Consider the following 142817-nt stretch of genomic DNA (forward strand, 5'->3'; position numbering starts at 1 on the left):
TGGGGGTGTAGAAAATACATATCAGATTAAACAAAAATGTATATCCGATTAAACTAAAATATATATCAGATTTAACTAACCCAACTATTTCCCCTCTATACATTTCACAGTACCCTTGGATTAATGTCCTAACTAGCTTTATTGTATTGGATTCCATTACATAGGCTGATGATGATGGTGATGATGTTGATGATGATGATCATGTAATCATCATTTTTTATGTTTAGTTTTAGGTCACCATATTTTTGATGATGATGATGATGTTGAATTGATGTTTTTGAAAATGTACTTACCTTCTATGTAAGGCCTTGCTTTGTACTATTGCTAGTGCTCATGTTGAACATTAATATTGATATATTTATATTGATGGCTGCCAACCCATGACTAATGACTAGCATTGTATGTACTACCTTTACATTTAGTATCTTTGTGATTCAAATGTGTTTTTTTATGTTTCTACATTGTATGTGCTCCTTGCTGCAAAACCAATTGCCCTCTGTAACAAGTTATTGTTGAAACATGAACTAACATAGACCACAGAGTTGCAAAGAAAAAGCCATATCTCAGACTGGCCAATAGAAATAAAATATTAAGATGGGTAAAAGAACACAGACACTGAACAGAGGAACTCTGCCTAGAAGGCCAGCATCCCGGAGTCACGTCTTCACTGTTGACGTTGAGACTGGTGTTTTGCGGGTACTATTTAATGAAGCTGCCAGTTGAGGACTTGTGAGGAGTCTGTTTCTTAAACTAGACTCTCTAATGTACTTGTCCTCTTGCTCAGTTGTGCACCGGGGCCTCCTACGCCTCTTTCTATTCTGGTTAGTGCCAGTTTGCGCTGTTCTGTGAAGGAAGTAGTACATAGCGTTGAACAAAATCTTCAGTTTCTTGGCAATTTCTCGCATGGAATAGCCTTAATTTCTCAGAACAAGAATAGACTGACGAGTTTCAGAAGAAAGGTCTTTGTTTCTGGCCATTTTCAGCCTGTAATCGAACCCACAAATGCTGATGCACCAGATGCTCAACTAGTCTTAAGAAAGACAGTTTTATTGCTTCTTTAATCAGAATAACAGTTTTCAGCTGTGCTAACATAATTGCAAAAGGGTTTTCTAATGATCAATCAGCCTTTTAAAATGATCAACTTATATTAGCTAACACAACGTGCCATTGGAACACAGGAGTGATGGTTGCTGATAATGGATCTCTGTACGCCTATGTAGATATTCCATAAAGAATCTTCCGTTTCCAGCTACAATAGTCATTTACAACATTAACAATGTCTACACTGTATTTCTGATCAATTTGATGTTATTTTAATGGACAAAAAATTTTGCTTTTCTTTCAAAAACAAGGAAGTTTCTAAGTGACCCCAAACTTTTGAATGGGAGTGTACATCTCTGTGAAATTGTTAATTTCATGCCTAAGGATAAAGAAAAGGTTATACCTGTATTTTGTTTATTTGTCATAGATGCAATTAGGTCCACAGTGTAACGTTTATAAATAGTATTACATGTACTGTAGGTAGAAGAAAAATTCTAATTTTGTAGATTGTTATCTCACTTCTAATGATGAATAGATAATGATTGCATTGCATAAATTATAATTCATTATGGTTATTGGCTTTATATAAATTGTGAGAGGTTTGCATCAATTACAACATGTAAGGAGGCGTTCAAATTCCTCAAAATATTAACGCAGGGGAGTTTTGACTTCTTAGCATTTCCCTTTAAAGAAAGGAGCCGTGTCTTCTTTCAAAGCCCAGATTGTTCCATCCTAGTCCTGAGGCAAAGGCCAGAACACACTCTTTCAGTGCTCAGAGCATGTGACACAAACACAAGCCACTGCTCAATATTTGTTTGTGTTAACATTGCCAATGTATCCTCCTTGGCTTGAACAAGCCCTTTGGTAGGGAGTTCACATAATGTCATGCCTACAATTTGTGCTTCTCACAGATGGCCTTGAGTGCACAATTAAGTTGTTTTGCACCTAGGTCCGCTCACAGACCCTGTGTATCACTTTCCTGTTAAATTCCAGATGACTGGGATCACTGAATTACTATACACTGTAAAAAATATATATATTTTGTGTTAATTCTACTTTTTTTTTAATTAGCTTTTTGCATCAGCTTTTTGAGTATTTCCAACATGAGGTATTACTATGTATAATATACAATTCCAAAACAGTTAGATCTACTTTGTCTTTTTGATCAGTTACTTTCAGTGATCATGTCAAATATTTTTTTATGTCTTTTATTATTTGCCATTTTAACCCATTGCTGAACACAGTGCGCATTCCACTAGCAGTCAGTGGAGGTAGAACTGTGGCCATTGTAAGATGCTGCGTGTGTCTCTAGCATTAAGGGTTGTGTAACATTGTTGATGCTGGGAATGGGTGGTCTCATCGTTGAACGTCAATTTGCCTGATGGTTTTATATCAGTTCATCGTGATCCATTATACCTCATAGCACAACAAGCTGCTTAATACTGATACAGAAACATACATATGAAGTTGTGTAAAAGTATCATAAAGTCAATTTAGAATTACCCACAATCCTCTAAAAACGAGGCCACATGGCAAGTTGTTGTGAAATTCTTTAATTATTGAGCTGAGAGTAAATATTGTGAATATGTAGTAAATTATACACTGAATTTTAAATTGAATTGACATGTTCAAATGTCATGATCTTTGAACACATACAAATGAATTAAGGTTTTACACGTTTTGAAGTAAAACCTGAATTTGTAAGTGAAAATCATATATTTTGGGGGATAATATTTACTACGCCCCTGAATAATTTTGTGCAGTGTAGTGCAGTCACAGCAGCTGTGGATTCATGATCAACTAATTGAAATAACAAACCGATGGTTTAGTTTGATTACCAAAATGTTTTGTAAATTAGATGAGGGAGAATAGATGAATTGCTAGGTAAAGCCCTGCTTTATCTCAGCTCACTGGTCATCATAGCAACACCCTCCCGTAGCACACACTCCAGTGGGTCTATTTCACTCGTCATCCCCAAAGCCAACACCTACTTTGGCCGCCTTTCCTTCCAGTTCTCTGCTGCCAATGACCGGAAAAAAATGGCAAAAATCACTGAAGCTGGAGTCTTATATCTCCCTCTCTAAGCATCAGCTGTCAGAGCAGCTTATCGATCACTGTGCCTGTACACAGGCAATCTGTAAATAGCACACCCAACTACCTCATCCCCATATTGTTATTTATCCTCTTGCTCTTTTGCACCCCAGTATCTCTACTTGCACATCATCATCTGCCCATCTATCACTCCAATGTTAATGCTAAATTGTAATTGTTTCGCCTCTCTGGCCTATTTATTGCCTTACCTCCCTACTCTTCCACATTTTCACACACTGTACATAGATTTTTCTATTGTGTTAATGACTGTATGTTTGTTTATGTGTAACTCTGTGTTGTTGTTTTTGTCACACTGCTTTGCTTTATCTTGGCCAGGTCACAGTTGTAAATGAGAACTTGTTCTCAACTGGACTACCTGGTTAAATAAAGGAGAAATAAAAACAATTAAAAAAGATCAATGGAATTTTGATTAAAAGGAACACTTTCAGTAGGCCATTTGCAATTCTGCTCATCTTCATGAAATATGCTGCACAGCAAGCGGGCTAAGACATAAAACAGGTGGTCAGTGGTCATTCACACCCATCATGCTCTCTGTATGTCCACAAGCCTGTAGCTACTGCTATCAGGAGAGCACTTCCTTCTATGTGGGATATACTGTGAGTGAGCAGAATAGATATTTAGATATATATATAACTAAGCCCATCTAAATAAACTCTCAAAATATCAGTAAATAAACACATCTATATCATTGTAAACATATCCCAGCCATGGACATATGGAATCAAAACGAATAATTTGCATCGTGAGATGTGACCGTGAAGTCGTAAACACCTTCCCTTGCTGTGAAGGCGCTGTGTGTGAAGAATATGGTCAGGCTGTGTTGAATCACACAGCATTTGCTGGCTTTCCAGACAGGTTTGTCTTTGCTTATCGTGCGGGAGGCAGTTACAGCTGGGGAAGTCATTATTGACACCCTATACCTTCAACGGAACGTTCCAGTCTAAATGACATGGCAGAAAGGATCTGTGCCTTTATTGATTTTAAATAAAACATCACAGCGAACGCCTATGGTAATAATATTGAAATATGAATATTGCAATATGAGAATTTAAAATATAAATCTGTGAATGACAGGATGAGAAAACAACAGATAAACTATTAAATAGACTGATTAATAATGATAGTAGAAACTCTAATTGTTGGTATACAGTAATTTCTGCATCAGGTGCCTTGTGCCTCAAGAAGTAGATGATGAAGTAAATGACTGTCATAGTTGAGATATCTTTAAAAGGGACTGCAAGATATTAATCTGAGACATTTGATGTTCAATATAATGAGATAATAGCATAAGCTTGTTTGACTTTTTTCCAATGGATGTAATACTTTGAGTAATCTCCATTAAATTATACCTCAAATCCAAACGATGTAGAATGTTTTCTGATGCATTGCTGTGCATAAATCAAAACTATGTTGATTATATTCTGTGATAAACTAATAAACTGTAAAAATGAATCCCCAAAAGCCTCTTGCTATGACAAACTGATGTCAGAGGAGAGGAATACACTGGAGAACCTAATTTTCTTCTGAATTTAGCAATGTACATTCACAATGACCTACAAGATGGTTTGGATTGTCACAACCACCGTTAAGATTCCAGATGTGACCAATATATCCTGGTCCTTGCCAGTCCTTAGACTGTTGTGTTTCTAATTATACAACCTTCCTCTCTAGAGGCTTCTTCTACATCAACATATAGTACTCTGCACTGAGTATACAAAACATTAAGAACACCGGCTCTTTCCATGACATAGACTGACCAAGTGAATCCAAGTGAAAGCTATGATCCCTTATTGATGTCACTTGTTAAATCCACGTCAATCAGTGTAGATGAAGGGAAGAAGACAGGTTAAAGACAGATTTTAAAGCCTTGAGACAATTGAGACGTGGTTGTGTACAGTCGTGGCCAAACGTTTTGAGAACGACACAAATATACATTTTCACAAAGTCTGTTGCCTCAGTTTGTATGATGGCAATTTGCATATACTCCAGAATGTTATGAAGAGTGATCAGATTAATTGTAATTAATTGCAAAGTCCCTCTTTGCCATGCAAATGAACTGAATCCCCCCCCAAAAAATTCCGCTGCATTTCAGCCCTGCCACAAAAGGACCAGCTGACATCATGTCAGTGATTCTCTCGTTAGCACAGGTGTGGGTGTTGACGAGGACAAGGCTGGAGATCACTCTGTCATGCTGATTGAGTTCAAATAACAGACTGGAAGCTTCAAAAGGAGGGTGGTGCTTGGAATAATTGTTCTTCCTCTGTCAACCATGGTTACCTGCAAGGAAACAATTGCCGTCATCATTGCTTTGCACAAAAAGGGCTTCACAGGCAAGGATATTGCTGCCAGTAAGATTATACCTGAATCAATCATTTATCGGATTATCAAGAACTTCAAGGAGAGCGGTTCAATTGTTGTGAAGAAGGCTTCAGGGCACCCAAGAAAGTCCAGCAAGCGCCAGGACTGTCTCCTAAAGTTTATTCATCTGCGGGATCGGGGCACCACCAGTACAGAGCTTGCTCAGGAATGGCAGCAGGCAGGTGTGAGTGCATCTGCACGCACAGTGAGGCGAAGACTTTTGGAGGGTGGCCTGGTGTCAAGAAGGGCAGCAAAGAAGCCACTTCTCTCCAGGAAAAACATCAGGGACAGATTGATATTCTGCAAAGGTACAGGGATTGGACTGCTGAGGACTGGGGTAAAGTAATTTTCTCTGATGAATTCCCTTTCCGAATGTTTGGGGCATCCGGAAAAAAGCTTGTCCGGAGAAGACAAGGTGAGCGCTACCATCAGTCCTGTGTCATGCCAACAGTAAAGCATCCTGAGACCATTCATGTGTGGGGTTGCTTCTCAGCCAAGGGAGTGGGCTCACTCACAATTTTGCCTAAGAACACAGCCATGAATAAAGAATGTTACCAACACATCCTCCAAGAGCAACTTCTCCCAACCATCCTGGAACAGTTTGGTGACGAACAATGCCTTTTCCAGCATGCTGGAGCACCTTGCCATAAGGCAGAAGTGATAACTAAGTGGCTCGGGGAACAAACATCGATATTTTGGGTCCATGGCCAGGAAACTCCCCAGACCTTAATCCCATTGAGAACTTGTGGTCAATCCTCAAGAGGCGGGTGGACAAACAAAAACCCTCAAATTCTGGCAAACTGCAAGCATCGATTATGCAAGAATGGGCTGCCATCAGTCAGAATGTGGCCCAGAAGTTAATTGACAGCATGCCAGGGCAGATTGCAGAGGTCTTGAAAAGAAGGGTCAACACTGCAAATATTGACTCTTTGCATCAACTTCATGTAATTGTCAATGAAGGCCTTTGACACTTATGAAATGCTTGTAATTATACTTCAGTATTCCATAGTAACATCTGACGAAATACCTAAAGACACTGAGGCAGCAGACTTTGTGAAAATTAATATTTGTGTCATTCTCAAAACTTTTGGCCACGACTGTATGTGTGCCATTTAAAGGGCGTTCTTAATGTTTTGTACACTCAGTGTATGTGTGTCTTCAAGAACCTTCCCTCTATTCATTATAGGATGAATGGATTTGTATGTGTGAGTGAATAGAAGATGGTGGCATGTATTCTTTCACTACGCTCATGCACATGAGTCCTCCTAGTGTTATTTAGTGGTCTTCAGACAAGGCAGAGCAGAGAGAGAAGGGCACACAGCCCCAGTTTACTGTTTAATCATCTCTGCTCGCAGTTCTCCACATTGACAGCCTGCCAGATACAACAATCTGAGGGTGTGAGAGTTAGCAGGCCAAGAGCACGCACACACACAAACACAGACACACACAGCTTTTAAACAAAATACCAGGTGGCATAGCAAGATGAAATGTGCCTTTTCTTGTCAATGCACATAATACATTGGACAGGACCACAAGATGGGATGACACATTTAGTTTCAGTCCTTCAGCATACATCAGATGCTGATCTTACTTGTAAGTAATACAACAAGTATTGTAGTTACTGTAATTACAGTAATCCTGAACCTTAATACAGCGTAAGAACAATGTCATAACAACACTTGTTACAATGTAAGTGTTACACATTCTGATGATAAAAAAGTTTGGAATTGTTCCAATCGGGAATGCTTTATAACAATGTTAGTCAGGAAAAATATATATTTCCTTGTCCAAAACATCAAGACACGTGTGAAGCAATAGGCACGGTATGAAACCCTTCTAGCCAAGACTCGCACCCACATCTAATCCTATTGTAGATATGGCCCTATTGAGTGCTCTATTGTTGCTGATGTCGGATTCCGTTGTCATTCACGATGAGCACTGTTGAAGTCCCATTTTGAAGCAGGACTACTTAGACAGAGAGGGACACACAGAGACCTTGCAGGGGAACTCTGCTGGGTAAAGTATATTGAAAAATCTCACATGACAAGCCACCCTCACACAGCGAGGGGGATACATTTACCCTTTCTGCCTCAGCAGTTATATTTAGAGCTTCAGTAGAACCGGCGAACAGAGGACATCATGATGCATTTGAAGCTAAATGGGAAGGAATTTAGATGATTCTCTTGATTCTTATGCTCGAATCAGACACCAAACATGATTAACACAGTAAGACTAATGATTGTAGGCTGTGCTCTCTTGGTATGACAATGTAATAATGACAATAGAAATTTGTCCAGCAAAATATTACCAAGTTGTCGCTCTCACTTAAACAAAATTCATATATGGCCATCCAATACTTCAAGATGGAGCTGGTCCTTAACTCGGTAAGTAGCTGTCTCCAGGGCACATGTGCATCCAACACTGTCATCAAAAGCTGATTTCTCACATAAATGCACACATTGATTCAGGTAACAGACCATGTCACTAGGCCTAGAACCCCTAGACAAAGCAAGTGAAACAATATTAATAGGCTAGTTATTGGGTTCGTAACAATATACATTTGTGTAACTACTGTGCCGAGGTCCCATTTGAATCACGAGAAATTATTATATGCCCAGTGTTGGAAAAAGTACTAAATTCTCATACTTGAGTAAAAGTAAAGATACCTTCATATAAAATGACTCAAGTAAAAGTGAAAGTCACCCAGTAAAATAGTACTTGAGTAAAAGTCTAAAAGTATTGGGTTTTCAAATACACAAGTATCAAAAGTAAAAGTAAAAGTATGAATAATAGAAAATTACTTAGATTAAGCAAACCAGACAGCACAATTTTCATGTTTTTTTAAATTTACGTATAGCCAGGGTCACACTCCAACACTCAGACATCATTTACATTTGTGTTTAGTGAGTCCGCCAGATCAGAGGCAGTAGGGATGACCAGGGATGTTTTCTTGATAAGTGTGTGAATTGGACCATTTTCTGTCCTGCTAAGCATTCAAAATGTAACGAGTACTGCTGGGTGTCAGGGAAAATGTATGGAGTAAGAAGTACATACTTTTCTTTTGGAATGTAGTGAAGTAAAAGTTGTCAAAAATATAAATAGTAAAGTGAAATACAGATACCCCAAAAACGACTTTACTTAAGTACTTTACACCACTGAATATGCCTTTAGGGGGTGCGGATCATATGACTCATCGCACGTCTCGTTTTCTGAGACGTCTTTGTGAAGGCAACATGTGTTTAGCATTGAGCATATTTGGACAACATGCATTGTAGTAATCACATCTATAAACCATACTTGAACGTTGTCCTGTGACCTATGTGAACACTCAGGAGGGTCATCAAAAGTGGACCAATTGCTAGACATATGGGGATGTGCACTGCTTTATTTCACTGTCTTGCTGCCAAGCACGGTTTTTCACCACACTCAAGTGCATGGACAGACCACACAATTACACAGTTATTGAAAATCTAGGTGCATGTACAATTCCCCCAAAAAACTGTGTGTGTGTGTGGGAGGGGGGGGGGGGGGTTAAAAGTTCCAATTCACAGCATATCACATTTTCCTTACTGAGCAATAAGTAGGATTTACATGAACTGAATCTATGATTCTTGTTAAATCCAGAATCCTTGACAGGCATCCCTGGAGACCAGCTCTGTGCAGTAGAGCTCAGCTTCCTCATGTGACTGCCAGGCCTTGGAGAGAAGCCCCCAAATGAATCAGTAGCAGGCCCTGGTTACTGCATTCTGGCCCAGGGCTCTCTAGCATGCAGACCCAGGAGTAACAGCTTAATTAACAACCACAATGGACATGTACGGTACCTAAAGATATATCTACATTAGGCAAAGATGCTGGAAAATAAATGCAGGTAGTGTTGTTATTGTCTTTAAATAGGCAGGTAAAAACACAGAGGCAAAATAAGATCCTCCTGTTGATTCAGTGGTTAAGAAATCACTCAGAGAGATTTTGGCTGGTTGGGTTATGACTTTGGGATGTAGCCATGTTGTTGTGGGTCAATGACAAGCTGCACTGCCAGCTATTATGAGTCCACCATAGTCTGAACATTGTGGAAAGAGGCAGGTAATATGTCTCTATGCTTCGGCCCTCTGGTAGAATGTCAACAAACCCCTTGACAGTGTTTCAAGGATGCTGTATTGACAGGGTTCTGAAAAACAAGGACTATTCACATGACAGACATGCTCCATTTTGCACAATGGTGCTTATTTTACTTTTTTCTTACATCAAATGGTGACAAATAGTATGAAAGACTCCCTTTGTTCAATCCATCATTGCAACTGATCATGTTTCTTACCTTTGAGAGGCCATTTGTCTAAGGGAAATGTTACTGTAAGTTGAATATAAAACCAAATGGAGTGTGTTCTATCCTCCCAGTTGAAAAGATCAAATAGGATTTAAAATGCTGACTGGCACAATTTACATAGAATATCGTGCAAGACCTACTCCACTGGGCACACACTGCTTAAATCAACGTTGTTTCCACGTCATTTCAATGAAATTACTTTGAATTAACGTGGAATAGACGTTGAATTGAAAGCTTCAAATTCCTCTGCATACACATCACCGACTATCTGAAATCGTCCACTCACACAGACAGTGTGGTGAAGAAGGCGCAACAGCGTCTCTTCAACCTCAGGAGGTGGAAGAAATTTGGCATGGCCCCTAAGACCCTCACAAACTTTTACGGATGCACAATTGAGAGCATCCTGTCGGGCTGTATCTCCGCCTGGTACAGCAGCTGCACTGCCCGCAACCGCAGGCCTCTCCAGAGGGTGATGTGGTCTGCCCAACCCATCACCGGGGGCACACTGCCTGCCCTCCAGGACACCTACAGGCCCCGATGTCACAGGAAGGCCCAAAATATCAAATCAAATAATCAAATCAAATCAAGTTTTATTGGTCACATACACATGGTTAGCAGATGTTAATGCGAGTGTAGCTAAATGCTTGTGCTTCTAGTTCCGACAGTGTAGTAATATCTAACAAGTAATCTAACAATTCCCCAACAACTACATAATACACACAAATTTAAAGGGGGGAATGAGAATATGTACATAAAAATATATGGATGAGCGGCATAGGCAAGGTGCAATAGATGGTATAAAATACAGTATATACACATAATAATGTAATGTATAATATGTAAAAAATAAAAGTGACATTATTTAAAGGTGCGCTGTTTAAAGTGACTAGTGACCCATTTATTAAAGTGGCCAGTGATTGGGTCTTAATGTAGGCAGCAGCCTCTTTGAGTTAGTGATTGCTGTTTAGCAGTCTGATGGCCTTGAGATGGAAGCTGTTTTTCAGTCTCTCGGTCCCAGTTTTGATGGACCTGTATTGACCTCGCCATCTGGATGGTAGAAGTGTGAACCGGCAGTGGATCGAGTGGTTGTTGTCCTTTGAACGTCTTTTTGGCCTTCCTGTGACATCGGGTGCTGTAGGTGTCATGGAGGGCAGGTAGTTTGCCCCCAGTGATGCGTTGTGCAAACCGCACCACCTTCTGGAGAGCCTTGTGGTTGAGGGCAGTGCAGTTGCCTTACCAGACTGTGATACAGCCCGACAGGAGGCTCTTGATTGTGCATCTGTAAAAGTTTGTCAGGGTTTTAGGTGCCAAGACAAATTTATTCAGACTCCTGAGGTTGAAAAGGCACTGTTGCGCCTTCTTCACCACACTGTCTGTGTGGGTGGACCATTTCAGTTTGTCTGTGATGTGTACGCCAAGGAACTTAAAACTTTCCACCTTCTCCACTGCTGTCTCTTTGATGTGGATAGGGAGGTGCTCCCTCTGCTGTTTCCTGAAGTCCGCAATCATCTCCTTTGTTTTCTTGATGTTGAATGAGAGATTGTTTTCCTGACACCACACTCCGAGTGCCCTCACCTCCTCCCTGTAGGCTTTCTCGTCGTTGTTGGTAATCAAGCCCACTACTGTTGGTGCGTCTGCAAACTTGATGATTGAGTTGGAGGCGTGCATGACCACGCAGTCGTGGGTGAACAGGGAGTACAGGAGGGGGCTGAGCATGGACACCCGATCTTCAAGGACACCCGAGCCATGGCCTGTTCACCCCGTTACCATCCAGAAGGCAAGGTCAGTATAGATGCAACAAAGCTGGGACCGAAAGACTAAAAAACAGCTTCTATCTCAAGGCCATCAGACTGTTAAATAGCCATCACTTGCCACCTACCACCCGGTTACTCAACCCTGCACCTTAGAGGCTGCTGCCCTATATACATAGACATGGAATCACTGGTCACTTTAATAATGGAACACTAGTCACTTTAATAATGTTTACATACTGCTTTACTCATTTCATATGAATATACTGGATTTTATTCTACTGGATTTTAGTCAATGCCACTCCGACATTGCTTGTCCTAATATTTATACATTTCTTAACTCCATTCTTTTAATTTAGATTTGTGTGTATTCTTGTGAATTGTTAGATATTACTGCACTGTTGGAGCTAGAAACACAAGCATTTTACTACACCCACAATAACATCTGCTGAATATGTGTATGTGACCAATACAATTTTCTTTTCTTTGAATTGAATTGACTTCTGTGCCCAGTGGGACATTTCATGATCCATGGCCAAATGTTTTTTCTCTCGCTCCCTCTTTTTCTGTTATGGGATAATTGCATGGCGACCTAGTAGTCTGCATTCTTTGTTTTAGTATTGCCTAACTGAGAGAAGATCATTGCTAGTCCACACAGAACCATGCTCGTAATTTTCATAAGTCATGGGGTCAAGGAAGAGGAATGGGGGGATGGGGGGATAGGTCGGGCTGAGCTGAACCACGCCTTCTCTGCTGATTAATGCAGTGCAGCACAGCCTCTAACCAGAAGCACATGCAGGCCTTTTGCAGCCAAACCAAATTAATGAATGTCTATCATGAGACGAGTAGAGGATGGGGACAGAACAACAGAGAAAATGTTGAGACACACAGCTTTGTTGTATGGCCTCTTGTTTGGCAGAATCTATTTGGTCCGTCTATGTTTGCGTCTATAATGTCTCTTGTTAAAAGTGCAATAAAATAGAGCCAAAATGCATTCTCATGGTGAACACATGATAAAAAAAGAATGCTATATCCACATAGAGGTGTCATGGCCGTAGGGGCCACAAGGGCACCTCATATTTGTGCTGTTTTTGTTCAAATAATTACTAAACAGTTTATTATTATGCATAAATTATTTCTAAAAATACCTGTCAGCGGTATTTTGCAAACAGGGCACACTGACTGGACCAGGCAAAGAGTACCCCTACATCCTCCCTAGAAAGTGGTTCCTTCCAAGGTGCACCATGAGCAAAGATATGCTAGGCATAATGCTCGATACTCTAGTGTGTGCAGACAGTATCGTCAGTGAAGGAGGAGAGAGAGTGTTGATTGACACACAGCGTTTGATTAGATTTTAGCTGCTGGTGATGAGCAGGACTTGCAGGAGGTATGTTTATAAATGAATTTGATCAAGCTACGTAGCCTATTGATTCCTTCTTGATGAATACATAAAACAAAATTTGTTGTTGTTTTTCTGTAAGACTAGCTATAGCTCAGCTATAGCTCCCAATCCCCCCCCCCCTCCATCATCACATACTTTGTGAACCCTCTAAAATAATGGGTGCATGACGCCCCTGTATCCATATACATGTTATACAGAGCAGAATTGCATGGCTCCATCCCTCTGTACTTTAATGAGAAATACTCTTCTAACCCAACCTCAATTAATCAAAAGAACTTAAATTTCTCTTCTATTTAGCTAAAGTTATATCCCACAAGACAGGTTGAGACATGTTTCACTGCACATAGCAAAACCCTCAGTTGCTGCAAAGCATTTTCACAATCTTCTTCTGCAAGTCAGGACACTTTCCTTGTGAATCATCACACATTCCCCTTTATCTTTTCTCACCAAAGAAGTGAAGATAAAAGTAATTCCTCTCCAAGTCATGAAAGAGAGGAGACAGATCCCTCTAACTTCCTTATCAGATTACACACACTCCAGTCATCGGTTGATTATAGGCCTGTAAGTTGCCATGTGAATGATGGTCAACATGGTGACTCAGCAGGCTGAGTGGACCTGAGTGGACCTGAGTGGTAGGTTTATTGGGTGATGGTAGCATTAATAATCACAGCTGCTCCTCTTCATGTCTACATGAGTGGAGTCTCCTCAAAGGAGGAAGGGGAGAACCATCCTTAAAAATAAAATAGTGAAACACTAAAAAAGTTGTTGTTTTTAGATAAAACTATACTAAATATATTCATGTCACCAAATAATTTATTAAAACACACTGTTTTGCAATGAAGGTCTACAGTAGTCTCAACAGCACTCTGTAGGGCAGCACCATGGTGTAGCCTGAGGATATTGAGTTCCCGTCTTCCACTGGGTACATTGACAGAGAGGGATGCTGTGTTAGCTAGCTGGCTATCCAACACTAGAACTCTTGTTAATTTTTTACCAGCTAAAGATGTAGGGTGTGTGTAGTGGTCAGCGGTTATGATATGAAAGTTTGGCTTGGAAAGTTTTTTTTTGCCTGGTCACAGACAGCTGATTTGTTGTGCACTGAAGTCCAGCGAAGGGAAAGGGTGAGAGGAGAGCACATAGATGAGAGAAGGAATTTTTTGATCATGCTGTTTGTATGTGGCTGCTATGAAAGTGAACTGTGTTTGCGTGTGATCAGGGGTGTATTCATTATGTCGAAAAACGTTTCTTAAACTGAAGCAAACGGAACCAAACAGGGATAAACATACCTGAATGTGTCCAATAGAAACTCTTGTTCGCAAATGTTGGACTAATGATTACACCCTAGATCACCTAGATGCAGGCAAGAGGGTGCAATGTGTCACTCACTGCCTGTCACCTTGATTACTAACATTTTTCTCTCACCCTGTGTTGTAAACCTTCATTCACAGGCTAGGTTTTAGCAACCTCATGATGGGTATAGGGAACATTAGAGTACCATGTATTAGCCAATTTGAAAAATGTCATATGTAAACAGCTTTTCAAGATGGTGAAACCTTGCTGTGTTCACTTTTATGAGAAACAGCAGAGCCTGCCAAACATGTACAGTAATATTCAAAACATTGAAGCACATGAGAAATGTTTTCCAGTTCAGCCTGTCTTCGGTCATGTGACAATAGGTGTTGTGATGCAACACCACATATCCCACAAAGGGCTGCTCCGCTCCAAGAAATGAACTCCTTGGCAGTCAGAGGCTCTTTTCTTGGCATGGCCTGTGAGGTGGGAAATGGTAAAACAGGAGACCCACATGGCAGCAGCCCTCTCTCAGAATATCTAGTCGATTTTAGCTACTGTGGTTCCTCATACTTACTCCTGTCTTGTTAAAATGTCTTACAAACCAGTGCCACCTTGAATTACAGGTAAGAGAGATCTTATAGCTAATAATGGTATTTGACATATTGTGTGTAATATGAATATACATATTGTGTAATGTAATGGAGAAATTGTAGGAGTAGAGTAAACTCAACATTTGGGTTGCAAGGCAAAAGGATAGAGGAGTTAAATTGTGTAAATGACGCACCACATTATGTCCTCTTAGTCAAATGAAAGTGAGGAGCTTCTAAAAGGAAGTTAACAGGCCAACATGAAAATGAGGAATTAAAAGCACCCTCTCTCCTCCTGCCTTGGCATGTGACGACCACAGCATATGACTTCCATCGCCCATTACCCAGTGAAGGGCTGGACACAATTGAGTGAGTGTTGTTTGGGCCATGCCCTAGATACTTGTTTCTCTCAGTCCTCAGCTCTATCTGGCCACTGTGCAGAAGCATCCACTCCCATTTCAGGCCAATTCGCCACTTGTCACACTGTCTGCAGGCTGCAAGGGGCTTTACATGATGACCCATACCGGGAAACAAATACAGTTTAATATATTTAATGTCACGCAAAATGTACGTATTTCTAATACATATAGATACATTTGTATATTTGCTCAAATGCATGTAATGCCTGACAATATGCCAAAGTGGTTCCTAATTCGGCTTCTTAAATGACTCTTTACATAATGATCAATGGAGATAATTTTTTTGGGGCCACCAAGCCAAAACATTGGCAGTGATATAATTTAAAGTGTGATGATGAGTAAAAAAAAACATAGGATTTCACCAAATTTTAACATTCTTTCATAAAGAGCGCATGTTCAAATTCATAAAAAACATATTTTCTTATCTCCCACCAAAAAATATATAGTAAGTGCCTCTCTTCAGCTTAATTAAATAATTTTAAAATTGAGTTGTTTTTGTATAGTTTTTGTTTTAGTTTTTAATGATTTAAACAAAACAAAAATACATTTTACAATGCTCCACAATATGTCAAAATGTAGATCTATGTCTTGTGCTTCCAATGAGTTATATTATACAGCTCTGCAGTAGATGGTTAGCGGTGTTATGGTGCGTCCGTAGCCAAGTGGGAAGTGGGAATTTACCACATCTGGGAAAAATCCAATTGAACAGCCCTTCAACTGGTAGTTACCAATGGTGTATATAAATCCTGGATTGTTGATGCTATGTATTGGCCATTGAGAGGCTTTGAAGCCACCAGTCGGCCATATTGGCTTGTCGGAGCAGTCTTCCATATTAATTAATGTAATTCTACAGTATTTCGGACAAAATAACATGTATTTAAGTATTTAGTCATCTGTAAATTATACTTTAAGGAGAATGTTTTTATATATTTTTTCTTTGTATGTTTAGCTCACATAGTACACTGTAAAACTATGCATCAAGCTGTCTGTAATATAATAAATGCGGTAAACCTTAATGTAGACCTTAATACATGCATTTCTATAGTTTATAAAATATTTTCTACAATGGTGGGGGAGTTGCAAAATCGAGACAATGGCTTCAACACAGCTCCCTCTATCAGTCACCTAGTGTATACAGTGCCTTCAAAAAGTATTCACACCCCTTGACTTTTTCCACATTTTGTTGTGTAACAAAGGATCAAATATATTTAATTGGCATTTTGTGTTAAATTTTGTGTTAATGAAAAATAAAATATTAATATCTTGATTAGATAAGTATTCAACCCCCTGAGACAACACATTTTAGAATCACCTTTGGCAGTGAATAGAGCTGTGAGTCTTTCTGGGTAAGTCTCTAAGAGTTTTCCACACTAGGATTGTGCAACATTTGCCCGTTATTGTTTTCTAAATACTTCACACTCTGTCAAATTGGTTGTTGAGCATGGCTAAATCATCATTTGCAGGTCTTGCCATAGATGTTCAAGCAGATTTAAGTCAAACCTGTAACTCAGAACATTCACTATCTTGGTAAGCAACTACAGTGTATATTTGGCCGTATGTTTTAGGTTATTGTCCTGATGAAAGGTGAATTCATCTCGCAGTGTCTGGTGGAAAGCAGACTGAAGCAGGATTTCCTCTAGGATTTTGCCAGTGCTTAGCTCCATTCAGTAAAAAAAATATCCTGAAAAATTCGTCAGTCCTTAACAATTACAAGCATACCCATAACATGATGCAGTCACCACTATGCTTGAAAATATGGAGAGTGGTACACAGTAATGTGTTGTATTGGATTTGCCCAAATGAGAACACTGTATTTGGGACAAAAAGTTAGTTTTCCAGTATTACCTTTGTGCCTTGTTCAAACAGGATGCATGTTTTGGGATATTTTTTGTTTTTGTACAGGCTTCCTTCTTTTCACTCTTTCAATTAGGTTATTATTGTGGAGTAACTACAATGCTGTTGATCCATCCTCAGATTTCTCCTATCACAGCCATTAAACTCTGTAACTGTTCTAATGTCACCTTTGGCCTCATGGTGAAATCCCTGAGCGGTTTCCTTCCTCTCCGGCAACCTAAGTTAGGAAGGACGCCTGTACCTTTGTATAGTGACTGGGTTTACTGATACACCCACCAAAGTGTAATTAATAACTTCACCACGCTCAAAGGGATATTGAATGTTTTTTTGTTTTTTGCACCCATCTACCAATAGGTGCCCTTCTTTGCGAGGCATTTGAAAACGTCAATGGTCTTTGTGGTTGAATCTGTGTTTGAAATTCACTGCTTGACTGAGGGATCTTACAGATGATTGTATGTGTGGGGTGCAGAGATGAGGTAGTCCTTCAAAAATCATATTAAACACTCTTATTGTACACAGAGTGAGTCCATGCAACATAGTATATGACTTGTTGAGCATATTTTCACTCCTGAACTTATTTAGGCTTGCCATAACAAAGGAATTGAATACTTTTTGTCTGAATACATTTCAGCTCTTCAGCTTGAATTCATTTGTAAAAATTCTGAAAACATAATTCCACATTATGGAGTACTGTGTGTTGGCCAATGACAAAATAAAACTACATTTAATTGATTTTAAATTAAGGCTGTAACACAACAAAATGTGGAAAAAAATCAAGGGGTGTGAATACTTTGTGAAGGCACTGAATAGAAATGATTGATAATTACTAGTTAAAGCAGCCATGAATCCCCATTGTCACAGGGGAATGGAAGCTTGTTTTGTGCAACAGGGAGGTCCAATTGAATGCAAAAAATCTCTAAAATTGTTAAAACATTTCTAGCCCGTTTATCTATGAGTAGAGCAAGGTTGACGTGTTATGCTCGACCCGCTCAGTTTTTCACGATAAAAAAACAAACAAACATAAAATGGCTCAAAAGAGTAGAACCAGTCCACCTGCTTTTAAACTATGATTTGACTTGTGAAAGAAATATTTTCAAAAACATGTTTCACCATATTATGTATGTAGTTCTGTCCTTGAGCTGATAGCCTCAGACAACAACATCGATGTATGACTATTAAAACCTTCCCCAACCAGAAAACGTGGATTGATGACAGCATTCGCGCAAAACTGAAAGTGCGAACCACTGCTTTTATTCATGGCAAAGCGACCGGAAACATGACTGAATACAAACAGTGTAGTTATTCCCTCCCCATGGCAATCAAACAAGCTAAGCATCAGTATAGCGATAAAGTAGAGTCGCAATTCAACGACTCAGACATGAGATGTATGTGGCAGGGTCTACAGTCAATTACGGATTACAAAAAGAAAACCAGCCCCGTCGTGGAAATCGACGTCTTGCTCCCAGACGAACTAAAAAACTTCTTTAGTCGCTTTGAGAACAACACAGTGCCACTGACACGGCCCGCTACCAAAACCTGCGGGCTCGCCTTCACCGCAGCTGAGGTGGGTGTGTAAAACATTTAAACGTGTTAACCCTTGCAAGGCTGCTGGACCAGACGGCATCCCTAGCTATGTCCTAAGAGCATGCGCAGACCAGCTGGCTAGTGTGTTTAGGACATATTCAATCAATCCCTATCCCAGTCTGCTGTTCCCACATGTTTCAAGAGGGCCACTATTGTTCCTGTTCCCAAGAAAGCTAAGGTAACTGAGCTAAACGACTATCGCCCTGTAGCACTCACTTCCGTCATGAAGTGCTTTGAGAAACTAGTTAAGGATCATATCCCCTACACCCTACCTGACACCCTAGACCCACCCCAATTTGCTTACCGCCCCAATAGGTCCACAGACGACGCAATTGCAATCACACTGCACACTGCCCTAACCCATCTGGACAAGAGGAATACCTACGTAAGAATGCTGTTCATCGATGACAGCTCAGCATTTAACACCATAGTACCCTCCAAACTTGTCATTAAGCTCGAGACCCTGTGTCTCGACCCCACCCTGTGCAACTGGGTCCTGTACTTTCTGACTGGCTGCCCCCAGGTGGTGATGGTAGGAAACAACATCTACACTCCGCTGATCCTCAATACTGTGGCCCCACACGGGTGTGTTCTCAGCCCTCTCCTGTACTCCCTGTTCACCCATGACTGTGTGGCCATGCATGCCTCCAACGCAATCATCAAGTTTGCAGACGACACTACAGTGGTAGGCTTGATTACCAACAATGACGAGACAGCCTACAGGGAGAAGGTGAGGGCACTCAGAGTGTTGTGTCAGGAAAATAACCTCACACTCAATGTCAACAAAACAAAGGAGATGATCGTGGACTTCAGGAAACAGCAGAGGGAGCACCCCCCTATCCATATCGATGGGACAGTAGTGGAGAAGGTGGAAAGCTTTAAGTTCCTCGGTGTACACATCACAGACAAACTGAAATGGTCCACCCACACAGACAGCGTGGTGAAGAAGGTGCAACAGCGCCTCTTCAACCTCAGGAGGCTGAAGAAATTTGGCTTGTCATTCACAAACTTTTACAGATGCACAATCGAGAGAATCCTGTCTTGCTGTATAACCGCCTGGTACGGCAGCTGCTCCGCCCACAACCATAAGGCTCTCCAGAGGGAAGTGAAGGCCAAAAAGATCATCAAGGACAACAACCACTGCCTGTTCACCCTGCTATCATTGTCACGCCCTGGTCTAAGTATTTTGTGTTTTTTCTTCATGTATTAGGTCAGGCCAGGGTGTGGCATGGAGTTTTTGTATTGTGGTGTGTTTTGTCTTGGGGTTTTGGTGTGTAGATATTTGGGATTGTAGCTAGTGGGGTTTTCTAGCAAAGTCTATGGCTGTCTGGAGTGATTCTCAATCAGAGGCAGGTGCTTATCGTTGTCTCTGATTGGGAACCATATTTAGGCAGCCATATTCTTTGAGTTTGTCGTGGGTGATTGTCTTATTTATCTTGATGTCCTTGTTTATGTTAGTTGACACAAGTATAGGCTGTTTTTGGTTTTCGTTTCGTTTATTTGTTTTTGTAGTGTTCGTGTTTAGTTCCTGTTTTACGTTTGTCTAATAAACATGGATCGCAATCGACACGCTGCAGTTTGGTCCGACTCTCCTTCATCACCACTAGAAAGCCGTAACAATCATCCAGAAGGCGCGGTCAACAGGTACATCAAAGCTGGGACAGAGAAACTGAAAAACAGCTTCTATCTCAAGGCCATCAGACTGTTAAAACAGCCATCACTAACATTGAGTGGCTGCTGTCAACATACTGAATCCAATCTCTAGCCACTTTAATTATAAAAAATGGGATGTAATAAATGTATCACTAGTCACTTTAAACAATGCCACTTTATATAATGTTTACATACCCTACATTACTCATCTCATATGTATATACTGTACTCTATACCATCTACTGCATCTTGCCTATGCCTCTAGTGTATCTATAAATCATTGGTAATTACTAGTTCAATCCACCATGACAGGGGGAATGGAAGCTTGTTGTGTGCAACAGGGAGGTCCAATTGAATGCAAAAGCTACCCAGTACACGTTAAGTTGGATGTTGGTTGCAATGCTCTTGTTAAGTTTGTTTGTTTATTTGTCACACACGGTCACTACATGACCGATGATGTATCATGGCTGTAGTCATTTAAGTCTTTCTTAGTGCTTTTGGTATGTGTCAAGTACAATCATTGGTCGGCAGCCTATTAAAAGACTTGGAGGCTTGTCTTTTGGGAGTGTAGTCTCCCATGAGATGGTTTGTCATGCCAGTTTGTTTATGTGTTAAGTTGCGTTCTGTAAAGGTTGAGCTGCTGTGGAGTCGCAAGATGGTGGGTACACCTGAATGGTTGTCGGACTTGGGGATTGAGTCAGGGGAACCCATTGAGGTGGGTACGGAAAAAAAAGGAATCAATTGGAACATTTTAAGAGTAAAATATAGTGTGCTGGAGAAGGAAATTGAACATGACAAGACTGAGGATGAATTAACTGCGGTGGCAGGTGTCGGGAAGACCGCCAAGTTTGAGCCTCGTCCGATGAGGATAAATATTTTTTTTGCTAAGTGGAAGTGATAGTTTTGGAGAGAATGTGTCCTTGCCTTCTGGCTGATCCATATGTATTGTCGGGTTGAGTGGAGAAGAGGTTGGAGAATGTTGGGTCGGTGAAAGTGACTCGAAGTGGAATTATGTTGATTTTTTTTTGCCATCCAGAAGGACAAGAACTGTGACTTGCTTTCCTCTCCCGTGGAGGGCGCTGTTGAAAGGAGTGATAACTGGAGTGGCGTTAAGTGTTGAGGAGGGACAACTGAAGTTGAAGATTCCTGGTGTCTGTGACTCCCTCCGTTTGGTGCGATGAGAGTGTGGTGAAACAGAGAAGACACTCTCTGTACTACTGAGTTTTGATGCAGAGTTTTTTTACCAGATAAAGTCAAGTTATGGTCATGTGGCAGCTGTGAGTATGAGGGAGATTCCTAGATGTGAGAAGTGTGCAGGAGGAATGTTTAGTGTTGTTGTAAAAAGTTGTGTGTGTAAACTGTAGGGGTACCCATGGTAGGGGTACACATTGCTTTGTCTCAGATGTGTCAGCTGAGAGAAGGGCAGGTTTAGGTTACCAGGATCAGAGTAGTGCAGAAGGTGTCATATGCTGAAGCAGTGAAGAGAGTAGTAGATGATGGGTCCAGGGTGAGGATCCCTGTGAGTAGGCAGAGGTCAATAGAGAGTGATAGGAATAACGTGCTTCAGTAAGGCGGTTTTCTTGGCGTTGTCACCTATACCGTAGGAATTAAATGGAAATCACAGAACATAGATGTTGTGGTTGCAGCTGCAGAGAAGTACTTGGGTGTACAAGATTTTACTGCAAAAGAGTTACAAGGTGTTTTGAATGATAGTGTCCTGTCCTTCTAGGCTGTTGGCTTGGTGTAGGATCAGATAAGGCCAAAGTAGTGGAATAGTGATGAGGTTTTAATGGGTGTGGGGTTAGTTGACAGGGCAATGTTTTCACAATGCGTAATGAATTTATACTACAGAATAGTAGGCTTATTTAGAGCCGATACAGTTGGTGGCGGCATGCACCTATAACATTTGTTTGCTCACCGCCATAATACCAAAGAAGAATAAAGGTTAAGCTTGTACAGGGCTAGTTCTACAGTCTTAATGACACTGACAAAAGTGCATGTGATACTAAAGAGCCTACTGAAGTTTCATTGTTAAGACACTCACCATTTGGTTACAATATGATTTGGCAATTTTTTTACGTTTGCCATACATTTTAATTTAAGAATGTATTTCTTACAAATACAGTTAAATGCATGTTGGAATATATTTTACAAAACATTTCCAAATACATAAATAAATATATTAGTACATCAATAAATACACTCTTTAATGTATGTCAGAATGTATTTTGAAATACATTAATTACATTTTCTGATCCATTTAACATATATTGTGAAGCAAATGTTTCTATACACATTATATTTATACATTCCGTATTATATGTGAAATATTTTGGGGGTCCAATTTCAAATATTTCACATAATGTATCTAAAAAATATATTTTAAATGTTATTTTTTTCCGTATGGGGAGTGTCCAGTGTGAGCTAGAAAATTGGACACGCAGGCTTAGCTACTTCACTGTGACCTGTGAAAAGTGGATGCACTTACTGAAGTAATCAGATTACACTAATATGGTTGTTTACATTAGTTCACATGATGAAGACTGTTGTACTTCTGAGTTTACTGGTCGGTAGTGTCATACAGTATATAGCAACAGCGATCATCATCGGGTTATATAAGTATATAATCTCTTGACCCCTACTGCTCACACTTATTGGAAAACTATTTGAATTAATTTTGGGTCCTTGTGCATTACATGAGGTACAACAGTAGACAATGTTCAGCCAAACTAAAGTACAACTATTTATTTCTTAGCAATTTAATTGAACTATGATTCAGACACAATAAACATCTGTGCTGTCTTGTCCCTTCTCCATCTAGTCTCGGGTCTAGTTAACTATGTTTATGACACCACCTGCTGGTGCTGAGTACTCGCTGACACTACCTACAGCAGATTACAAAACAAGGAAACGATTCAGATGGGGGAACATCCTCCACCACCACACCATTAACACACAAACAGATTTACTTCCTAACCTTGTGTCCTTAAACTCAGGTTTGGAAACTGAGGCCATCTCTGTAAGGAACTAACTGTTGAGCCATGTGGGAGTGACGTGGGAAAAAGCATCATACCAATGACTGTATTGAAGGAGGAGGGCCTTCTTCTAGCAGCCTGTGTTTCCTGTGCCCATAGGGGGAGCCAGATTCCTTTCATGAGCATCTGTGGAGCTACTTCTGCATTGCCGAAGGAGAATGCCCAACATTCCCAGAATACGAACACATACCGCTGTAGATTAGACTTAAGCAGGACTTCTATACAGACTACTTATAGTCATAGCATCTGTATGATATCTCCAGCTTATTACAGGAGTTTGGGTTTCTAATGAAAGTTAAGGCTATTGTTGTCGTTAATAATTTCAAAGAGCCATGCCCAAAAACAGAAATACTAAAACATTCCAAACAGCTTAATCACTGGAAGTTAGGAATTAATTTCTGATGCAGCGTCGCAGGACAAAACATACCCAAATAAAGTATAAGACAGACTTCAGTTGCCTCAAATTTGACATTCCCTATGCTGGTCATATGTCACCTGCCACAAACGTAGACAAGAAATTGATCTACCTCGGAGGAGACCTGGGTTTAATACATGCATATTTCTGTGTATTTGAGTATTTTCAAATGATTTTTCCAGATCAGCTACTTTAATTTTAAGTATTTGAAAGTATTTTTGAATAATTATATAAATAGCCATCCTCAGTTATTTCAAATACCCCTAGGACCAAATGGACCTGGGGACAAATGCATGGAGTATTTTAATATTTGTATTCGAAAATATACTTGTCTGTGTATTTAAGCATTTTCAAATACATGAAATAAAGTGTATTTCCAAGTACATTGCAATATTCAACTACTTGTATTTTCAAATAAAAAAAGATCAAGTGTTCTTGTAAGTAATTGAAATACCCTAAATAGTATTTGCACCCAGGTCTGCCTTAGATAGAAATTCATTAGGCTAGATGTAAGTATACAGTATGCTACTAATAGTGTATGAACGTGTTTGCATCGTTGCTGTAAACTGTAACATGAACATGCATCTTAGCTTTGCAGTTAACATTCAACATTGCCATCTGTTGGTCACGTGCTGTACATCATACTTTACGGCTACTGAGCTCCAGCAAAGTAAACATTAAGTTGAAAACGTCAATCAGGTGAAAACCTCAGGATGCTTTTAGAATCCTTTTTAAGAGGTGAAATATCATGCTGGGTTAGTTAGAGAGGATTAGAGCAGTGAAAAAGAGACCTCGGCAGAACCTCAGGGAGTATAAGCTAAGGCACAACACACCCAGGTATAAGTACACTATTGTAAGGACTTAGGCTACCTGATCTCACCTTGGCTGCAACATTCCACCCCCTAAGAATAAACCCTTGGATGTTATGTAACCACTACTGAGCTCTCTCTGTTTTGTACACTAGTTTGTTACCTGTGTTTGTAATTTCTGGTCCTTATACTCAATTTGGAGAGCCTCATCACACAGTTTGTTTATCTAATGACATAGTCACACTGTGATAGTGGTTTAAGCATGTTTTTCCTTTTCATATAAATGGAAAAAAGGAGATACTTCAGGTCATTTTGTGTTGGTATTACTGCTGTTACATGTCATTATAATGTTGTGAAGGAGATCCTTCTGATATTCTAATAACATAAATAGACACACAGCAAATGTAAAAATCAACAAGGGTACATTTATTGAATCAGTAGATATTACATGTTGGCAGTGTACACCCACAGAGAAAGTCTGGCCACATAGCATATTTCCGGATGAAAGGTGCCTTTCTCAAGCATTTGGCTGCCTCCCTGTCACATTTGCAGAGAATCTTCTCACATTTGTCCTTGAGATCATCTGGAATGAAAATAGGGTTAAGCGGGTGAGTAGTTTCCTTAAATGACAGCTGATGTGAAAGGAGTGGTCTGCGGAGGATATGAAGGAAACACTCTGAGGTTTAGAAATGTTAGAAAATGTCTGATGCTCAAATAAACACCGTAAACATCCTGAACTGTGTTGCTTGTCCTATGTGCTTTTGCGATTAGCAATTATGGTTGGGAGCTTAAAATACCTGAAAATGTGGGTGAGAAATGATTCCTTTCGTGCCCATTCCCTGCTAGCACTCCTGTCCCCTATAATGTCTGCAGTGTTTGTAAACTTCTCAGATGTTTGTTGATCACACATCTGTTATTTTCCATGCACTGAAAATACCCATTCATTTTCAACAGCAAAACAATGACAAAGTCATAGCATGTAGTATTTTCTTTCTCTAAATGACCACACCTCTGTAAGGGGAGGGATAGACTTATTCAGCTTGATTTAATCATTATGTCTCATTCATGTGCATAAAACTGAGATGGCATACCACATTCTGCAGTCCTGTCTTCACATGTCCATTGATACTTTCTTGTCTTGGTTTGGCAACCAGCAATTTCTGCATCTCCGTAGCAGCAGTCATGTTTGTGACAGCACCTTAATGAAGGAAAAAATACACTACTGTAACACTTAAAATAGGGCATTATAATAACTATTTGCTGTCTCATTGATGCACTACATAAGTAATACAGTCCCTTTTTCTAGAAACTATTAACTGAAAAGGCAGAGACTGGGCGTTTTTCCATATTATTGTAGCTTGGACCAACAGCAGCTCTATTTAAAACAAAAGGAAATGAAAGAGGATGGGCTCAACTATTGTTAGTAGGCAGGCCTGTGAGAGATTTGGAGGCTGGAGGTTCTGTAGTTTAACGGTTTTGTGGGAGTTCATGTCTGTGATTAGTGGACAGAAGGAAGTTATGGTTAGGATTTTGGGTGTGGGAGCGCTGGTTGTGTATGTCTATTTCCAAATATCCAATTGACAGGAGGGCAAAACCTCAAAAGAAAACCCAAAATGATACACTTTGCAGTTTGAACTGCATTGCATAATGCAGGTTGTTATTTGGCCTACCAGACTGAAAAGTAAATGGAGGGGTTTTTCATTCAGTGGTACTTTAAATGATCAGAGTTTGTTATGAAATGCCCCCCCCCCCCCACAAAAAAATATATATATTTATAACATGTTAATAACACATCATTACAACTGCCTCACCAGTCTGCTTTATCCCTGGGCCAGCCCTGACCCCCCAGTCCACAGTAGCAGCCATACATCATATAAGCCAGGGCTGATCTGCCTGTGCTGCACTTAATGACTCCTGCCAGCTCCAGTAGCCCTCTCTTAGTCCGTGGGGGGCTCTGCAGTGCCATAGAGGCTATTACCACTGCAACAACAACAACAACAACAGAAGAAGAACATGAAACTCAGCGCATCACATGTACACCAATCACATATACACACATCTTGTTCAAAATGTGCACTTACATATACTTGTCTGTATGTAGCAGCCTTGCTTAGTATGTGACATTTGCTTCATACTATCTCTTTAGTCATATGTCCTGTCATCAAGTGAATATTGAGAAGTTTAGCTCGGTGATTAGTCTCTCATATGAAGATTATTCTGAATGTCTAAGTGTTCAAAGTGTCGGAATGGACATGCTGTATTATTACAAGTCTATTTATGTGACGACCTAATATTGCAATTGCAAACCTGGAGAAGTCCCTCACATTTTCCAAGAAAGATGCACTTTGTAATGGGGAATATTTAAGACGAATAAAGTTCATATTCTTTTAAAAGTAATAAACACAATACTTAGAAAATGTTTATGTTTTCCCTTTCTGTCAGACACATGATTTCCAGTGTTCTATCTGTGACACTCATTCATGTACGGGTTGATGGTCACTAGACTTGTCACTGAATGTTATGGATTGTTCTCATATCGTTTGATAGTGATTGACGCCAGAGCTACTGAATGTGCAAGGACTGAGGACACATTGACATTATGAACTCAGTGATTCTGTAGCAGCTGGCAAAGTCACTGTCTTTTGTTTTGACTTTGTACAAGCCTCTCAGGCTGATGTTTAGAGAACGTTTCATAAGGTCTGATTAATATATAAGTACCTTCTCAGAGAAGGCCCGTTTAATGTTTTCTATGCTTCTATGCTGGGGTGTCTCCTTTTTGCAACTTGTATTAAACCAAATGTGTTTATGATTGATTATAATTTCTCTGACACTGATATTTTTAGACAACCATAGCTTTTGAAACCCCTTTCCCACAATACAAAACAACTTCACACTTTTTATGGGACTGCTCTCCTTTTTGTTCAGCTGGAAATTCCCTTTACACTCTTATACTATGGTCTAGTTCTATAACCTCTTTTCACAGATCAAATTAACATGAATTTGTAATGTGCATATTAGTTGTCAACATACAAGACATGACAATTGACATTGGTACTGATTTGTTAAATCATTAAACATGCATTAAAGTAAAAATTCAACCATAAAATGAGCTCTATATAAAGATCACAAGATTATGGAAATAAAAGATTCAACCATTTCAAGATGGTACAGTTGTATTGATGTGTGAAATTAAGGAGTTGAATCATCAGGCTATAACAGATCTAAATTCCTTTCATGTTAGATCCCTGAAGGCACTCATAACATTGTCCTTTAACATTACTTCACTTCCTCCCAATCCCTCTTAATCATTCCCTGCAAAATGTGTTAAAAAGGTAAAGAAATTCAAGCAGCAATTTACCAGAGAGCAGTAGAAGTGTCCGATAAAGCACAGGCATGGTGTGCAAGAGGGAGTCTGCATGCACTGCTGCTTATTTACACTCTGGTGGACATAGGCATTCAGTGCAGTGGGGAGTTTTTTTTAGAGTCTGGTTTGAATAATCTCCTGAGCATCATTCCCTCCTCCTCCCGGAATAATCTGCTGTAAACTAATCCTTGAACACTTTTCTGAACTTGGTTTGAGTTCCCTCTCCGTTAGAATCACCCCAGTCCACAATGTAGTATTGCTTAAAGCCAATTGCTCAATGACTTTTGTTCAGATTCTCAAAATCCAAGGACTTCAGTTGACTTTTGTTCAGATTCTGGAAGACCAAGGACTTCAGTTCAGGACTAATGCCATGTAGAATACTAGAAGTAGGTCTAATTGATCAATAAATTAATGTCTGTGGTCATTGTTTTATCATGTCAACAGCCTTATTGCATGCAATTCCTCACAGAAAACATGTTCATAAAGGCCCAGCAAGTCAACAGTGTCAAAAGGTTGTATAATCATGCTATATTCTCATTAATAATTCATTTGAATTATATTTATTTGTTGACATTTCACGATCTCATCATGTACATAGTACTTTAATTTCATAGTTTATTAAAGTAAAAAAGTCAGAAAACAGTTTGTGGTCAACAGGGGGCCCTGTTTCCTCGAATAAGAATGGAATCTAGCAAACATTTAAAAAAAAACGTCATGCCAGAGACCAGGCCACATCATGATTCGTGTCCCCAACACTCAAGAAATCACTGATGCTGGCCAGGGAACAAGTCATACATCTTATGCTGTACTCATTTAGATGTGGACTTTTTTTTTACATCTAAATATTCCTTAAGGGTGAGCATATTTTAAATGTCATTATTTGCAAGATGGCTAACTAGCTAGTTTGCTATCTAGCTGTTAGCTACACCGCTAACAGTCTTGTACTGTAGCTAGCTCTCTTGCATCTCCCGCCCGACATATTGATAACTAGCTTGCTAGGAAGCTAGCTAACGTTACTGTAGAAAAATGTACAGATACTCTACTAGTGTACGTTATCTTTGACAAGTATGTAACTGTAAACTGTATAGCCATGGCTATCTAGCAATCACATTGCATACTGTTTGTGTTTAGAATGCCAATATCTTTCTCGTGCCAGATCGGTTAGTCTAATTTAGTTAAGCTAGCCTACCTAGGTTGAGGTATTTGTTCGACCTAGACGCTAACTAGCTAGCTACATATGTCAGTGGGTATCGAACATTTCTTCTGACGTTATGGGGCTAACTTGTGATAATGTACACTTTATAACGTTCGTCCAGGATCAACTCTCCCAACTACTGTACTGTAGATGTGTATATCCAGACTCGTTGTCAGTCGTAAGCAGACTCACTTTAGCTAGTTAGATTTTTATCTTCTCGAAATATTGACCGATTACTTTTAACTAACTAGCTTGTGAAGACGACAGACAGGAAGTTCAAGGCATGACGAATTTTAAAGCCATGGGGTTTTCGAGGCCGTCGTATGCTTTGTTGAATCAGTAGCACGTGAAGCCTGAAAATTACTTTTCACCTGTTTAACGTTATACAAATTCATGATGTGAATTGTTTCGTCTTTATTTGAGTAGTTAATGAGTGAGTAACTTAATGAAAATGTATGTTTGGACGTATTCTTACGGTATGCAAGGCCTACGACAAAAACGGTTTTGACAATAATACAATTATACTCAGAGTAGGCCTAAAACATGTTAACTAGAAAGGTAACTAACTTCTTTTTTTTAATGACATATTGTGTTGACAGAGACCAGGACCTAAAGAAACAGGTGAACATGTCAATCCTGTGTCAGGACCGAAGCAGTCGCTGGCAGGATATTCAGAATGGGCTGCAGTTCATCCAGTGAGTATGATCAGGACTCCCCAGTTCAAGTCCGTGTACCCAGGGAATGCAGATTGGTTGAGCGCATAGGGAAATCAGGCTACAGAGCTGTTGTCAGCCACCAATGGATGGTCTTGGGGGAAGAGAATTACAATTAATTTTCGCAGGAGACAGCCTAAGTGTTTGCATAGTGGTAACTGCCTGGAACTGTACAACAAGTCAGATGTTGTTTAGCAATTTCTGGATCTTGTGCCTTAATGTGATTAATATTGAAATTGTATTATTTGGGAAAAGATTACTCCATGATGCCCTTGAATGGTGTAACACTTGAATATGCTCATGTTTTCAGTGTCAACGGAAGGAGATCTAAGTTTGAACTTGTTTGTTTCTAGGTCAACTCTGCCCTATCCTGGAACTCAGGAACGATATGAGGTGATTATGCAATCAAGCCAAATGGCAGCACCTACATTCGTGACATATGAAGCTCAGAATGCACCTCATATTTTGGTATTTATTTAGAAGTTGAATTCGTTTTTTTATTTAGAAGTTGAATTTGTTTTTTCAGGTGTTCATTCAGGACCTTGTGAAGAATCTGTTTGGTGAAGGAAATGACGTGTTCAATGAAGGGGAATGGATGCGATCTATAGAAATGTACACTGAGGCCTTGAGCATAGCAGAATATGCAGATTCGGAAGACATCAGTGTACCTACTGGAACGTTGGAAAAGCTGTATGCCAATCGAGCTGCTGCTTACTTAAACGTTGTACCGGTAAGTCAGGGTTAAGAAAGTGGTGTGTTTTGTCTTACATTTATGAATGATGTATTATTTCTCTCTTTATTTTTTGTTCAAGTAGTGGTATAATTTGGGAATTTTATTTCAGGGTCTGCATGATGAAGCACTAGTAGACTGTGAGAAAGCTCTTCAATTGAATGAGGGAAACCATAGAGCTCTTTATAGGAAAGCCAGAGCCTTGAAAGAGATGGGCAGGCATAAAGAGGCCTATGAGACTGTAGCGAAGTGCTCCCTTGCAGTGCCTCAGGTGAGACCGCAGAGGAAATATACCATGTGGTAAGGTTTTGTAGATTGTTCCTTTTATTGTCTTAAGTTCATAATCCTTATTGTCAATATGTGATTGTTTTTTCAGGATCCCAATGTCATAGGATTGACTCAGGACCTGGCCAAAATGTTGGGATTGAAAATCCGTAAAGCCTATGTCAGGAGTAAGGTGAGAGTGTACTGTGTTGAGTATGAATTATGGCACATAGGCTACTTCAGTATGTGGCTTAGTATCTAACCTTGAGACATTTCTTTCAACAGCCTGCCTTAAATGTTTTGCCTGGATCGAGCTATTCAGGTGCATCCAATGACAAGGTAAAGGGAATTCCATTTCTTTGTGTGAATCTGCACACAATACAGATTACTTGCACCAAATGAACATGGTGTACCAGCAAGTAAAGATGTTAAGAGCATTCTTTTTTATTTGTTTCAGTCTCATGGATCTACATCTGTGGAAGATATAGAAATTGGTAAGAGATTCTGTGATTTAGTTGAGTAATTTACTTAAAGGCCCAGTGGAGTCAAATGTGGTTTTCCTGTGTTTTGAATACACTGAGTATATAAAATATTAAGAACACCTGCTCGTTACATGACAGACTGACCAGGTAAATCCAGGTGAAAGCTATGATCCCTTATTGATGTCACTTGTTAAATCCACTTCAATCAGTGTAGATGAAGGGGAGGAGACGGGTTAAAGAAGAATTTAACCACAGGAGGTTGGTGGCACCTTAATTGGGTAGGACGGGGTTGTGGTAATGGTTGGAGTGGAGTGAGTGGAATGGTAGAAACCATGTGTTTGATGCCATTCCATTAGCGCCGTTCCATCCATTATGATGAGCCGTCCTCCCCTCAGCAGCCGCCATTGTTTTTAAGCCTTGAGACGATCGAGACATGGATTGTGAATGTGTTCCATTCAGAGGGTGAATGGGAAAGACAAAATATTTAAGACCTTTTGAACAAGGTATGGTAGTAGGTGCCAGGCTCACCGGTTTGTGTGAAGAACTGCAACGCTGCTGGGTCTTTCACGCTCAATAGTTTCCTGTGTATCAAGAATGGTCCACCACCCAAAGGACATCCAGCCAACTTGACACAACTGTGGGAAGCCTTGGAGTCAACATGGGCCAGCATCCCTGTGGAATGCTTTCGACACCTTGTAGAGTCCATTGCCCGACGAATTGAGGCTGTTCTAAGGACAGAAGGGGGGGTGCGCAACTCAATATTAGGAAGGTGTTCCTAATGTTTGGTTTACTCAGTGTATATTTCTAGTATGAGGGTGGAATAATACTGTCAAATGATGTACATTATAATGCCCTTTTAGTGTAAGAGCTGTTTGAAAAGACCGCCTGAAATTTCAGGCTATTTTGGTGGGATGGAATTTTGGCCTACCTTGCTAAATTAGTTAATAGACCAATAGATGGGTTGGCTGACATCACGTAAATGATGCACCGCATTGACGTGGCTGGAAGGCGTGCATCATGATTCTGAACGGTCAGATGGATAATAACAACTGACAAGAAGCTGTCGTGTGGAATTGTAGTAAGCTTGCTTCAACTCGTTGTATATTGTTATTGATACCATGTCTTGTTTTGACTCATGCCTATGCTGATATGGCAAACAAAACGCATCGTACAACAATTTAAAAGATTGTTGTACGATGTGAACATTAATGCAGTCGGCATGCCAATTGCACACTCCCTCAACTTGAGACATCTGTGGCATTGTGTTGTGACACAACGTGGCCTTTTGTCCCCAGCACAAGGTGCGCCTGTGTAATGATCATGTTGTTTAATCAGCTTCTTGATATGCCACATCTGTCGGATGGATTATCTTGGCAAAGGAGAAATGCTCATTAACAAGGATGTAAACAAATTTGTGAAAAACTTTTTGTGCATATGGAACATTTCCGGGATTTTTTTATTTCTGCTCATGAAACATGGGACCAACTCTTTACATGTTGCATGTTATATATTTGTTCAGTGTATTTGAGACAACAATTGCTTATTGTGCAAATGTATTTTTCAATTAACATTTCGTGACAAAATAAGCCAACCCTGTCTGTTTCGCCCCATAGTTGCGCATGCGTCAGTTTTGTTGATAAACAACCAACACGTCCATAAGAGAGAGAGATCCAAACCTCTGCCAATAACAGCTTTCTTTTTCCATTTCCACTCCCCACTCAGACAGTCTTAGCAAAATATCTTACTTGAGAAATTGCTCTTTGTAAATAAGTCATTTTTAAATTGTCTAACTCATTTTAATTGAAAACAATCACAGTAAGTTACTTAGTAGTTTCCCAGAAATGATTTGAATGAGAGAAAAGTGGCTGCATTGGACCTTTCTAAATGTGGAAGGTCTTGTTGCTAAAAATAATGTTTGCACTTTCCAAATTCCCACCTGTGTTGTAGAAGTGAATCAGCCCCCTCAGGAAACTGACGGTCCAGACCCAGCCCCCCCAAGCCATGACCCATTGGCAGCAATGAAGCTGCACCCCCCTCGGAATGAGAGACTAGAAGCTGAATCCCCCCCTGTCAGCATCATCCCTTCAGTATCACCTGTTGAGGTTCACACCCCAGAGCCCAATCATGTTCCGGTGCCCCTGCCTGTGCCCATTTCCAAGCCTATGCCTATGCATACGTTGGTCAATGGTGCCAGAGCCAGCCCTACCCAGTCTTATCATTTGCCAATGCAAAAGTCTCAACCGGACTTCGATGCGGAAATTATTGGAGATGACCTGGATGATCTGCTGGACCAAGCTGGCCCCGGCCACACAGAATCTCCCATGGTACGTTCATGGGAGATTGCTGCTAATGTAGGAATAAAAATCTTCTTTTTTTTTTGCACATTCAATTTTAGTTTAAAAAAATCTGTTTTTGTTTTAAATTTGGCCTTTTCACTATCATGTTAAAACAATATCTAATATAGAGTGTATTGTTCTCTTTCTAGGTCATTCCCACCATGAAGGGCCCTATCCCTTTTCCAACCAGTGCCCCCTCAAATTCCATGTCTAGTCCTTTCCTTATGCCATCTCACATGAACCCTTTTATGCATGTGACATCACAGTGCACAGTGACTCTGCCTCCTCCCTACCACAAGCCACAATCCAGTGGGTACTCTTTAGGTCTGGACACCTTCGGGGTCTCCTCTCCATTGGACTCACTGGACAGTCTCTCCATGTCAGAGCCTCAGACAGGTATGCAAGGAGTTGCATACAGCCAGTTTAACGGTAATACCTCTCGAATGTGTTGAACATTTGTTATTATCCTTATGTCTTATATCTGGGGCGGCACGTAGCCTAGCGCTTGAGAGCCAGTAACCAGTAAGCTGGTTCGAAAATCTGTCCCTATGCCCTAGGTCAAGGCTCTTAAACTTAATTGCTCTGGATAAGAGCGTCTGCTAAATGACTCAAATGTAAATAACGTCTTATTGAATAGTGAAATCTCAATTGCTAACAAATTTGGATTTTGACAAAACAATCAACTGAAATTTGATTTTTTTGTTATTTACTTTTCATAAACGTTTCGTCAATGTTGTCTCTGATGTATTTTTCTCCCCCCCCCCCCAAAAAAAAAATCTAGGATATAGTCAGCATCCATTCATGCAGGTGAGTCTAGCTAGTCTAGTCTTCATGTCCCACTGATATTTTCACAACAGTACCTTGTGTTTTATATGTTTAGTTTTTCTTGTCTATTTTTTTAAATAAATCATGATATTTGTTCCCCCTCCAGTTGACCGACCATGATAAGCCAATGGGAATGGCCCTGGGGATGCCGGATGTAACCCCCCTCCCTGCTGTTGTGGATCTGGCCAAAAATCCCCTGGCTGATACTCATGAATTCAAACAGGCATGCTCAAACTGCTATGTTAAAACTGGTAAGAACATGCTTTATGTAATATAAATGCAACATGCAACAATTTCAAAGATTTTACTGAGTTACAGTTCATATAAGGAAATCAGTCAATTGTAATAAATTATTTAGGCCCTAATCTACGGATTGCACATGACTGGGCAGGGGTTTATTTCAGCTCATGAAACATGGGACCAACACTTTACATGTTGTGTTTTTATATTTTTGTTCAGTGTATATGATTGTCTGTTTTTCTTATTGTGCAACATCTAAGAGTATGAAACTGGGTTGATAAATGGGTATGGGACATGATAATTATTGTATGTGAAAGCTCATGTTGATATCCTATCACTAGGGCTTGGAGTGTTGGATTTCACACTCTATACCGAAGAGCACAAATGCAAGAAGGACATATTACTTGGAAGGATAAAAAATCAACCAGACAAGTCATGGAAGCTGATCAGACCCAGACCGACAAAATCCCAGTATGTTGGGCCATACTACATCTGCAAAGGTAAGCCTTGAAAATACTACTACTATAATAATACTACTACTATAATACTACTACTACTACTACTATAATAATACTACTCCAATGTGCTTCATGGTCCGTCTGTGCCAGTGTTCAGCTGCCTATGGAGATGTATTAACTAAAACGATGATCTTCTAGATGTCGCCATTGGAGAGGGGTGCAGGTACCCTGGTCACTGCACATTTGCCTACTGCCAAGAGGAGATTGATGTTTGGTCCTTGGAGCGCAAAGGCTTCATCTGCAGAGACTTTCTCTTTGATCCATTTGGGCCCACCAGTAAGATCAATCTGACTGTCCCGAAGATCCTACAGGAGCATCACGGGATATTCATGTTCCTCTGCGGAGTAAGTTGGGCTTTTTTAATGTAAAAAAATATATATAATTGTGACGTGTTCCTCCTGGAATCGGGTGTCTTCATTGAAAAGTTGCTGAGTCTGTCTTATTGCATTGCCATTGTTGTGTTAGAGCAGCAAAGGTACACAACTCTGGTTCTTGAGTGCTGCAGTGGATGCTTGGTTTTGCCTTTTCACCAGCCCAGAGTAATAGTGTGTGTGTGGACTCTAGACAATCAATTTAAGTGTCAGGGAGAAATGAAAACCAGCAGGACTGAGGACATCTGACTGGAGTGGAGCACCACTGTGTTATAGAGAGAACTTTTGACTTGAAGTTCCCCTGATGTAACCTGACTGTAACCACATCCTGTGTCCTCATTCTTCTCACGAGCAATAGAATTCCACGGAACAATGATGCTGAGACTACAATTTTATTTTTCTGTTTTAAAAGTATGCCAAACAAAAACCAATTATTACAAAGTTAAACCATACAAATCTATGCATTAGGACAACTTTTAACAATTTTCCACTGATAAAAAAATCTAATTAAACATTTACTTGAAGATACAACGTTTGGTAACATTTTTTTTGTTTTTGTTTTTTTCATCATTCTGTTACTGTGGAATTACCCTGATACAACACTAACGTTGACTGTCATATCACTGCCTCTGGTATAAGCGTCAGTTTTATGAGTGGGAGCTGTGCCCTTTATTAAAACCTCTACTCTGTGTACAGTGTCTTGTAAGAGTTGTCCATCCCTCTAATGTATCGTATCTGATCTCCAGGTGTGTTTTGATCACAAACCCAGAATAATCAGCAAAGCCAATAAGGACAACCCATCTCTTTGCTCTCACCCCGTGACAAAACATGCCTTTGAAGATCAGAAGTAAGCCATTTCACTTGTTTACACATGCTGAGACAGATGCAGAGGTTTTTTAAGTGAATTAAGTAGCGGTCTACCTTGTAAGTGATGGTTTGTGGCTGACCGCTCTGGTTCCTTTAGTAATTAAGCCCACTAGTGTATATTGCAACATGATTCTATGCCCTGCACAGTGGGGTTGTGAACTTGATGAGTTGTTGTGCTTTCAGGTGCCTGGTCCACATTCTGAGGGAGAACACTGTGCGCTACTCCAAAATCCGTCCGTATAGTCCGCAGAACCAGATGGACATCTGTCGGCATGAGGTGCGCTACGGCTGCGTGCGGGAAGACGAGTGCTTCTATGCCCACAGCCTGATCGAGCTGAAGGTGTGGATGATGCAGCACCAGCTAGGTAAGCTCTTACCACCTATTAAAGGTGCCTTCAAATAGCATCTAATCAAAGAATGTTATTGGTAATTCAACAAGATTACTTTTCCCAGTTGTAAGAGCTGCCAACAGACATGGCACCTCTGCTTCTAGCTCCTAAGCAACTTTGTAGTATTTAGTTTGTGTTATTTCTTACATTATTAGCCCAGAACGTTTTTTTGTGTTATTACATACAGCCAAAAAAGTATTTTAAGGACCTTCTGGTAACTTTTGTGGGTTTTCTAAGTGAACATCCCTCTTAACTCTTTGCAATCTGTTTATGATCATATAGGCATCACTCCTGAAAATATAGTCCATGAGGCCAATAGGTTTTGGAACATGGAGGCAGGCACCCAAGGATCCCTGGTAAACAGTCATTGTACACAACACTATATTCAGAACATGCTTTATTTCCTAAATTTATTTATAATGTTCATTTGACTGCAGATTTTCCACATGACTTAACACAAACCATTTATTTTGTGTCATTCCAGCAATTCACCACACCTCTGAAGAGGTTTGGACCCCCAAATCTGAAGATGCAGTTTGTGTGTGGGCAGTGTTGGAGAAACGGCCAAGTTAGTGAGGCAGACAAGAACAAGAAGTACTGCACTGCCAAAGCCAGGCATTCGTGAGTAGTTCTTTCCCCTGAAACCATTTCAGGACAATTTGAATAATGAGCCTGGTCAGCATAGTGAATTTCATCTGACCTGTGTTGCAGGTGGTCAAAAGACAAACGAGTGGTGCTGGTGAGTTCCATCGAACGCAAGAAGTGGACAACAATCCGCCCTCTCCCAACAAAGAAGCCCATCCCATCTCAGTTTGAGGTAGGCCTAGGAGGGCTGAAAATGCTCCCAGAGCAACTGGTCTGACCACATACTCAGCTGACTCGTATGGGAATCTCCCAGAGAGAATCATGTTTTGTCCTCGTGTAAAGTGCTCATGTTTCGTTTGTGTGTTTTACTTACAGATTTGTATGCACGTGTCCATTGGCAAAAAGTGCCAGTACATCGGAAACTGCACATTTGCACACAGCACAGAGGAAAGGGACCTGTGGACATACATGAAAGAGAACAACAGTGAGTTTGTTACAGATGGACCGTAGTTTTTGTACAGCACTTCATGCCTATGTGATGTACAGTAAATATATTATGATGACTAATACAAACTTAATCAGATACTAAACTGTATGTGTCCATTTAGTTCCTGACATGGAGCAGCTGTATGAGCACTGGCTGCAGTCTCAGAAGCCTGGCTGGAGCGAGGAGGCCTCCAACAGCTCCATCAAGGAGAACGGGAAGCAGATCCACATGCCCACAGACTATGCTGAGGAGATGGTAAGCAATCTCTGTTTTAACCACACCAAGATGGTTATATGACCTTCAACATGCTGTAAGTGACCACAAACCTTCAACATGCTAATATCATCTTGATGATATCTGTTATGCTAGACTGGCAACCACTGTTGGCTTTGTGGTAAGAACTGCAACAGTGACAGGCAGTGGCAGCAGCACATCACCTCAGAAAAACACAGAGAGAAGGTGTTTAACTCTGAAGATGATCAGAACTGCTGGCAGTATCGCTTCCCCACTGGCACCTTCAGAGTTTGCGAGAGGTAAGGTTTCTATGCTAATTCAATGTTTATTTAGGTCACTGGTGCCTAATTTGATTATTGGTGACTGACATTTCTGATACTGCATCCATTTCCACAGATACCTTAAAGGCACTTGCACAGAGGAGGAGTTGTGTAAACTGGCTCATGGAAACGAGGAACTAAGGGAATGGACAGAGCGCAGGGAGTTCCTTTTGATGAAACTGGCCAAAGCGAGAAAAGACCATCTTATAGCCCCAAATGACAATGACTTTGGCAAATATAGTTTTCTTCTTAAAGACATAAAGTAATGATTTGATGACAATGATTATGTTGGGATGCAATATATTTTGCAGTGTTAAGTAAAAGAGTTACAGGTTCAGGTAAGCCTTTGGGAGGCTCTAGTCTGTACCATTAAGAGGAGAGATGCAGATCACAGCTTGATTTTAATGGGAAGTACACAGTTGGCCATGTGCTCCAAATGATCATAGCGGTGTTCCTTTTATCACAGATAAAGAGATGCACCATTGCCTTTTACGTAACGTAGCAATCATTGACGCGTCACAAAGATCGCTTGTCATAAAATGGATTGATGTCCTCCTCAGAGAAGCCAAAGCAGGGGTAGACACCATCAGAACAGCTCTTATGTCGAAAGGTCACATAAAGGCTTGTTTTTGTATTTGAGTTTTTAAGAAAGGTTCCTTTTTGTTTTATACGATTCAGAAGTCTGAAGATTGGAATGTTTTGAAATGGAAATATGCATCCTTTCAAAAATTATGTTCACGTAGGTCTTTTTCATTATTTCCATCATTTGTTGCATTTATGCCTGTTGGTTTTGGAATATGCCAACCAACCAAAATAAAATCTTGATTTCTTGTTGCAAGTATTGATTTTGTACTTGTTCATTAGGGTAGCAGCCTAAAAAATGTAGGTTGACATTCTATGCAATGTGCTTAGTTGTCATGAAGTCTAAAATGGAAGACATTATGCAAAGTTTAATCAGTGGTTGCATGTGGTAGGATGGATACAATGGTTTGTGGAATGACAATAGTCGAGTTCCTGCCTGACGACATTGCAGATGCATGCCAGATCTTACAACTCCTGGATAGGTGTCAGCTAAAAACAAAATGGGCCATTCCTCTGCCCAGGCGTTGCCGACACCGGCCAGATCTTACAACGCCTAGATAGGTATTTTACGTACCAGCTAACCACACACGATATATACAGAAGTCTGGACACCCCTTCAAATTTGTGTATTTGACTATTTCAGCCACATCCGTAGCTGACAGGTGTGTAAAATCAAGCACAAAGCCATATTATCTACATAGGTAAACATTGGCAGTATTACTGAAGAGCTCAGTGACTTTCAACGTGGCACTGTCATAGGATGCCACCTTTCCAACAAGTCAGTCAAATATCTGTCCTGCTAGAGCTGCCCCAGTCAACTGTAAGTGCTGTTATTGTGAAGTGGCAACGTCTAGGAGCAACAATGGCTCAGCCGCAAAGTAGTAGGCCACACTAGCTCACAGAACAGGATCAACGAGTGCTGAAGCGCATAGATTATTTTTTTACGTGCTATCTTGCAACACTAACTACCAAGTTCCAAACGCAGCAATGTTCCAACATCTAGTGGACAGCCTTCACAGAAGAGAGGAGGCTATTATAGCAGCAAAGGGGGGACCAACTCCATATTAAAGCCCATGATTTTGGAATGAGATGTTCGACAAGCAGGTGTCCACATAATTTTGGTCATGTTGTGGCAACCTGTCAGTCAATACCATTGGTTGACGCATGCCATGTCTGAGCAGGGGAATGCGACCCATGTAATATACAGTGCCTATAGAAAGTCTCTACACCCTCCTTGGATTTCTTCAAATTTATTGTATTACAAAGTGGGTTGAAAATGGATTTGTTTTTTGCCTATGCTCTACATAAAATAATGCGGAGGAGAGATTCTAATATTTACAGATGAATGAAAAATAAAAAACAAATATACTCTTCCGTTCAAAAGTTTGGGGTCAATTAGAAATGTTGTTTTTGAAAGAAAAGCAAAAAAAAAGTGTCCATTTAAAATAGCATCAAATTGATCAGAAATAGTGTCGACATTGTTAATGTTGTGAGTGACTTTTGTAGCTGATTTTTAATGGAATATCTACATAGGCGTACAGAGGCCCATTATCGGCAACCATCACTCCTGTGTTCTAATGGCACATTGTGTCTGCTAATCCGAGTTTATCAGTTTAAAATGCTAATTGATCATCAAATCAAATTTTAGTTGTCACACGCACCGAATACGACAGTGACCTTACAGTGAAATGCTTACTTACAAGCCCTTAACCAACAATGCAGTTTTAAGAAAATACCTACAAAAAAAGTAAGAGAAAAGAAAAATAAATAATTGAAGAGCAGCAGTAAATAACAATAGCGGGGCTGTATATTCGGGGTACCAGTTCAGAGTCAATGTGCGGGGGCAACGGTATCGAGGTATTTATGTACATGCAGGTAGGGTTATTACAGTGTCTATGCATAGATAACAGAAAGTAGCAACAGCGTGGTGGTGGGGGGGGGGGGTCAGGTCCCTATAGGCTGTCTCATCGTTGTCGGTGATCAGGCCTACCACTGTTGTGTCATCAACAAACTTAATGATGGCGTTGGAGTTGTGCCTGGCCGTACAGTCATGAGTGGACAGGGAGTATAGGAGGGGACTGAGCACATACCTGTGTTGAGGATCAGCGTGGTGGATGTGTTGATACCTACCCTTACCACCTGGGGGTGGCCCGTCAGGAAGTCTAGGATCCAGTTGCAGAGGGAGGTGCTTAGTGATGAGCTTTGAGGTCACTATGGTGTTGAACGCTGAGGTGTAGTCAATGAATAGCATTCTCACATAGGTGTTCCTTTTGTCCAGGTGGGAAAGGGCAGTGGGGAGTGTAATAGAGATTGCATCATCTTTGGATCTGTTGATGCTGTATGCAAATTGAAGTGGGTCTAGGGTTTCTGGGATAATGGTGTTGTGAGCCATAACCAGCCTTTCAATGCATTTCATGGCTACAAAGTGCTACGGGTCAGTAGCCATTTAGGCAGGTTACCTTAGTGTTATTGGGCACAGGGACTATGGTGGTCTGCTTGAAACATGTTGGTATTACAGACTCAGAGGTTGAAAATGTCAGTGAAGACACTTGCCAGTTAGTCAGTGCATGCTCGGAGTACACGTCCTGGTAATCCATCAGGACCAGCGGCCTTGTGAATGTTGACCTGTTTAAAGGTCTTACATCGGCTGTGGAGAGCTTAATCACACAGTCATCAGTACCAGCTGATGCTCTCATGCATGTTTCAATGTTACTTGCCTCGAAGTGCGCATAGAAGTTATTTAGCTCGTCTGGTAGGGTCCTGTCACTGGGCAGCTCTCAGTTATGCTTCCCTTTGTAGTCTGTAGTAGTTTGCAAGCTTGGCCACATCCAACGAGCGTCGGAACCGGTGTAGTACAATTCGATCTTAGTCCTGTATTGACGCTTTGCCTGTTTGATGGTCTGTCGGAGGGCATAACGGGATTTCTTATAAGCTTCCGGGTTAGAGTCCTGCTCCTTGAAAGTGGCAGCTCTACCCTTTAGCTCATTGCGAATGTTGCCTGTAATCCATGGCTTCTGGTTGGGGTATGTACGTACAGTCGTGGTGGGGACGACGTCCTCGATGCACTTACTGATAAAGCCTGTGACTGATGTGGTGTTCTCCTCAATGCTATCGGAAGAATCCCGGAACATATTCCAGTCTGTGCTAGCAAAACAGTCCTGTAGTTCAGCATCTACTTCATCTGACCACTTTTTTATAGACCGAGTCACAGGTGCTTCCTGCTTTCATTTTTGCTTGTAAGAAGTAATCAGGAGGATAGAGTTATGGTCAGATTTACCAAATGGAGGGCAAGGAAGAGCTTTGTACGCGTCTCTGTGTGTGGAGTAAAGGTGGTCCAGATTTTTTCCCCCTCTGGTTGCACATTTCACATGCTGATAGAAATTTGTTAAAAGTTATTTAAGTTTCCCTGCATTAATGTCACCAGCCACCAGGAGCGCAACCACTGGATGAGTGTTTTCCTGTTTGCCTATGGCGGAATACAGCTCATTGTGTGCGGTTTTAGTTTTAACTTCGCTCTGTGGTGGTATGTAGACAGCTACGAAAAATACAGATTAAAATTCTAAGTAGATATTGTGGTCTACAGTTTATCATGAGATACTCTACCTCGGGAGGGAAAACTTTGAGACTTCCTTAGATATTGTGCTCCAGCTGTTGTTTACATAAATGCATAGGCACCCACCCTGTGTCTTATCAGAGGTTGCTGTTCTGTCTTGCCGATAGTGTTTAACCCACCAGTTGTATATTCTTAATGTCGTCGTTCAGCCATGACTCGGTGCAACATAAGATATTACCGTTTTTAATGTCCCGTTGGTAGGATATGAACTCAGCAAAAAAAAGAAACCTCCTCTCACTGCCAACTGCGTATATTTTCAGCAAACTTAACATGTATGAACATAAAAAGATTAAACAACTGAGACATAAACTGAACAAGTTCTACAGACATGTGACTAACAGAAATGGAATAATGTTAGTCTGAACAAAGGGGGGGGGGGCAAATCAAAAGTAACAGTCAGTATCTGGTGTGGCCACCAGCTGCATTAAGTACTGCAGTGCATCTCCTCCTCATGGACTGCACCAAATTTGCCAGTTCTTGCTGTGAGATGTTACCCCACTCTTCCACCAAGGCACCTGCAAGTTCCCGAACATTTCTAGGGGGAATGGCCCTAGCCCTCTACCTCCGATCCAACAGGTCTAGAAGGCCAGCATCCCAGAGTCGCCTCTTCACTGTTGAAGTTGAGACAGGTGTTTTGCGGGTACTATTTAATTAAGCTGCCAGTTGAGGACATGTGAGGCGTCTGTTTCTCAAACTAGACACTCTAATGTACTTGTCCTCTCTCAGTTGTGCACCGGTGCCTCCCACTCTTTCTATTCTGGTTAGGGCCAGTTTGCGCAGTTCTGTAAAGGGAGTGGTACATAGTGTTGTACATGATCTTCAGTTTCTTGGCAATTTCTCGCATGGAATAACCTTAATTTCTCAGAACAAGAATAGACTGACGAGTTTCAGAAGAAAGGTCTTTGTTTCTGGCCATTTTCAGCCTGTAATCAAACCCACAAATTCTGATGCTCCAGGTAGTCAACTAGTCTAAAGAAGGCCAGTTTTATTGCTTCTTTAATCAGGACAACAGTTTTAAGCTGTGCTAACATAATTGCAAAAGGGTTTTCTAGTGATAACTAGCCTTTTAAAATGATAAACTTGGATTAGCTAATACAATGTGCCATTGGAACACAGGAGTGATGGTTGCTGATAATGGGCCTCTGTACGCCTATGTAGATATTCTATAAAAAATCTGCCGTTTCCAGCTACAATAGTCATTTACAACAATAACAATGTCTACACTGTTTTTCTGATCAAACAAGTACATTTTTAAGTGTCCCCAAACTTTTGAACGGTAGTGCACATTTTAGATACAGTGCATTCGGAAAGTATTCAGACCCCTTGACTATTTCCACATTTTTTAAACATTTCAGCCTTATTCTAAAAAGTATTAAATATTTTATTAAACATTTAAAAAAATAGAAATATCACATTTACATAAGAATTCAGACCCTTTACTCAGTACTTTGTTGAAGCACCTTTGGCAGCGATTACAGCCTCGAGTCTTCTTGGGTATGACGCTACAAGCTTGGCACACCTGTATTTGGGGAGTTTCTCCCATTCTTCTCTGTCAGGTTGAATGGGGAGTGTCACTGGAAAGCAATTTTCAGGTCTCCAGAGATGTTCGATCGGGTTGGAGTCCGGGCTCTGGTTGGGCCACTGAAGGACATTCAGAGACTTGTCCCGAAGCCACTCCTGTGTTGTCTTGTCTGTGTGCTTAAGGTCCATGTTCTGTTGGAAGGTGAACCTTCGCCCCAGTCTAAGGTCCTGAGCACTCTGGAGTAGGTTTTCATTGAGGATCTCTTTGTACTTTGCGCCAAGCGGGCTGTCGTGCCTTTTACTGAGGAATAGCTTCTGTCTGGCCACTCTACTATAAAGGCCTGATTGGTGGAGTGCTGCAGAGATGGTTGTCCTTCTGGAAGGTTCTCCCATTTCCACAGAGGAACTCTGGAGCTCTGTCAGAGTGACCATCGAGTTCTTGGTCACCTCCCTGACCAAGACCCTTCTCTCCTGACTGCTCAGTTTGGCCAGGCGGCCAGCTATAGGAAGTGTCTATGTGGTTCCAAATTTCTTCCATTTAAGAATGATGGCAGCCACTATGTTCTTGGGGACCTTCAATGCTGCAGAAATATTTTTGTTTTTTGATCTGATATGCACTTCTTCTTCTATGATATAATGGCAGTCAGCAAACCAATGTTAAAGGTGCATGCCCCCACCTTCTGTGCTGGAGTGTGGTCAATCACCATTTGCAACATTTCTAAATCGTCCTACCTTGCTTCCCCTCTGGAACGCTGCTGCTACTCTCTGTTATTATCTATGTATAGTCACTTTAATAACTCTACCCTTATGTACATATTACCTCAACACCGGTGCCCCCGCACATTGACTCTGTACCGGTACCACCTGTATATAGCACTGCTATTGTTATTTACTGCTGCTCTTGAATCATTTGTTATTATCTCTTACTTTTTTTTTTCTTTTTTTCTTAACTGCATTGTTGGTTAAGGGCTTGTAAGTAAGCATTTCACTGTAAGGTCACTGTCGTATTCGGCGCATGTGATAAATAACAGTTGGTAGACTGTAAACTCTCCTTCCAGACTTACATTAAGCATCTTCAATCCAAAATTAAATCTAGAATCGGTTTCCTACTTCGATAAACAAAGCATCCTTCACTTATGTTGCCAAACATACCCTCGTAAAACTGACTATCCTACCGATCCTTGACTTCGGTGATGTCATTTACAAAACACCCTCCAACACTCGACTCAGCAAATTGGATGCAGTCTATCACGGTGCCATCCGTTTTGTCACCAAAGCCCCATATACTACCCGCCACTGCGACCTGTATGCTCTTGTTGGCTGGTCCTCGCTTCATATTCGTCGCCAAACCCACTGGCTCCAGGTCATCTATAAGTCTTTGCTAGGTAATGCCCCGCTTTATCTCAGCTCACTGGTCACCATAGCAGCACCCACCCGTAGCACGTGCTCCAGAAGGTATATTTTACTGGTCACCCCCAAAGCCAAATCCACGTTTGGCCGCCTTTCCTTCCAGTTCTCTGCTGCCAATGACTGGGACGAATTGCAAAAATCACTGAAGCTGGAGACTCATATCTCCCTCACTAACTTTAAGCAACAGTTGTCAGAGCAGCTTACAGATCATTGCACCTGTACATAGCCCATCTGTAAATAGGCCACCCAACTACCTCATGCCCATATTTCTTTTTTTTTTTTTGCTCCTTTGCACCCCAGTATCTCTACTTGCACGTTCATCTTCTGCACATCTATCACTCCAGTGTTTAATTGCTCAACTGTAATTACTTCGCCACTACAACCTGTTTATTGCCTTACCTCCCTAATATTACCTCATTTGCACACACTGTAAATAGAATTTTCTATTGTGTTATTGACTGTACGTTTGTTTATTCCATGTGTAACTCTGTGTTGTTGTTTGTGTCGCACTGCTTTGCTTTATCTTGACCAGGTCGCAGTTGTAAATGAGAACTTGTTCTCTATTGGCCTACCTGGTTAAATAAAGGTGAAATAATAAAAAAAAGTTTAACTCAGTACTTTCAGAAAATAAAAAATAGACCTAACTTCTAATAGACCCTCCCCTATCCCCATAATCTCTTCCAACCCTGTTCAACCTCAATGACCCTACACTTCAATCTTTCCCTCTCTTCAACATACTTACAACAATTTAACCGCCACTGTTTCATCGACCATACACTCCAGACACCAACCATTCACATGTTTGCCAACCAGATGTAATGACGCGCGCAATTGAGCAAACACCACCTTCCTTCCTAATCTGACCTTTGAATCTTGGTCCACCAACCTTTCTTTGGAGGACATATAAATGCTGGCCCTTGTGCTCAGAGTCCCATCTCTTCTGACACACATCTATCAAAATGGCTCTGATCTTACATTTGGCCTCTCTACCCAGTGGCACATTAATATCAATTATATCTTGTTTCAAAGCTCTTTTAGCTAATTGGTCTACAATTTCATCCCCTTCCACACCTGAATGAGAATGTGCTGGGACCCAGTAGAATCTCACAAATACACCCATTCTCTCAATTCTCCATAATAACATGAATACCTCCAATAGTAAGTCACTCCTATTAGATTTACCAGATGATAAACTATTCAATACAGACAGAAAATATCTGACATGCACTTTCAACTGTCGGACCTTAAATAGACAGGTGTGCCTTCCCAAATCATGTCCAATCAATTGAATTTAGCACAGGTAGACTCCAATCAAGTTGTGGAAACATCTCAAGGATGATCAATAGAAACAGAATGCACCTGAGCTCAATTTCAAGTCTCACAGCAAAGTGTCTGAATACTTATGTAAATAAGGTATTTCTGTTTTTTATTTGTAATAAATTGGTTAAACATTTCTACAAACCTGTTTTCACTGTGTCATCATGGGGTATTGATGAGAAATGTTTTATTTAATCCATTTTAGAATAAGGCTGTAACGTAACAAAATGGAAAAAGTCAAAGGGACTGAATACTTTCCAAATTCACTGTAAATATTCACCACCCTTAGTCAATACATTTTACCAACACCTTTGGCAGCGATTACAGCTTTGTGTCTTCTTGGTGAAGTCTAATAAGAGCTTTGCACACCTGTATTGTGCAATATTTGCCCATTATTCTTTTTATTATTCTTGAATTCTTTGAATTCCCCTCCCAGTGTCTGGTGTAAAGCAGACTGAAGCAAGTTTCACTCTTAGGTTTTTACCTGTCCTTAGCTCCATCACTTTCGTTTCATTCTGAAAAACTCAATTTCATATGATATGTTACGAATTTCAATTCATACAATACGTTGTGAATTTGCAAAACATATATATATATATATTTTAAGATGAATGAAAAATAAAAAAACACCTTTATTAGATAAGTATTCACCACCCTTAGTCAATACATTTTTACAAACACCTTCGGCAGCAATTACAGCTTCGAGTCTTCTTGGTAAAGTCTCATAAGAGCTTTGCACATCTGTATTGTGCAATATTTGCCCATTATTCTTTTTAAAGTTCTTCAAGCTCTGTCAAGGTGTTGGGGATCATGGCCAGACAGACATTTTCAAGTCTTGCCATTGATTATTCAGCAGATTTTAGTCACAACTGTAACTTGGCCACTCGGGTACATTCACTGTCTTCTTGGTAAGCAACTCCAGTGTAGATCTGGGTTTGTGTTGTAGGTTATTGTCCTGTTGAAAGGTGAATTCCTCTCCCAGTGTCTGGTGTAAAGCAGACTGAAGCAGGTTTCCTTCTAGGATTTTGCCTGTGCTTAGCTCCACCGTGTTTTTTTTTCATCCTGAAAAACTATTTAGTATGACATGTTACGATTTACAATTGATATGATATTTTACCATTTGCAAATTGTCAATATATTTTATGAATTTGCAAAATGTATAATATGTTACGAATTTGCTAAACTTGTGTTACGAATTCCAATTTGTTGTGGATAACATTAGCTAGGTGGCTAACGTTAGCTAGGGGTTAGGTTAAAAGGGTTAAGGTTAGCTAAAAGAGTTAAGGTCAGGGGAAGGGTTAGATAACATGCTAAGTAATTGCAAAGTAGTAGGTAGTTGCAAAGATGCTAATTAGTTAAAATTGTCCGTTATGAGATTCGAACACGCAACATTTTCGTTGCTAGACGTTCGCAGTACACAACCACACTCCTTTCGTGTTCGCCTTAAGTAACCTATCTTATGTAACTATGCCAAACATAACATATCATACTAATTTAAGTGTCCTAGATTTACATTTACTATGTAACGTCTAGTCTGAGACCAGTATGCTGTAGCTTTTTAACAATCACCAACGGCCTCATGGTGACATCCTTAAGCAGTTCCATTCCTGTCCTGCAGCTCAGTTCAGAAGGACAACTGCATATTCGATGTGTCTGGGTGGTTTAGTACATCATCCACAGTATAATTGTTAACTTGATCATGCTTAAAGATATGTATTAAATGTCTGATTTGTTATTGTTACCCATCTACCAATCACTGCCCTTCTTTATGAGGCTTTTGAAAAGCTCCCTGGTCTTTGTCCTTGAATCTGTGCTTGAAATTCAATACTTGTCAGAGGGACCTTACAGATGTTTGTATCGGGGACAGAGGAAGGGTTAGTCATTCACAAATCATGTCAAACCCTGTAATTTCACACACAAGTTATGTGATTCGTTAAGCCACATTTTACTTTGAACTAATTTAGGCTTGCCTAAACAAAGGGGGTGAATACTTATGCATTTACTATATTTTAGTTATTTAATTTAGTAAAAAATATGTAGAATTGTATTTTCACTGGCATTATGGATTACTTCATGTAGATTAATGACAAATTACAATTAAATCAACATTTGAAAAAAGTTCAATGGGTTGTAGACTTTCTATAGGCACTGTAGTAGGCAGGTCCCCTGCTCAGATGTTGCATGCATCAACCAAAGATTTTGTGCCACTTCATCGACTGTGTCATCGACTGACAGATTGCTGTAACATATGATGTTATTAGCTGAAATGTAAAATACCTATTCAGGCATTGTAGGATCTGGCATGTCAGCAATGCCTGGGCTGAGGAATGCGCCCTGTGTTTTGGGTAGGTCCTACTCTTAACTGCCTCCAGGCTATATGGGAGATGATGAATCATCTCTCTGCACTGGTATGACACTGTAGGCATTGAGCCTTCCAATTAAGTCTATGCATACTGCATATTACTTATGCAGGTGGTCATACTTTTAGTAGTACTTTTAAATGTATACTGTATTTCACAAGCTGCTGAACTCTCAAGACAGAAGTGGGGTCATCTCAATTTTGTCAGCAAAACTTATTGGAACCAATACTATTACCATTTGTGTAATCCTATAAAAATCTACAAATTGTCACATTATTATGATATTTCACCATCGTTTAAACAGCAATAAGAACAACTATCAACAATACATACACCTGTAAGGAATGAATTTAAAGGAATCATAAGGCCTATGGAACCATATAACATTTAAAGTGGATTTGTATTTTTTTAATTGAACCTTTATTTAGCAAGTCAAGAAATGATACAATGGTACATCAAATGACAAAGAGAACAATAGTCTTCACAATGTTATTTACATTTCATAATACTTTATAACATTGTTTCATCAAATATCAACCTACTCAGCTACCATAGAATCTGGCCATCAGGATTTCCTATGTTGCAACTGAATATAGAAAATATGTCATTGGCTCTTGGTAGCTTCTTGGCAGGACTCCTCAACCCATGTCAGTTGTAGCAGCTACTCAGTGTTGTAGCTACAAATGAGGACACCTAGGTACAGACCTTGCCAACATTTAAAAAAATATATAATAATCTATCATTTTTTTAGGAACAGTTGGGGTTTCAACTTACTGTTGAGAGTTAGAATAGTAAAATACACAAGGTGCAATTTCGAACTTGGTTGTGAATCAGCAGTTTCCCTCTTCTTATATGTCGCTCTCTGACTGTCACTCAATTAGCCCATCGCAAAAACATTTTTTAGATTGTTAAATTAGTCTAGCCAGCTATCTAAATGTGTAGTAATTTTTGCTGTTCTCCAAATAGTATTTTAGAGTGCGAACCTCACTAAAACTCAGACCCGGGACCTTGTGCTTGTGAAATGTGATGGTTTATCAAAGAAGAATTGCCCTTTCAATGACTGGTTTTATTTCAGTGGTTATCTGTGCAACCACAGGAGAAAATAGATGATTTAGTAAGTGGCAGCGACAAACAGACATAAACTAGAGAGTGAATCACACTTTTTATCTTCGGGCAAATCTGGCATTTAGCAAATTATTAAAATGGCTATTAACTCACATTTGAATACTGAAGGTAAATAAAACCAAGTTCAACTATGCAAAACAAACAAACAAATTAAGCAAATTTAAAATAATTTGAGCAACTTGAAATTAAGTAAATTGTTTTGTCATCAATTTGTCATACATTCTTCCAACAAGCTCTGAAGAAGGTTTTGCCCACTCATTTGTTCAGAGCGCTGTCTACCGTCACAATTCAGTAGTGGATTGTTGAGTTAACAAAAACTATCAACATCGATCAGATGTAATTTTTTAGTTCAAAATATGTACACTTAAGAAACCTAACAATGAACTGTTCACAACCTCACATCCTGAGATCCACACAATGGAATGAGAAACAAAAATATCACATTTCCTCATAAGACAATGAGCTGCAGTCCATTTATCATCCTTCAATGGCACGATGAAAGATGATGATCAGCAGGAAATGTGAATGAGGTGATCCTCTTGGTTAATATTAGGTGATGACACAGTTTCTTAATGACTCAGTTAAGTGTGATTCTCAGTGCCGTTGTGGGCGAGCTTGGTTTTGTGCTCGGCGTGAGGGCCCCTGGTGGAGTACTGTACCATCAGGAAGGGCTCCTTGGTCTCGCCCTCTCCTACAATACTCTCCTCATCTTCAGACTGGCCAATCCGCTGCAGGAGCAGGTAGCACCAACATCCGCAGATGAGAACACTGAGGGCAGCAACAGCAATGAGGATCACTACGATTGTCACCACCCCAGTAGTTGGGCTGTGGTCTGTGATGTACATGTTGCAACGGGAAGGTGACTCAGAGCATTGTGACAGAACAGGGTACTTGACAAGGACAGCGTGGTGTGATCCCTTGCTGATTTTGGTGTCTTATGGTACTGCTTGGGAGACCTGGGGGTCACAAAAAGCAAATAATGTTGAATATTTAACTAACAAAAAAGAACAAAATAAACCCTGTGGTCAGTGCTTGTATCTGCACATCTGAATCTGTTTAATGAATTTTCGGCAAACATCTGCTGACTCAACCATAGACCTATGTAATAGGACTCAACACAGAATCTAACCTCCAAATCCACCAAAGAAGCAAACGGCTTGAAATAATGTATTGATACAAAATTTTGTTGATAGCTTAGCACCCTGTGGTAGGTAATCATATATTATCTATACGCCATATTCTGCATAACAGCGTATGCAATAATGAACTATGAACGGAACGCCTTTATGCCATCAATGCTTACGCATGTTTCAACTGTGCACGTCGAATCATTGCTCAGTAATACATATGTATGTATGTACATACATGATACATCGGGTCGGAAGGAAGGAGAATTAAGACGCACTAGATGAGATTCCTTACAATTCCATTAAGACAGACGACGTGATCGCGTGTCTTCATCAATGTGCTATGCAGCAACATCCTTGCCTGTATCAACATATAAAAGTCATGGCCCTTCCTAAAGGAACCGATTTCATTCTAAAAAAAATGCTAATGCAGTGTATTAAATACACTAGTAGCTACTCACGAAAGAACTGAACTTCAAGGCCCCTGTTTCAGTGCAGGAAATGAGACCATGTGATGCACAATATATCGAAACAAATGTTATTTATGCTGTCAATCTGTTTTAAAGCAACAGTAGTAGCTATATTATATTCATTGACAACATGTACATCTAAAATATATATATCACTTAATGTTTGTCTATGGACACAATTTTGAAAAGTGAAATAGTTATAGCTCATAGATTTGCTGTGTTACCTTCTTAGTCTCATATCAGTCCTAGCTCAATGTTATGTGGTGGTGTCATGCAAATACTGGTAGATGCTCCAGACGTCAAAATATCACGTGATACATACAGGCTGCTTCTTCATGGAAGATGGCTCGAGCTACTGTAAAAGTATTTTTATTATGAACACAAATACAAAAACAACCCAGAAATATACAAACAAGAGTACATAAACCTAACAGACCGGGAGGATTATTATATATCAAGATTCATTTTCAATTGTTAAATACTTTTATGGTGCGCAATTGCTTTTTTTTTTTTTCAAGAGAGATATATAGATCTGTTGTCTTAGGCCTAAATGCCTTTAGGTTGAATGAATGAGTGGTTATGCTGCGGAAGTCTTATTTCAGGATGTTTTGATTGAAATCCAGGCACCTTGGAGCATTCCCAAGTCCATGGTTTTACAAGGGTGTCATTGATTGTATAGGCCCCATTTATTTTAATTCATCACATACAATTGTGTGCTTCTGTAGAATTCACTTAATGGCACTTTTTCAATGTGTATGCATGACATAAGCACACATAAAATAGATACTTTTACCACCAAATGAGATCATTGTTCATTCTTTAATTTAAATTCTTTGTCTTTTGTTTGAGTTTGTGCTTTCTTGCCCGGACTAGCTTTTTTCCAATCATAACCCTCCTCCAGCACTTCTGACATGTTTAGTGTATTATATGCATATATTATAAACTGGGTGGTTCGAGCACTGAATGCTGATTGGCTGACAGTATCCTAAGCGTATGACAAAACAGCCCTTAGCCATGGTATATTGACCATATACCAGACCCCCTCGTGCCTTATTGCTTAATTATAGCCTATCATAAACAGTGTTAGGCTATAATATATGCATATAATGCACTTTCTATCATAAACGGTGATGGGCACGTACTTCTAGGCTATGATCCATTAGCTTTGGCAATGAAATATCTGGCAGGCCAGAAACCGCTCAAAACCAGTAGCAATATTTACATTTTGATAAAGATAAATGAAAACAAACAGGCATTGATATCAACATACTGCTTATGCTTCTTTCTACGTGAGTGTTTGCTGAAGGTCTTCCACCTCCAACTTCCACATTTTTCTGTGAATCGCAGCACGTTCAGAAAGGTCTGCCATCTTTACCGCGCGAAGGACAGGTTCTGGAGAGAGGGCCTGGATCATCCCCATCACCATGACATAGTTACCTGTGTAAAATCAGGGGGTAACAAATCAAAGGTTTTGTTAAATGTTGTACATATTTTAGCTGCAGCTAGAAGGAAAATAAAAGTGTATCTCACCCTGAAGTAGGCATGGGTTGCCCTTGGGAATGTTGTTGACGCCATTGACAACGAATGTCCCTGTCTCATCCAAAAGAAGAACCGTGTTGTGATCGGACCTAACTTCCAGTATTGTCCCTTGCATCCAAACCACAGAGACTACAAGTGCCGTATTTTTCAATTGTCCCAGTCTTTTTATATTAAATTCGAGCTTGCCATTCAATCGGCTATCTTTTCCCTCTCGGAGTTGGCTGGAAAGAACTTTGATAGGAGGACTTTTCTTCTTTTCGCCTGAAATTTGTCCTGAGTCCATGCCATATGCGAGTGAAACCTTTCAAACGAATTAGTTCCAAAAAATATTTCGTGTGACCTTTGACGTAATTGTGACCAATTTCCGGGATGTTGATTTCAACATTTGTCTTTTGGGTATTTTTTATATATAGACTTGTGTTCCCCCATGTACTTGTTCAATCGATTTGTCGTTAATAATAAAAATACAATAAAATATTTGAACATTTCAAAATAAAAGCACACGTGGTGCTAACACTGGGTATTATCAAAGATTATAAACTGGGTGGTTTGAGCCCTGAATTCTGATTGACTGAAAGCCATGGTATAGCAGAATGTATACCACTGATATGACAAAACATTTAGTTCTACTGCTCTAATTATACCACACATATTCGTGCATTATTGCTTAATTATACATGACAATGGGAGTCGTTTTTCACAAAGCGACACAGAGGGCTGTCTAGCTCCCGCCTATCCTTTCTTTGGATTGGTGGATACATTTCCATGAGGATTGTTGACGTAAACCTCCTGTATTCATTGGAGAGACTGCTACTAGCCTCATACAAGGAATATGCATAGCTATCTCGAGATAATTTCGATATAAAGTGTTTTTTTTTCTCTCAAAGTTGACGGGATGTCACCTGTCCTACTTATATCAGTACACTCCTAACAATTTAAGAAAGTTATATTCGACCAAATAAACCTCACGTAGAAAACAAGCCATTATTTTTTGTTGAACAAATTCGACCATCTCATTGGCCTCCATACAAACCTCCTTGCATGGTGGGCGAAACAACGAAAAAACGCCACCTGCTGCAGGGAGAAAGATTTTCCGCCGAGTTGGGCCTCTTTTTCTCTGGTATTTTCATTTGCTGATGATGGGCATAGGGAACACACGTTTTGTCGTACCCATTTGATTTCTTTGATCCTGATTGACCCATGCAGTTTCTTAGGCCTATCACTATTGTGAACCATCAACTGAACAAAGTAAAACCATGTTCCGTAAATAATAATGACATTGACGAGCAAATATAAAACTAGAAAATCAAATTGGACGCTTTTTCATTTGAATTGAAAAGTCACATCTTTCTCCCTTTCTTTGAGAAAAGCATTTCTGGCAGATTAAAGTGGCCCTTCTTAGTAAAACCCACAACAGAACACCCTCATATTAATCTGTATTTCTTTCCCATTCCCAACATTCAAAATTAAATAAACAAAAAATTATATATATATAAAAAAAATGTAGTAGTTGATAAATAACCTACAGTAGTTATATTAATATGAATGATTAACCAATGGAAAATACAATTGGCGCAATGGAGTAAATAAAACACTATATATTATATGGGATATTTATTGCATACTGCACTCATTTGGCTGTCAAATATAATGTCAGCTTTAATGTCTTCTTTAAAAATAGATTACAAAAATAGATGTAATATTAAGACGTGATATGATAATTATGCAACCTGGTCTAAATTATAATGCTTCTCTTGCAATATTAGAATCTACATTTGCACTGCAATGAACAAGAGACCAAACAGGAAAAGCAGAGGAGCTGGATATGTGCTCTGCTCTGGCCTAAAAGATAAGGAGAGAGAGAACAGAATAACAAGGTTAAGATTTGCATGTCTTCTGTCATTACTGTTACTTTCTGTTCCCAAACACATTCCTATACATTATAAATATAATTATGTTTATGGTACATTACAGATAACTAATGTCCCTCTTTGAAACCAAATGATTTGTAAACTTTCTAATGGAATCACATTTTAAAATGGATTTAGCGCATGCGAAGCATGCTAACCATGAATGTAACATTTGACACCTTACTGGAAGTTGTATTTTTGATGGTGGTGGCAGTATTTGTTGTCATGGGGGTGGTGTTTGAATCCACCCTTCCTCCGGTCAGACTGATACCCAGCTTGTCAAGCTCAGACTGTAACTGCTTTGACACCCAGTTCTGCATTACAGTGTTATTCTCAAAGGTTTTCAGGTCATTTAGGTTGGAGCCGAGGAGTCCAGACACTTCACTCACACTACGAGCCTATTTAGAGGCAGAGAATTACAGAAAATAGATGACAATGAATATGAGTCACTGCCATCACAGGTTATTGATGAATGGTATGGTTACGGGAATGAGCACATACCTGGACAGCAGCTGAATCCAAACAAATAAAAGTGTTGATGTCCATGCTAATATTCACCCTAGACAGACTCCGTATGTAGGTGATAATGGCACCTCCTAAAAAAGGGTTACGAACATGGTGAGAATGAGGACTGGGGTGTCACAAGTGTTCTCTAATGTCACAGCCCGAGTGAACTAAATCATTTAAATCACATTTATTACAGGATATCCAAGAAACAAACCATCGTCTTTCTGTATGTATGCAGAAAAGGGAAACCTTACCCAGGTATGTCTGGTAGGATGTTAGCTGATCTGCAGTGGCGCAGGTTTGGATGAAGTTGATAGGAAAGGCGATCTCAGCTACTGCAAAGAAGGCCTTCTTATGTGCTGAGGAACAGCTAGTGATTTCCAGAGCATCTGCATCTCTGTTGTGTTCAGAAGGCACAAGAAAAACACTAACTATGAACACTCAAACAAAAAAAGCATATGAAAATGGTCCAACATTTTAAGGGGCGTTTAGGCCTGGATACTCTGTTGAGGTTAACCACTGCAAGAGCACAACAAAGATAAATGTGAACTGGAGTGACTCGACCACAAGGTGTCTCTCTCACACAGCAAGATCTGTCAATGATCTTAACGGAGACTGTCATTTCTGATGCCTTGCAACACACTGAGGTCCAGTGCGCACAGGTTAGGCCCTCCAATTGAATTAAATTCAGAGGCTCCAAGCGAATTGCCAGCACTTAAGAACTTGGTGACAATAACTTTGGCCTGAAATTGAGAAAGGAAGATGAAATATACATTTAAATCGAAAAGCCAACTCATTCAAATCTACCAAATGCACACCTTTTAGAAGCAAAATGTTTATCATGTTGTTTTTTTAACACCATTTAAAGACATTGTTGGTGTAAAGATAAATATCCCTACTTTGTTGGAGTCCCATTCTCCATTGCCATTGTCCATCAGTGCTGCTAGTGTGTCCACTGTAGTGATGTTCCACTTGTTAATCTGCTCCATGGAAGCCACGCGAGACACCTACCCAAGCACCTGAACCTGCTGGTCTGAGAGGCCTTTTGGGGTACGCCTAGTGGACAAGACCACACCATAAAGAGCTGTTACTGAATGACCACCTCTTGGCAACCTGTGAGTTTGAAATCTGTTGTGATTTCCTGTTTTGTGTCAGTAATGTTCTATACCTGGCGTAGCTTCTCCAAAATTAACTTTTGCGTGTCATCATCATCTACCTTCTCAGTCAGGCTGGCCAGATTGTCCATTACTACTTGGGCGCTCAGACAGTGGTTGAACATGGTGGTGTCATACCCAAAGGGGAATGCGTTATTGCTTATGGTCACTTGAGTAATGTTGCCAAGGGAGTCTGGACATGCATTTACTAAGTAAGTAAGCATTTCACGGTAAGGTCTACACCTGTTGTATTCTAGAGAGTTTTTCCTAGCCACCATGCTTCTACACCTGCATTGCTTGCTGTTTGGGGTTTTAGGCTGGGTTTCTGTACAGCACCTTGTGACATCAGCCGAAAATAAAAACATAAAAATAAATGTGATTAATTGATTTGATATTCGACGCATGTTACAAATACAATTTGATTTGAATACAACATATTGTCAAAGTGCTATGCAATTTTCATGTATAGTATACTGTGCTGATGTGTTTCCAGAAGTTCTCTGTCAAGTACAGTGGAAGAATGTCAAGCTGCTCTAGTTTTTTCAGTCCATGTGCTTGGGTTTCTGAACAGATAAGAATAAAGACAGACTGATTAAGAAAAAATGCATTCATTTTTCATTTTTTTGTGTATCTACACGAATACAAATCAGCACAGCTCCGATATCAGCAATGTGACATACCCATATGTGGTGTTGCCACTGCAGATAACAGTCTCCATAGCTGTAATCTGCTGATCGGAGAAGTCATTGCAGTTCTTTAGTTTCTCCGGGATGTAAGAGTCAGCGCTCTGAATGTAGTCCTCATCCAGAGCACATGCCATGTTGCCCAGGACCTCGACATTATCTCGACTGAGCTGTGTCCCTTTGATGTTCTGGAATAAATCAAATGTCATCATTATCACTGCTTTTAAACATTCAGCCAGAAACTTGTGTCTTTCATCTTGAATACATAACTCACCAGGCACTTTTTGGCATTGTTCAGAAGTCTGCTCATCCTGTTTCAATGAAGTAGGATCTGCAGTCGGTCTGTTGCATGTTGGTGTAGCTGGAGAAAGATACAAACAGTTTACATTGTCTTTATGGTTCATTTATAAGGCATTTTCATTTGGTTATGTCAGCGTAAAAAAATAACAGTAAATAGTTCATCTAACATTAGTTACCTTCATTTACAATGTATTTTACAATGTCAGTAACATGACCAACTTACCTGTAATACAGCAACATATCTGATGGATAGTTGTCAAAATCTTGAGGACTTTCACCTTTGATGTTGTTCCACATGCAAGTTAGTTTTAAAACAAAATGTTACTTTCTCATATGTCTGTAAAATAAGCTCCTTGAAAACAGAGAAACATATTCAATATGTATTCAGTTACTGGGATTCCAGTAACTATTGTCATTCTTGTGCTGAGAGAATACATGCTTGGATTCATGTAGCCATGAAAAATAATTAAAACAGTTATAATTCGTACAGGCACATTAACAATGTAATCTGGAGGCCTGGCTACCGGTTTTGATTGAGTAGGGCCCTTTAGTTTATGTAGAAAAAGTTGTATTTTTAATATTCACCGGTGTCTCCTTGAGAACCACCTTTCTTCGACCGGCCCTACGTCTGCAAGCTCTGATGAGAGGTTTAATTCTTGTTTTGGTGAAAGTCTGGACATGAGAGCAAATGAATCCTTGAAGCACGTACTCAGAAAGGCTACAAAGAAATCAATGCAGTACATTCATTCGAGTTAATACAGGAACTGTAAATGTTATCATAACCAATTTTTGTTCAAGTACATAATAAAAATATGTATCCCCATGTGAAAATGATACATGTATGATTTCTGCTCAGCTATTGGTCAGGACCAAAATTCTCTAAACACTGTTACACTTACTCATCAGGCTCATCCAATCCATTTGCTACTGTATCAAAGAACAGCACAGCCTATAAATGAAACAGAGGTGCAGACACATTTATAGATGTATAATACACATGTTCACCACTGTATAATCGTGTACATTTTGAAGGTCTACACAGCTTTTGAATACTACAATCCCCTCAATACCTGCTGAGGTTTCCATTTTTTCTTGTTGATGTTCAGAGCAGTGAGTTTGATTTCCAGTTGTTTGGAAATTCAGTAGATTGCTGGGAATGTCAGTTGCCATTTCATCTCTGGGACATTCAATATCAGTTCCGTTGGTTTCATGTCGACTGTGATGATCTGAATAAGTCATACAAAAAATGTATACTGTTATTATGATTGATTACCCTAGATTTTTTCATAACACATTTAAATGAGGCATGTAGAAATATTGGGAGGGAAATTCATAACATCAGTTAGTCTAGCTACTGTAAGTACATACCTTATTAACATAGATCTGCTGCACAATTGTTGGAGCAGTCAGCATGTTGGTAACACATTTTGGGTAGGCGGATGTTGTCAGAACCTGCTGCTCGGGTATTGCGGTGAGTGTTTGGGTTGGAAGACCTCCCACTAAAGAGCCCAGGTTTATTAGACTGTCGGTATTGTTTATCTGAAGAAAGAGGACATTAAATTATGAAATATCCTCTACATTGGAAGTAGAGAGGATGGAATGGTTTAAAGCATGAATCATGGTTGTGAATGATGCTCACAACCTATAGGCCACTAGCAATAAACCTATTAAGAAGTGAATCAACTGGAAGTTTTGGGTGATGAGAATCTGTATGATGGACAAGGACTGCCCCAATTTCCATCCAAAAACACTGCTCAGAGTACTCAGGGATTGTAAAATCACACTGGGCGGGGCTTTAGTGATCTGTCTAGTGGTCAGACTTGTGACCTGCGGGCCCAGGGTCGTGATTGATCCCGGACTTGGATCCCAGACGAATCTGGATATTCAATGCCAGTGCGGAAGTAATCTGAAAGTAAATGACATCAGCGAAGATTAGGTAACAGTATCACTTAACCAATCAATGGATTATGATCACATGGAAATAATGGCTCATACTGATCCTGATGGTGCTCACCTCTGAGTCCACGTTAGTACAGGATTGGTTCAGGTTGCCCAGGACAACCACACTCGCTGACTCATTGAGCTTAGAGTAAGCTGAAGCTGGGACAAAACATTGTAAGTGTGGTGGAAGCCTAAAGATATGGGAATAAAACTAAAATATGAAATAAAACACAGAGTAACACTATCTTGGATTAGAATGCCATGCCCAACTTCCCCATAGCGTCATTCAGATTCAATGTAGACTGTTGTCTGTTATCATACCCTTGACATAAATGCAAGAAATAAAGTAAGTTAGTAACATAAAACTAATTATTTTAGTGGCTACTGTTCAAAACTCACTGCAGTGGGAGGAAGTTGGAGTTCTGCAGGAAGATAAGCTCAGTAAAGTGTTTAGTCAGATTTTGAGGAGCTCCAGCGAAATTGAACAACTCAATGTTGACAGGGTTCACGGCAAATAGTTTTAGCTGTAAAAAAACGAACAAAAAGATAAACCTTTGGTTATACATTTTTGGTAATATATGATGGCCCTTCATCAAACAGGCAGGTGGATGGGCTTACCGTTGACTCTGAGCCAAATGTGTTGAAGTCTTCAATGGTCACAAAGGTGATGAACACACCAATGTAGTTAAGGAACCAGGCGGTGGAGTTGAGATTTGGGTCAGAGGGACTATAACACTTGGGTGCTGCTGAACCTACATGTCAGAAATCAATAAATATGTGTTTGATGTGAGAAATCATATATGCTGCCGTTGTATGCCGCTTTAATAAAAGGCATACATCCTTGAGGAATATCTGCCATAAAGCAGAATTTATGCATATTCTTTGGGAACAGATCTTATGTTGAAAAATATCCATTCATGCAATGTGTAAAGTGCAATGATAAATATATGTATAATGTAAACTGGAGTAATCAGTAGTTAGTACTAAAACACTCACTTCCTGTGTTGAGGTAGGTATTTATGGTGCTGTACGCATCATCTTGAGTTATGGCTGAGCCATTGAAAGTGAGCTTGGATCCCAGTAGATACACACTGTCAAAACCACAGCAGACAGTCATCAACCTTTTCTTCCTTTTCTTCACTTTAAATGATGTAGATATATCTGTGTAATAGCATCAGCAAATGTAAGGTATTTCCAGTGTGGTAGCTTACAGTCTCCTGAAGGGTAAGCAGGAGGCGTTGAGTGTGTCAGAGGACTGGAGCAGGTTTCTGTTGAGGAACTTCAGGTAGTTCCTCAGTCTGTTGTCAAACCAGCGGTCAACCTCAGCCTTGTCATCAGTGGCCAGAGCCAAAGGCCAGACGCAGGGCAGGACTGGACGCTTCACATCATGTGGAAGATTCTCATACAGACAGATAATGATCAAAGTCAAAGGACTGAGAATGCACCATTTAACAGAGTTTTTTCTTTCAGTAAATCCTAAGAAAGGGATACTCAGTGAGTGCTTGAAAATGGTGACCACAATCAGCAGTGTGTGTCCTTATGGTTTCCAGAACTCTGGAGTTATTTTGTTTTTTGTAGTTTCGGAAGATTGTGCAGAGATTAGTCTGCACAATCTTCCTGAGGATGGTGCTGAGCTCTGAGGGATGCATGGTGTTGAGCAGCTGGAAAAACAGATAGCATAGGATACACAGTGACTCGAGGCCAGAACACACTTTCCAAAAGTTGAAGTGCAGCTGAAACAAGTTCAATGCACTGTACCTCAGATTCCCGCTGTGGTGGAATAAGGGAGAGGAAGTTGGTCAACTTAAGGAATGTAAAGTTGAGGAAATATTGTCTCAGGAACATGAAGAAGCTGTTGTTCCTATAGCAACGTAGTGGAGTTGATTCTGTGAACAATGAGATAAGGTAAATTAATTTGTTCCTCATTTGGTCCAACATTAATGCCAAAACTGCAGCCCTCAGACCATGGTATATAAAACCCATTATTCTATATTATCATGTATTTAGGGAGAATTATAGAGAGAAGGATCATGAGAAGTAAAGTGAGATACTACTACTGTTACTGGTAACTCGTACTTTGTTGAGGAAAGATCTACTTGCTACGATTGTAATATGTTGTTATATCACCCAGCTGTCTGGAAAGATTCACCCATTTTAAATGTTCGATCATTTTTCTGCATCTCTTGAACTTTGTATATTAATTCCTGGAGTAATTTCATGTTTCATGTGCATCTGAGCTATTGCCGTTCAAGCAGGCAAACATACAGCTGGTATGATGGGTTTTGCATGATATGATGACATAAAAAAGTACATAATTTTCCTTAGAAATATAGTGAAGTAAAAGTAAAGTACAGTTACCCCAAAAAAACAACTTAAGTAGTACTTTCAAGTATTTTTTACTTAGTACTTCACACCACTGGAGATGATGACTAGGTGAATACCCCTGAGAGGGATGATTATTTGATGCTGGACAGCAGCCTGTGTGCCGTTGGACAGTGATGGTAGGATAGAGTTCAGCAATGCCACTGTAGATGACAGAAACCAGAAAGAGCACCCATTGTTATGCATTGTCAAGCACAACTAAGAACAGTAATGTACTGTACACAAAGGTCAGTTGTAAACATGCATCACATTATTAGAAATGATTAGTGTTTCTATAATACACTGGGCTGATCTTACGTTTCTTGGCTGGTGTTGCAGTCTCTGTGTCTGACGATGTTGAAGAGGGGGGCCACATGCTCCTCTGTTAGATTTGGTAAAAGTGGGCGGAGTCTCTGGCCCAACCACACCAGCACCTCAGGGTCTTTGATGGAGGGATCTGATAGGTTGGCATTGTCAAACACCTGATGGAGCAGCACCTGACGCACATCCACCGGAAGGTGAAGACCCTGAAGGACAGAAACACATGTGGTGATTGTACTAAGCAAAGGTATATAGGAAATAAGGCAGTGGTATAAGAATTGACCATGGACATCAATCATTCATACCTCAACAGCTGGAGAAACGATGTCAAAGAACTCGCCCAGATCTCTGGGAAGCACATGAATCAGTATCATGTGGACATCTCCAAGGTTTCTGAGCTGACCAGGGGTGGAGGCCACCTCCCCCAGCTGCCTGGGGCTCAGCATAGGCAGGACATCCATCTACACAGTGGAATAAGAAAATGGATTCAAACTGGTTTCAAATGACTATTGGATGAATCCGTAAGTTCAAAAGGTCAAAATCATGAACTAGTACCAACCACTGAGAAGTTTCCATGCAGTCGTTTGAGTTCTTCTAGGGGCGCAAAACCAACAAACAGCCCAAAGTACTTTTTAAGCCAGTCAGCGCTGTTGTTTGAGTGGTTGACACAGTTGGGGTCTGAAATAATAAAACATATTTTCAAAGGTTGGAGAAATATAGTAGTCTTTCTATACTAACTGATTAAAATTCATTTGTCTTCACCATGCTTAGTAAAATTACATTTTCAGGTATCCTTGATATTACAGAATTATTTAAATGTACCTTTAGTGTCATTAAGCTCAATGAAATCAGTGTAGATCAAAAGCTGTCTTTGTCTGTCCATAGCTGAGTTAGCAGGGTTAGGGTTAGCTGGTTGATGACCTAGAGCTTCCACTCTGCGAAGGCAAAGACACCACATTGAAGTACTAGATCAAGTGAGGGCAAATAGTCAACCACATGGAAATAAAATGTCTGTTTTCACATACAACATCCAAAAGTTCTTGGTGCTAAGACAGGACAGGAACTCTCTGGAGGCTTGCAGGAGGAAGGGTTGGGGAGTCCTCAGGAACCACTTGCGGGTGTTTTTCCTAGCCACCGTGCTTCTACTCCTGCATTGCATGCTGTTTGAGGTTTTAGGCTGGGTTTCAGTACAGCACTTTGAGATATCAGCTGATGTAAAAAGGGCTATATAAATAAATGTGATTTTGATTTGAATAATAACCCATTGAGAGGCCAGCAAAACGTCACTAAAATTACTAGAGTATACCAAAGGGTGATGATCTTTACTGGAAACTTGGAGCCACCAGGGTTAAAGGTCTTTCTCTAGCCATGTCGATGTCAATAAAAATGACTTATTATTCAGTCTGGAAACAGAAGTATTATTATAACCACTGTAACCATTGTAATATTATCATTATAACATTCACAATTGTAAGTATGTCAATTACAATGTTTAAATTGATGGTTCTCTGACAACTCCAAGAGATGGTTGCAATATGATATGTTTTTTTATTGCCAGACAACACTGATATGCTCTTATAAGCTGGTTGCTTAATTTACATTTAGTTCAGTATCTGCTCAGTTGATGACCTTATTACTGGCAAAGGTATAACCAGTTAATATCACTACAACGTCAGTCCCAAACAACTTATTTCCGTTATTTGCTTTTAAAGTGTCTATATTTTTTTTGCAGATTTAAAAAAAAAAAAGGCTTTGGAAATTTGAATGGACATTGGCAAATGCAAAGGAAACTTGGACTTCATATGCTTTTCAGTGTTTGTACATTTATGAAATACTTTAAATAAAATGATGTATTTGAATGTTGCAGTTACTGGTTCTTATCTGTATATAAATACATTAAGGCCTTTGCATTTCTGATAAATTATACCCAAGGCAGATGATATTGCTATCAACAAGAAATGTAAAAGTGTGAAATTGTGGCCCTCTCCTGTAGGAACAGCATAGTGCATCTAAACCAGGGATGGGCCCTCAGATCAAATGTATTTATTTTTTAACTCAGTAGGTGTCTCAAGTTGCTGTTGCAAGCTAGAATGGTAGAATACACTTAAGGTGCAATTTCAAAATTTGGTTGAGCATTAGCAGTTTTTCTCTTGCTATGTCAGTCACTGATAGTCCCTCACATAGCCCATTTCTAACATTTTTTAGATTGGTAAATTAGTCTAGTGGCCAGCTACATTATCTGAACTTAGTAATCATGGTCGATTTACCGTTCGGGAGGACCCCATTGATTTTGTTAGTCAGTCTCACTCAGTTATCATTTTAAAAACATGTCTCTGTCCACCCTATGGCAAAATGTGTAGAATTACAGGAAATTAGCTGTAAAACAGCAAGTTTTTCTCTTTGCCCCATTGCAAAATTTGGAGAATTATATTAAAATGTGTTATATAATTGCAAGATCTTGTCTCTGAAATATGACAGAATGTGTAGAATTGCAGCAAACTTGCTTTAAAACAGCAACATTTTCTCTATACCCCATGGCAAAATGTGTAATATCTGCTGTCAAGAGGGAGGCTGCTAATGTGGTGATGGGAATCACGAGCAACTGCGGCCCCTCATGATGAGTTCAGATTTTTTGTGGCCCCCATCAGTTGCCCATCCCTGATCTAAACCATGTGATTATACTAATTCCCTTTGCATGTGACAGAGGTCTCATGATAGCATGACACTGGATTGCAGTAATGCTCAATGTCTGGCCTGATGCTGAATAGAAACATATTCTGAATCATCTGTGAGATTATTCCACAACACCCACTCTTCTTTTTAAATAATCAACAGAAATCCCCCCTCAACTATAAATGATGATTGTAAATTGCAAAACATACATGAGTAAGTTTCTTACTACTTTAAGTTATATAGTGATCTACTTCTGCTGAGGGAATCTTCTTAAATTCCATTAGATGTTTAAATCATTTCTGTTAACATGAACATTTATCATGACTACAAGTAAACCAATATCTTGAGACCTTTAGAAACTGTATTCAACTTTGGCAAGTTTGCTTGTGTTGATTCATAGAATAAATAAACATAGGCTACCACATACTAGTCCAGCTTTTTTCTTTTTTTCCTTAAATACATTTTATTACTTTAAGAATAACTGAAAAATGCATCAGCAATCTCTGTACATTTAGTTTTATTGTTTTCCCTTGGGTTTGCTCAATTTGTTATGATGAACTGGGCTGAGGAATATGATGATGCCTCATAGTGCACTTCAAACCCCAAATAATATGATTAGTCCATTGGCATCCTTCAGTTTGCTTCTCTAATATGCTTCAATGTTAAGTTCCTTAGGACTCCTTGTTGTCTCCGGATCCCCATTTTCATATGTTTCTGTTCTAGATCACAGTTTTTCCACTGTCAGTAATAGAGGCACATTAGAAATACTGCCACTTTCCAAGGACTGTGTCTTTGATTGCATCAACAAACTGAATTGGCACCCAGTAGACCCAATACTGAGAGGCTTCTGTTGGACCCAACTGAAACGCCTAGGAAAGTGAATGAGAGAAAATGAATTGCACCATAAATGACAGTAAGATAGCTACTTTTGACAAAATACAAAGTAATGTATGTGTTTATGGAAAAAAACATACATTACATCAACTGTCAATCTGGCTTGTGCAGTTTGTAGTAAGGAAACGTGTTACCATCATGTGATAATCCTCATGGCCTTCAATGGGTTCAGTCACCACATGTTTGATGGAGCCCATTGGGATTTTCTCTGTCCTCTCTGTAGGAGAATGTACACAGATAAGGGTGAGTGCCATAACACTTTTTCCTTATACACAATCCAACTAAACCAGGGTGTCATCTCACCCTTAGTTCCAATCCACAGTTGATCTTGTTCCAGTTTGAAGGTGAGACGAACTTTTCCACCAGATTTGTTGTACATTCCGGCTAAAGGCACTGTTGGTAAGCGTTCCTGTGTAACAAATGAGAGATCACTTGCTGGTCATTAGTGGAAGAACAAGAAAGCAATTCACAACGACCCATCTCCAAGCTCCTGAATTGATACAGTGTTCCAGTGGAAATATCTGTGAGAAAAATATATAAAACAGGGTAATATACATAGAGTATACAAAACATTAGGAATACCTGCTTTTTCCCATGACACAGACTGACCAGGTGAATCCATGTGAAAGCTATGATCCCTTAATGATGTCACTTGTTAAATCCACTTCATTCAGTGTAAATGAAAGGGAGGAGACAGGTTAAAGAAGGATTTTTATGCCTTGAGACAATTGAGAAATGGATTGTGAATGTGTGCCATTCAGAGGGTGAATAGGGAAGACAAAAGATTTAAGTGCCTTTGAATGGGGTATGGTAGTAGGTGCCAGGCACACCGGTTTGTGTAAAGAACTGCAACGCTGCTGGGTTTTTCACTCAGTTTCCCATGTGTATCAAGAATATTCCACTACCCGAAGGACATCTAGCCAACTTGACACAACTGTGGGAATCATTGGAGTCAACATGGGCCAGACACCTTGTAGAGTCCATGCCCCAAAGAATTGAGGCTGTTCTGGGGGCAAGGGATGGGGGGCTGCAACACTATTAAGAAGGTGTTCCTAATGCTTGGTATACTCAGTGTAAAACAACCATTAAAAGCATAATTTCCCAACCATCATTTGGGTTTTGTTGAAAATACTCACCTTTGTTCCTTTAACAGATGGCATTATGTCCTCTGGTTTGCCTTTGTCCAACACCTTTCTATGTTGCTGAAATTCAATACATTATTATAAGTTCACAGTTGAATAAAAAACATCCTAACCTGTGACCATACCTTGGGCAAAGAAGTTGTTTATTTACAAATATGGAACTCAAAAGACGTTGAAAAGTCCTACTTTTTGCCGACACAAAGGTTCCTTTTTGTTTTCTTCAGCTTTAACTTCCTGCTGAATAACCTCTTTTGGAGTATTTACAGCTAGTACATCATTTATTGTAGATCCAACCACCATTATTTTTGCACCATTTGTAACTTTAATTTCACGTAGTGTCTTATCTTCTGGTAGCAGTCCCTTGTACATCACTTTCTGCATAGCAGGTGGAAGACCTATTAACATAGAGAGAGAGAGAAAAATAGAGAGTGGTTGAGAGACATTAATCAACACTGTGACTGTTATACATATCCAAGTAGTTAGTACACAAGTCTAAACAACTACTTACCAGTGAGTGAATGGATTCGCTCTTTCAGTTTAGCTCCAGTTCCATCTAAAGGAATCTTGAGATCATACTTATTCTTGTTCCAAATAATCTTTAGATCCACCATCTCCTTTCCTTCATCACTGTCATCTCCATTGCTGACAGTGGGGTCCTGAGTTGAAGAGCTTTCCCCGGCATTATCTGTCCGAGACACAGTTTCCGATACTTCAGCATTTCCTTCGCCAACATTTTCACACAGTGGTTGTGGCTCTTTCAACGTGACTTCAGTTTCCATGACGACTTCTTCATTTCCTATGAAAGGATTGTGAAAGGCATAGTTTAGCTGAGAATTCTCAACTCCACAAGAATTATCAGCCAGGCACAGCTATGTCAACACTCAATGTTTGGGAATAGTTTGTCACATTAGGTCTTCTCAGCCAAGTAATAACTAGCAAGTATGGCTTCATGCAGCTCGTTTGTTATGACAAAGCAGCAGCAAGCAACTGGCTGGTTGACCTATTTGGTATTCTGTGGGTTGTTTAGCTACGTTAGCTAAATCTGACATCTCACGTGGCTGTTAGCGAATTACTGTAGCTTATTTGCAAATAGCGCTAACTTGCTAACTACCTAGTCATGCTAGCTAAGTTAGCTGATACATCCAAGCTACATTTGCAGTCAGATAGAGTTGGCTAGCTAGTTAACATAACTTGATAGCTTATAAATGCCTAATATAGCTAAGGCTGATCGCTTTGTTATTTTGTAGCTATAGCTACAACTATTACACTTGTCCTAGGTTCCTAGAATCAAATTACAACGTATGTAACAGTAACTCTAGTTATTTTGGCTATGTAACAAAATCGAAAGAGCTAACGATATTTAGCTAAATATGGTTGGCTAGCAGCTAGCCGGTGACCAGGATAACCGGGCGAACCTTGGATTATGAAGAAAATAGGATTTCAAATCCAATTGACATGTTCAATTTGCACCAACACCATAAATACGATTAAATGCCTAAATTAATTATTTGAAAATTGATAAATTGCACCGCATAGATTTGTGGCAAGCATAGCATTATATTTTTTTCAATACCTACCATCCTGGGTCGCCATGATGATTGTGTACAATATGAAGTGAGACTGCTGGGAAACGGACGCGCTGACGTGTATTGGTCCTACGGGGCTTCCATTGTCTGTAAAGCGTTTGATAAATCTCAACTGTTTGCTTGGTTTCTAATGAAAGTAATTTAGCAGTTGTCCCCCCCACAACAACGACATAAAGCTTGGTTGCGATCACGAGAAACTTCGCTAGCTAGCTATTAGATACATAGCCTACTAACTACAACAATCTACAAAATGTCCTAATGGTAGGGTTATGCTGAATTGGCTCGTGCTGATAATTTATTGACAGAGAGAGCGTGAAGAAGAAAAGTTACCATATGGATTTTTGAAGAAGAGTAGCCGAAAAGTGTTTGTTCAACAACGGCGTGGGTGTCTCTAGTTAGATTCTAGGCTTTTTGTATTTGCTTAGCCATCTCAGAAATGTCTGGTCGACGCAAGAAGTGTAACTGTTGGAATAATCTTATCTCATTGCATTGAGTGCTGTGTAGCGATCTGGGACATCTACTAAGAGGTGGTGCAAGAATATTATAATCATGGCAGATCTCAGGATTTACAACGTTGTCATTCTGGGACTAGGATTTCTGTTCATTTTCACTGCTTTCACCACCTGTGGAAACATTGAAGTAAGTCAAAGAACACACTTTCACCTGTGTGACCTAAACCGAAGTCGTTGCCTAGGCAAACTATATTGACTGGTAATTTGTTTTGTTTGCTTGAGTCAATATCACTGGAGAAAATTCACACCTACCCAATGATATTTCAGATACCAGAAACTTCCTAACTAGCTAATTTATCTGAAATTGCCAGCTGTTTGACCTCTCCCCTTCAAATTACCTGTCATGTAGGCTACATACTCGAATTAATCAGAAATGTTGTCATTTGACATGTTTGTAATATATTGACTGATCAGTTGTTTTGTTTGCTAAATAGTCCATTTCACTTGAGACAATGGACAGTTACCCATTGATAACTGCTATCTAAATTTGGTAGCTGTTTTATATCTTAAAAGTGGTTACATTAGACATGTTATAATTGTTTATCATTCATGGTACATCAATATTAATATATTTCTTAATTCCATTCTGTTACTTTTAGATCTGTGTGACATGTTAGGTATTACTGCACTGCTGGAGTTATTAACGCAAGCATTTCGCAACACCCGCAATAACTGCTAAATATGTGAATGCGACCAATAAAAATTGATTTGAATTGTTGTCATTTTGCAGTCATGCTTTGCTTTTTTCAAGTCCATTGACTTTGACTCTCAAGTTTAAGAACTTTTACCCCATGATAAATTGCATCAGTTTATTTTCTTGTGCATCTTCCAGCTCACATGATGTCCTCAGCAGCCTTGTCAGTGGTGCATTGTTGGAGGAGTCCTGGGTCAGGCGCATCTTGTGTTTCCAATTTCTTCATCAGTCAATAGATTGTCATGCCAAAGGAATTACTCAAATTAATACATGTAAACGTCAATCTCCACAGGGCACATAGGTAGTGGTGGCAGCAATATTTGAGAACATATTTTCTATGTTCATATGATTCACATTAATATCCCATTTCTCCTCTATTTTAAAGCAAACCATAGTTAAAAGCCTGGACAATGATACCTTCACTGGAAGTGGTTATCACAGGTGAGTTGGATGGTGTTACCATAGGCAACACATTGGAAAACCACATTATCTCAGCAAAATGAGTGGGGGAGATAATGTGCTTCTTTCAGAATCATTGACCCTTATACCAGACACTAAACTTTTTTCTCTGTGCTCTTTTCTTTCTGTCTTTGTACAACAGCCTTGGAATCATCTATGGAATTTTTTCATTTTCAAATTTGTTAGCTCCAACTGTTGTTGCAATAATTGGACCACAATTTACAATGTTTTTCAGTGGAATTCTTTACAGGTGAGTATCAAGAATCCCCCCCCCCCACATTCATTTTCTATTTGCAGGTCAGTAGTTGGTTGATATTTCTGTCTGAAGTAGTTGTCTAGTTATAACAAGGTCACGTGCTGTTGTTTGTTATGGTTCCATTCTTTTCCATAGTGGTTACGTAGCTGTATTCATCACCCCATCAACATGGTCCTTTTACTTCACCTCAGTACTAATCGGCATAGGAGCAGCCAGTAAGTCCGGTTTTATGGGATCTCTCCTTTGTTCCCTCTGCTATCTGGTTAACATTACTACAGAATCTACAGAATCCTTCACATAATTTCATGTTAGCACAAATTACATTGAACTGTCATGATTTACATGACAGTTTGGTATAAAGTCATATACACTATATTACAAAGGACTGTATGTGGACACCCCTTCAAATTAGTAGATCTATCTATTTCAGCCACACCCGTTGCTGACAGGTGTATAAAATCGAGCACAGCCATGCAGTCTCCATAGCGAAACATTGGCAATAGAATCATCTTACGGAAGAGCTCAGTGACTTTCAACATGGCACCGTCATAGGATTCCACTTTTCCAACAAGTTAGTTTGTCAAATTTCTGCCCTGCTAAAGCTGCCCCGGTCAGCTGTAAGTGCTGTTATTGTGAAGTGGAAACGTCTAGGAGAAACGACTGCTGAGCCGTGAAGTGGTAGGACACACAAGCTCACAGAACGTGGCTGCCAAGTGCTGAAGCACGTAGTGCATAAAAATCATCTGTCCTTGCTTGCAACACTCACTACCTGGTAGCAACATCAGCACAATAACTGTTCGTCGGGAGCTTCATGAAAGGGGTTTCCATGGCCGAGCAGCTGCACACAAGCCTAAGATCACCATGTGCAATGCCAAGTGTCGGCTGGAGTGGTGTAAAGCTCGCTGCCATTGGACCCTGGAGCAGTGGAAATGAGTTCTCTGGAGTGATTAATCACACGTCACCATATGACAGTCTGACGGACGAATCTGGGTTTGGCGGATGCCGGGAAAACACTACCGGCAGTTTGGTGGAGGAGGAATAATGGTCTGGGGCTGTTTTTCATGTTTCTGACTAGACCCTTTACTTGAAGAGAAATCTTAACGCTACATCATACTATTACATTTCTGTGCCTCCAACTTTGTGGCAACAGTTTGGGGAAGGCACTTTCCTATTTCAGCATGACAATTCCCCAGTGCACAAAGCGAGGTCCATACAGAAATGGTTTGTTGAGATCGGTGTGGAAGAACTTGACTGGCCTGCACAGAGCCCTGACCTAAACTGCAATGAACACCTTTGGGATGAATTGGAATGCTGACTGAGCCAGGCCTAATTGCGCCAAACCTCACTCTTGTGGCTGAATGGAAGCAAGTCCCCGCAGCAATGTCCCAACATCTAGTGGAAAGCCTTCCCAGAAGAGTGGAGGCTGTTATAGCAGCAAAGGAAGAACCAACTCCATATTAATGCCCATGACTTTGGAATGAAATGTTCGACGAGTACTTTTGGACATACTTTTGGTCATGTAGTGTATATTTCACCTCTTTGTGCATATGCCTAATCCAATCCAAAAATCTCTACATGTATCTGGAGTCTGCTATTCTCTTATGCATGCCATTCATTCCTAACACATTTGTAAACTGAGTTGTACCCATTTTTTTGCTGTCGGAATAATGATTTGTAAGTTGTAAGTAGATCAAATGCCATAGTAATTACACAGTATTATAAACTGTTATCAATATGGGTACGGCAGATCAAATCAAGAAGGAGCACATGACCTGCATGCATGGTAAAGAGTATAGAGTCTGTCTTGTGAGTTGCTGAGCTTTGGACAAAGGTTACCATGGTTAAGATGTCTGAAATAGAGCTTGTTAATGATTTACATAAAAGGGAAATGCCGGGGTTATGTTCATTATCTCTGATCGCAAGCAAAGCAAACATTTTACAAACGGGAGAGCTAAATGAGAATTCTTAGAGCAGATGAACCAAATTGTTTGATAATGTTAGTTTGTGCCAAATAAAATAGACACATTTTCCCTGAATAGTTCCCCGATAATGCATTTTGATCAATTCAAATGTCATCAAATAGCAACCATCTCTATTCATTACATCTGCAGTTCCTAATCAGCCTCTCTCACTCTTTGTTTGTATCCCTTTCATCAGTGCTTTGGACAGCTCAAGGACACTTCCTTGTGGAGAACTCTGATGCTTCCACCATCAATAGGAACACAGGGATGTTTTGGGCCCTTTTACAGTGCAGGTATATTAATAGAATATATTAATGGTAGGCTACATAATAATGGCAGTAATTTCCATTATTTGGTGAGCAGAAGGTGTAATTGTAACACATTGTTTTCTTTTTCAGCATGTTATTCGGCAATCTTTACATTTATTTTGATTGGAATGGAAGGATAGAAATATCAGGTATGTGCATGTGAAGATCATCCAATGGGAAAATATGGAGAAAAGAGAGCTAAATTTAATGAAAACTTGCAATTGCATCTTTGTTTTCATTAAGGATATGACTCATACGTCCTTCCAATATTGTTGCCCTACTTAGTAATGATGTGTGTTCTCTGTTTGACACTGTTTCCTTTGTTCTTGATGTCCCTCTCAGATAGGAGCAGAAAGACTATCTTTATTGGTCTGCTGGTTACCTCAGTGCTGGGAACACTCAGCTTCCTGGCTCTGAGAAAGACTCTTCCACCAGAGGAGGAGATGCTCAATGAGGAGGAAGGCCAGCCTTTGCTCTCATCTCGCATGATGTTAGTTTCCTAATTAACTGACAGTACTCTCTCACTGTACCCTTATTTCAATGGGAATCTATGGCACTGCGTTTGGTGTCTCTGTTTTAAATTATGGTTATTCATTCTGCTATGAATTTGACTATCATAGTATTGAAAATAAATAATGTATTTGTCTTTCTAATTGGATCATTTTCCATCTTAATGTTTGGCAGGTATAAGCAAAGAGCCAACTCTGCAGTACAAGATGCAAAGTCAGAATTCAGTAAGTCAATGTAGCTTCACAGGCACATTTGTTATTATACAATCAATCATTGATCTATTCCTTTGGGTTAAAGGGCACATCGGTTACCTTGCTTATGTTGTTTCACTGTTTTACTATCCTGTTAGTCATCTAAAGCAATTCCTTGTGTGTTTCCTTCAGAGACAATCCTGCAACTGCTCAAAACCAAAACCATATTGCTTCTGAGCTGTTGCATGGCATACAGTGGTAAGTAGATTGTACTGCACAACCAAAAGTCCAGACATTTCCCTCAGAGGAATAGTGTTTTTACCAGTGTGTTGTCATCGTAGGTCTGGAGCTATCTTTCTACAGTGGTGTGTATGGGACATGTATCGGGGCAACAACAGAGTTTGGAGCGGCAGCTAAAGGCTTGATTGGGATCTCTGGAATCGTGTTGGGGATTGGAGAGATAGTTGGTAGGTTTGTGTTGCCCAGTGTAACTTTTACCCATCACTCTTATGTTGCTGTTACAATCTAACAAGGAACTAGTTTGACAGTAATCTGATGTGATTTGTCAGGTGGAGGAGTCTTTGGACTAGTATGTAAGAATAACCGCTTCAGACGGACATCTGTGGTCTTCCTGGGGATGGTTGTCCATTTTGTCGCCTTCTACTTGATCTACCTCAACATCCCAGATGATGCCCCTGTGGTTTTAAAAACTAGCACACTGAACAAGCCATATCTGACACCAAGGTATTGTTTTAATATAAACAAAACACAATAAAAGCAGGGCTGTATATTGTTTTAATATTAATCAGAAATCATGTCAGTTGAAAATGACCTGTTGTAACCTCCTCACAGTTGAGTGTCTCCTATCTGTTTCCTAGTATCTCTATCGCATTGCTCTGTAGTTTCCTGCTTGGACTCGGTGACAGCTGTTTCAACACTCAATTGTACAGCATCTTGGGGCGTGTTTATGCTGAGCAAAGCGCGCCTGCTTTTGCCATCTTCAAATTCATCCAGGTAACCCCCGAGAGAGCATGATACAGCTGATCGTTTACTAAAACATATGTACCAGCAACTGATACTGTGGTGCGCTGGGTGTAGTTCATTGCTGTATAGTTGATCAATAACTTATGGCTGTTTAGGTATGCGTAGGCCGATGTACACTACCGGTCAAAAGTTTTAGAACACTTACTCATTCAAGTTTTTTTTTTGTGTGACTATTTTCTACATTAGAATAATAGAGACTATTTTCTATTAGTAGAATAATAGAGAAGGAATCTCAACTATGAAATAATACATATGGAATCATGAAAACTCAGCGAAAAAGAAACATCCCTTTTTCAGGACCCTGTCTTTCAAAGATAATTCGTAAAAACGCAAATACTTCACAGATCTTCATTGTAAAGGGTTTAAACACTGTTTCCCATGCTTGTTCAATGAACTATAAACAATTAATGAACATGCACCCGTGGAGCAGTTGTTAAGACACTAACAGCCGTCAGACGGTAGGTAATTAAGGTCACAGTTATGAAAACTTAGAACACTAAAGAGGCCTTTCTACTAACTCTGAAAAACACAAAAAGAAAGATGCCCATGGTCCCTGCTCATCTGCGTGAACGTGCTTTAGGCATGTTGCAAGGAGGCATGAGGACTGCAAATGTGGCCGGGTAAATAAATTGCAATGTCCGTACTGTGAGATGCCTAAGACAGCGCTACAGGGAGACAGAACGGACAGCTGATCATCCTCGCAGTGGCAGAGTGGTAACAACACCTGCACAGGATAGGTACATCCGAACATCGCACCTGCGGGACAGGCACAGGATGACAACAACAACTGCCCAAGTTACACCAGGAATGCACAATCCCTCCATCAGTGCTCAGACTGTTCGCAATAGGCTGAGAGAGGCCGGACTGAGGGCTTGTAGGCCTGTTGTAAGGCAGGTCCTCACCAGACATCACCGGCGACAACGTCGCCTAAGGGCACAAACCCACCATCGCTGGACCAGACAAGACTGGCAAAAAGTGCTCTTCACTGACGAGTCGCGGTTTTGTCTCACCAGGGGTTGGATTTGCGTTTATCGTCGAAGGAATAAGCGTTACACTGAGTCCTGTACTCTGGAGCGAGATCAATTTGGAGATGGAGGGTCCGTCATGGTCTGGGGCGGTGTGTCACAGCATCATCGGACTGAGCCTGTTGTCATTGCAGGCAATCTCAACGCTGTGTGTTACAGGGAAGACATCCTCCTCCCTCATGTGGTACCCTTCCTGCAGGCTCCTCCTGACATGACCCTCCAGCATGACAATGCCACCAACCATACTGCTCATTCTATGCGTGATTTCCTGCAAGACAGGAATGTCAGTTTCTGCCATGGCCAGTGAAGAGCCCGGATCGCAATCCTATTTAGCATGTCTGGGACCTGTTAGATCAGAGGTTGAAGGCTAGGGCCATTCCCCCCAGAAATGTCCAGGAACTTACAGGTGCCTTGGTGGAAGAGTGGGGTAACATCTCACAGCAAGAACTGGCAAATCTGGTGCAGTCCATGAGGATGAGATGCATTACAGTGCCTAATGCAGCTGGTTGCCACACCAGATACTGACTGTTACTTTTGATTTTGACCCCACCTTTGTACAGGGACACATTATTCAATTTCTGTTAGTCACATGTCTGTGGAACTTGTTAAGTTTATGTCTCAGTTGTTGAATTTTGTTATGTTCTTACACATGTTAAGTTTGCTGAAAATTAACACAGTTGACAGTGAGAGTTTAGTAACTTTTTTAGTAACCAAAAAAGTGTTAAACAAATCAACATATATATTCAAATAGCCACCCTTTGCATTGATGACAGCTTTGCACACACTTGGCATTCTCTCAACTAGCTTCATGAGGTAGTCACCTGGAATGCATTTCAAATAACAGGTTTGCCTTCTTAAATGTTAATTTGTGGAATTTCTTTCCTTAATGTGTTTGAGCCAATCAGTTGTCACAACACAAGGTAGGGGGGTATACAGAAGATAGCTCTATTAGGTAAAAGACCATGTCCATATTATGGCAGGAACAGCTCAAAAGAGAAACTACTGTCCATCATTACTTTAAGACATGAAGGTCAGTCAATACGGAACATTTCAAGAACTTTGAAAGTTGCTTCAACTGCAGTTGCAACAACCTTCAAGCACTATGATGAAACTGGCTCTCATGAGGACCGCCACAGGAACTTAAGAGCCAGAGTTACCTCAGCTGCAGAGGATAAGTTCATTAGAGTTACCAGCCTCAGAAATTGCAGCTCAAATAAATGCTTCAGAGTTCAAGTAACAGACACCTCAACATCAACAGTTCGGAGGAGACTGTGAATCAGGCCTTCATGGTCGAATTGCTGCGAAGAAAGGACACTAAAGGACACCAAGAATAAGAAGAGACTTGATTGGGCCAAGAAACATGAGCAATGGACATTAGACCAGTGAGAATTTGTCCTTTGGTCTGGTCCAAATTTGAGATTTTTGGTTCCAACAGCCGTGTCTTTGTGAGACGCGGTGTGGGTGAACAGATGATCTCCGCATGAGTGTTTCCCATCGTAAAGCATGGAGGTGGAGGTGTTATGGTGTGGGGGTGCTTTGCTGGTTACACTGTCTGTGATTTATTATTTAACCAGCATGCCTACCACAGCATTCTGCAGCGGTACACCATTCCATCTAGTTTGCGCTTAGTCCAACTATCATTGGTTTTTCAACAGGACAATGACCCAACACACCTCCAGGCTGTGTAAGTGCTATTCTACCAAGAAGGAGAGTGATAAAGTGCTACATCAGATGACCTGGCCTGCACAATCCCCCGACCTCAACCCCATTTGAGATGGTTTGGGATGAGTCAACCCGCAGAGTGAAGGAAAAGCAGCCAACAAGTGCTCAGCATATGTGAGAAGACTGTTGGAAAAGCATTCCAGCTGGTTGAGAGAATGCCAAGAGTGTGCCAAGCTGTCACCAGGGAAAGGGTGGCTATTTGAAGAATGAAGAATGTCAAATATAAAATATATTTTGATTTGTTTAACACTTTTTTGGTTACACACATTCCATATGTGTTATTTCATAGTTTTGATGTCTTCACTATTATTCTACAATGTAGAAAATAGTAAAAATAAAGAAAACCCCTTTTGCATGAGTAGGTGTTCTAAAACTTTTGACCGGTAGTGTATCCCTTGTGTTGTTATACTGTAAGAATAACTAGAGTGAAGGACGATTGAAGGCCTTCTTGTGTCGGTCTATTTAGCCACTCAAACATGCATTATTGTTATTTTATAGCTGTAGGTACCAATTAGTTTATTACATTAGTATTCTGTAAGAACTCACAATCTAAGACACAATTCATACATTACTGTGACAGAGTAGTAACACAAAGTCAACTCTTTGTATTACTTTCAACAAGTTTTTGTTTTCTTCTTTCCTTTGCCAGTCCATTTTTGCAGCAGTTGCCTTCTTCTACAGTGGCTACTTGCTGTTGACATGGCAACTGCTCATTATGGTCACCCTGGGTTTCACTGGAACACTCTGCTTCTTCATGGTGGAAAGAATACAGAACTTCTCTGTAGACCTACAACAAGAGTATTAGGACCCATCATTTCAACACGGGCACAGTCAAATGACTTACATTTCTTGTAAGTCATTTGTTTTAACAGGAAAGATACTTTGCACCTTCAATATCTTAGCTTTAACTTATCTTGCACAATACACTAATTATAACATGAGTAAATGTCATTAAAAAAAAAAACTTTTCCAATAGGATTGTGTATGTGTAATATAAGACGTAACCACTCACCTGATGTATTGGCTGTCTTTATGCATTGCTCTCAGGGTTGTTATTTAAGATAGTCTCATTGTTGCAAATTCTATGGTAGTGTTATAATACATCATACATTTCATAACGTGATGGAATTGTTTTTAGATGTTTGTTAGAATTTAAGATGCATACTAAACAGAAGAAATGTTAATATTGAGGCTTATATAATGAACTTACTGTTTCAGAAAATATGTTATTAGTGATGAAAACACGCTAGCTATAGTATGTACGGGAAACGGTATTGATGTATACCTCTAAATTTAATGCTGTGTTGAAATGTGTATAGATAGACAAAATTGTTCAAATTTAGTCAATGAGAATTCTCAACATCCACCATGCCAAAGCTTACAAGAGCTTATCCAGTGATTAAAAAAACACATATATATATAGTGCCTTGTAATAATACAATTACTGTACAACTTATTTTCAGTGCCCATAGCATGTAGTAGAGTAGTTAAAAAAATACATCTATATGCATTAACATTTATGGTATCCTTTTACTTCCATTTTATTATATTTGACATTTTACACTTCAAAATGTTGTCAGTCATGCATACTAAGTGCCTGTTAATGTTTTGGTTGCTTGTATCTGTTTATAAAGACTTTGAAAAAACAAAATTGGTTAAATTAACCTATTTGCCGTATGAGTCAACGAGAAGGTACAAACACAATCTGATGTTTAAACATTTAAACCAACAGTTGCACTTACTTGTGCTTCTTCGGTTTGTGTCTCCCAAAGTGTTGGTAGACGTCACTGGGCAAGAGCAACACTTTCATTTTTACTGGGAATTGAAGTTCTAGATTGCACAATCATTATCAGAGGTTATTGTGTGGGACAACAACGTGCAATACACATTATGCTCAGGAGATGGTGCTACAATACAACTGTAGGCATCAATTTAGATCAGAATGAAGGAAACATTAACGTTGATCATACAATAAAAAGCACTAATTAAACTCCTATTTCAACTATTCCTTTCTAAAGACTGCCAGGTTGCACCTATACTGTTGCGGTTCTCCTTTTCTTATATACAGGAAACGGTTATGTTAACTCAGTCCAAGCAGAGACATTTGCATCCTCATGATAATGCACTTCTCTTTTTTCCCACCATGGCAATAGATTGCGTGTGCTGTTTTCGATTTCAAGTTCTTTCTGGTACTGCACGTTATATAAAATGTGTGAAACATACAATGGTGGAAAAAGTACCGAATTGAGTAAAATAATTGAGTAAAAGTAAAGATTCCTTAATATAAAATGACTCAAGTGAAAGTCACCCAGTAAAATCCTACTTGAGTAAAAGTAGAAAGTGGAATTTTGGTTTTAAATATACTTAAGTATCAAAAGTAAATGTAATTTCTAAAATGTATTTAGGTATCAAAAAAATAAAATAAAAGTATAACCATTTCAAATTCCTTATATTATGCAAACCAGACGGCACGATTTTCTTGCTTATTACATTTACAGTTAGCCAGGGGCACACTCCAACACTCAGACATCATTTACAAACAAAGTATTTGTGTTTAGTGAGTCCGCCAGATCAGATGCAGTAGGGATGACCAGGTATTTTCTCTTTAAGCGCGTGAATTAGACAATGTTCCTGTCCTGCTAAGCATTCAAAATGTAACTTTTGGGTGTCAGGGAAAATGTATGGAGTAGAAAATACATTATTTTCTTTAGGAATGTAGTGGAGTAAAAGTTGACAAAAATATAAATAGTAAACTACAGATACCTCAAAAAACGACATAAGTAGTACTTTAAAGTATTTTTACTTAAGTACTTTACACCACTGGGTACATATTAAAGGTGATGCAGACTTTCAACCTAAAATATTTTCCATTACAAATGCTCACCTTCAAATGCATCTATGTCCAACATTTTATTACACTTGCAACAATTTAGATAGAAAGCTAAAAAGAACCGGATAAAAGTTATTTCATTGTTAGTACTCCATAAAAGTGATGTATATTTTCTCCCTCTAAAAAGGACATTTTAATGTTGATCAACTGGCAGGAAGATGTGACATCACTGCAGTTAATTTGTTTTCCAAGCAAGGTTCAAGAGCAGGGCCCATAAATCATAGAGGTGGATGACGACCTTAGAGAAGCACTGGACCAGTGAGGGCACCATAGATCCCACAGTACTTCACAGGTAATTGAGTATTGATTGCATTATAATCAGAATCCTAAAGTGTTCATCCTTTGTGCTATTATTTTGTCAATTGTGCAACTTGATCCTTTGCATACAAACATAAAGAATAATGTGTGGTATAAGTCCTGAAATGTACATTACCCATTGGAATCTACAAGCGCCTCCCTGGTATTTCTAACACTAACTGGACCGAAGCTTAACGTGCCTGCAACACAGAGAAGTACATAGGTATTTGTGGTATTAAATAGTAATAACAGAAAGTGGTGCCAATGACAGAATAACTCAATAAATTCAAATTTTCAAGACAACCTTTGAGCTGCCTTTTAATCCTCAACAAAATTAAATTTTTCAAGCCTGTGAAAATGAATTTCCATCACTTGCATTTCCTGTCCAAAGCATTCGAAGTATGACGTAGCTGTGAAAATGGCCTTTCACAATCCCCTCCGGTGTCTCCACACTTCTATCTTGGCCTTTGTTCAAAACCAGCCGGTCATAAACCCACCACAATACAGTGAAAGAAATTATGCTGAATGCCTCAGTCATTCCAACGGTATACTATTATTGATAGTTAAAGTGAGGCACACGCCTCACAATTTTCTGCATGATAAACTAGTGTGTCACTAGTCAGGTAATCTTTATTCAAGCTTCACCAGCGCCCACAGAGATGAAGCGAGGAGGCCATGTTCTTAGGAAACTATGCAGTATTTAGTTTTTTTATGTATTATTTCTTACATTGTTACCCCAGGAAATCTTAAGTCTTATTATATACAGCTGGGAGATACTATTGGATATAAGAGCAACGTTAACTGACCAACATTATGACCAGAAATACTACTTTTCCGAAGCATATCCTCTGTTTGGTCCACCACCCAGGACAATGGATTGCATCCCAACAGGCGACCCAAAACAAAGGCGCCGCAGAAGGGGCAGATGGAGCCAGGCTCCGTAGACGGGCACATCGCCCACCGCTCCCGAGTGTACTACTTGCCAATGTCCAGTCTCTTGACAACAAGGTAGACGAAATCCGAGCACGGGTTGCCTACCAGAGAGACATCAGAGACTGTAACATTCTTTGTTTCACGAAACATGGCTCACTCGGGATACGTTATCAGAGTCGGTACAGCCAGCTGGTTTCTTCACGCATCGCACCGACAGAAACAAACATCTCTCTGGTAAGAAGAAGAAGGGGGTGTATGCCTTATGATTAACGAGACGTGGTGTGATCATAACAACATACAGGAACTCAAGTCCTTTTATTCACCTGACCTGGAATTCCTCACAATCAAATGCAGACCGCATTATCTACCAAGAGAATTCTCTTGACAATAATCACAGTTGTGTATATACCCCCCAAGCAGACACCTCAATGGCCCTGAAAGAACTTCATTGGACTCTATGTAAACTGGAAACCACATATCCTGAGGCTGCATTTATTGTAGCTGGGGATCTTAACAAGGCTAATCTGAAAACAAGGCTCCCTAAATTGTACCAGCATATTGAATGTGCGACCCGGGCCGGCAAAATCCTGGATCATTGTTACTCTAATTTCCGCGACGCATACAAAGCCCTCCCTTGCCCTCCTTTCGGCCAATCTGACCACGACTCCATTTTGTTGCTCCCAGCCTATAGAAACGCCCATGCTCAGGTCTGTTCAACGCTGGTCCAACCAATCTGATTCCACGCTTCAAGATTGCTTCGATCACATGGACTGGGATATGTTCCGGATAGCGTCGAACAACAACATTGATGTATACACTGATTCGGTGAGCGAGTTTATTAGCAAGTGCATCGGGGATGTTGTACCCACGCCGAATATTAAATCCTTCCCCAACCAGAAACCATCGATTGATGGCAGCATTAGCTCAAAACTGAAAGCGCGAACCACTGCTTTTAATCAGGGCAAGGCGACCGGAAACATGACCGAATACATACAGTGTAGATATTCCCTCTGCAAGGCAATCAAACAAGCTAAGCATCAGTATAGAGAAAAAGGATAGTCGCAATTCATCGGCTCAGACACGAGATGTATGTGGCAGGGTCTACAGTCAATCACGGATTACAAAAAGAAAACCAGCCCTTACTCCCAGACAAACTAAACAACTTCTTTGCTCGCTTTGAGGACCACACAGTGCCACTGACAGGGCCCGCTACCAAAACCTGCGGGCTCTCTTTAACCGCAGCCAACGTGAGTAAAACATTTAAACGTGTTAACCCTTGCAGGGCTGCCAAGACGGCATCCCTAGCCGCGTCCTCAGAGCATGCGCAGACCAGCTGGCTGGTGTGTTTAGGACATATTCAATCAATCCCTATCCCAGTCTGCTGTTCCCACATGCTTCAAGAGGGCCACCATTGTTCCTGTTCCCAAGAAAGCTAAGGTAACTGAGCTAAACGACTACCGCCCGTAGCACTCACTTCCGTCATGAAGTGCTTTGAGAGACTAGTCAAGGATCATATCACCTCCACCCTACCTGGCACCCTAGAACCACTCCAATTTGCTTACCGCACCAATAGGTCCACAGACGATGCAATTGCAATCAGACTGCACACTGCCCTAGCCCATCTTGACAAGAGGAATACCTATGTAAGAATGCTGTTCATCGATTACAGCTCAGCATTTAAAACCATAGTACCCTCCAAACTCGTCATTAAGCTCGAGACCCTGTGTCTCGACCCCACCCTGTGCAACTGGATCCTGGACTTTCTGACGGGCCGCCCCCAGGTGGTGAAGGTAGGAAACATCTCCACCCCGCTGATCCAGAGATCTTCTGTTGAATCTGACAATTAATCTTAATGGTTGTACAGTCGTCTCAAATAAAACTGTGAAGGACCTCGGCGTTACTTTGGACCCTGATCTCTCTTTTGACTAACATATCAAGACTGTTTCAAGGACAGCTTTTTTCCATCTACGTAACATTGCAAAAATCAGAAACTTTCTGTCCAAAAATGATGCAGAAATATTTATCCATGCTTTTGTTACTTCTAGGTTAAACTACTGCAATGCTCTACTTTCTGGCTGCCTGGATAAAGAACTAAATTAACTTCAGTTAGTGCTCAATTTTATTTATTTATTTAATTTATTTCACCTTTATTTAACCATGTAGGCAAGTTGAGAACAAGTTCTCATTTACAATTGCGACCTGGCCAAGATAAAGCAAAGCAGTTCGACACACAACAACACAGAGTTACACATGGAGTAAAACAAACATACAGTCAATAATACAGTAGAAACAAGTCTATATACGATGTGAGCAAATGAGGTGAGATAAGGGAGGTAAAGGCAAAATGTCACGTTCTGACCTTTATTTCCTTTGTTTTGTATTTATTTAGTATGGCCAGGGCGTGAGTTGGGTGGGCAGTCTATGTTTGTTTTTCTAGGTTTTGGGTATTTCTATGTTTTGGCCTAGTATGGTTCTCAATCAGAGGCAGGTGTCATTAGTTGTCTCTGATTGAGAATCATACTTAGGTAGCCTGGGTTTCACTGTGTGTTTGTGGGTGATTGTTCCTGTCTCTGTGTTTGCACTAGATAGGACTGTTTAGGTTTTGGCACATTTATTGTTTTGTTAGTTATTTCATGTCTAGTTCCTTTATTAAAGAACATGAATAACCACCACGCTGCATTTTGGTCCGCTTCTCCTTCACCACAGGAAAACCCTTACACAAAAAATGGGCATGGTGGCAAAGTAAATACAATATCGCAAGTAAAACACTGGAATGGTAGATTTGCAGTGGAAGAATGTGCAAAGTAGAAATAAAATAAGGGGGTGCAAAGGAGCTAAATAAATAAATAAAATAAAATAAAATAAATACAGTAGGGAAAGAGGTAGTTGTTTGGGCTAAATTATAGATGGGCTATGTACAGGTGCAGTAATCTGCGAGCTGCTCTGACAGCTGGTGCTTAAAGCTAGTGAGGGAGATAAGTGTTTCCAGTTTCAGAGATTTTTGTAGTTCTTTCCAGTCATTGGCAGCAGAGAACTGGAAGGAGAGGCGGCCAAAGAAATAATTGGGTTTGGGGGTGACCAGAGAGATATACCTGCTGGAGCGTGTGCTACAGGTGGGTGATGCTATGGTGACCAGCGAGCTGAGATAATGGGGGACTTTACCTAGCAGGGTCTTGTAGATGACATGGAGCCAGTGGGTTTGGCGACGAGTATGAAGCGAGGGCCAGCCAACGAGAGCGTATAGGTCGCAATGGTGAGTAGTATATGGGGCTTTGGTGACAAAACGGATGGCACTGTGATAGACTGCATCCAATTTGTTGAGTAGGGTATTGGAGGCAATTTTGTAAATGACATCGCCAAAGTCGAGGATTGGTAGGATGGTCAGTTTTAAAAGGGTATGTTTGGCAGCATGAGTGAAGGATGCTTTGTTGCAAAATAGGAAGCCAATTCTAGATTTAACTTTGGATTGGAGATGTTTGATGTGAGTCTGGAAGGAGAGTTTACAGTCTAACCAGACATCTAGGTATTTGTAGTTGTCCACATATTCTAAGTCAGAGCCGTCCAGAGTAGTGATGTTGGACAGGCGGGCAGGTGCAGGCAGCGATCGGTTGAAGAGCATGCATTTAGTTTTACTTGTAATTAAGAGCAATTGGAGGCCACGGAAGGAGAGTTGTATGGCATTGTCACGATCATCGTAGTGAGGAGACCAAAGCGCAGCGTGGTGTGAATACATACTTTTAATGAATGACGAAAAAACACGAAGTACACTAAACAAAATAATAAAACGAACGTGACAGCTATTGAAACTGAGTGCTAACATGCAACATCACATAGACAATAACCCACGAACCCAAACTGGAAAATGGCAACCTAAATGGGTTCCCCAATCAGAGACAACGATAAATAGCTGCCTCTGATTGGGAACCAATCCAGGCCACCATAGACCTACAATATGCCTAGACTAGACATACAAAAACCCTAGATGAGACAAAAACACACATACCACCCTCATCACACCTTGACCTAACCAAAATGTATAAAGAAAACAAAGAATACTCAGGTCAGGGCATGACAGGCATTGAAGCTTGCCTGGAGGGTTGTTAACACAGTGTCCAAAGAAGAGCCAGAAGTATATAAAATGGTGTCGTCTGCGTAGAGGTGGATCAGAGACTCACCAGCAGCAAGAGCGACATCATTGATGTATACAGAGAAGAGAGTCGGTCCAAGAATTGAACCCTGTGGCACCCCCATAGAGACTGCCAGAGGTCCGAACAACAGACCCTCCGATTTGACACACTGAACTCTATCAGAGAACTAGTTGGTGAACCAGGCGAGGCAATCATTTGAGAAACCAAGGCTATCGAGTCTGCCGATGAGGATGTGGTGATTGACAGAGTCGAAAGCCTTGGCCAGATCAATGAATACGGCTGCACAGTAATGTTTCTTATCGATGGCGGTTAAGATATCGTTTAGGACCTTGAGCGTGGCTGAGGTGCACCCATGACCAGCTCTGAAACCAGATTGCATAGCAGAAAGGGTATGTTGAGATTCAAAATGGTTGGTAATCTGTTTGTTGACTTGGCTTTCGAAGACCTTAGGATAGATATAGGTCTGTAGCAGTTTGCGTCAAGAGTGTCCCCCCCTTTGAAGAAGGGGATGACTGCAGCTGCTTTCCAATCTAAATTCTAAATACGGCTGCTAGAATCCTGACTAGAACCACATTTAAAAAATGTTGGCGCCCCACCTTGGGTTGTGTCGTGGCAGAGATTTTTGTGGGCTATACTCGGCCTTGTCTCAGGGGCTGTGCTTTGGCAAAGTGGGTGGGGTTATATCCTTCCTGTTTGGACCTGTCCGGGGGTATCATCGGATTGGGCCACAGTGTCTCCTGAACCCTCCTATCTCAGCCTCCAGTATTTATGCTGCAGTAGTTTATGTGTTGGGGGGCTAGGGTCAGTTTGTTATATCTGGAGTCTTATCCGGTGAAACGGATGGCACTGTGAATTTAAGTATGCTCTCTCAAATTCTCTCTTTCTTTCTCTCGGAGGACCTGAGCCCTAGGACCATGCCTCAGGACTACCTGGCATGATGACTCCTTGCTGTCCCCAGTCCACCTGGCCATGCTGCTACTCCAGTTTCAACTGTTCTGCCTGTGATTACTATTATCTGACCATGCTGGTCATTTATGAACATTTGAACATCTTGGACATGTTCTGTTATAATCTCTACCCGGCACCGCCAGAAGAGGACTGGCCACCCCTCACAGCCTGGTTCCTCTCTAGGTTTCTTCCTAGGTTTTGGCCTTTCTAGGGAGTTTTTCCTAGTCACCGTGCTTCTACACCTGCATTACTTGCTGTTTGGGGTTTTAGGCTGGGTTTCTGTACAGCACTTTGAGATATCAGCTGATGTACGAAGGGCTATATAAATAAATTTGATTTGATCCTCAACACTGGGGCCCCACAAGGGTACGTTCTCAGCCCTCTCCTGTACTCCCTGTTCACCCATGACTGTGTGGCCATGCACGCCTCCAACTCAATCATCAAGTTTGCAGACGACACTACAGTAGTAGGTTTTATTACCAACAACAACGAGACGGCCTACAGGGAGGAGGTGAGGGCCCTTGGAGTGTAGTGTCAGGAAAATAACCTCACACTCAACGTCAACAAAACAAAGGAGATGATCGTGGACCCCTATCCACATCAACGGGACAGTATTTGTTTTTCTGTTTAAATGTCACCTTTATTTAACCAGGTAGGCTAGTTGAGAACAAGTTCTCATTTACAACTGCGACCTGGCCAAGATAAAGCATAGCAGTGTGAACAGACAACAACACAGAGTTACACATGGAGTAAACAATAAACAAGTCAATAACGCAGTAGGAAAAAAAAACATAAAAAAAAAAAGAGTCTATATACATTATGTGCAAAAGGCATGAGGTAGGCGAATAATTACAATTTAGCAGATTAACACTGGTGTGATAAATGATCAGATGGTCATGTGCAGGTAGAGATACTGGTGTGCAAAAGAGCAGAAAACTAAATAAATAAAAACAGTATGGGGATGAGGTAGGTAAATTGGGTGGGCTATTTACGATCGGTTAGCTGCTCAGATAGCAGATGTTTAAAGTTGGTGAGGGAGATAAAAGTCTTCAACTTCAACGATTTTTGCAATTTGTTCCAGTCACAGGCAGCAGAGAACTGGAAGGAAAGGTGGCCAAATGAGGTGTTGGCTTTAGGGATGATCAGTGAGATACACCTGCTGGAGCGCGTGCTACGGGTGGGTGTTGCCATCGTGACCAGTGAACTGAGATAAGGCGGAGCTTTGCCGGTCTGGCGACGAATATGTAGCGAGGGCCAGCCGACTAGAGCATACAGGTCGCAGTGGTGGGTGGTATACGGTGCTTTAGTAACAAAATGGATGGCACTGTGATAAACTGCATCCAGTTTGCTGAGTAGAGTATTGGAAGCTATTTTGTAGATGACATCGCCGATGTCGAGGATTGGTAGGATAGTCAGTTTTACGAGGGTAAGTTTGGCGGCGTGAGTGAAGGAGGCTTTGTTGCGAAATAGAAAGCCGATTCTAGATTTGATTTTTGATTGGAGATGTTTGATATGAGTCTGGAAGGTAGAAGGTTCGAAGTTCCTCTGCGTACACATCACGGACAAACTGAAATGGTCCACCCACACAGACAGCGTGGTGAAGAAGGCGCAACAGCACCTCTTCAACCTCGGGAGGCTGAAGAAATTTGGCTTGTCACCAAAAATACTCACAAACTTTTACAGATGCACAATCAAGAGCATCCCGTCAGGCTGTATTATCGCCTGGTACGGACTGCTCCGCCCACAACAGTAAGGCTCTCCAGAGGGTAGTGAGGTCTGCACAACGCATCAACAACCACCCGAGCCACTGCCTGTTCACCCCGCTATCATCCAGAAGGTGAGGTCAGTACAGGTGCATCAAAGCTGGGACCGAACTGAAAAACAGCTTCTATCTCAAGGCCATCAGACTGTAAAACAGCCATTACAAACATTGAGTAGCTGCTGCCTACATACTGACTCAAATCTCTAGCCACTAATAAAAAATGGGATGGGATGTAATAAATGTATCACTAGTCACTTTAAACAATGCCACTTTATATAATATTTACATACCCTACATTACTCATCTCATATGTATATACTGTACCATCTACTGCATCTTACCTATGCCGTTCGGCCATCGCTCTTCCATATATTTATAAATACATATTCTTATTCATTCCTTTGTTGTTGTGAAATTGTTATATTACTTGTTAGATATTACTGCATGGTCGGAACTAGAAGCACAAGCATTTCGCTACACTCGCATTAACATCTGCTAACCATGTATGTGACCAATAAAATTTGATTTGAAAGCGCATTGAAGGGGAAAAAGTCTTTATGTTTCCTACAATAAACACTACAAAACATGAACTTCATCCTCAGAAAATAACCCTAAACAAAGACATTTTTTGTTGTTGAGCCTGATTCGCAACACATCTATGACATCAGAGGCTGGCTCTACTTTCTGGGAGTGTATTTCCATAGAAGCTGGAAGCGCAGAATAAGGAATTAGGCCTACCACTTTTTTCATCAGGAATTCAACATCAATGTTTGCATGAGGCTTGTACTGTTAACACTATTTAGCCTATCAGACGCAATGAAACTGTCTGACTATTTGACTATTTGGGAAGCCATTAGAAGAGAAGTCACTTTCAGAGGCTGGAGACTAGTTTGACGACCTTGATGTTTAATCAAGATGTTATTGCTCAGTATTTCAACTGAAGTACACATCCTTATTTTTTTTACATCCCAGATGACGAACAACATGCTTCAGACAGATGAGGCAAGACATGTTATATCTCTTCAACAATTAACTGTTGCAGTTTCCCCACACACACATGTTTATTAACAGAAGCTGTACATCCAAAATGTGGAACATTTCTGGACTTGAGGCTACAGCATTTTCATGGCAGAATGGTATTCGAACTGTTTGTATAATATAGAAAAAAAATATATATATATATATATGAGTCCCCAAAATAAAATTAATTGTAAAGAGAAGTGCAAAAGTGTCTACCGTAGAATCACACACAATGATAAGAGCTGTCATTGTCTATTTGCATGGCTTGGTCTGAACAGAAAGCAGTAAGAAAGGGACTTCCAGGTATCGGACATTGTCCTCCCTGTGAGTTGGACAGGACATTTAGAGGTATGTTCCTCATGGAGCTTTGAGGGATCTCAGTCTCCAAACACTTGTTCAGCAGTTTGTCTGAAACCCACTGATCTGGGCTATTTTGTCCCAGGCTCTGTAAAGTCTGATAATCGACGTCACTCGGGGGAAGGCAGCATCCAGGGTCAGGCAGGCTGTGGTAACATGGATTCACATCGTAAATCAGTGGCTCGCTACTGTCCACATCCTGGAAACCCTTAAGTGGCACTGGCACATCCATGAAGGCATCAGTTCCTTTGTTATTGTCCTTACCGACCGCCTCACTGAAGCTCTGATATCCAGCAACGACACTGATAACATTGTGAGGTTCGGACACATTGCTGTCATTAGAGCCATAGATCAGACTGGTGTCCTCTGCTGATGTGGTAGTCTCTGAATCATCACTGGCGCCATCACACGGGTGATATGAAAACTCGGTTTGCAAGAGGGGTGCACAGTTAGTGGACAAGTTAAGGTCTTGTTGACCAGTACCAAGAAACAGCTGTGGATGGGCATTTTTCAACACTTCAGCCTCACCAGAATGGTAGGAGGAGTTACAAAAGAGCAGAGGCTGCTTAGGGAATGAGGATGTCTTGCTTGTTGTTAACTCTTGAATGGAGTTGAGGGGCACTGAGGGGGAGTAGGTAATATTGTTGTAACAAGACGACCCACAAGAGTCTCCATACTCACTCATGAAATGAAGAGGATTGTAGTCAGATGAACACACACCAATGTCTCTATTTGGCTCAGGGCAAATCATTTGTGTACCATCATCTGTCATAGGAGGGGCTAAAAGCAATGACTGAGGATTCCCGTCCAAAGATACAAGCCCGGGAAAGACTTTGCTCAGGGCCTCTTGAAGATGGCTAATGATCTGCACATTACTAGGCTCCGGGCTCATGGGACATGTGTGGGCATAACCCAGGGAAGATGATGAGTCAAGCTCTGAGCCACTACCTCTTCCACTGCTCCCATCTACTATCGAGGGGTTTGTCCTGTAGAGAAAAGACAAGCGGGCAACTTACAGTGAATTAAAGCTTATTTTCATTGCAAGGACTAGATTGCCCACACGAATAGGACTGAACCCGAAGACACATTTTCATTTTGCTATGTTTATAGTGCATCTATAAGCTCACCATGTTTTTCCTTCAGTGTCCATTTTTGAAGAATCAACATAGATGGAGGATAAAGGTATTTTGGGAGGAGACAATACCTGTGGTGGAGAACAAACATCACTAAATGCAAATACACAAATGGAAGGAATTACAGTAGGAAAGTAATGAAGGTTTACAGTTTATTTAAATGTAGAATATTTAAGCAATAAGGCCTGAGGAGGTTTGGTAAATGGCCAATATACCACGGCTAAGGGCTGTTCTGTTCTGCACAACGCAACGCAGAGTGCCTGGACAAAGCCCGTAGCTGTGGTATATTGGCCATATAGCTCAAACCACTGAGGTGCCTGCCTTATTGCTATTCTAAACTAGTTACGAATGTAACTATTCTAAAATAGTTTATTTATTTATTGTCATACCCATGGTATACGGTCTGATATACCATGGCTAAACCACACAGTTTATAATTGGAGATGGAGCCTCACCTTAGGCACTCCTGGAACCATATACAAAAGGTCTGGGTTTGAACATTTAGGAATATTATCCCACAACTTGGTTTTGAGTCTGCAGAGGGGGGAAATAGAACGATTTGAAAGCCTATAGGGCCAATACGAAGCTGTATGATAACAAATGTTTGTGGAAACAGACATACTGTCACCTACAGACATGTCAGGACAACTTACCTAACACTGCACCAAAATAAAGCACTTGTGATGATGATAACAGCAATGCAACTGAAAACAATGACAATCTGGAGTACTTTCTGAGATGATGCAGCTGTGGAGCAGAGAAGAATATACAATGAGCTACAAGGTGAAAGTGAAATTAAGGTTTGAAAACCCATGGATGATAAATCTAATTTATTCACTTACGGTTGGTGAATTCCAACTCTTCACTCCAGTCACTGAAACGACCGCTCATGTCAGTATAGGTTCTGACCTTCAGAGCATAAATGGTGTTTGGCTCCAAGTCTCTGCCAAGTAATTCATGGGAAGTTGTTGAGTCATTTTTGGACACCTGTCGGGACAAAGGAAAGGGCTAGAGGGAATGTTGTCATTGTGATGTGACAGCGAACGGGGGAATGCTGTATATCACCCTCCTTTACCTCATCTGTTTCTCCTTTCTTTCTGTAGCTCAATTCGGAAATCAAGTCCTTAGAAAACGGTGCATCATCAGAGTAGTTTGTCTTCCATTTGACCAGGAAATTCCCATTTTCTGTTGGTTTCACCTTTTGGATGGTGGGGGTTTTGGGTTTTACTGTATAGGACAATGACAGGGATGGTTTGACATATCAATCAATTAAAGAATGGTTTCATTTCATGCAATATTCTTTATAACAGTAATATGTAGATGCAACTCACTGCTGCATTTGATACAGAGGATTTTGGAATTTAGGCGCTTCCCAGAATTCCAAAGTGTTGCATTAAACTCCTCCCCAATAATAAGGACCATTGGATCAATAGAGCATCCACATTTGAAAACATCATTGGACCTCTCCTTTTCCTTGAAAGTACAATCAGTCTGGCCTCTGAGAAATAAGTTGAATAATAATGCAGATTTTAAATTAAATAGGACTTCTTGGTGAGATTAACATCGACAATAGAAAAACTTAAACAATCATAAACTTACATATTTTGCGAGCCCAATAATTCCAATGTCATGTTGTATTCAGCACACTTAGACTTGTCAGTTGTAAAATGACAAACCATACTTTTGTCATAATCGTTGAAGCATTGAAGATTTCTGTCACTCTTTGCTACAAGTAATTAACAAACAAAAAGCTTGTCAAATGTTAACCACGATCAGGCAAAAATACTGTGGTTAAATCTACTTACATGTTTATAGGCTATATACAAAAGACTGCTTACCATCATCAGCTATCAAAGTCCCAAAGTTTGTGAATATAATAATCAATAGAAACATTGTTGCTGAATACTTTAGAGTAAACGACACAGTATAATTCAATCTGAAATCGGAAAGAGAAAATGTTTCATGTTAGTGGTTAAATTCCCACTAGATTCCCTTGATTACATAGAGATATAGCAAATCGAAAGTCACTCACCCACACAATGATATATTATAATTTTGAGGAAGTACTCATTCCTTTAAAATAACTAACAAAAACAATGAATCTATAAAACAGTATATAGTCTTCATACGATCTACAGTGGTAACAATCATTTGTCACTTTACACAAATAGAAAGAGCTGCTGTTTTGACAACTACGAATTGCTTACTGGAAATTACAAATCCAATAGGACACACCTTTCATGGGAAGTTCGCCCCCCTTCCTTGTATGACCATGTCGCACGCACGTACGCTTTTTTGTTTGTTTTATGGTTGATTGCCAACTTCGAATTCCATCAATGACATCTTAATAATATTGCAATCTTTTTGCAAATTATGCTATTGCCGGGAAGTCCGGTTTCAGATAAAGACATGGAACACCGAGCCACATAGTACAGTAGCTATGGTTTAGCTTGGAAACTATGTTTGCCTTTTTGCTTGAGACGCTTTTGGTCTACCAGTCCGCTTGGGGGCGGTAGCACCTTGGCTTCAAGATGGTTTTCCAGAAACACCGTAAACTTAACTACAGAGGAAGAGGTAGACCCGTGCAAGCAGTGATGCCAATTTAGCAAGTTTTCAGAGTACCCTGACAACTTTGTTTTCAAACAGCACCTAGCAACAAATTTAGCTGCTTTTAAAAATGTATTTTGAACTTTTAGAAACTTTTGAATCGTAACTCAAACGCTAAAATGCATTTTCCCTCTAAATGACACAAAAAAAAGCATTTTTCTCTGTCACAACACACGTGCCAAACGTGCATTGTGAGTAACGTCAGCAGCAGGCGCTCAGCTCGTGCACAACAGCAGGACAGCAGCAATTTCAGTAAATTGCTAATCATTTTTGGCTGACTGCAGCAGCAGTAGTTTGCGTTCGACAAGACAAACCCAATGAATATAGTTGTTCACAAATGTTTGATCTTGAACAGAACAGAGAATCTTCAGGGTATTGGCACTGATAATGCGTCTGTGATGACTGAGGTGCACAAGATTTTAAAGGAAGAATGTGCATTACCCAATTTGGTATTCATCCTCTGTGTGTGCCATTCTTTACAATTGGCTGTCAGTGCAGCATCCAAAGAAACCATCCCTAGGAATGTTGAGTACATAATCAGGGAAACCTACAACTGCTTTTCGATTTCCCCAAAACGCTGCAAGGCGTACAAAGCAGTGTATGCCACCATTAATTGTGGCCAGAAATCGTACAAAGCAGTGTGTGACACACGTTGGCTATCGATTGAGCCTCTGGTAACTTGTATATTGAGCCAGTGGGAAGAACTGAAACTCCACTTTGAGTTGGCCAAGGCCAGTGAGCATTGCTACATGGCGGATGTGCTCCACTCCATGTACATGGACAAGACCAACTATGTCTGTCTACCTGACATTCTTGTAATTAATCCTGTCCGACGTACAAGTTGCAGTGAAGTCATTTGAGGGAGAGCAAACAGATCCCGTCAAGCTTTTGGACAATCTGGTCCACCTCTTAACATCAATTTGCTGCAGAGTAGTCAACCCTATGGCAAAAATTGATGTCCTGAAGGATGCCATTGATGGACATCTCAGTCCATCACCATACCTTGGGTACCTTTTCGAGAGCACGGTGTACCAACTAAGTCTTGCGCCAGAGGACAAAAAGGTCATTCGGAGACAGTGCATCAACTACATTGTTGCTTTAAGTAAGGAGCTGCAAGCAAGGCTCCCAGACAACCTTGAAGCCTTGTGAAACATGGCCTTGTTCAGTGTTAAGGAAATGCTAAAGCACAATAAAGGCACCATTGAAATGATTAAAGTAGCTGAGCTATTGGGATACCAGGCCCCAAACAATTTATAAAATTGTTTCCCAATGGAGAAACATCCATCTGTTCTGGTGGGACTCAACTGAAAATACAGTTGAGTTTTTGGAGTCAAGTCAATAACTACACGGACTCTTCCGGGTCAAATCCATTTGAAGAACTGTGAAAAGCTACACTCGCTGCCCTCTCCTTGCCACACTCAAATGCAGAGGTTGAACGGCTGTTCAGTCAAATGAGTGTGGTCAAGTCAAAGTTAAGAAATAGAATGTCACTGCACACTCTCAACTCCATACTCCTGGTGCGGTATGGACTGAAGCTGGCTGGTGATACCTGTTACCAGCATAAACTACCAAGTGAAGTTCTGCAGCAGTTTGGCACCACAGCAGCGTACAGCTTTAAGGCCACTCCATCCTCTACTGCTGGTTCCAGCTCCGTGACAATGCAGTTGGATAGTGAAGATGAAGAGGGTTTGCTTGCCAATCTATGATTCATCATATTTACAGTACGCAAGGAGTGGACTTTCTGGAACTGGCGAAGGCACACAGCTGATGGTGGCAGTGTGCACTGCAGTGTGTGTGAGAACAGTGGCAATATCTGGAGGAAACCATTGAGCAGCTAGCCAGCCAAGCAGCACAGCAACCTGGAGAGAGATGCCTAGCGCACACATCATTATTTGAGTTAAGTCGCTTGTTCATTAAGATAGCATATATACCATGTTATTAGCTTGTACCTATAATTGTTGATCAGTTAGGTAGCATGTTAACTAACTACCAATACACTGCTTAAAACTATATTTGTTCAGAATGTGTAGGTTTACTTGTTAAAAAGAAAATAAATCAAATGTAATTGTTCAATAATGATCGATTTGTTGCTAAATGTTGCTAAATGTTCAATAATTCAATGTGTTGTGTTTAAAAATAAAAATATGTGATGTCATATAAAATGTGTTGTGTTTATATTACTTTTACAAATAAAAATATATGATAATAAAAAAAAAATCAAAATTAACAAAATTTATGTCAAATCATATTTTTCGCCGATGGCCAGTTAATTTCAGTAACGTTATTGTGTATGTTACGTTATTACGCAATGACGTCATCGCGCAATAACATCACAACGTCATTTAGCAACAAATCGATCTGCCTCTAGCATCTTCCCTTGAAAATGAGTTGGCAACACTGCGTACAAGTCTCACGTACAACCCGCGTAAACAAAGCTAGCTAACTTTTGACAGAATTAGAAGCCGTGATGCTAATTTAGCAATTTTGTTGCTAGATTTAGCAACTTTTCAGACTACCCTGGCAACAAATTTAGCTACTTTCAAAAATGTATTTTGAACTTTTAGCAACTTTTGAAAAGTGACTAAAATGCTAAAATTCACGCATTTGCTCTCTAAATGACACAAAAAAAAATTCTCTGTCACAACACATGTGCCTGGCTGCAAAAGTGCGTTGTGAGTGAGTCAGCAGCAGGCGCTCAGCTCGTGCACATGCAACAGCAGGCCAGCAAGAGCTGATGCAATTAAAGAACCTTAGAGAAAAAGAGATGATGAGCAAGCTTGACAGTTTTCTAAAGAAAGATAATATATCTGAAGAAGAGGAGTCTGTATTCAAGTCTTTACAACTAGAATTAGAACACCTTTACACGGATCTGGCAAAGGGTTCCTTTGTAAGGTGAAGAGCAAAATGGATTGAAGAGGGGGAAAGAAACACTAGTTACTTTTTTGCACTTGAAAAGAGAAACTACAAAAGGAAATGTATAACTGCACTCAAAATTAACAATGTTTTATGCAAAGATCTCATTACAATATCATAATTTGTCAATTCCTTTTATGAAAACCTTTACAGCTCTCAATTTCAGGAAGATGGCTGTGAAAGCTACATTTTCCACATTCAGAATTATGTCCCTGTAATTGAGGATGATTTCCACTCAGTTTGCGATTCACCTGTGTCAATTGAAGAATTAGAGAGGCTCTGAATTCAATGAAGAAAGGGAAATCACCTGGCCCTGACGGCCTGTCAGTTGAATTCTATAGACAGTTTTGGGAGTTACTAGAAGACCCAATTTTTTATGTTTCAAGATTGCATTAAAAGTGGGGAAATGGTCTCCACTATGAAACAGGGCCTTATTTCATTGATTCCAAAGCCCGATAAAGACCCTTCTCTCATTGACAATTGGAGACCAATTACTTTATTATATATTTTTGGTCTATGCCAAAAGATTAAAGAAAGGAATAGATACCATTATTAATGAGACTCAGACAGGATTTATGAAGGGCAGTCACATGAGCTCTAACATTCGTTTAGTCCTGGACCTTATAGATTATTCAGATGCAATTGACTCTTGTCTTTCTGTAAAGCCTTTGACACAAATGAACATTCATTTCTCTTGAGGTCTCAAACTTTTTGGATTTGGTGAACATTTTATCAAAGTAATTAGCATGTTTTACAAAATATATAAATAGTTATAAACCTTAATACTTCAAAAAGATTCAGTATCAACAGAAGTGTACGACAGGGATGCCCAATTTCACAATTTTTATTCATTTTGGTGGTGGAACTTCTATCTCTAGATATTCTGAATAATGCAAATTTGTATGGCTTAACTTTTTTTTAAACAAAGAAATCAAAATTTCCCAACTGGCTGATGATACTATCCTTTCTTAAGAGACAAAGACCAGGTTGCCCATGCCCTTAATGCTATAACTGCATTTTCTATTGCATCAGGATTAAAACTGAATGTTTCTAAATGTGAAATCTCATCTTTATTTGACTCTGATGATAAAGAAATATAAAATATTCCTGTAAAGGACTGTGTTAAATATTTAGGAATACATCTGTCAAAAAAACACTTAGTCAGACAACATTTGAATTTCTCTCCTAAAATTTAGAGAACCAAAAATATATTTAATAATTGGCAACAAAGAGATCTTTCTTTACTTGGGAGAGTACTTCTGTCCAAGGCAGAGGGACTGTCTCATTTTGTGTACCCCTCATTATCATTAAGTGTAAATTCTGCTACTTGTAAAGAGATCAATGAGACCTTTTTTGACTTCATCTGGAAAATAAGTCTCACAAACTAAAAAAGTCAGTCCTTTCTAACAAAAGAGCTGAACGCAGTCTAGAAGTGTTGGATTTTGTTGACATAAATAACACTTTCAAGATAAACTGGTTTAAAATATGTTTGATCAATACTGATTCAATATGGTATTTCATTCCAAATAATGTGTTTAATAAGTTGGGAGGTCTTCAATTTTTACTGAAATGTAATTATATTCCTGAAAGATTACCTGCTAAATTGGCTTTAATGGCCTGTAAAATGTGTTACCTGCACAATTTTTCCCCACATAAAGCTCTTTTGTGGAATAATTCAGACATAACTGTAAGGAATAAGTAATTGTTTTTCTGGAACATGCTTATTCCTGACATTGTCTGGAAAAATGCATGGTTAAGGCCTTACACATATTGTATACCAAACAAAGTTGAGGAAGTGCACTTCAAAATTGTATGTAATTCTATGATATCCACATTTGTGGCTATTGATGATATCTGCATTTACTGTGAAAAAAAACTTTGATGGCTAACTTCAAATTCCACTATTGTGCCTAATCCTTATTATGGCTAGCTTCACAACACATAACCCGGTCCAGTCAAGCCTCACTAGCCAGAATTGAAGCTAGCTGGCTGCTTACAACGTTACCTTTGGGCAACAGGGTTAATTAAGTAGCTGGCTAGCTATTTATTTTCATGAACTGAAGTTCAATTTCAATAGGCGAACAACAAGTGGTAACCTAGCTATAACTTACAAGGATTCCCAAAACATTGCTAAGAATAATGAAAATGACTGCAGTTTCTACTGGTCATTGTTTTCAGTCTGGTTGTATTGGTGCTAGCTAGGTACCAAGGTAAAGCTAGCTACCCCAGAAGTTTCGGTCGAACAGACAATGCTTTATTACCAACGCGGTATTGTAAACACATCGTTTGTGGCCGGTGTTTGCAGACTTTTTTGTACAGATTTGACAGTGCTACTGTGTCTTTTTTGACACGCAAAGACCCAAACGGCATTCCATAGTCTGTATGTTGTGAAGCTAATAGCAGTGATGCTATTATTGTGTAACTCCGGGAGGGCAACATCTGAAAAATAGCGCACGTGGTAGTGTGTACCGGTGCTCGACCAGTCGGCAAAAGCCAACATCACCCACGACAGAGAACGGTTGATTGTCAAGGGCAATGAATTCCATTATCTTGAATTTAATGGATTTCGCCTTTGAGTTGTCTCGCTGAAATGTTTTTACTCTTTCAAATGACTGCTTGATCCACACAGCAGACATTGTGGGCTAGGTTAGGAATGTTGTGGTGAACGTGTAGTGCAAAATTTTAGGTGGCGTCATTATGTCATGTACCTACATTATATAGGTATGCACGGTAGCTTTGACATTTTTTAACATCGGCGTTGAACAAGACTTCGGGCCGAAACCTAATGTTGGCATTTTTAGCTAATATCGGCCGATTCCGATATGTTCACTGATACATTGTGCATGCCTACTAACAACCCAAATATAACCATGTTTATTATCTCTTTACATGCACCTTTGATATCCCGATCAAAAGTATCCGTGTAACCATGAATATTCCTCCTTTAAATTCATAAGGATTAAATGGAATTGTAACTGATATGGACACTGACTGTATGCCTACAACCTCTCACATGTACTATAGCTTAATATAATATAACTCAGGCAGAATTATGAATTTCTTAAAATTGTAAAACACATTTGTCTCGGGAACAGGTGTGGAGAAATTATTTATTTATTGAAGCATCTCGTGAGAAAATAGCAATGCATGTGTAATGTGATATATTTTACATTGTTATGCAAGCAGACAGTATTTCAATGTGTCAGCTAAATTAATTATTATGGTGGATGGAACTGTGCAGGTAGGGTGCTTTTTGAAGTGATTTGTTTGACAATCAGATGAAAATGTCACCAAACTATGGGGTCAATTTCACACCATATGTATTCAATTCAAAATTAAATAAATCATGAACATGAAAAATAAAGTAGAGAATGTAAACATATTTTCAAGGATGGGTGAAATAATGGATGTTGAAATCAAAAACTAAACAATTGATTGTGGCCTGTGGAATGTTGTCCCACTCTTCAATGGCTGTGAGAAGTTGTTGGATATTGGTGGGAACTGGAACACACTGTTGTAGATGTTGATGCAGAGCGTCCAAAACAAGCTCAACAGGTGACATATCTGGTGAGTATGCAGCCCATGGAAGAACTGGGACATTTCCAGCTTCCAGGAACTGTGTACAGATCCTTGCGACATGGGGCCGTGCATTATCATGCTGAAACATTAGGCAATGGATGATTGGCACGGCAATGGTCCTCATCACTGTATCTCTGTGCATTCAAATTGCCATCGATAAAATGCAATTGTGTTTGTCAGTAGCTTATGCCTGCGCATACCATAACCCACCGTGGAGCACTCTGTTCTCAACGTTGACAGCACGCCCACACGATGCCATACACGGGGTCCGCAGTTGTCAGGCCGTTTGGATGCACTGCCAAGTTCTCTAAAACGACATTGGAAGTGTCTTATGGTACATAAATTAACATTTACATTCTCTGGCAAAAGCTCAGATGGATATTCTGGCAGTCAGGATCCCAATTGCACACTCCCTCAGAACTTGAGACATCTGTGGCATTGTGTTGTGACAAACGACATATTTTAGAACGGTATATTATTGTCCCCAGCACAAGGTGCACCTGTGTAATGATCATGCTTTTTAATCCGCTTCTTGATATGTCACACTTGTCAGTTGGATTGTCTTGGCAAAGGAGAAATGCTCACTAACAGGGATGTAAACAAGTTTCGGCACAACATTTGAGAGAAATAAACTTTGTGCGTATGGAACATTTCTGGGAAATTTAATTTCAGCTCATGAAACATGGGACCAACACTTTGCATGTTGCGTTTATATTTTTGTTCAGTGTAGCTAACCACTTTCATCTGTGAGCTAATGTCAGCTTATAATGCAAAGAGGCAAATTGGCTTGTCGATGTGTGTGCCCAAGCACTAGCAATTATTGGTCAACAACATTATGTGGGGTCCAATGGAATCTCACACCCTCAAATAACTTTCATTGAATCGTCAATGGTCTTCCGTGAGCTCCACTCTTAACTTGATTATCTCAATTTTATTAAGTTACTTTCTAGGGGAGCAATTCTGGGAAATGTGGCAACTACTTCAATCATTCTTTCAGGCAGTTTAAATGGAAAGCTGTTTGTCCATAATTTGTGCCTGTGGTTCATTAGGTTGTTAAATTAGAATAGTACTGCCTTATTTGAATAAATTATGGACATTCCCTCATCTTTGAGTATCTGCAGGACTAATTTGGGAACAATTACATGCTAATTTGAAAAAGCATACCCTATTAAATTAAATGGGTAACAACTCCATATTTTATATGCAGTAGGAAATGAGCATACACTAACTGCTCCTTCGTTTAATTTAGGAATGAGTAGAAGCAAGTGCCAATCATGCAGGCAGCTTGGAATTCAATGTGTGCCATAATCACATTCAAGTGTTGATAGATTGAACACAACTGTCTTTCCTTTGTCATGGATATGTTGTGGGACACTTTTAAGTATGTAAAATAGCCATAGTGATAGGCTATTTTCCTCTACTCAAGTTAATTGAGTTCAGCAAAGTTTCCATAATTCTTCAACATGAATCACCGTTGTAAGTTGTGAACTATGTAAATTGAGACTTGTTTCCAACCTTATTCCTTTTTGAATTACCATTGTCATTTAACCATGAATTTGTTTATAGAATAAGGTGTTTTTAAAGCCATTTGGTGGATGAGGCTGAGAGGGCTGAAGCAATGAAAGGACAGACATGTTAATGATTGTTTAAGAAAATAACATTCAGACATAAGTCACAACATATGTGAGCACAGGACTTGCATTTTACAAGACCACTTCAATAATCAAAATTCGGACTAAAAACAACCTGAATCTGGATCCCTCATCGTGGGTCATGACCACCAGAAGCTCACAGAAAAGCTGAGCTCCAAAGAACGCACGTAATGCCAGTGCTTGACTGGGATGAACAAGACCTCCCCAGGCTGCAACACACACTCTAGGTAGGGAGCCTTCACAAACTCTGGGAATCGCACTACGTCTGGACTTTCCACCTCCACCTGCATTAAAGAAAGCTTTGTGTTTAAATGGCAAACACTTGACTCATTTCTCCCATTCAAAGTATGCAGCACTAACAGTTTAGGTAGATCATTTATATGCTAGATTGTTTAAGATCATAGACCTGGTGCATGGAGAGATTTCAAGTGGAATTTTAACCTGACTCGTGTTGTGTAGGAGCTGCAATTGGTGAGGGTAGAGTTTCTCGGTGTCCTCAGGGGAATACAGACTAATGTACTTTCTCCCAACCACCTGTTACAAAATATGGGACCATGCAGTCACCAAATTATGATTGCCAAAATACAGGATCACATCTCTGGCAGGGTCCAAATTGCTGTGAGGCTGATCCTACTCGCTGGATGTGATAGACTCACCTGAGCCAGGAAGTTCTGTTGAGGATCTTGATGCAGGGGGGACACTGTACCTCCTGGCCCAAACCAAGCGTTGATTGTGATGTCATCTTCATCTCCCTCACCAAGACAACAGTAGTCAGGGATACGGATGTCGTCTTTAAGCTCAGGGACCTTGGAGAAGAGTACATTGAGCAAAAGTGTTTTTGTAAATGAAAAACATTTATGCTTTAAATGTCATTTGTACAATACAAAAATGGAGGCAAGCATTATAGAAGCCTGTATCCTACATTTCCAGTAAAATATACATGTTGTATTTTTGTCTTATAGTGAACAAAAATAACCGCAACAATTTCAACGATTTTACTAAGTTACAGATCATAAAAGGAAATCAGTCAATTGAAAAATTCATTAGGCCCTAATCTATGGATTTCACATGACTGGCAGGGGCGCATCCATGGGTGGGGAGCAAAGCCCAGCTAACCAGTTTTTCCCACTAAAGGGCTTTATTCCAGACAGAAACACTCTTCAGTTTCATCAGCTGTCCTGTTGGCCGGTATCAAAGCCTAAAACGATGTTGGAGGCGGCTAATGGTACAGAAATTAACATTAAATTCTCTGGTAACAGCTCTGGTGGACATACCTGCATTCAGCATGCCAAATGCATGTTCCCTCAACTTGAGACATCTGTGGCATTGTGCTGTGTGACAAAACTGCACATTTTGGAGTGACCCTTTGCCCCCAGCACAAGGTGCACCTGTGTAATGATTATGCTGTTAATCAGCTTCTTGATATGCCACATCTGTCAGGTGGATGGATTATCTTGGCAATGTATAAATAATCACTAAGAGGGATGTAAACAAATTGCTGCACAACATTTGAGAGAAATATGTTCTTTGTGCATGTGAAACATTTCTGGGATCTTGCATTTCAGCTCATGAAACCATCGCTTTATGTGTGGTGCTTATATTTTTGTTCAGTATATATCAACACTGACATCCTCACCCAAATTTGTTATGTAAAAAAAAACAGGACAGGGCAATGACCAACCTGATCAAATAGCTGGTGCTGAGCAAGATATCCCAAACTTGATGCGTCCTAAAGTGTGAGAGAGCGGGAATAGGCATTGAGTGAAGAGCATCTATCCTTGGCTAATTCTTGGGGTAATATTTCTCATGAGGAAGTACTTACTTTCACAACAATATAGCGATCGATGAATTCATTGACCGTAAGCAGCGTCTGTGACCATTCCTCATCAGTATATCTTGAGCCTACTTCAACAGGTACAGTCCGACAACCAGCAACAGTTTGCAGGTATTCTATGCTTTGCAAAGGGAAAAAACAAAATCAACAGAGGTGTCTAGGGGTCTATGAGAAGGTAAGGGCAAGGGACTAGAGAAGGACACAAAATAAAGAAAAAAGGTACCTCCAAGGGTGATTTTCGAAGGCTGGCCAGTGATCTATGATACCCTCTAATATGACTGGCTTTTGGGGATCCAAGTAATCTTTCTTGAAACTCTCTAATGATGGACAGTGTATCCTTGGTACTGCCAGAGCCTGCTTGACAACGGGCACTGACACACAGTCAACCTTCATTTTCTGTTGAGAAGAGAATTTAACATAGTTTGTGCTAACAGTTTGACTTGAAGAACAAGCAATATGCAAAGCAAAATAAAATAGCCTAGTAGCCTTTAAGAAAAGTATGAGAAAGAACTAAAGGGATATGACACAGGCTCACATTGACTGGTTAGAAAGCAACAGGACACAACATACACAGTATAAGATATGAAATCCACCTTGGCACTAACTCCTTCACTGGGATTCTCTTCATTGGAGTGCCTCTTCCCGATTTCATTTTGCAGGATCCTTACAAAGGTTTGTAAAATATTGTCCATGATGGCTGCTCCCATGAGCAGGCCCAAGTCACATGTCCGTATGGCCTCCTGCACTGTAGCTGATGAGGCATCATCACGGCATAGGGCAGCTACTTTGAACAGGCAGCCATATGAATACAAACACCTCCACTCCTTGTCCACATCACGCCATGTTCCTGTGTTGAGCTTCTCCCAGGAAAAGTCCAAGATGATCTGAGCGTTTTGCCTCCATTGACCGCTCCCGGTGTACAGCTGCTGCCTGCAACGTTTCAGCACATCCACCACACTGGGCTCAACTTTTTCACTGAAGTCAAGTGGAAATTCTGCCTCCGTCACAGGCAAAGCAGCAGAGATAGCTGACCACAGTTCTGCCATAGGCTAGTGCTGTGGAAATAGAGAATTGTTACACCCAATCAAAAAAAAGGTACAGTGCACAATCAATCTGGTCTGAAAACCACTAATATTATAACCATACACTTAGCTAGCTGGGGGCTGCCTACCTACAAAACCTTTGCTACCTGTTAACTCTAATGAATACACAAGACTTCTATTAAAACCACCATTTTCCATATCCTTCCTCACGTGTGACATGTAAATGAGTTAAATATGAAGAGACAGATTCAGGGAGCGAGACCCCTGAACCTCGAGTCCGGTAAGAGCAAGAAACAAAGACCCCTAACCCCAAATATTGTTAGAGTGGATCCACAAACAAACGTATCATCACTGGGCACGTGTTATATTTAATACCCCGATAATGATATTATAACATGTGGACAAATAAATAGTAAACGCTCTAATAATTTAGATAATTCACAAAACACGTTTAGCTACCGTTATTGATAAATGCAGACGCTGGTGTTGCAATAAAATAGCTCCGTGTAGAAAACGAATACATTATTTATGTTCCTTGACGTGATGATAGGGTTCGATCATGCAAACAGTAATATCACATTATTTTGCAAGTAGCACAGTTTTCGTAAAAAACGTTAAGCGAAATACATCTATCCTGCCAGCTCCCCTTGCTCCAGTCTGAAGAGTGGACAGTTTGATCTAGCCTCCAGATGTGCTAACGTCTACCTCCAGGAGCGGCTTGTGACATAGTACCCTTGCAGCCGCAAAAATGGCGCTGTTATTCTTTATGTATTTTGTAATTCTCTTTTGGCTAACCAAATTTAGCAGGTTTAGAAAATATGTAAAAAAATTACCGATAGAACACTGGTTAGTTCTAATTATAAACTGGGTGGTTCGAGCCCTGAATGCTGAGTGGCTGACAACTGTGGTATATCAGATCGTATACCACGGGTATGACAAAACATGTATTTTTACTGCTTCAATTACGTTGGTAACCAGTTTATAATAGCAGTAAGGCACCTCTGGGTTTTGTGGTATTGTCAATATACCACGGCTAAGAACGTGCTTAAGAACAGCCCTTAGTCATGGTATATTGGCCATATACAACCTCGTGCCTTATTGCTTAAATATATTAGACTGTATCCCTGGTGGTGATGCGCGTGCGGGTTGAAGAGAAATACATTTATGGATTATTTTATGCATCATTCTTGTGCAATTCATGTCTAGGGCCTTCATTTTTGTCTCCTTTATTTTTATCTGGCATTAGTGCTTAAGCTCAAGGTTTAGGGCGTAATTGCAGGCAATCGCCAAATACACATCAATTGCCAAATGCTTTTGGGAACTTGGGCACAAATAGTTAACGTCCATCCAATGAGGCAAAAAGGAAAATGTCCGAGTTTAATTCAAGAGAAATGCTACAAAATGGAGAGTTGAAAATAAAGAGAAGGGCGTGCCAGAACAATGTGTGATGATTGAGGCACTATACAAATTCCAGTCACAAGCAACCTTGTCTCATGAAATAATCTATCATTCTGTACGTAAATCTGACATTCTCCAATTAGTATGTTACAATAAGAAATGTATGTATTAATTTGTGGATGTCATCCATTTCATTTGATATGTTTATCCTATTAAGAATTACAATTTTTATTATATGTTACAAATTTGAAAAGCAGCTAAAAAGGAAGTAGTTTTAAAGTTGCTAAAGTTGTCTGAGATTGGAACTTGAAACAATTGGGTTGCTAGATTCACGTTGATGAAATTCGAATTCAATGCCTTTGGGTTGCTAGACGTTTGTATTATATGCCCCCTTTCTCATTCTATCGATGTGGGCTAGGCTATAACATCGTATCTGATGAGCAAGGGTTTATTTAGTCTTCTAGGGCAACAAGTAATGACAGAAGAGAAGCTGCATTTAATGAGACAAGTTTATTAACAAATAGCCTACCAAAATGTTGTGGTCTGCGGTTGTGAGGCCAACTGGATGTACCGCCAAATTCGTTAAAACAACGTATCTAATTTGACGTTGGAGGCATTTTATGGTGGAGAAATTAACACTAAATTCTCTGGCAACAGCTCCGGGGGACATTCCTGCAGTTAGCATGGCAATTGCATGCTCCCTCAACTTCAGACATCTGTAACATTGTGGTGTGACAAAACTACACAGAATAGCATTTCTGTCCCCAGCACAAAATGCACCTGTGTAATGATCATGCCATTTAATCAGCTTCTTGATATGCCACACCCGTCAGTCAGGTGGATGGATTATCTTGGCAAAGGAGAATTGCTCACTAACAGGGATGTAAACACATGTGCACAAAAAGCATTTTGTATATATGAACAATCTGGGATCTTTTATTTCAGTTCATGTAACATACCACCATTACTTTACATGTTGCATATGTTTCAATATAAATTAGTTAAAAATACAGTACCAGTCAAAAGTTGACACGTTTCTCATTTAATGGTTTATTTTTTACTATTTTCTACATTGAAGAATGACAGTGAAGAAAGCAAAACTATGAAACAGCACATCTAGTAACCGATAAACTATTAAACAAATCAAAATATATATTTTTTGATTCTTCAAAGTAGCCACCCTTTGCCTAGATGACAGTTTTGCACACTCTTGGCATTCTCTCAACCAGCTACATGAGATCGTCATCTGGAATGCTTTTCAATTAACAGGTTTGCCTTGTTAAACATTAATTTGTGGAATTTCTTTCCTTCTTAATGCATTTGAGCCAATCAGTTGTGTTGTGACAAGGTTTTGGTTACTACATGATTCCCACGTGTGTTAATTCATAGTTGATGGCTTCTATTATTCTACAATGTAGAAAATAGTAAAAATAAAGATAAACCCTTGAATGAGTAAGTGTCCAAAATGTTGACTGGAACTGTGTATATATTTATCCCCAGTGGTGGACAAAGTAGTAATATGTCATACTTGAATAAAAGTAAAGATTCCTTAATAGAGAATGACTCAAGTGAAAGTCAACCAGTAAAATACTAGTTCAAGTCTAAAAGTGTTTGGTTTGAAATATTCTCTATTATCAAAAGTACATGGAATTTCAAAAGTAAGAGTATGAATATTTTTTTAATTTACAGATAGCCAGGGGCACATTCCAACACTCAGACATTAATTTACAAACAAAGCATTTGGTGTTTAGTGAATCCGCCAAATCAGAGGCAGTAGGGATGACCAGGGATGTTCTCTTGAAAAGTCCGTGAATTGGACCATTTTCCTGTAAAAATGTAACAAGTACTTTTGGGTGTAAGGGAAAATGTATGGAGTAAATACTACATTATTCTCTTTAGGAATAGTGGATAAAAAGTAAATTGTAAAGTACAGATACTGTAAAAAACGTAACACTTTACACCACTGTTTACCCCACACACCCCCCTTGTCAAAAAAAAAAAATTCGTTCTAAAATCTGACTAAGCTTCAAAGCATTTTCGATATTTGCGTGTTGGGTTCGGGCTTCAGATTTTCACTTTATTACATATAGTCAGGCAGTTGCAGGTGTGTTATTAGCAATTGCGGGTGAACAAACAGCTGATCTGTACATCACTAATCGCTTAAACGCGGAAACATTTTACGCCCAGCGGAGAGTGGCCGTAGGCAAATGCCAAAAGACGCGAGGAATAATAGCACCGTCTGGCAGCAGCAGGACTAGTGACAGGTCAGAAGTAATCTTGATTCTTTATCTTGTCACCCCATCCAACAGCATCAGCATATCTGACTATTTAATGAGTATTAAATCTGAATATTTAGGCACTTTCATTGATGACTATATGATGTACAGTTGAAGTTGGAAGTTTACAAAGCTAGTTTTATTGACTCCAACCTAAGTGTTTCAACCGCTCCACGAATTTCTTGTTAGCAAAATGTATTTCAAGGCCTACCTTCAAACTCTGTGCCTCTTTGCTTGATATCATGGGAAAATCAAAATAAATCAGCCAAGACCTCAGAATAGAAATTGTAGACCTCGACAGGTCTGGTTCATCCTTGGGAGCATTTTCCAAACGCCTGAAGGTACCACGTTCATCTGTACAAACAATAGTGCGCAAGTATTAACACCATAGGACCATGCAGCCGTCATACCGCCCAGGAAGGAGACGTGTTCTGTCTCCTAAAAATGAACGTACTTGTGCCGAAAAGTGGAAATCAATGCCAGAATAACAGTAAAGGACCTTGTGAAGATGGAGGAAACGGGTACAAAAGTGTATATCCACACTAAAACAAGCCCTATATCGACAACCTGAAAGGCCACTCAGCAAGGAAGAAGCCACCACCAAAACCGCCATAAAAAAGCCACACTCCGGTTTTCAACTGCAGATGGGGACAAAGATCGTACTTTTTGGAGAAATCTCCTCTGGTCTGATGAAACAAAAATAGAACTGTTTGGCCATAACAACCATCATTTTGTTAGGAGGAAAAAGGGGAGGCTTGCAAGCAAAGAACACCATCCCAACCGTGAAGCACGGGGGTGGCAGCATCACGTTGTGGGGGTGCTTTGCTACAGGAGGGACTGGTGCACTTCAAAATACTTGGCATCTGAGGAAGGAAAATTGTGGCTATATTGAAGCAACATCTCAAGACATCAGGAAGTTATAGCTTGGTTTCAAATGGGTCTTCCAAATGGACAATGACCCCAAGCATACTTCCAAAGTTGTGGCAAAATGGCTTAAGGGCATCAAAGTCAAGACATTGGAGTGGCCATCACAAAGCCCTGACCTCAATCATATAGAACATTTGTGGGCCGAGTTGAAAAAGCGCGTGCGGACAAGGAGGCCTATAAACCTGACTCTGTTACACCAGCTTTGTCAGGAGGAATGGGCAAAAAATGTATTGTGGGAAGCTTGTGGAAGGCTACCGGAAACGTTTGACCCAAGGCAATGCTACCAAATACTAATTGAATGCATGTAAACTTCTGACCCACTGGGAACGTGATGAACTAAATAAAAGCTTACATAAATCACTCTACTATTATTCTGACATTTAACATTCTTAAAATAAAGTGGTGATCCTAACTGACTTAAGACAGTGATTTTTACTGGGATTCATTGTCAGGAATTGTGAAAATATGTGTTGCATTACGCACTGAATGTAGGTAAGGAGTCAAACGCAGGAGAGCAGAGATGTCAGTAGCGTATATTTTAATAAGGGCAAGTCCAAAACACCCAAGACAATGGGAACTAACCGTAAGGCGTAAAAACACGCACCTTACTATAACCACACGCGAAATACACTGAGGAAAGCCTCCACAAGCAACAAGAAAATAATCCCGCACAAACCTAAGCGGGGAAACAGGGGTAAATATACACATAAATGAAAGCAAATGAACACCCGGTGTAATGAACCGAAGACAAAACAAACGGAAAAGGAAACATGGATGGTGACGGCTAGTAGGCCGGCGACCCCGACCGCTGAGCACCGCCAAAACAGGGAGAGGACCCACCTTCAGTGGAAGTCGTGACAAACTGAGTTTAAACGTATTTGCCTAAGGCATGTAAACTTCTGAATTCAACTGTAGGTTGAAATCATATTCTTATTCTGAAAAAAGATACCTGACACTGACCTGTGGAGAAGGAGATGAAAGACTGGAATGTCATGGAAAACCATCCCCATAAAACGCAGATAAACTCTTGTGGAAGCCTTATATTCTACATAGGAACGAAAATGATTAAATTTTTAAAAAGTAGGGTCATTCAACAAAGAGTGCCTTGTGTCCCTTTGATATTTTAAGTAGAAATCGTGGACCAAGACATAATTTTAAAAGCATGTTATATTACATTTAATATGAATAAAGGCTTGCTAAAGTGCCAAAATGCAGCATTCTGACACATCCCTCCTTCAACCCATTACTTCTAGGAAGGTTAATGCACTTAATCACAAACTTTCTCCAAATTTCACCATCATTGTAAAGCCCTAGTTATTTGGTTGCTTTTTTGACAGTCATTTCTGAAGACGAGCATCCATGCATGGGATTTTAAATAGAATTTTAGCATTATTCTACATGCCATTTAATTCCATGCAATAGTAATATAATTGTAAATTAATAATCCGTCATTTCAAGTGTCATAGTTTGCAAATAATAGCATGGATGACAGTGAAAAATTGAAGGTTTTCCCGTTACAAAAACTGAACTTCATGAAAGAAATGTCCTGTTGGTGACATCTTACAACAGTACATCCACTGTTACAAATCCCTTTTGGCCCAACAGTCTAGGGGGGGATGATAATGAGAACCGTAACAAACTCATACAAATTCTAATAGTGACAAAGTAAAAAAGTGAGAACAAAATAACTACGACAACTGAAATCTACCGTCAAACTCAGGGTTTATTAATAAACACACGGTAATGGGGGGAGCAGGAAAAGGGGCTGAGCTGGACCCAAGGAAGAAACAATAAGTATTCAAAAACACCCCTAAACTAGATTAGCCTACTTTAACAGCTAACTAACCAAAAATAGTGGGTGGTCCGCCCAGTTCTAACTAGTGTATTTAACAAAGTTTACCTACGGGTAGTGAATGCCCATGGGCGACTTGTCTTGGTTCCCCCTTTTCCCACCAGCAAACAAACAATCACCATAACCAAAAACAATACTCACAGGTGATGACAAAGTGCTATGGAGGTGCTCAAACAAAAGAGAGGTCAATACACAAAGAGAAAGTGAAACAGCAATTCCTACAGACATGGCATTTACAGCAAGATTGAGCTCTTCAGCAAACAACTGATAGGGTTTTTAAACAAAGGGAAAGGAACAGTGATTGGGTAGGAAACAGGAGGAGGTGTGTCTTCTGATTGATGATTGGTGACTGATTGGGGAGTGATGATTTTCACCTGTGAGGGGGGAAGGAGAGAAAAGAAACACACACAGGATACACACACAGGATACTTGTATCCGTAACACCCACACTGTGTAAACCCAGTCAACCCGTGGCTCTCTTACCCAGTCACATCTGCTCACGACCTCCCAGAGCTCTAGCCTCACAAGATCAATCTATCAATGTCGCATTGATTTTATTTGGACTGTTGCAGCCAGGCTTGATTTGGCTGGATAACCTGCACAAACTGTAGCATGCTCAGTGGACTGAAGCAAATTGAAAATAGTTTAACACCGTAATCACTTTTGTTAGATAATTGATTATACATTGTCTGGTTTTACCAGACTGTTTAGGAAATGAATAGCCCAACATTGAATAGGTGACTGGTTTAGTTGAAACGCCAGTCATGGCATTGCCCAAGCCATAATAATGTCTGGAATGGAGCGAATGAAATGGCATCAGACACATGGAAACCATGTATTTGATACCATTACACCTTTTCCGCTCCAGCCATTACCACGACCATGTCCTCCCCAATTGAGTTGCCACCAACCTCCTGTGTCCAGGTTATATGATCTGCTACTAAAATAGAACAATTGTCAGTGTTTATTTAATACATGCTTTACTTTACTGCACCTGGAAATTACTATACAAAAAAAAAAAAGTGAAATGAATAGAACTTTGTGTGGTTCATGTCTTCATTGTTTGTGATGGCTAATGATCTGCAGATTAGATAAATGTTGATGTCATACTCTAGTTTCAAGGGAAGTGTGAGACAAATACACAATATTGTTTTGATCTAATGATGTGCCTAAATGCTTCAAGTACAAAGTACATGATAAGACAACACAGAAAAAATGATGCAGATTAGATCAATTCCCCTTTACCCCACTGCTATTATTTTCCAATTAACATCAGAGACTGTAGTCAACAGACCCATGCTTAAAGATGTCCTCCAGCGAATTTGGAACTTTTTCTGTTGAAAAGTGAGATAGTATACACTAAAGTACACACACTAAAGGGTAAAAACAATGAGAAAACCAATGTTTTTTTAGACAAACTTCAGGGAGCAGGGCATTCAAAGAGTTGGTTTGATGGTCAGATGTGATGTCGTCGGCCCCACCCCTTCCTTAAGGACCAGTAGGGAAGCAATAGAGAACATGCTATAGAATATGCTATTTCATCAAACTCCCTCGATCAATGCCCATAAAGTCTAATTTAAGTGGTATGGAGCAGCACAAAATGCAACAAATATTGACAACACAATAGGGAGGATAGCCTCAGCTTGGCTCATCCATTTACAGCCTTCAATAAACTAGAACATTTGTTTAGTCCTTAATTTAGTGGTAATTCCTCCCTTGGCGATTAGTCTGACTATTAGATGGAAATGGGCCAGCTGCCTGAGACTGGTGATGGGAATGCAGTTAGATGATCTGTGAAGGATTGTGTGTGTGTGAGGAGGCCAGGAGGATAGTTTCATAGGTCTATTGAATAGACATGCTAAATGAGAGGGGGGTCTCATTATGGTGGAAAGGGCACCAGATGACAAGAAAATCAAACAATCTAATATTAGTAGAGTAAAAGCTCCTTTTTAATGTAGTGATGTAGAAAAGATTAGATTGTAGAAAATAAGTGTGTTAGAGAGCCTCCCCCTCCCCCTGTATCCTCAAGCTGAACTTCAACACACCTGCTGAGACGACCTTGATCTATATATGTGCCAAAGTCCTGTTGTTTCAAAAGCACAGCGATTGAGTCAATCATAATGATAAACATGTTAACAATATTGAAAGGACAAGACACTCCATCAAGGATTTTGGACACACTGACAAACAGAACATACAGCTCTATCCTGGCAACTCTATGGGGCCTGTAGCTGTAAGCTCTATCCTGGCAACTCTATGGGGCCTGTAGCTGTAAGCTCTATCCTGGCAACTCTATTGGGCCTGTAGCTGTAGGCTCTTTCCCGTTAACTCTATGGAGCCTGTAGCTGTTAGCTCTATCCCGGTAACTCTATGGGGCCTGTAGCTGTAGGCTCTTTCCCGGTAACTCTATGGGGCCTGTAGCTGTAGGCTCTTTCCCGGTAACTCTATGGGGCCTGTAGCTGTAGGCTCTTTCCCGTTAACTCTATGGGGCCTGTAGCTGTAGGCTCTATCCCGGTAACTCTATGGGGCCTGTAGCTGTAAGCTCTATCCTGGCAACTCTATTGGGCCTGTAGCTGTAAGCTCTATCCTGGTAACTCTATGGGGCCTGTAGATGTAGGCTCTATCCTGGTAACTCTATGGGGCCTGTAGCTGTAAGCTCTATCCTGGCAACTCTATGGGGTCTGTAGCTGTAAGCTCTATATTGGTAACTCTATTGGGCCTGTAGCTGTAGGCAGAATCCTTGTGGAGATACAGAACACTTTCAACCTGTGTGTTAAAAGTCTTTCTCCATGGTGCTGTGTGTCTTTGAAAGAGAAAGCTTGTGCTTCAGGGTGTGTGTTGCACAGCGTGATTTCATCCACAGAATCATCTCATTGGTTTGACATGCTGGATGAAAGTCTCACCCATGGGAATTGACGGTGAAGTCATTAGTACGTGAAATGCTGAACAATTTGTTTTCACTTCCTCTATCACTCTTTCATTACAATTACTTGCTAAACATAGGCTGAAGATCAACACAACGATATCTATTTGTATGCAATAGCAATGCATATTTTTGCATCAATTTTCTTCAGACATGATTTCTTTCACGCTCTGATAATTATAATATGTATAAAATAATTCATGGTAGAGAACAACCCAAGTTATTATACCAAATGGGGGATCATCCCAGCAGGTGCTCCAACATTAAATATACACTATATATACAAAGTAAGGGGACACCCCTTCAAATGAATGAATTTGGCTAATTCAGCCACACCTGTTACAGACAGGTTTATAAAATTGAGCACACAGCTATGCAATCTCCATAGACAAACATTGGCAGTAGAATGGTCTTATTGAAGAGCTCACTGACTTTCAATGTGGCACCGTCACAGGATGCCACCTTTCCAACAAGTTAGTTTGTAAAATTTCTGCCCTGCTTGAGCTGCCCCGGTCAAATGTAAGTGCTGTTATTGTGAAGTGGAAACGTCTAGGAGAAACAACTGCTGAGCCGTGAAGTGGTAGGACACACAAGCTCACAGAACGTGACCTCCGAGTGCTGAAGCACGTAGTCCATAAAAAATATTCTGTCCTTGCTTGCAACACTCACTACCGAGTTCCAAACTCTGGTAGCAAAATCAGCAAGAGAACTGAGATTTGGGAGCTTTATGAAATGGGTTTCCATGGCCAAGCAGCTGCACACAAGCCTAAGATCACCATATGCAATGCCAAGTGTCGGCTGGAGGGGTGTAAAGCTCACTGTCATTGGACTCTGGAGCAGTGGAAACGAGTTCTCTGGAGTGATTAATCACACGTCACCATATGACAGTCTGACGGACTAATCTGGGTTTGGCGGATGCCGGGAAAACACTACCGGCAGTTTGGAGGAGGAGGAATAATGGTCTGGGGCTGTTTTTCATGTTTCTGGCTAGACCCTTTACTTGAAGAGAAATCTTAATGCTACATCATACAATGACATTCTAGACAATTCTGTGCCTCCAATTTTGTGGCAGCAGTTTGGGGAAGGCACTTTCCTATTTCAGCATGACAATACCCCGGTGCACAAAGCGAGGTCCATACAGAAATGGTTTGTTGAGATCGGTGTGGAAGAACTTGACTGGCCTGCACAGAGCCCTCAACCGCAATGAACACCTTTGGGATGAATTGGAATGCTGACTGTGAGCCAGGCCTAACTGTGCCCAACCTCACTCTTGTGGCTGAATGGAAGCAAGTCCCCGCAGCAATGTCCCAACATCTAGTGGAGAGCCTTCCCAGAAGAGTGGAGGCTGTAATAGAAGCAAAGGAAGGACCAACTCCATATTAATGCCCATGATTTTAGAATGAAATGTTTGACGAGTAGGTGTCCACATACTTCTGATCCAATCCAAAATTCTCTACATGCATCTGGAGTCTGCTATTCTCTTATGCATGCCATTCATTCCTAACACATTTGCAAATTGAGTTCTACCCATTTTTTTGTTGTCGGAATAATGATTTGTAAATTGTAAGTAGATCAAATGCCATAGTAATTACACAGTATAATAAACTGTTACCAATATGGGTACGGCAGATCAAATCAAGAAGGAGCACATGACCTGCATGCATGGTAAAGAGTATAGAGTCTGTCTTGTCAGTTGCTGAGCTTTGGACAAAGGTTACCATGGTTATGATGTCTGAAATAGAGCTTGTTAATGATTTACATAAAAGGGAAATGCCGGGGTTATGTTTATTATCTCTGATCGCAAGCAAAGCAAACATTTTACAAACGGGAGAGCTAAATGAGAATTCTTAGAGCAGATGAACCAAATTGTTTGATAATGTTAGTTTGTGCCAAGTAAAATAGACACATTTTCCCTGAATAGTTCCCCCAAAAATGCATTTTGATCAATTCAAATGTCATCAAATAGCAACCATCTCTATTCATTACATCTGCAGTTCCTAATCAGCCTCTCTCACTCTTTGTTTGTATCCCTTTCATCAGTGCTTTGGACAGCTCAAGGACACTTCCTTGTGGAGAACTCCGATGCTTCCACCATCAATAGGAACACAGGGATGTTTTGGGCCCTTTTACAGTGCAGGTATATTAATAGTATATATTAATGGTAGGCTATGTAATAATGGCAGTCATTTAAATTATTTGGTGACCTAGAGCAGAAGGTGTAATTGTAACACATTGTTTTCATTTTCAGCATGTTATTTGGCAATCTGTCACGGCCGTCTTCCTGGAAGGAATAAGTGGACTAAAGCGCAGAGTACATTACTTTATTTCTAAAGTCGCCAACAAAACCGTGAGGCTTAAGAGGGCTATAGTGCCACTGACAAACTTCCCAAAAATAACAAAGGGGAAAAGGCTGCCTAAGTATGATTCCCAATCAGAGACAACTAAATGTAAGAATAACCGCTTCAGACGGACATCTGTGGTCTTCCTGGGGATGGTCATCTTCCTGGGGATGGTCGTACACTACCGTTCAAAAGTTTTAGAACACCTACTCATTCAAGTTTTTTTTAACTTTAATTTTGACTATTTTCGACATTGTAGAATAATAATGAAGGCATCACAACTATGAAATAACACATGGAATCATGTAAAAAAGAAACTTCCCTTTTTCAGGACCTTATCTTTCAAAGATAATTTGTAAAAATGCAAATAACTTCACAGATCTTCATTGTAAAGGGTTTAAACAATGTTTCCCTTGCTTGTTCACTGAACCATAAACAAAGCTGACCACGACTCCATTTTGTTGCTCCCTGCCTACAGACAGAAACTAAAACAAGAAGCTCCCGCGCTCAGGTCTGTTCAACGCTGGTTCTACTAATCTGATCCCACGCTCAAGACTGCTTCGATCACGTGGACTGGGATATGTTCCGCATTGCTTCCAACAACAACATTGACGAATACGCTGATTTGGTGAGCGAGTTCATTAGAAAGTGCATTGACGATGTTGTTCCCATAGCAACGATTAAAACATTCCCAAACCAGAAACCGTGGATTGATGGCAGCATTCGCATGAAGCTCGAACAACTGCTTTTAACCAGGGCAAGGTGACCGGAAACATGACCGAATACAAACAGTGTAGCTATGCCCTCCACAAGGCAATCAAACAAGCTAAGCGTCAGTATAGAGACAAAGTAGAGTCACAATTCAACGGCTCAGACACGAGGTATGTGGCAGGGTCTACAGTCAATCACGGATTACAAAAAGAAAAGCAGCCCCGTCACGGACCAGGATGTCTTGCTCCCAGGCAGAATAAATAACTTTTTTGGCCGCTTTGAGGACAATACAGTGCCACTGACACGGCCCGCAACCAAAACCTGCGGACTCTCCTTCACTGCAGCCGATGTGAGTAAAACATGTAAATGTGTTAACCCTCGCAAGGCTGCAGGCCCAGACGGCATCCCCAGCCGCATCCTCAGAGCATATGCAGACCAGCTGGCTGGTGTGTTTACGGACATATTCAATCAATCCTTATCCCAGTCTGCTGTTCCCACATGCTTCAAAGGGGCACCATTGTCCCTGTTCCCAAGAAAGCTAAGGTAACTGAGCTAAACGACTACCGCCCCGTAGTGCTTTGAGAGACTAGTCAAGGATCATATCACCTCCACCCTACCTGGCACCCTAGACCCACTCCAATTTGCTTACCGCCCAAATAGGTCCACAGACGACGCAATCTCAACCACACTGCACACTGCCCTAACCCATCTGGACAAGAGGAATACCTATGTGAGAATGCTGTTCATCGACTACAGCTCAGCATTTAACACCATAGTACCCTTCAAACTCGTCATCAAGCTCGAGACCCTGGGTCTCGACTTTGCCCTGTGCAACTGGGTACTGGACTTCCTAACGGGCCGCCCCCAGGTGGTGAGGGTAGGTAACAACATCTCCACCCCGCTGATCCTCAACACTGGGGCCCCACAAGGGTGCGTTCTGAGCCCTCTCCTGTACTCCCTGTTCACCCACGACTGCATGGCCATGCACGCCTCCAACTCAATCATCACGTTTGCAGACGACACTACAGTGGTAGGCTTGATTACCAACAATGATGAGACGGCCTACAGGGAGGAGGTGAGGGCCCTCGGAGTGTGGTGTCAGGAATATAACCACACTCAACGTCAACAAAACAAAGGAAATTATCGTGGACTTCAGGAAAGAGCAGAGGAAGCACACCCCTATCCACATCGATGGGACCGTAGTGGAGAGGGTATTACGTTTTAAGTTCCTCTGCGTACACATCACGGACAAACTGAATTGGTCCACCCACACAGACAGCATCATGAAGAAGGCGCAGCAGCGCCTCTTCAACCTCAGGAGGCTGAAGAAATTTGGCTTGTCACCAAAAGCACTCACAAACTTCTACAGATGCACAATCGAGAGCATCCTGTCGGACTGTATCACCGCCTGGTACGGCAACTGCTCCGCTCACAACCGTAAGGCTCTCCAGAGGGTAGTGAGGTCTGCACAATGCATCACCGGGGGCAAACTACCTGCCCTCCAGGACACCTACACCACCCGATGTCACAGGAAGGCCATAAAGATCATCAAGGACAACAACCACCTGAACCACTGCCTGTTCACCCCGCTATCATCCAGAAGGCGAGGTCAGTACAGGTGCATCAAAGCAGGGACCTGGAGACTGAAAAACAGCTTCTATCTCAAGGCCATCAGACTGTTAAACAGCCACCACTAACATTGAGTGGCTGCTGCCAACACACTGACTCAACTCCAGCCACATTAATAATGGGAATTGATGGAAATTGATGTAAAATATATCACTAGCCACTTTAAACAATGCTACTTAATATAATGTTTACATTACTCATCTCATATGTATATACTGTACTCTATATCATCTACTGCATCTTTATGTAATATATGTATCACTAGCCCCTTTAAACTATGCCACTTTGTTTACATACCCTACATTACTCATCTCATATGTATATACTGTACTCGATACCATCTACTGCATCTTGCCTATGCCGTTCTGTACCATCACTCATTCATATATCTTTATGTACATATTCTATGTACATAGAATATCCCTTTACACTTGTGTGTATAAGGTAGTAGTTTCGGAATTGTTAGGTTAGATTACTCGTTGGTTATTACTGCATTGTCGGAACTAGAAGCACAAGCATTTCGCTACACTCGCATTAACATAACCATGTGACAAATAAATGTGATTTGATTTGATTGGAATTCATGAACATGCACCTGTGGAGCAGTTGTTAAGACACTAACAGCTTGCAGACGGTATGCAATTAAGGTCACAGTTATGAAAACTTAGGACACTAAAGAGGTCTTTCTACTGACTCTGAAAAACACCAAAAGAAAGATGCCCATGGTCCCTGCTCATCTGCGTGAACGTACTTTAGACATGCTGCAAGGAGGCATGAGGACTGCAGATGTGGCCAGGTAAATAAATTGCAATGTCCGTACTGTGAGATGCCTAAGACTGCGCTACAGGGAGACAGGATGGACAGCTGATCATCTTTGCAGTGGCAGACCACATGTAACAATACCAGCACAGGATCGGTACATCCGAACATCACACCTGCGGGAAAGGCACAGGATGACAACAACAACTGCCCGAGTTACACCAGGAATGCATAATCCCTCCATCAGTGCTCAGACTGTCCGCAATAGGCTGAGAGAGGCCAGACTGAGGGCTTGTAGGCCTGTTGTAAGGCAGGTCCTCACCATACATCACCAGCAACAACGTTGCCTATGGGCACAAACCCACCGTCGCTGGACCAGACAAGACTGGTAAAAGGTGCTCTTCACTGACGAGTCACGGTTTTGTCTACCCATGGATGATGGTTGGATTCACGTTTATCGTCAAAGGAATGAGTGTTACACCGAGGCCTGTACTCTGGAGCGGGATCGATTTGGAGATGGAGGGTCTGTCATGGTCTGGGGCGGTGTGTCACAGCATCATCGGACTGAGCTTGTTGTCATTGCAGGCAATCTCAACGCTGTGCGTTACAGGGAAGACATTCTCCTCCCTCATGTGGTATCCTTCTTGCAGGCTCATGCTGACATGACCCTCCAGCATGACAATGCCACCAGCCATACTGCTTATTCTGTGCGTGATTACCTGCAAGACAGGAATGTCAGTTTCTGCCATGGCCAGTGAAGAGCCCGGATCTCAATCCCATTGAGCATGTCTGGGACCTGTTGGATCGGAGGGTGAGGGCTAGGGCCATTGCTCACAGAAATGTCCTGGACCTTGCAGGTGCCGTGGTGGAAGAGTGGGGTATCATCTCACAGCAAGAACTGGCAAATCTGGTGCAGTCCATGAGGAGGAGATGGCCGCCTCGCTTCTCGTTCCTAGGAAACTATGCAGTATTTTGTTTTTTATGTGTTATTTCTTATAATGTTACCCCAGAAAATCGTAGGTTTTATTAAATACAGTTGGGAGGAACTATTGGATATAATAGCAAAGTTAACTCACCAACATTACGAACAGGAATACGACTTTCCCGAAGCGGATCCTTGTGTTTGGCCTACCACCCAGGACATTGGATCGGATCCCAGCTGGCGACCCGAAATAACGGCACCGTAGAAGGGGCAGATGGAGCGGTCTTCTGGTCAGCCTCCGTAGACGGGCACATCACGCACCGCTCCCGAGCATACTACTCGCCAATGTCCAGTCTCTTGACAACAAGGTAGACGAAATCCGAGCAAGGGTAGCATTCCAGAGAGAGACTGTAACGTTCTTTGTTTCACGGAAACATGGCTCACTCAAGACACTCTATCTGAGTCGGTACAGCCACCTGGTTTCTTCACGCATCGTGCCGACAGAAACAAGCATCTCTCTGGTAAGAAGAAGGGCAGGGGTGTATGCCTTATGATTAACGAGACGTGGTGTGATCATAACGACATACAGGAACTCAAGTCTTTTTTTCACTTGACTAAGAATTCCACACAATCAAAAGCCGACCGCATTATCTACCAAGAGATTTCTCTTCGATCATAATCACAGTCATGTATATCCCCCTCAAGCAGACACATCGACGGCCCTGAAAGAACTTCATTGGACTCTTTGTAAACTGGAAATGACATATCCTGAGGCTGCATTTATTGTAGCTGGGGATTTTAACAAGGCTAATCAGAAAACAAGGCTCCCCAAATTCTATCAGCATATCGATTGTGCTGACTAGGGCTGCCAAAACACTAGATCACTGTTATTCTAACTTCCGTGACGCATATAAGGCCCTCCCCCACCCTCTCTTTGGAAAAGCTGACCACGACTCCATTCTGTTGCTCCCAGCCTATAAACAGAAACTAAAGCAGACTCCAAAGTGGAGTCGCAATTCAATGGCTCAGACACGAGAGGTATGTGGCAGGGTCTACAGTCAATCACGGACTACAAAAGAAAAACCAGGCCTCCCAGGTGGCACAGTGCGCGCTAACCAAGGTAGCCAGGTGTTTCCTCCAACACATTGGTGCGGCTGGCTTCCGGGTTGGAGGCATGCTGTGTTAAGAAGCAGTGCGGCTTGGTTGGGTTGGGTTGTGTTTTGGAGGACGCATGGCTTTCGACCTTCGCCTCTCCCGTACGGGAGTTGTAGCAATAAGACAAGATAGTAATTACTAACAATTGGATACCACGAAATTGGGGAGAGAAGGAGGTAAAAAAAAAAACTTTAAAAAGAACTGCCCCGTCGTAGACCATGATGCCTTGCTCCTAGACAGACTAAACAACTTTTTTGCTCGCTTTGAAGACAACACAGTGCCACTGACACGGCCCGCGATCAAAACCTGCATCTTGCCTATGCCGTTCGGGCATCACTCATTCATGTATTTTTATGTACATATTCGTATTCATTCCTTTACACTTGTGTGTATAAGGTAGTTGTTGTGAAATTGTTAGGTTATATTACTTGTTAGATATTACTGCATGGTCGGAACTAGAAGCACAAACATTAACGTTGATCATACAATAAAAAGCACTCTAATTAAACTCCTATTTCAACTATTCCTTTCTAAAGACTGTCAGGTTGCACCTATACTGTTGCGGTTCTCCTTTTCTTATATACAGTAAACGGATATGTTAACTCAGTCCAAGCAGAGATATTTGCATCCTCATGACAATGCACTTCTCTTTTTTCCCACCATGGCAATAGATTGAGTGTGCTGTTTTCGATTTCAAGTTCTTTCTGGTACTGCACGTTATATAAAATGTGTGATACATACATTGGTGGAAAAAGTACCGAATTGTCATACTTGAGTAAAAGTAAAGATTCCTTAATATAAAATGACTCTGTCACGGTTCATGAATCCACTGCCTCCCTCTCTCTTTCTCTTTCTCTTTCTCTCTCTCTCTCTCTCTCTCTCTCGCTCTCTCTCTCTCTCTCTCTCTCTCTCCCGTGTTTGTGTGGGCGTGGTTCCCAATCTCGGCCTGATTGTCTGTGCCAGCTGGAATCACTTATCTTCCCTTTATATGTTCTGTAACCAGTGTTTCTTGTTGTCAGATCGTTGTTACTTCTCTGAGGTTGTGTCGTGTGTCCGTGCTCATCTCTCACCGCCCTTGTGTGGATTATCTGCTGTGCTCCCTCCTACCCATCCGGACACACTCCCCTGGATTTCTCAGCACGCTATCATCGGAAGATGCGCCCTAGTCCCTGGGTCGGATTCTGTCTGAGTACAGTCTGTCTGTCCTGTTGCTGCTGTAAACTGTATTCATTAAACCATCGTTGCTTGCATCTTGCATCCGCCTCTGTATTGTCACAGAACGATCTGACCAGACCATGGATGCAGCGAGTTCAACGAGTCTGACCGAATTCATTTCCCGCAGTATCACGAGAATGGATCAACAAGAGGAGAACATCTCCAGCACAGGTCGGGCAGTACAAGCCCTTGCGACGCAGGTATCCCAGCTGACCCAACAATTACAACATCTGAGGGGTCTCGCTGCGCCACCTACACCGGCAGTTCAACCCGCCCCGCCAGAGCCGGATTCCCAGCTAGAGCCACGGCTACCGACACCAGAGGGTTATTCAGGTGATCCTGACTATTGCAGAGCTTTTCTTACGAGATGTTCCATGCAATTCTCGTTGCAGCCACGGACCTTCAACCGTGAACAGTCTAAGGTAGCATTCGTACTCACACTGCTATCAGGCAAAGCGGCTCTTTGGGGAACGGCGGTGTGGACGAACCAGGACCCATGCTGCACCTCTTTCCAGACACTCTCCGAGGAGATGAGAAGGGTCTTCGATCGGGCCGTGGCGGGTAGGGAGGCGGCCAGACTACTCGCTGACCTTCGCCAAGGAGACCGTTCAGTATCGGAATACTCCATCCAATTCCGCACTCTGGCCGCAGAGTGTCAGTGGAACGAGGAGGCGCAGTGGTACATGTTCCTGCATGGGCTGGAGGACCGGATCCAGAAGGAGATTTATGTTCTGGACCTTCCCAGGAATTTAAATGGACTAGTGGAACTAGCCTTGAGGGTCGACGCTCGTCTGAGTCGTATTGGCCGCCGAGCATGCCCTAACAGACCGTATAACGACACGGAGGGCTGGCATGCCAGCGGCGGGAACACGGCCAGTTCAGCCTCCGCTCACGAACCCATGCAGCTGGGGAGAGCTCGCCTCTCCCGGGAAGAGAGGGAGAGGCGGAGATCCCAAGGACTCTGTCTCTACTGTGGTAGAGCGGGCCACTTTATCCACTCCTGCCCGGTAAAAGATCAGGCCCGGTAGTAAGCATGAGGCTACTATCGGGTGGTGTCACCACAGAGAAGACCTCATCATCTACTCTCCTCCCGGTAAGACTAAGATGGGCCACACACACACACGACACCCAAGCCTTACTGGACTCAGGAGCAGAGGGTAATTTCATGGACTTCAAGCTCGCTCACAAACTCCAGATTCCTATCACCTCACTCTCGCACAAGATATCCGTCAACGCTCTCAATGGTCAAGAACTCCCCAACATTTCTCACACCACTGAACCTATCACACTCATCACTTCTGGCAATCACACTGAGACACTATCATTTCTACTCATGGACTCACCCCTTGCACCATTAGTTTTCGGCCACCCTTGGCTCACCCAACACAACCCCAGAGTTGACTGGGGTCATAACTCTATATCCATGTGGAGTAACAAGTGCCTTGAGTCCTGTTTGGTGTCTGCTTGTTCGTCTGTGTCTGATTCTGTGTTTCTAGAGGAGGCAGTGGATTTGTCTAACGTGCCCGTTGAATACCTCGACCTGAAGGAGGTGTTCAGTAAGTCCCGTGCTGCTTCTCTTCCTCCGCATCGTCCCTATGACTGTGCAATATAATTATTGCCAGGTGAGTCTCCGCCTAAAGGCAAGTTATATTCACTCTCTGTTCCTGAGAGGGAGGCTATGGAGAGATACATCTCTGATTCTCTGGCATCTGGATTCATTCGTCCTTCCTCTTCTCCAGCGGGGGCGGGGTTCTTCTTTGTGGGGAAGAAGGACGGTTCTCTGCGTCCTTGCATTGATTACCGTGGGTTGAATAACATCACAGTGAAGAATACCTATCCCTTACCGTTGATGTCCTCAGCCTTTGAAAGGTTACAGGGAGCATCCGTGTTCACTAAGTTGGATTTACGGAATGCATATCATTTGGTTCGCATAAGGGGGGGGGACGAATGGAAGACCGCGTTTAACACCCCCAGAGGGCACTTCGAATATTTGGTCATGCCTTTTGGGCTATCCAACTCCCCAGCGGTTTTCCAGGCACTCGTCAATGACGTGCTGAGAGATATGATTGATCAGTTCATATATGTTTACCTGGATGACATACTGATTTTTTTTCTTCTCTCCAGGAACACGTTCAGCACGTCAGACGAGTGCTTCAGAGGTTGTTGGAGAATGGACTTTTTGTCAAGGCGGAGAAATGCATTTTTCATGCACAATCCGTTCCATTCCTAGGTTACATCGTCTCGACTGAAGGTATTCGCATGGATCCTGACAAGGTTAAGGCTGTGGTGGATTGGCCAAGCCCAGATTCCCGTAAGGCCCTACAGAGGTTTCTGGGATTCGCCAATTTCTACCGGCGTTTCGTTCGCAACTTTAGCCAGATAGTCGCTCCTCTTACCGCCTTAACCTCCCCCAGAGTGACGTTCAGGTGGTCCGATACAGCCGAGGCTGCATTCGCCAAACTCAAGAGCCGCTTTGTTTCGGCTCCCATCCTCATAGCTCCCGATCCCTCGCGTCAGTTCGTGGTGGAGGTGGACGCTTCAGAGGTGGGGGTAGGTGCGGTACTTTCCCAACATTCCTCTTCTGACGACAAGATGCACCCTTGCGCGTTCCTTTCCCATCGGTTATCACCTGCGGAACGCAACTACGACATTGGCAACAGAGAGTTGTTGGCAGTGAAGTTAGCACTGGAAGAGTGGCGCCATTGGTTAGAGGGTTCGGGGGTACCTTTTATAGTTTGGACCGATCACAAAAATGTAGAATATATCAGAACCGCCAAGCGACTCAACTCCAGGCAGGCGCGGTGGGCACTCTTTTTCGGACGTTTTGACTTCTCTCTCTCGTATCGCCCGGGTTCCAAGAATGTCAAACCCGATTCCCTTTCTCGCATTTTTGACCATTCCGAACGCCCATCCACTCCCGAGTGCATCCTACCCGGGACCCTAGTGGTCTCCACACTCACATGGGAGGTTGAATCGAGGGTCAAAACGGCCTTAGAAGGGGTAACGCCTCCGCCCGGTTGCCCGCCTAATCGGTTGTTTGTGCCGGAGGGGTGTCGGTCCGATGTTATTCGGTGGGGGCATTGCTCCAACGTAGCGTGTCATCCAGGAGTCAGCCGCACTAGCTTTTTGGTTAAGCAACGCTTTTGGTGGCCACTGATGGCTCGTGACATTCACAGTTTTGTCTTGGCTTGCTCGGTTTGTGCCACTGGGAAGACTTCTAATCGACCCCCAGATGGGTTACTCCAACCGCTGTCGGTCCCTTCGAGACCCTGGTCCCACATCGCGCTAGATTTTGTTACCGCCCTCCCGCCCTCCCAGGGCAAGACGGTTGTTTTGACCGTGGTGGACCGGTTCTCGAAGGCGGCTCATTTTATTCCCTTGCCTAAATTACCATCTGCCAAGGAGACAGCGGTAACTGTCGTGGATCACGTCTTTCGCTTACATGGCCTGCCGATGGACGTAGTTTCTGACAGGGGGCCCCAATTTGTGTCCAAGTTTTGGCAAGAGTTTTGTAGGTTACTGGGAGCGAGTGTCAGCCTGTCTTCAGGGTTTCATCCCCAGAGCAACGGTCAAACGGAGAGGGCCAACCAAGATTTGGAGAGAGTGTTGCGATCTTTGGTTTCTAAGAATCCCTCTTCCTGGAGTCAACAACTCTCTATGGTTGAGTACGCTCACAATTCGTTGCCAGTGGCAGCCACGGGTCTCTCTCCGTTTGAGTGTAGTTTAGGTTACCAGCCACCTATCTTTCCCAGTACGGAGTCCGAGGTCACTGTTCCCTCCGCTCACGCTTTCATCCAGAGGTGCCGTCACGCATGGAGCAGAGCCCGTGAGACTCTTCTCCGGGTGGGGGCGCGCACCAAGGCTAAGGCCGATCGCCACCGGTCGAAGCCTCCGGTATACGTCGTTGGCCAAAGAGTGTGGCTTTCTACTAAGAACATTCCACTCCGATCCGTTTCGAACAAGCTTGCCCCCAAATTTATCGGCCCGTTCAAAGTCACCAGGATCATTAGTCCGGTGGCGGTCCGGCTCAAGCTTCCTCCGGCGTATAGGAGAATTCATCCTACCTTTCATGTGTCTAAAATAAAACCTGTGTTTCAGGCACGCATTAACCCGCCGGTCCCGGTTCCCCCGCCGCCACGACTTGTTGATGGGGAACCCACCTTTTCTGTCAATCGTATTTTGCACTCTAGAAGGAGGGGACGCGGATTCCAGTACCTGGTGGACTGGGAGGGTTACGGCCCGGAGGAGAGAAGTTGGGTACCTGCTAGGGACATTCTGGATCACTCCCTTATCGATGATTTCAATCGACAGGTAAATTCGCCTGGGAACGCCAAGAGGCGTTCCTAGGGGGGGGGGGGTATTGTCACGGTTCATGAATCCACTGCCTCTCTCTTTCTCTCTCTCTCTCGTGTTTGTGTGGGCGTGGTTCCCAATCTCGGCCTGATTGTCTGTGCCAGCTGGAATCACTTATCTTCCCTTTATATGTTCTGTAACCAGTGTTTCTTGTTGTCAGATCGTTGTTACTTCTCTGAGGTTGTGTCGTGTGTCCGTGCTCATCTCTCACCGCCCTTGTGTGGATTATCTGCTGTGCTCCCTCCTACCCATCCGGACACACTCCCCTGGATTTCTCAGCACGCTATCATCGGAAGATGCGCCCTAGTCCCTGGGTCAGATTCCGTCTGAGTACAGTCTGTCTGTCCTGTTGCTGCTGTAAACTGTATTCATTAAACCATCGTTGCTTGCATCCGCCTCTGTATTGTCACAGACTCAAGTGAGTCACCCAGCAAAATCCTACTTGAGTAAAAGTAGAAAGTATTTTGGTTTTAAATATACTTAAGTATCAAAAGTAAATGCAATTTCTAAAATGTATTTAGGTATCAAAAATAAAAGTATAACCATTTCAAATTCGTTATATTATGCAAACCAGACGGCCCGATTTTCTTGCTTTTTAAATGTACGGTTAGCCAGGGGCACACTCAGACATCATTTATAAACAAAGCATTTGTGTTTAGTGAGTCCGCCAGATTAGATGCAGTAGGGATGACCAGGGATTTTCTCTTTAAGCGCGTGACAATTTTCCTGTCCTGCTAAGCATTCAAAATGTAATGAGTACTTTTGGGTGTCATGGAAAATGTATGGAGTAGAAAATACAATATTTTCTTTAGGAATGTAGTGGAGTAAAAGTTGACAAAAATATAAATAGTAAACTACAGATACCTCAAAAAAATACATAAGTAGTACTTTAAAGTATTTTTACTTAAGTACTTTACACCACTGGGTACATATTAAAGGTGATGCAGACTTTCAACCTAAAATATTTTCCATTACAAATGCTCACCTTCAAATGCATCTATGTCCAACATTTTATTACACTTGCAACAATTTAGAAAGCTAAAAAGAACCGGATAAAAGTTATTTCATTGTTAGTACTCCATAAAAGTGATGTATATTTTCTCCCTCTAAAAAGGACATTTTAATGTTGATCACTGGCAGGAAGATGTGACATCACTGCAGTTAATGTTTTCCAAGCAAGGTTCAAGAGCAGGGCCCATAAATCAGAGGTGGATGACGACCTTAGAGAAGCACTGGACCAGTGAGGGCACCATAGATCCCACAGTACTTCACAGGTAATTGAGTATTGATTGCATTATAATCAGAATCCTAAAGTGTTCATCCTTTGTGCTATTTTCTAGTCAATTGTGCAACTTGATCCTTTGCATACAAACATAAAGAAGAATATGTGGTATAAGTCCTGAAATGTACCTCACCTATTGGAATCTACAAGCGCTCACCTGGTATTTCTAACACTAACTGGACCGAAGCTTAACATGCCTGCAACACAGAGAAGTACATAGGTATTTGAGCTATTAAATGGCAATGACAGAAAGGGGTGCCAATGACAGAATAACTAAATAAATTCACATTTTCAAGACAACCTTTGAGCTGCCTTTTAATCCTCAACAAAATTCAATTTTGCAATGAAGTCCGTGAAAATGAATTTCCATCACTTGCATTGCCTGTCCAAAGCATTCTAAATATGACATAGCTGTGAATGCCACCATGCATTCCTGCATGCTTGCTAAATATAAGCATGGCAAGTTGGCATAGCAGACCTGTGGCTCTGTGAAAATGGCCTTTCACCATCCCCTCAGGTGTCTCCACACTTCTATCTTGGCCTTTGTTCAAAAACAGCCTGTCACAAAATCGCCACAATACCATGAAAGAAATTATGCTGAATGCCTCAGTCATTCCAATCATATACTATTACTGATGGTTAAACTGTGGCAAACGCCTCTCAATAGTCTGCATGATAAACCATCGCTATGTGTGTCACTAGTCAGGTAATCTTTATTCAAGCTTCACCAGCGAAGAGCTTTGAAGGGAAAAAAGTGTTTATGTTTTCTACAATAAACACTTCAAACATGAACTTCATCCTCAGAAAATAACCCTAAACAAATATTTTTGTTGTTGTTGATTAACCTGATTCGCAACACATCTATGACATCAGAGGCTGGCTCTACTTTCTGGGCGTGTATTTCCACAGAAGCTGCAATGTGCCTGTTTAAAGGAACAGCGCAGAATAAGGAAGTAGGCCTACCACTGTTTTCATCAGAAATTCAACCTCAATGTTTGCATGAGGCTTGTACTGTTAACACTATTTAGCCTATCAAACATCAGATGCAATGAAACTGTCTGACTATTTGACTATTTTGGGAAGCCATTAGAAGAGAAGTCACTTTCAGAGGCTGGAGACTAGTTTGACGACCTTGATGTTTAATCAAGATGTTATTGCTCAGTATTTCAACTGAAGTACACATCCTTATTTTTTTTACATCCCAGATGACAAACAACATGCTTCAGACAGATGAGGCAAGACATGTTATATCTCTTCAACAATTAACTGTTGCAGTTTCCCCACACACACATGTTTATTAACAGAAGCTGTACATCCAAAATGTGGAACATTTCTGGACTTGAGGCTACAGCATTTTCATGGCAGAATGGTATTCGAACTGTTTGTATAATATAGAAAAATATATATATATATATATATATATGAGTCCCCAAAATAAAATTAATTGTAAAGTGCAAAAGTGTCTACCGTAGAATCACACACAATGATAAGAGCTGTCATTGTCTATTTGCATGGCTTGGTCTGAACAGAAAGCAGTAAGAAAGGGACTTCCAGGTATCGGACATTGTCCTCCCTGTGAGTTGGACAGGACATTTAGAGGTATGTTCCTCATGGAGCTTTGAGGGATCTCAGTCTCCAAACACTTGTTCAGCAGTTTGTCTGAAACCCACTGATCTGGGCTATTTTGTCCCAGGCTCTGTAAAGTCTGATAATCGACGTCACTCGGGGGAAGGCAGCATCCAGGGTCAGGCAGGCTGTGGTAACATGGATTCACATTATAAATCAGTGACTCGCTACTGTCCACATCCTGGAAACCCTTAAGTGGCAGTGGCACATCCATGAAGGCATCAGTTCCTCTCTCATTGTCCTTACCGACCGCCTCACTGAAGCTCTGATATCCAGCAACGACACTGATAACATTGTGAGGTTCGGACACATTGCTGTCATTAGAGCCATAGATCAGACTGGTGTCCTCTGCTGACGTGGTAGTCTCTGAATCATCACTGGCGCCATCACACGGGTGATATGAAAACTCGGTTTGCAAGAGGGGTGCACAGTTCGTGGACAAGTTAAGGTCTTGTTGACCACTACCAAGAAACAGCTGTGGATGGGCATTTTTCAACACTTCAGCCTCACCAGAATGGTAGGAGGAGTTACAAAAGAGCAGAGGCTGCTTAGGAAATGAGGATGTCTTGCTTGTTGTTAACTCTTGAATGGAGTTGAGGGGCACTGGGGGGGAGTCGGTAATATTGTTGTAACAAGACGACCCACAAGAGCCTCCAGACTCACTCATGAAATGAAGAGGATTGTAGTCAGATGAACACACACCAATGTCTCTATTTGGCTCAGGGCAAATCATTTGTGTACCATCATCTGTCATAGGAGGGGCTAAAAGCAATGACTGAGGATTCCCGTCCAAAGGAACAAGGCTGGGAAAGACTTTGCTCAGGGCCTCTTGAAGATGGCTAATGATCTGCACATTACTAGGCTCCGGGCTCATGGGACATGTGTGGGCATAACCCAGGGAAGATGATGAGTCAAGCTCTGAGCCACTACCTCTTCCACTGCTCCCATCTACTATCAAGGGGTTTGTCCTGTAGAGAAAAGACAAGCGGGCAACTTTCAGTGGATTAAAGCTTATTTTCATTGCAAGGACTTGACTGCCCACGCGAATAGGACTGAACCTGAAGACACCTTTTCATTTTGCTATGTTTATAGTGCATCTATAAGCTCACCATGTTTTTCCTTCAGTGTCCATTTTTGAAGAATCAACATAGATGGAGGATAAAGGTATTTTGGGAGGAGACAATACCTGTGGTGGAGAACAAACATCACTAAATGCAAATACACAAATGGAACGAATTACAGTATGAAAGTAATGAAGGTTTACAGTTTATTTAAATGTAGAATATTTAAGCAATAAGGCCTGAGGAGGTTTGGTAAATGGCCAATATACCACGGCTAAGGGCTGTTCTGTTCTGCACAACGCAACGCAGAGTGCCTGGACAAAGCCCGTAGCTGTGGTATATTGGCCATATAGCACAAACAGCTGAGGTGCTTTATTGCTATTCTAAACTAGTTACGAATGTAACTATTCTAAAATATATATTTTTAAATGTGTCATATGCATGGTATACGGTCTGATATACTATGGCTTTCAGACAATCAGCATTCAGGGCTCAAACCACCCAGTTTATAATTGGAGATAGAGCCTCACCTTAGGCACTCCTGGAACCATATACAAAAGGTCTGGGTTTGAACATTTAGGAATATTATCCCACCACTTGGTTTTGAGTCTGCAGAGGGGGGAAATAGAACGATTTGAAAGCCTATAGGGCCAATATGAAGCTGTATGATAACAAATGTTTGTGGAAACAGACATACTGTCACCTACAGACATGTCAGGACAACTTACCTAACACTGCACCAAAATAAAGCACTTGTGATGATGATAACAGCAATGCAACTGAAAACAATGACAATCTGGAGTACTTTCTGAGATGATGCAGCTGTGGAGCAGAGAAGAATATACAATGAGCTACAAGGTGAAAGTGAAATTAAGGTTTGAAAACCCATGGATGATAAATCTATTTTAGTCACTTACGGTTGGTGAATTCCAACTCTTCACTCCAGTCACTGAAATGGCCGCTCCTGTCAGTATAAGTTCTGACCTTCAGAGCATAAATGGTGTTTGGCTCCAAGTCTCTGCCAAGTAATTCATGGGAAGTTGTTGAGTCATTTTTGGACACCTGTCGGAACAAAGGAAAGGGCTAGAGGGAATGTTGTCATTGTGATGTGACAGCGAACGGGGGAATGCTGTATATCACCCTCCTTTACCTCATCTGTTTCTCCTTTCTTTCTGTAGCTCAATTCGGCAATCAAGTCCTTAGAAAACGGTGCATCATCAGGGTAGTTTGTCTTCCATTTGACCAGGAAATTCCCATTTTCTGTTGGTTTCACCTTTTGGATGGTGGGGGTTTTGGGTTTTACTGTATAGGACAATGACAGGGATGGTTTGACATATCAATCAATTAAAGAATGGTTTCATTTCATGCAATATTCTTTATAACAGTAATTAATTTTCAAATAGCAATCTGCATATGTAGATGCAACTCACTGCTGCATTTGATACAGAGGATTTTGGAATTTAGACGCTTCCCAGAATTCCAAAGTGTTGCATTAAACTCCTCCCCAATAATAAGGACCATTGGATCAATAGAGCATCCACATTTGAAAACATCATTGGACCTCTCCTTTTCCTTGAAAGTACAATCATTCTGGCCTCTGAGAAATAAGTTGAATAATAATGCAGATTTTAAATTAAATAGGACTTCTTGGTGAGATTAACATCGACAATAGAAAAACTTAAACAATCATAAACTTACATATTTTGCGAGCCCAATAATTCCAATGTCATGTTGTATTCAGCACACTTAGACTTGTCAGTTGTAAAATGACAAACCATACTTTTGTCATAATCGTTGAAGCATTGAAGATTTCTGTCACTCTTTGCTACAAGTAATTAACAAACAAAAAGCTTGTCAAATGTTAACCACGATCAGGCAAAAATACTGTGGTTAAATCTACTTACATGTTTATAGGCTATATACAAAAGACTGCTTACCATCATCAGCTATCAAAGTCCCAAAGTTTGTGAATATAATAATTAATAGAAACATTGTTGCTGAATACTTTAGAGTAAACCACACAGTATAATTAAATCTGAAATCAGAAAGAGAAAATGTTTCATATTAGTGTTTAAATTCCTGCACATTAAAATAGGCTACATGTAGGCTAAATGTGAAGAAGTGACTATTAATTCAGTAATACGGTTTTTGTGGGTCTGCAGTTGTTGCTTTTGTTAATAGACCCAACTTTCCCACTAGATTCCCTTGATTACATAGAGATATAGCAAATCGAAAGTCACTCACCCACACAATGATATATTATAATTTTGAGGAAGTACTCATTCCTTTAAAATAACTAACAAAAAACAATGAATCTATTATACAGTATATAGTCTTCATACGATCTACGAGTCATTTGTCACTTTACACAAATAGAAAGAGCTGCTGTTTTGACAACTACGAATTGCTTACTGGAAATGACAAATCCAATAGGACACACCTTTCATGGGAAATTCGCCCCCCTTCCTTGTATGACCATGTCGCACGCACGTACGCTTTATTTTTGTTTTATGGTTGATTACCAACTTCGAATTCCATCAATGACATCTTAATAATATTGCAATCTTTTTGCAACTTGATCTATTGCCGGGAGGTCCGGTTTCAGATTAAGACATGGTACACCGAGCCATATAGTTTCCAGTCTAAACCATAGCTACTGTACCATGTTTGCATTTTTGCTTGAGACGCTTTTGGTCTACCAGTCCGCTTGGGGGCGGTAAGCACCTTGGCTTCAAGATGGTTTTCCAGAAACACCGTAAACGTAACTACAAGGGAAGAGGTAGACCCTTGCATGTCTCAGGTACAACCCGCGTAAACAAAGGCTAGCTAGCTAACTTTTGACAGAAGTAAAAGGAACCATCATTAACAAAACAGAGCAACGACTGACTTGCCTGGTGAGTGGGGATGCTGTTGTTTGAAGTTTAATATAGGTCTTGTATTATATATATTGTTTTTGCTATACGCTGTGCTGGTCTATTTTGTCCGGAACATTTGCTGACATGTTGTTACTGTTGGTTGCCTAACAATAACTTGATTGTCAAGGGCAATGAATTCCATTATCTTGGATTTAATGGATTTCGCCTTTGAGTCGTATCGCTGCAATGTTTTTACTCTTTCAAATGACTGCTTGAGCCACACAACAGATATTGTGGGCTAGGTTAGGAATGCTGTGTTGTACGTGGAGCGCAAAGTTTTAGTTGGCGTCATTACGTCATGTACTGTTAGAATTGCGTCAATTCGAATCTGGTATCAGGATAAATATGGCAATCAGTCACCGATTGTATACTATGTATTTTTTATTAGCTAAGCAATAAGTGGTAAATGCAATTTTCGTATATACGGCTCTCTGTCCCACCTCGCAGGTCAAAAACAGAGAACTGACTTGTTCCTGACAAAGATATTATCATATTCCCTGATGACAGTAGTAGTTCCGGCTTCTGAGCCGGCCTGTCAGAGTAGAGACTGGGCGTGGTTTAAACTTGCCCAGCCTATTGCAAGCGCTCAGGCGGGTCCCCGCCTCTAGGTGCTTCTGTTGATAGATGTAACTGTTGCTGTGAAGAACATCCATGCGCTCATGCTCGATACCGTTATCTCGCACCTGGCTCCTGTTATCTAACAAAAGACCGCTTGTTCTGCAACCCCACGCTCTGAATGTGTAGCTAATATCGGCCGATTCCGAAATATGTTCACCGATATATCGCGCATGCCTACTAACAACCCCAATATAACCACGTTTATATGCACACAGTATTCTGGATAGTAGCTCATATCCCAGTATTATTCTGGATAAGCTCTTTACATGCACCTTTGATATCCCGCTCAAGAGTATCCCTGTAACCATGAATATTCCTCCTTTAAATTCATAAGGATTAAATGGAATTGTAACTGATATGGACACTGACTGTATGCCTACAACCTCTCACATGTACTAGAGCTTAATATAATATAACTCAGGCAGAATAATGAATTTCTTAAGATGGAAAAACACATTTTTATTTTGTCTAGGGAACAGGAGTGGACAAATTATTTATTTCTTGAAGCATCTCTTGAGAAAATAGCAATGCATGTGTAATGTGATTTCTTTGACATTGTTATGCAAGCAGACAGTATTTCAATGTGTCAGCTAAATTAATTATTATGGTGGATGGAACTGTGCAGGTAGGGTGCTTTTTGAAGTGATTTGTTTGACAATCAGATGAAAATGTCACCAAACTATGGGGTCAATTTCACACCATATGTATTCAATTCAAAATTAAATAAATCATGAACATGAAAAATAAAGTAGAGAATGTAAACATGTTTTCGAGGATGGGTGAAATAATGGATGTTGAAATCAAAAACCAAACAATTGAAAGCATAATGTATAGAATTCTAAACAAAAATAAGATGTCAAACGCAAAACCCCAAAACTTGTAAGCAAATAATTTTAACGCGAGAGCAAAACTCTGACAAATTGTATTTTTATTTATTTGAAAACAAATGCAAAAATTTCCCAGCAACCAATCTTATTGAATACATTTTGCCTACACTCTTGCCTGCATGTACTACCTTTTTTGTTAAGCTACTCGTACCTTTGCTTTCACTGCCAGTCTTTTCAATTGCGAGTTTTGGCATTATTTTTCCAAGAAGGGCGGGGTTTAGAGGGAGGCATAGACAATGAGTCTCCATTGGTCCGCTAGTTTTGGAGTGACGGTTCGTCTTAACCCAATCAATGATTTGATGTGTCACTGGCTCTACAATTCTATACATTTTGCTTTCAATTGTTTGGTTTTAGATTTTTGTCATTATGGGGTATTGTGTGTAGATTTGGGACGACGACTATTTAATCTATTTTGTAATAAGGCTGTAACCTAACAAAGTGGAAAAAGTCAAGGGGTCTGAATACTTTCTGAAGGCACTGTATATAAACCCCAAATATATTTCTAAATAATGATATGTAACGTACAGCATTAGATATATTACAGTGAGCTATGTCAAGAATCCAGTGTCGCTAACAAAATGCAATGTACAGTTGTAGATACAGTATATTATGGGGCTCCCGAGTGGCACAGCAGTCTAAGGCACTGCATCTGTGCTAGATGCGTCACTACTGGTTCGATTCCAGGCTGTATCACATCCGGCCGTGATTGGAAGTCCCATAGGGTGGCGCACAATTGGCCTAGCGTCGTCCGTGTTGGCCGGGTTAGGCCATCATTGTAAATAAGAATTTGTTCTTAACTGACTTGCCTAGTTAATCTAAAAAATATAAGAATGAGCAATGTCAAGAATGCAGTATATGAATACGCAGTGTGAAAAACGGTAAAGAAACGGCCCAGGGTTTAATGTCTTTGTATACAGTTGATGTCGGAAGTTTACATACACCTTGGCCAAATACATTTAAACTCATTTTTTCGCAATTCCTGACATTTAATCCTAGTAAAATGTCCTGTCTTAGGTCAGTTAGGATCACCACTTTATTTTAAGAATGTGAAATGTCAGAGTAGTAGTAGAGAATTATTTATTTCAGCTTTTATTTCTTTCATCACATTCCTAGTGGGTCATAAGTTTACATACACTCAATTAGTATCCAGTAGCATTGCCTTTAAATTGTTTAACTTGGGTCAAATGTTTCAGGTAGCCTTTCACAAGCTTCCCACAATAAGTTGGGGTAATTTTGGCCCATTCCACCTGACAGAGCTTGTGTAACTGAGTCAGGTTTTTGTAGGCCTCCTTGCTCGCACACGCTTTTTCAGTTCTGCCCACACATTTTCTATAGGATTGAGGGCAGGGCTTTGTGATGGCCACTCCATTACCTTGACTTTGTTGTCCTTAAGCCATTTTGCCACAACTTTGGAAGTATGCTTGGGGTCATTGTCCATTTGGAAGACCCATTTGCGACCAAGCTTTAACTTCCTGATGATGTCTTGAAATGTTATTTCAATATATCCACATTTTTCTTGCCTCGTGATGCCATCTATTTTGTGACGTGCACCAGGCCCTCCTGCAGCAAAGCATCCCCACAACATGATGCTGCCACCCCCGTGCTTCACGGTTGGGATGGTGTTCTTCTGGTTGCAAGCCTCCCCCTTTTTCATCCAAACATAACAATTTGTCGTTATGGCCAAACAGTTCTATTTTTGTTTCATCAGACCAGAGGACATTTCTCCAAGAAGTACGATCTTTGTCCCCATGTGCAATTGCAAAATGTAGTCTGGCTTATTTGTGGCAGTTTTGGAGCAGTGGATTCTTCCTTGCTGAGTGGCCTTTCAGGTTATGTCGATATAGGACATGTTTTACTGTGGATATAGATACTTTTGTATCTGTTTCCTCCAGCATCTTCACAAGGTCCTTTGCTGCTGTTCTGGGATTGATTTGTACTTTTCAGACCAAAGTACGTTCACCTCTAGGAGACAGAACGCGTCTCCTTCCTGAGCGGTATGACGGCTGCGTGGTCCCATGGTGTTTATACTTGCGTACTATTGTTTGTACAGATGAACGTGGTACCTTCAGGCATTTGGAAATTGCTCCCAAGGATGAGCCAGACTTGTGGAGTTCTACATTTTTTTTTTTGAGTACTTGGCTGATTTCTTTTGATTTTCCCATGATGTCAAGTAAAGAGACACTGTGTTTGTAGGTAGGCCTTGAAATACATCCACAGGTACACCTCCAATTGACTCAAAGGATGTCAATTAGCCTATCAGAAGCTTTTAAAGTCATGACATCATTTTCTGGAATTTTCCAAGCTGTTTAAAGGCACAGTCAACTTAGTGTATGTAAACTTCTGACCCAGTGGAATTGTGATACAGTGAATTTTAACTGAAATAATATGTCTGTAAGCAATTGTTGGGAAAATTACTTGTCATGCACAAAGTAGATGTCCTAACCGACTTTCCAAAACTATAGTTTGTTTAACAAGAAATTTGTGGAGTGGTTGAAAAAAGAGTTTTAATGACTCCAACCTAAGTGTATGTAAACTTCTGACTTCAACTATACATCGGACAGCATCGTTCAAGTGTGGGACACAATCTTTTCTGCCCACTTTGATACAAAGTGATTTTCATAGCAGATTAGGAGAGCATTTTCCCAAACTCTTTTCCTAACCTTAACCTCAGTCTCCTAACCTGCTAAAAAAAAAGTCATTGTTATTGAAGTGGCATGAAAAGAGTGTTTCCTGCTCAAGTATGGGTAGCTGCCGCCCAATATGACAACTGGGCGAGTGGGTGTGTCAAACGGAGTGGGTTTATGGAACGTGAATGGGCTAATTGGCAGATTTGTTGCCACTCAAGGCCGTTTTGCGTGGCGTTGTATAGGCGTGCCTGCTTCCTACTGGGTGTCACGGTTTTGTCGCCGGCGGTAGATAACGTGGGCATTTTTTATTTCATGTAAGATAGCAACCCAGACACGTCACAGTGGCTATAAAGCTGAAGCATCCATTTAGAATGTTTTCTCACCACCACATATGTGGTGGTGAGGAAGTCCAAACGCAGGTAGTGGGAGAGAATGGAACAAGGTGAAACTGTTCCGACATTCTGCAAATGTTCTCATCGATGATACATCTGATCTCAATACATTTTTCTGTTCCCAAAACAAAAATCTGTTACGAACACAGTGCATTAAGTTGTATAGAGTTGGCGCTTTGCCAAAGTAAAAGATAAGTGTGTTTTTAGGAGTGCAAGGTCGAATTGAGTTTGTGCACAAAGACACTTCCCAGAGGATGCATTCCCTAACAGAAATATGCAAATACATGCTACAACAAGCCAATAGGATCTCACTAGCTTGTACTTGGCTTTGCCCACCTCCTTGCTTGTTTTGCCCACTTCTTAATTTCCTCCCACTGTAAACAACACAGATGAAGTATTTTGTTTTAGTTACATATATTTGATAGCAGCCTACATAAGAAATAACTAATATTGATAACCATCTAGATGTCACCTTGATACATACATAGTCTACTACTCAATAGGAAGGGCATGAACGGCAACAACACCGGGACACAGTGCCCTTCGCTCCTGCTTAACAAGCACTACTGTCTGGCAACGGCATGGGAAATAGCTACCTAGTAGCCAATATCAGGGTGATAGTCACAGTAAGCACACACATACAACCCATGAAGCAACAGTACACCCATCAATAATTAAAAAAAATAAATAAACTGTCTTTAGTTTAACTGAATGTAAAATGATTTGTTTAAAACAGTGAAATCTGACTCACGACTCATCCTCTGGCTTCAAAACAAAAGTCCAAACTCACGGTACTGTAGCTCAAATGTACGGTAGTGGCGTAGTAAGAAACAAAAAATAAATAAACACTGCTCAATTAAAACCGTCTGACAACAGAGTTTCTAAACCATACTCTTCTGTCTTTGGTGTAACCTATAGCGGAGTGCTTTCCACACACCCACTCCTTTCCACACGCCCACTCCTTTCCTTTCGACACACCCACTCTCCCATACTCCGGTCACCATATTGCGTTCCAGCTACCTCCTTCTCGCAACGTTTGATATGTGTGTGTGTGTGTGTGTGTGTGTGAAATCTTTATACACAAAAACTGAGTGTACAAAACATTAGGAACACCTGCTCTTTCCATTACATAGACTGGCCAGGTGAATCCAGGTGGAAGCTATGATCCCTTGTTAAAGGTGTTCCTAATATTTTGTACAGCCAGTGTGAGTACAGGAGTCTGCATGTGTATGAGGTTTGTGTGAGTTGCGTTGTCTATTACTACCGGAGAGCTACACACAAACCCTGAGCGAGCTAGCTAGCTAACATTATTGTTTGACAGCTAGAGATAACTATGTTGAACAAAAATATAAATATTTGACTGAATTACACTTCATATAAGGAAATCAGTCAATTGAAATATATTCATTAGGCCCTAATCTAATGGATTTCACATGACTGGGAATAGACGTGCATCTTTTGGCGTGGATCAGAAAACCGGTCAGTATCTGGTGTGACCACCATTTGCCTCATGCAGTGTGACACATCATCTTCGCATAAAGTTAATCAGGCTGTTGATTGTGGAATGTTGTCCCACTCTTCAATGGCTGTGCGAAGTTGTTGGATATTGGCGGGAACTGGAACACGCTGTTGTAGATGTCGATCCTGAGCATCCCAAACATGCTCAACAGGTGACATGTCTGGTGAGTATGCAGGCCATGGATGAACTGGGACATTTCCAGCTTCCAGAAATACAGATTCATGCGACATGGGGCTGTGCGTTATCACGATGAAACATGAGGCAATGGATGAATGGCATGACAATGGGCCTAAGGATCTCATCACTGTATCTCTGTGCATTCAAATTGCCATTGATAAAAATGCAATTGTGTTTGTTGTCAGTAGCTTATGCCTGTGCATACCATAACCCACAATGGAGCACTCTGTTCATAACGTTGACAGCTTGCCCACACGATGCCTTACACGTGGTTTGCAGTTGTAAGGCCGGTTGGCCGTAATGCCAAATTCTCTAAAACGATGTTGGAAGTGGCTTATGGTACACAAATTAACATTTACATTCTCTGGCAAAAGCTCAGGTGGACATTCCGGCAGTCAGGATCCCAATTGCACACTCCCTCAGAACTTGAGACATCTGTGGCATTGTGTTGTGACAAACGACATATTTTAGAACGGTATATTATTGTCCCCAGCACAAGGTGCACCTGTGTAATGATCATGCTTTTTAATCCGCTTCTTGATATGTCACACTTGTCAGTTGGATTGTCTTGGCAAAGGAGAAATGCTCACTAATAGGGATGTAAACAAGTTTCGGCACAACATTTGAGAGAAATAAGCTTTGTGCGTATGGAACATTTCTGGGATATTTTATTTCAGCTCATGAAACATGGGACCAACACTTTGCATGTTGCGTTTATATTTTTGTTCAGTGTAGCTAACCACTCATCTGTGAGCTAACGTCAGCCTGTAATGCAAAGAGGCAAATTGGCTTGTCGATGTGTGTGCCCAAGCACTAGCAATTATTGGTCAACCACATTGTGTGGGGTCCAATGGAATCTCACACCCTCAAATACTACTTATCCAAAATCGTTGTTGAATGTTTTCTAGGGCTTTCCTTGCACCATGTCTCGACCACTGGGAGAAAGCCATAAAAGGTTCCTGCAAACCATGATGGTCAATGGGATCATTGATGGTTCCAAGGCAAGGGCTCTCCACCGGCATTGCTGTGAGACACACGGTGGTAAGAACAGCATAGCTGCGTACTATTTTGCCCCCAGTCCTCTACTGTTAATTTTCTGTATGGTAAACCCTTAAACTCAAAGGTCCAGTTTTCTAGACACAATAGAGATTCTCTATTGTAAGTGCCTTTAAGTCCAGGAATAAGCTTAATCTAGGTCTGAGAAACTGGCCAAAAATGTTTTTGTTGAGGGCCACTCACATGTACCCCTTTTTATACAGCACATTATGCTCATGATAAACTTGATGAATTCATCGAGGTTATCAATGCCCAGCTGCAGCCCATGTTCATGCAGATCAGAAAAGGGATGTCTGAGGAGGATGGTCTTCAGTACCATGCTTTGGTCAGTGACACGAATCAAATTCATTCACAAAGCTCTTTTACTACTACCATCATGAACTGCTCTTATTTTCCCTGTTGACATCTTCTCCTGTCCAGGTGAACATGGCTGAAACTGATGTGACCAGGATGTCAACTGATTATGCAGACAACGAGTTGGAATTATTTCGAAAAACAGTGAGTATGCTGTTTTTAGTAAATTGTAAATGACTGACAATAAGACTTAAGAATGAAATAAAATGTGAATATCTCTGTAATTACTGGCATGTTCTTATTTTTGTATCTGTTTTTTAGATGGACCTAATTGTGGACTCTGACAATGGAACCGCCTCTTCCACGGACATTCTTAACTGTGCCGACAGCCTCCAGACAAAGAAGCTAAAGAAAAGAGAAACGGAACATGTACTGAACAGGCTTGTTCAGGATAAGTGGCTGAATGAGGTGCTGTCTCTGAAGACACATTCTATGCATGCAGTTATTGCTTCTTGAGCCACTGATTGACTTGCAATCTGTGTTTGTCTTTTCTTCAGAAAAATGGAGACTACTCTCTCTCCACTCGATGTATAATGGAGATGGAGCAATATATTCGGATGTTGTATCAAGACCAGGTCAAGGTCTGCCATATCTGTCACAATGTGGCCTTGCAGGTAAAGTGATGCAACTTATTTACTGCAATTTAAATTGAAGTTGTATCTAATGTATTCCTCCTGCTAGCTAAATTGGACCCCATGTGAAATCCAAATTGGTGTAACATCTGCTTTTTGTCAGATTCCCAAACTCACTTTTCTCAGTCCTCTGCTCTCTGTTCAAACTTGCTAGAAGGTGGAATGTTTAATGTTGCATGTCTAATGTCTGTTTTGTTGGATATGCTTCTCATGAATGGTGTAGTTGCTACTCAAAATATGTTGCCTGAATTTAAATGGGATTGACACCACTGATATAGCCTGGCTTTCTAGGCAATGCATTTGGTTTCATGCTTCATTTTTGTA

At 40.9% G+C, this 142817-nt stretch overlaps 9 protein-coding genes and 2 long non-coding RNA genes across 33 annotated transcripts in view; 3 read left to right on the top strand and 8 right to left on the bottom strand.

The window, feature by feature from the left end:
- Positions 1-25039: 25039 nt before the first annotated feature.
- Positions 25040-28106, bottom strand: LOC109892249 (phospholipase A2). The gene is made up of 4 exons (XM_020484691.2): positions 27993-28106; positions 26446-26614; positions 25726-25832; positions 25040-25217 (listed from the first exon to the last, which is right to left on the bottom strand). The coding sequence occupies exons 1-4, from the start codon at positions 28027-28029 to the stop codon at positions 25069-25071; spliced, it is 462 nt and encodes a 153-aa protein (XP_020340280.1). The 5' UTR covers positions 28030-28106; the 3' UTR covers positions 25040-25068.
- Positions 28107-28651: 545 nt separating this feature from the next.
- On the top strand, positions 28652-39395 carry LOC109893374 (zinc finger CCCH domain-containing protein 7A-like). Of its 7 annotated transcripts, none has more exons than XM_020486581.2 (23): positions 28652-28853; positions 29793-29888; positions 30260-30299; positions 30433-30636; positions 30749-30907; positions 31013-31093; positions 31186-31239; positions 31358-31394; positions 33330-33733; positions 33868-34147; positions 34500-34525; positions 34650-34794; positions 35125-35283; positions 35440-35645; positions 36419-36519; positions 36723-36904; positions 37211-37284; positions 37413-37549; positions 37640-37745; positions 37889-37997; positions 38122-38255; positions 38370-38533; positions 38631-39395. In XM_020486581.2, exons 2-23 carry the CDS (start codon positions 29821-29823, stop codon positions 38818-38820), a joined length of 3060 nt encoding a protein of 1019 aa, XP_020342170.1. In that variant the 5' UTR covers positions 28652-28853; positions 29793-29820; the 3' UTR covers positions 38821-39395. The 7 variants fall into 7 exon arrangements, with proteins under 7 accessions (XP_020342170.1, XP_020342172.1, XP_020342174.1 ...); XM_020486583.2 differs by having other exon boundaries at positions 28682-28853; positions 33330-33706; positions 38631-39388; XM_020486585.2 differs by having other exon boundaries at positions 28708-28853; positions 33330-33706; positions 33868-34114; positions 38631-39388.
- Positions 39396-49750: 10355 nt separating this feature from the next.
- On the bottom strand, positions 49751-53914 carry LOC109893377 (stannin). 5 transcript variants are annotated; one of them, XM_031827382.1, is made up of 3 exons: positions 53610-53914; positions 53350-53516; positions 49751-51438 (listed from the first exon to the last, which is right to left on the bottom strand). In XM_031827382.1, exon 3 carries the CDS (start codon positions 51325-51327, stop codon positions 51064-51066), a length of 264 nt encoding a protein of 87 aa, XP_031683242.1. In that variant the 5' UTR covers positions 51328-51438; positions 53350-53516; positions 53610-53914; the 3' UTR covers positions 49751-51063. The 5 variants fall into 5 exon arrangements, 3 of the variants coding, with proteins under 3 accessions (XP_031683242.1, XP_031683243.1, XP_020342181.1); XM_031827383.1 differs by lacking the exons at positions 53350-53516; positions 53610-53914 and adding exons at positions 51905-51970; positions 52071-52228; XR_004210388.1 differs by lacking the exons at positions 53350-53516; positions 53610-53914 and adding an exon at positions 52304-53241.
- Positions 53915-55717: 1803 nt separating this feature from the next.
- On the bottom strand, positions 55718-56892 carry LOC109892288 (uncharacterized). The gene is made up of 3 exons (XR_002255592.2): positions 56290-56892; positions 56030-56124; positions 55718-55926 (listed from the first exon to the last, which is right to left on the bottom strand). It is a non-coding gene; the product is annotated as an uncharacterized LOC109892288 (long non-coding RNA).
- A 3625-nt stretch (positions 56893-60517) lies between these two features.
- LOC116374303 (uncharacterized) lies at positions 60518-61566 on the bottom strand. Its single transcript, XR_004210158.1, has 4 exons — positions 61325-61566; positions 61110-61204; positions 60732-60865; positions 60518-60637 (listed from the first exon to the last, which is right to left on the bottom strand). It is a non-coding gene; the product is annotated as an uncharacterized LOC116374303 (long non-coding RNA).
- Positions 61567-65968: 4402 nt separating this feature from the next.
- Positions 65969-69208, bottom strand: LOC109893379 (ubiquitin domain-containing protein UBFD1-like). 3 transcript variants are annotated; one of them, XM_020486594.2, is made up of 7 exons: positions 69082-69208; positions 68013-68300; positions 67691-67899; positions 67499-67564; positions 66666-66771; positions 66497-66579; positions 65969-66337 (listed from the first exon to the last, which is right to left on the bottom strand). In XM_020486594.2, exons 1-7 carry the CDS (start codon positions 69095-69097, stop codon positions 66227-66229), a joined length of 879 nt encoding a protein of 292 aa, XP_020342183.1. In that variant the 5' UTR covers positions 69098-69208; the 3' UTR covers positions 65969-66226. The 3 variants fall into 3 exon arrangements, with proteins under 3 accessions (XP_020342183.1, XP_020342184.1, XP_031683244.1); XM_020486595.2 differs by having other exon boundaries at positions 69078-69099; XM_031827384.1 differs by lacking the exon at positions 69082-69208 and adding an exon at positions 68920-69033.
- A 19-nt stretch (positions 69209-69227) lies between these two features.
- Positions 69228-79766, top strand: LOC109893378 (UNC93-like protein MFSD11). The gene is made up of 13 exons (XM_020486593.2): positions 69228-69729; positions 70682-70737; positions 70898-71005; positions 71147-71226; positions 73169-73265; positions 73371-73429; positions 73623-73770; positions 73965-74014; positions 74174-74239; positions 74323-74448; positions 74551-74725; positions 74860-74995; positions 78422-79766. The coding sequence occupies exons 1-13, from the start codon at positions 69640-69642 to the stop codon at positions 78575-78577; spliced, it is 1347 nt and encodes a 448-aa protein (XP_020342182.1). The 5' UTR covers positions 69228-69639; the 3' UTR covers positions 78578-79766.
- A 9521-nt stretch (positions 79767-89287) lies between these two features.
- LOC109893380 (uncharacterized) lies at positions 89288-93492 on the bottom strand. Its single transcript, XM_031827385.1, has 10 exons — positions 93293-93492; positions 93099-93196; positions 92860-92986; positions 92592-92758; positions 92336-92487; positions 92103-92247; positions 91914-92007; positions 91716-91794; positions 91255-91331; positions 89288-91113 (listed from the first exon to the last, which is right to left on the bottom strand). The coding sequence occupies exons 2-10, from the start codon at positions 93151-93153 to the stop codon at positions 89994-89996; spliced, it is 2016 nt and encodes a 671-aa protein (XP_031683245.1). The 5' UTR covers positions 93154-93196; positions 93293-93492; the 3' UTR covers positions 89288-89993.
- Positions 93493-99872: 6380 nt separating this feature from the next.
- Positions 99873-111740, bottom strand: LOC109893381 (lysine-specific demethylase 8). Of its 10 annotated transcripts, XR_004210392.1 has the most exons (10): positions 111483-111740; positions 104439-104900; positions 104069-104241; positions 103834-103966; positions 103693-103740; positions 102668-102817; positions 102453-102545; positions 102106-102295; positions 100570-100666; positions 99873-100438 (listed from the first exon to the last, which is right to left on the bottom strand). XR_004210392.1 is itself a non-coding variant. In XM_031827386.1 (9 exons), exons 2-8 carry the CDS (start codon positions 104889-104891, stop codon positions 102131-102133), a joined length of 1215 nt encoding a protein of 404 aa, XP_031683246.1. In that variant the 5' UTR covers positions 104892-104900; positions 111483-111740; the 3' UTR covers positions 99873-100666; positions 102106-102130. The 10 variants fall into 10 exon arrangements, 4 of the variants coding, with proteins under 4 accessions (XP_031683246.1, XP_031683247.1, XP_020342187.2 ...); XR_004210390.1 differs by having other exon boundaries at positions 100570-102295; XR_004210391.1 differs by lacking the exon at positions 111483-111740 and adding an exon at positions 105348-105553 and having other exon boundaries at positions 100570-102295.
- Positions 111741-129324: 17584 nt separating this feature from the next.
- On the bottom strand, positions 129325-133728 carry LOC109892250 (uncharacterized). The gene is made up of 10 exons (XM_031827388.1): positions 133561-133728; positions 133254-133351; positions 133015-133141; positions 132747-132913; positions 132467-132618; positions 132234-132378; positions 132045-132138; positions 131847-131925; positions 131365-131441; positions 129325-131223 (listed from the first exon to the last, which is right to left on the bottom strand). The coding sequence occupies exons 2-10, from the start codon at positions 133306-133308 to the stop codon at positions 130104-130106; spliced, it is 2016 nt and encodes a 671-aa protein (XP_031683248.1). The 5' UTR covers positions 133309-133351; positions 133561-133728; the 3' UTR covers positions 129325-130103.
- A 321-nt stretch (positions 133729-134049) lies between these two features.
- Positions 134050-142817, top strand: part of LOC109893382 (non-structural maintenance of chromosomes element 1 homolog) — a 10426-nt gene continuing 1658 nt past the window's right edge. The window contains exons 1-6 of one of the 2 annotated variants that reach the window (XM_031827389.1): positions 134050-134210; positions 141360-141492; positions 141711-141832; positions 141928-142005; positions 142123-142269; positions 142359-142475. In XM_031827389.1, the coding sequence (XP_031683249.1) occupies positions 141375-141492; positions 141711-141832; positions 141928-142005; positions 142123-142269; positions 142359-142475 (582 nt within the window). In that variant the 5' untranslated portion in view covers positions 134050-134210; positions 141360-141374. The remainder of the gene's footprint in view (positions 134211-141359; positions 141493-141710; positions 141833-141927; positions 142006-142122; positions 142270-142358; positions 142476-142817) is intronic. The other variant, XM_020486599.2, reaches the window with a different exon arrangement.

The sequence above is a fragment of the Oncorhynchus kisutch genome, linkage group LG6, assembly GCF_002021735.2.
Source record: "Oncorhynchus kisutch isolate 150728-3 linkage group LG6, Okis_V2, whole genome shotgun sequence".
Taxonomy (NCBI): domain Eukaryota; kingdom Metazoa; phylum Chordata; class Actinopteri; order Salmoniformes; family Salmonidae; genus Oncorhynchus; species Oncorhynchus kisutch.

Coding starts and splice junctions, on each gene's coding strand:
- LOC109892249 (XM_020484691.2), bottom strand. CDS start 28,029: ATGCCTGTGCTTTATCGGACACTTCTACTGCTCTCTG. Junction 25,833..26,445: donor CCCAGGGATAAAGCAGACTG/GTGAGGCAGTTG, acceptor TCCTTCATTAAG/GTGCTGTCACAAACATGACT. Junction 25,218..25,725: donor AGACAGGACTGCAGAATGTG/GTATGCCATCTC, acceptor TTTTCATTCCAG/ATGATCTCAAGGACAAATGT.
- LOC109893374 (XM_020486581.2), top strand. CDS start 29,821: ATGTCAATCCTGTGTCAGGACCGAAGCAGTCGCTGGCAGGATATTCAG. Junction 30,908..31,012: donor GCTCCCTTGCAGTGCCTCAG/GTGAGACCGCAG, acceptor TTGTTTTTTCAG/GATCCCAATGTCATAGGATT. Junction 34,148..34,499: donor TGCATACAGCCAGTTTAACG/GTAATACCTCTC, acceptor AAAAAAATCTAG/GATATAGTCAGCATCCATTC.
- LOC109893377 (XM_031827382.1), bottom strand. CDS start 51,327: ATGTACATCACAGACCACAGCCCAACTACTGGGGTGGTGACAATCGTA.
- LOC109893379 (XM_020486594.2), bottom strand. Junction 67,900..68,012: donor GCGAATCCATTCACTCACTG/GTAAGTAGTTGT, acceptor CTATGTTAATAG/GTCTTCCACCTGCTATGCAG. Junction 67,565..67,690: donor AACCTTTGTGTCGGCAAAAA/GTAGGACTTTTC, acceptor ATTGAATTTCAG/CAACATAGAAAGGTGTTGGA.
- LOC109893378 (XM_020486593.2), top strand. CDS start 69,640: ATGGCAGATCTCAGGATTTACAACGTTGTCATTCTGGGACTAGGATTT. Junction 69,730..70,681: donor CCACCTGTGGAAACATTGAA/GTAAGTCAAAGA, acceptor TCTATTTTAAAG/CAAACCATAGTTAAAAGCCT. Junction 73,771..73,964: donor TTGCTCTCATCTCGCATGAT/GTTAGTTTCCTA, acceptor AATGTTTGGCAG/GTATAAGCAAAGAGCCAACT.
- LOC109893380 (XM_031827385.1), bottom strand. CDS start 93,153: ATGTTTCTATTGATTATTATATTCACAAACTTTGGGACTTTGATAGCT. Junction 92,008..92,102: donor AGAGTTGGAATTCACCAACC/GTAAGTGAATAA, acceptor TCTGCTCCACAG/CTGCATCATCTCAGAAAGTA. Junction 91,332..91,715: donor TGGTTCCAGGAGTGCCTAAG/GTGAGGCTCCAT, acceptor TCTCCACCACAG/GTATTGTCTCCTCCCAAAAT.
- LOC109893381 (XM_031827386.1), bottom strand. CDS start 104,891: ATGGCAGAACTGTGGTCAGCTATCTCTGCTGCTTTGCCTGTGACGGAG. Junction 104,242..104,438: donor GTGAAGGAGTTAGTGCCAAG/GTGGATTTCATA, acceptor TCTTCTCAACAG/AAAATGAAGGTTGACTGTGT. Junction 102,818..103,692: donor AGCACCAGCTATTTGATCAG/GTTGGTCATTGC, acceptor CTCTTCTCCAAG/GTCCCTGAGCTTAAAGACGA.
- LOC109892250 (XM_031827388.1), bottom strand. CDS start 133,308: ATGTTTCTATTAATTATTATATTCACAAACTTTGGGACTTTGATAGCT. Junction 133,142..133,253: donor GACTTTGATAGCTGATGATG/GTAAGCAGTCTT, acceptor AATTACTTGTAG/CAAAGAGTGACAGAAATCTT. Junction 132,379..132,466: donor AGAAAGGAGAAACAGATGAG/GTAAAGGAGGGT, acceptor TTGTTCCGACAG/GTGTCCAAAAATGACTCAAC.